The sequence below is a fragment of the Apteryx mantelli genome, chromosome 6 (genome assembly GCF_036417845.1).
Source record: "Apteryx mantelli isolate bAptMan1 chromosome 6, bAptMan1.hap1, whole genome shotgun sequence".
Classification (NCBI taxonomy): Eukaryota; Metazoa; Chordata; class Aves; order Apterygiformes; family Apterygidae; genus Apteryx; species Apteryx mantelli.
In genome coordinates this window covers 40895043-41015986 of record NC_089983.1, presented here as the reverse complement: position 1 = coordinate 41015986, position 120944 = coordinate 40895043, and the positions used below count along the sequence as shown (strand labels likewise).

Sequence of the window (120944 nt, the reverse complement as noted above, 5' to 3'; positions counted from 1 at the left end):
CTACAGTTAAGGTATTTAATACTCAGAGGCTGCAGCACCAGTGAGAGATTTGCTTAAACTTTAAACGTCAGCTGGCTGGAGAAATACCTGGCTCAGGTTCTGGTGTAGGAATACTTCTGAGAAATGATGCAGATTATGGGTTCCATTTTACTATTTACTTCTGCAACTTGAGAAAACTAGTGTAAAACCAGAAGACTGCTGTGCAATTCAATGTAGTTGTATACTTGCACTGATACCTTCACAAATGCTCAAGAGGTAGCACAGCTATCTTCAGCTAGCTCCAGAACTGGTAGCAGGGCTACTGATGCAGCATAGAGCAGAGCTCTCCACCTCATCAAAAATGAGTTTAGCTTCCTCAAGCGGTGAATTTGGGTCTCTATAGTTTTACTGTGAGGCATTCTCAAGATAACCAGTTTACTGCTCTGCCCACTGAAGTAACTGACAGCAGTGACTTGTCACAGAATGACATACTTCCACTGAAAGCAAGCTGGCTTTAACTCATTCAGAGATCACAGCGAGGGGAGCTTTCATTTCACTACAGTGCAATTTTAGAAAGCTCTGAACAAAATCAGCTTCTGACATTGGCTCTGTGAATGTCTGTGTTTAGAGGAGCAGCAACACATATTCAGGATTTGAAACCCCCAGTGCATTTTAATCATACAGAAACTGAGCTCAGTGAGAGGGAGGGAAGGTATATGTTATCTGGGGTTATGGCCTAGCCTGCTGCTTCCTGTTTAAAGCCAAAAAAGGCATTGCCATCATCTGACCTGCACAGCAAACAAAGTTTTACTCACTGATTCATGTACCAAACCCAGGAACTTATCTGTTGGAGAGTCATCAGCCTTGATTAAAAAATTTGGAACAGTGCATAATTTTCTCTCTTGGTATTTTATTTCAGTAATTAATTAATCACTCTCACTATTAAAACTTACAACTTTATTTTAACTGAAAAAAAGAGGAAAGAAAGTGAAGCATGCAAGCATTCCTCTTTCTGCCACTTCCAGCATTAGAGTTCAGATCTTAAATTATTGCTGTGTTGTCGTCCTGAGCTTCAAGATGGACTGAAGACCACACAGAAAATACAGTTCCCACATGTACTAAGATGAATGATATAACCTTGAATATCCAAATAGAAGAAAACAGCTTTTCTAAAGAAACATCATTTGGCTGTGCTTAGATATACATTCATTTATTTCTCCAAATGCAGGTAGCCAATTTGGAGTAGACCAGTCATCTCTGCTTACACACAGTTGACTATTAGTTTCAATTTTATTTCCTGGCACTAAAACTCATTGGAGGCTGATGCTCAGCAGAAAGGTACTGTCATATCTTGTGGCAAGGCTCTGCGAATACCGCAGCTGTATAAATTAAGGCCTCAGTTTTTCATGCTGGTGAAATCCAAATTGTGCAGAAATCAAGTATTTTGGAAGATGAAAGCAAACAGAAAAATGCTAGTAACTTTACGTGCTCCTCCCTCTGTGAAACCCACAGCTAGCGCCCATGCTACAGCTTCCAGAACGAAAGCTGTTCAGTAATTCATTACCATACCCAGGAGCTCCTGATTTTTCAAACATACTTTAATCTCTGTTTCTAAATAGCTATTCTTTCACATTAGAATTCCCAAGCACTTACTACATGAAGATTGACGTAAAAAGAAATGAAGGATAAGCCTGAAATCACAAGTGTGTGAGAAACTCCTTCCACGAATAGTAAGTCAGAAGCTGGTATACACCACAGTCACCAAGCAACCAGCTAGTAGCAGCAGCTTATTTTGGCAAGATGCTGCTGAGTGCCAAGTGGCTGCAAAACCTGCCTGAAGAGCTGGGAAATCGGCAGTTCTTCCCTTAAACTCCAGGGACAGGAGCTGCACTCCTCTTAGTAGCTCTCATCTCAGCTGGCTGAGTTTGCATAAGCTGCAGCCATAGCTGTGTAGACACTGCACGAATAAATCTGCTTGCGTTCAAAATGTTTTAGATGAAAGACTGTCCTAAGAGTGTCACCCACCACCCAATCCAGTGAGATCTGCATACTGCCTTGCACGGGTGCCCTAGTCACTCGCCTAATTAAGCAAGCTGGCTCCAAGGAGTTGGGGTGTACCAGCAAAGCACAATTCTCCAGCTGCCTGTTTTGCGCAAGTACCGACACCTTTACAGAGTGGAGTCTAAAGGAAGTAACACCCTTTATCTCATGCAAATAGTTTTGTATGTTTCTAAAGAAAGTTTTACAGAAATTCCTTATCTCCTGCATGGCTGTAACAAAAAGATTGTCTGGATCACGCTCTGATTTGCTGAATGCCACTGCTTTCACTCTGAAACGATACTTTAACAAGTATGCACTTGTGGAACAGCATTTCAAGAAAGCTGTCATAGTCTAAAAGGTTAATGTGCCTGCCTTAACTTCACGGAGACTGTCTCAGGTTCTGGAACAAAGAGCAGGCTTATTTTGTAGAAGTTTATTCATCAGCAGATCAAAACAGTTAAGACTTACTGAAATACAAATTAAACCTCTGAGGAGGCTCTATCAACTAAGATCCTGTAAATCTTATTTTATAAACCTGGTAATACTAATGAATTCAGGGCGAGATGACAAGAGCTCTGAGAAACTCTTAGCCTCTTCCTGGCAACCAGCTGAAAGCAACAACTATGACAGATTCTGCGTGCGTAGGTTGCATTTGGGGAACTGGGATTTTGAAGTTAACCATCGAAGAGTCAAAATACACAGAATATACACCTTCTGATAATAAATTACCAATTTAAATGGGAAAAGAGCTGATCAGCTTCCACTTGGTAAAATATGTATTTTCATCATTCATGATGATTCCCATCCCTTAACATCAATGCTTTCTTAATCGTTTTGCTTACTTGAGAATTAGATCATCACTACTGTGCAACACAAGATCTAGCCAGTCTGTACTGTCTCCAACAGTGGCCAGAAGAAGTTTTCAAAGAAAGCTTAAGATGCTCATAGTGGTAATGAATCTCCCAATGCCACCGATCACATAGGTAAAATACAGTTCTTACATTCAGCAGACCAGTTTCTCATACCTTCCTACTGCTTTTGTCATTTTGTTCTGTTGTTGGGGGTTTTGTTTGTTTGTTAACTCTACGCTGGTTTTGAATTTAGAAGTGCCTTAGTTTCAGCACTTGGAAGCCTGCTCAGTTCAGCTATTTTTAACGCTCTGAACTTTCATTTAGCATCTGTCCAAACTTCATCTGCAGCTTCAAATCATTATTCCTAACCCAAATACATTCAGAGACTAAATATATACCAACTTTTATTTATAGTAAAGCGGAAAGTAATTATAGGCAGATCACATCTTTCTCAAGTCTTTCCTCTTCAAGTCTACATGCAACATAGCTCCTTTTCTCCCAGCTAGCCGCTTGTTTGTGTTTTATACTCTTAAAATTGCTCATTTCTGATGTCATAAAGTTCCTGTTCAGTGAATCCTACTCTGACTCCTTTTTCTACCAATCCTCCAGCAATGCTCGTGTCTTTAAAACATTAGTACAAGTCTTTAACAGATGAACAGGGAAACCACCTTTGGACACCAGATGGAACAAAAGACTTCTGTAAGCCTTTATCTTAAGTTAAAAAACAGCAATAAAACCATACAAGAACTACTACCACCACCTTACAGGCAGCAATAGAGTATGTTAACCTGCAAGCTGTCCATCCCCTATTATAGTTTAAAGCAATGTTTTTGTCCCTCCTCCTTCACTCACTGGTGTTAGGTCTATCTGTACTTTTCACAGGGGACAGAGCAGAGATGTGAAGGACGCCCTCACAGTTTCTTATGAGGACAGTGAGAGCTGAGGGCATTGAACACTAGCTTTAGAGCTCTGAGAACACCCTGTTCCTGATGCACACTGAAATAGTCCATGCTCTTTACTGTAAACATTTTTAACACAAAACTTTTGCAGCAGCTACCTGCAACTGAAACACAAGAAATTGCACTTGAACACAGGAATACACTGCTTCACTGTGAGGGTGGTTGAACACTGGAACAGGTCGCCCAAGGAGGTTGCGGAGTCTCCATCCTTGGAGATGCTCAAAACCTGACTGGCCGCAGCCCTGGGCAACCTGCTCTAGCTGACCCTGCTTGAGCCAGGGGGTCGGACCAGATGATCTCCGGAGGTCCCTTCCAACCCCAAATATTTTGCGATTCTGTGAATGTCATAATTATGCAAAAAGATCTTAAATCTCTAGAAAAGTCATGGTCTACATTGAAGCCTATTGGCTTAAAGGAAAACAATAATCACAATATTCACTGTCCTTCTTCCTTTAAAATTCCACTTAGACATTCCCTGCTGATACTGCCTTTTGCTTTGACGAAGGTTATTGTTATCATTTTAATGGAAGCCAAAATTAAAGTGGATTTGTTTAGCAGAACTGTCATGTTTGTAATACCAAAACAACTTAGATACTGTTCCCAAAAAACACTTTCCCATGAGTAGCCATGGAGTGTGACGTGTAGTTGTTCCTCTGCAGTAAGACTAACTGGGCGCCATCTCATTAGATGACAGCTAAGCATGATTGTCACCAAGTTGAGCAGAAGGAGAAACAAACTGGGCTGTTAATAGAGGTGCCATTTCTCACACGGTTTATTGATTCCTCCCCAGTTATCAGAACCAAAGGTTTCTCTAACATACACAGACTGCCTACAGAAAGCAAAAAATAGTTGACATAACGTTTTCCTTTCCTCTCCAGCCTCTCCTTCCTCTCCCTTCCTTCAACACTGGGGGCTGAAAGCAGGGACAGTGTCCGTCTGCCTTGGATTTCAATCTGTTATATAAAGAAGTTGACTCATTACAATAAGTTTTTATCTCAGCTCTGATTTTATTTTCTATCAAAAATAACTGGATCTTCACAAAACCCAGATTAATCACTAGCTCCTAACCAGAGTAATGAATGTAAAATTTTTATATTCTGCGTTGAAGTTTCCAGATTACTGTGTTTGAAACAGGCAAGCATAAAGTTTAATGTTATACTGAACAAAAACTCATGTCATTTATTCTAAACACAACTAGTATTTATTAATCATCCACCTAGGAAATGTTGATTGTTGCTTTTAATATTCTGATTAAACAAGTAAAATGTTTAAAATACGGAGTAAAAGTTCTTGTCTGTGATAAGTACAGGCCATCTCTCACTGGTCTGTAGAAATCTACACCTGAAAGCTTTTATTTCTTTTTAAAAACAACTAAAAATAGGGCTTAAAGCAATTTTGATAACTATTTTTAAAACCACAATTGAAAAGTCAAAATTACTTTTAAAAAAAGTAGATCATATGCAAATATGTCAGAGCTTGAATTCACTAACAGGTTATCTTGATTCCTAAGTCAAAGTATTTGTTTTATAAATTAGAAAGAAAGGGGGTAAAATTGTGAAGTGTGTGGACTTTAGTAAAATTATATCTTGTGAATTAATATCAAAGCTGACTGGAGAATGCCTGCAAGCAGCACTCAATGCAAAGTTCCTTCTTCAGGAATTCTGAATGCATTTGTCTTCATTATTTCACTAGCTCCAGGAAGACTGACTTTCTGAACACATACAAGAGGATCAGCCTGCACATATTCAGTCACCAGCTAGCATGGGGAGCAAGGTATAAATTGTCACAGTAAAAAGCTTTGCCTTCTGTTGGTACTGAAGGAACAGAAAAGGCGTTTCAGGCTGTCACAACAGACAGGCTTGTTTACAAGAAGATATATCACATTGAATCTAGTCCCCCATAGTTGTGGGGGACATGGGTAGAAGGGGAAGCTTGCAGCATTTTACCCAGACTATCAATGATCTTATTAAATATTTATATTAAAAAAAAAGCATCCACTCTCCCTTTCAGTGCTATGAAGTTCACATAAAATTGGACACAAATGCTACTTTCTTCAAAAGGACTGGAATCAGATACTGTAGTGCAATTAACTTGTACTATCTCCACTGAGAAAAATTCTGTATCTTAAACTGATGCTTAGGTAAGAGAAATCTAACCTTCAATGAACCTCCCTGGCATCTACTAAGTTTGACAGCTTGTTCCAAATACCAAACTCTTAAAGAGCAGCAAGAGAAGACAGAATGGTAGCAATTGCCATGTGACACATGAAAACATCTCTGTGAAGGACTATTTACATTTATATTACATTTGCACAATTCATCTTTTAATACACTTGTAATTTAAAAGCATATTAAGGCTTCTAAAGCAAAAGTGTGTCACCTTAAAAAACACAATAGCAGAAGGTCACTGGATTCCAAACATGTTTTTATTTTGTATTCACTGCCATAGAAAGTAATCTAACAGCATGGTCATCACTGTTAATGGGGGCGGGGGAGGAAATATGGTTTTTCTTTTCCTGAACAAAAGATGTGATGTACATAACAAGTCCAGTCCAAAATTCTCATGTTAAGTACAAAAACAGCTATTTGAATTATAAAATACTGTATGTACAAGTAAAAAAATGTTCCAGGAGGTGCTCAACAGATTTTCTAAACTTTCAAAGGCAAATCTTCAGCCAGGGTAAATAGCTTGTTGTCTTCAAAGATGAGCATCAGTTCATTTGAGCAGAATGCCTGAACCTTTATCTTCCTACATTACAGCTGAAACAGACTGCTTTTCATCCCAGCCAGGGTAACATGATGGTCCTAGTGATTAAGGTGTGTTTCCTCGAGCTATTAATTTAACAAGCACTCTCTGTATATATAAAAATGGAATTTCAAAAAAAAAAATGTATACAACAACTAGACTTTATAAAAATATAAATCTATAATTTTACACCAGGAATTATCCAAGTTAAGTTTCCATTTTCTTAAGTCTTAACCATTAGGAATTAATTTTTGTCTTTTGGAATCTTATCTATGGCTAGAATGTAAATTTAAATAATGTGAAATTATTAGCTAGTGAAAAGAATTTCAGGAACTATTTTCTGTGTTTGTTTTGCCTAAAATTATCAGATTTCTGCATTCTGCAGTACTCCCTTTATGGTATTTGCACATATTATTTTCAAATATGTTACCAACAAAGTCCACATCTACTTCTTTCAGAATTTTGACCTTTTTCAGTGTTAAAACCCAAATAAAAAACATCCCATCATCCTCACTGTGAAAAAAACCCAAATAAATAAAGTTAGACAGTACTTTATTTTTCTGTACTGCATTAACTCTTTACTGTGCAGTGGAGGCAATAATAATACAGCCATTAGATGAAGGAATGTAAAATAGAATACATATTGGAAAAAATAGACTTCTACAGAAGTGTATATATATATGTATATATATATATACACACACATATATATATATGTCTACAATGCAGTTATTGTCACTTCACAAAAGATTCAATTTACGGACTGAGCAATTGTTTATAACTTCATCAACTGGAGTTCTTCAGGAAGAACTAGCTTTCAACTTGGACAGCAGCATTTCATTCTTACGGCATTCCTGTTAACAAAAAGCAGACAGATCAGGTAGTCACTCTTAACTCTTTCAGCTGTGATAGAGATCTTCACATCATCAAACCAAAGCCTCTTACTCTGAAAGATCTCCAAGATGCAAAGTAGTATGGAGTGAGTGATGAGCTGCAGATATTTCTGATTCATCCAAAATATTGTTCCAATGGCATATTCATTAAACTTTATGAGGTACAAGCCAAAAAGAATGTTGCTTGATCATTAGTCTAAAATTGTTATAAGCAGCTAAAGCAAATCCACCTTTTTACTTATAAATTGAAAACCCTGAAATCAAGAATACTGATAGGTGATCTGGAACATCACAAAACCATTTGCAAAAAAAGTTAGTGTTCATGGAACAACTCTAAGTCAAGAAATGTATGTACATATGCACGTACTATCTGGTCTGAAACCACTGCCATTTTAAAATGTGTGTTTGTTTTTAAGGTAAAAGACAGGATAGACAAGGTAGAGTACAAATGCTCTCACCAGGGCAGCAGAAGACAAATGGCTTCTGTACGCTTAAAAAAAGGAACCGAAAACCAAAAAACCTCCATGTCTAAGTGCTGCAAATGGGGCATAAAATTCTGTCAGTCATAAATGTAGCTAAGCCATCCCTGTCAGTCTCCCAGAGCACACAGTCCACAACAGGAGGGAACTGTCTCAGAACAAACCAGGACAAATTAGAGAAAGATGTTTTTTCCCCAAACGTTGGAAGCCAAAAGACAATTTTGTTGGCAGCACTACTTTGTCATTCATTATCAAGGAGACAATAACTAATAGAAGCACATTATGATGATAAACAGAAACCAAGGAGAAGCTAAATCAATGAAGTATTAAAGAGTACTTTCACAGTGGTTAGACAAGAAGGCTGGCCATTTCCTTTATTAGACTTTTAGGAAACAAGTACCCAGGACAAACTCAGTAATCCACCAGCTCTCATCTACAATACAGATTCTTCTATCACAAAGGGCATGCATGCACAGGACACCTAATTAAGTCTTGAACTAAATGCCTTCAGAAAGTATTATGACTAGCAAGACTCATTCTGATAAAGAATCTCGCACACATTTCCATCGCCCTCTCTGCTCCAATACCTAACTGCTCACAGATCTCCAAGAGATTCCACTGGGAAACTTAAATACAACGCTTGCTCAATAACAAATTAATACCTCCCCAGAAACAAGGAGGGATGCAAATCCATCTGTGACAAAAGAGTTTTCAGAGTCCAAGAATCATGTGGAGAGATCCACCAAGAGACACTGTGAACATGACATTATAAGCGTTGTATAAACACCGATACATAAGTTAATGCTTAAATCAAGCCAGAAACTGTAAATCACTGAACATCAGAGCTTAGACACTTCTAGAAATCTTAAAACATTGAATCGCTTCATCTTCCATTTTCTGAATTTTTTTTTATATATATATATATATATAAAAATATATATATAAACACAACACACCCCACAACACACGCATGCACATTCACTCCTTTATCCACCAGCAGGCATTTTCACTTGTAGACTAGCTTTCATATAAGGCTCTAACATTATTCTGCAATCAAGTTTCCTACCTAGATTACTGGGCTACTGTATATTACCCCAATTTTGCAGAATTTTTAAGCAACAAGGGTCAAGGATCAATCCTTTGTGTTTGTTCCAAGATGACTTAACCTACTTGAATTACTTCCATTGTCAACTCCTAAGCAGGAGTCATGAATTGAATTCCAGAAATTTGCCTTTCCTCCCATTACTGTGGTACAATGTACCTCAAAGACCTAACACCTCATCCCAAGGATATGCATGATACACAAAGAGAAGAGAGTAGAAGAGGTCTCATTAGCTCTCATAGCATTAATACACCTAAAACAATTATTACTTAAGCCACTAATATTATGCCGAAAAGTAAAGCAGCCATTAGAATTTACTCCTGAAAAATGAGCCTGTGACCTGCCTCTGCCATCATGGACTTCAACGGGAGCGGAATTAGTCAGCTGTTCTTCCAAAAACCCAGCCTTATCACCAATTAGTTGCTGAGATTTTCTTTAATGTTTAGGCAACTCTGCAGCTGATTGTCCTCTAATATCTAATTATAGTATTTATAACAACAGAAGTCATTTATTGCCCTCTGTCAAGTTGCTGCTCAATTAGATTTTAAACAAGCTACATTATGAGCCTTAAAAAACACACAGTTAATGTGCTGAGAAAACACTTCAGCCATTCCAGCAATCAGAAAAATGCCCATTTCTCTGTAACAGAAAGCTCATTCTCAAAATGAGACCACCAGCGGTCCCCAGACCACTTCTCTGTGATTTAACTTTGAGAAGACTTCAGAAGAGAAATTCAGAAAGAAAGAAAAAGTTCTGGGCAAATCTGTATATCTAGAAATTTGCTCCTTACTAAAAGCAAGGTTTATGACCCACTTCAAAGCAACCAGCATCGCTGAACAGAACAACTTCATAAGCAACTATTTACCAGCTCAAATACTCACCAGTCTACATTAGCAAAAATGCTCTTACCTCCTTAAATTCTTTCACTGTTTTAAAGTAAAGCCTCTGTTTCTCTAGAAGCTCCAAATATTCATCATTCAATTGGTCTCTTCGCATTTTGTTTTCTTGCTTCTTTTTTTCCATCTGTTGGTATATAAGAAGAATAGAAGATCATATACTGTGTGTGTATGTATGTATGTATATAGGCACAGATATATACATATATACAAAGAGACACAAGTGTCTACTATAGACAATGGGAGACAGATCATTCAAATGATACATAAGTGATACCACTGGCTGGTGCTTTCAATACAATGAACTTTTAGGCCAATTCTTAACAAAAACAAACCAAAATACCCTAAAGCTAAAGTCTCAGTGTCAGTGGCACTACAGGTAACATTCAGATTTGAACTAAGGTGTACATCTCTGCAAGACCAGAATCTTGCCTACTAAACAGTGCTCCATCAAAGATGATTCAGTGAAGTTAATTAACAAAAAAATTGAGATTTTGGATGAAACACTGAGATCTTGATTTGGTGCTTAAGTTTGCTGTATCAGTCACAGGGGGGAGGCATCTCTACCTTACTATACAAGCTGTATTTGCGCAAGACCTACACTTAAGAAATCTCTTTTCTGCCCTCTTAACTTCATCCAGAGTGGAACATGCCAAGTTGTGCCAAGCATAATGTAAACCCCTAAGAGTGAAGGGGATCAGTACTTATTACAGAACAGACTGCCTTCCTCTCAGGAGTAGTCCTAAGGAAGTCCTTCCATCATAAGCACCACAGACAAGGTTGCTGCTAGTCTACAAAGTAAATTTTTCCTGCTCTTCTCTGGTGTTAAGGAACCACCACATGAATATGCTTGTTGTATTCCTCTCCTGTTTCAAATGCCTCTCCACAAACAGAACAAGACAAGAGACAGGAAAAGCATTATCATATGCATCCCACTCCTTTAGGATGAGGATAAGAACTATATTGCTAAAACCTCAGGTTCTGAAGAGATAAGACCCTATTACTGTCCTTCAATAAATTTCTTCTTTTGTGCGTGATCATGAAAAAAATCTTTCTTGACATATTCTTCACACTGAAAACTAACTGTCTCTCCTCAGAAAGTCTCATGAATATCTGTTATCACACAGAAATTCTTGTTTGCAAGTTACTTTTTCTCAGTAACAAGTATGTTTGATTTCCCTCTAGGCCTCTTTTACAATGTGGTTACAATATGATGGGCTTTGAAGACTGAAATTTATCCTCAGGTATAAGGTCTTCAGGTCTGTACAGAAAACAATTTAAATGGTCTTTAAGAGAGCATCAGGGTAACTGACTGTGAGCACTTCTAATCTACTGCAGATGGAAGTAGAATGGATCAGACTAAATCATCAAGGTGGTGGATAACCCTTGCTGCATACAACTAGTTTGTCTCTTCAAAACAAAGCAATTCAAGGGACTATTGCTAGGTGAGGAATAAGTTAAAAAAAAAAAGAAAAACAAGGCGGCTTCCACTGCAGAAGCAATCATTTGTTGTCAGGTTCTTCACTGGCATTGGTAAATCAACCATTAGAAGGTACCGTTTGATTATCTATTCTATCATTAATAATTCATTTTTGCTCTCTATGCAGATAGGCTTAACTTTTTCATTCAGAAACTTTCCAGTTAGCTTCCTCAGTTAGCCGCAACTGCCAACTCCTGCTCATCCAGATGCTTATCAAAAAATTAAATATTAGTTATTAGCTATAGCTGTGACCTCACTCACAATATACCAGTGGCAAAACTGCCAAGGGAGAATACAGCACAAGTGAGGTAAGCTGCCATTGCTTTCAGCCACCATTAGAGGTGCAGAGATTGTATTTTTCCCCCAAAATAATGACCGCCATCCGACATGACATCTCCCGTTCCCTTACCCCTCCCTTCTTTGTGCATGAAGCAGCTGAAACTTTTGATTCCATTTGAGAATACAGTAAGAGTACTGCATAATTTTATGGACTTCAAGGTTATAAGGGTCCATTTGCAAGAACCTGAAGGAAGCCACTGCAGAACTCTCAAGCTGCTATCACTCCTTTGATTTGCTGAGCTGTTACCCATTTCTATATGCAAAATGGAGGACAGGAGACAAGAGAGCACTGAACTCATGGACAGTGTTTGCTGCAGTTGCTTTCTGCTGCAATTAAAAGAATGTCAGTCTTCCAAAAGAAATATATGCAACTATCTTCAAGCTTATCTTCACTAGAGAACTGCACTGTTTAAGTATTTTCATAATCTTTTTCACCTCAAGATCCTCATTGCATCAACAGCCTTGATGCACAGCGGTTTCAAGTGTCAAAATCACTACAATGCCACTCAAACTCCAATGCTACAAGCTGCCTGCCAGGAGAGAAGTGTTATAACACCTCTGCTCTATTCTATTCATTAACATTTTGGTGGTGAGCACTTCCTCGTGGATGTGAAGAGGAAAGGACTTGTAAGCTGCTTAAGTAATTTGCACCTCACACAGATTTCTCCATACATAGTTATTATCCAAAAGGTTTTCTGAAATAATTCTGAGCTTCTAGCAAAGAAAGTGAGAAGAGACCTTCATCCGATTCTGTTTAATGCCTTCTACAATCTGCTCCATCTGCCGTAAAAACTGCTCACGAGAACCTGAAGAAGCCATTGCTCTGGAAAGAGAAAAAGATAGCAACTGATAGGAATGCATGGGACAATGTTTCATCGTATCTTTTATATATACCTAGGTTCAACTATACACATTGCTTAGAATTCTAAGTAAAAAATAATCTTTAAATCACTGATTTCAGGGAACATGCAGATCTTCAGCTGGTATAAACTAAGAGAGCCCGTCACAAGTGTTCTCCCTGGCAGTACAAGCTTAATGCTTTCTCAGGAGAACAGAAATAAATTGCTATTACCTAACCAAAAGCAATGCTGCAAACAAACTATGAGCAGCTGATGTGAAAATAAGGAAGGTGACTAAAGGACTAAGAGGTCAGTAAATATTCTAAACGCAGCTTTGTATCCTATTAGGAAAAGCCCAAAAGTGATTTTGGGCTCGTAACATACCTTGAACAAATTAAAACAAAAAACATTCACAACCCCCCAAAAATGTGCCAAACTACAGCACAACTTTCTACTGACTGGACAGAATCAAAAGGATTTAAATCGCTGAGCAAAACAGATCTACGATCTCTGCTGCAAAAGAAAACATCTGAAATAATTCCTGGGTTTTGTACCAATTAAAGGTTTTGGATATCACAATAGGAAAAAAAAAGTGTTTAAAAATAACTCAAAATTTCTCACCCAAGACAAAAGGACACAAGTATATGGAAACAAGTAAAGAGATCATGAATTGCTGTGGAAAAAGAGTCATATAACTTCACAACAGAATTTTAAAAAGATATAGTAGGAAGAACTGTTTAGAACTACTGAAACAGCCATTTACGCCAGACTTTTTTTTTCCAGAAGCCAAGAAACCAGAAAGAAACAAATGTTGGCTGCATCACAGACTGATATTTGATCTTGAACTTCCAGTGGGACCATGGTTTTACCTAAAGACTTCACACTTCATCAAAACTTTATTAAACAGAGTTACTCTCTAATAAATATGTCTGAAATATCTCTGAAGTCTAATGTTTTGTACATAATGCAGTAACCACAACTTCACAGAAATGAAAAAAATATTTCAATTAATGCCAGGAAAATTATGACTGAATGATTTTTTTCCACAAATGCAATTGAAGAGCCAGATATTAAAAACATATGTTGACTATATGTCAGGTAATATCAAGTCTATGAGTCCCCAAACACTACTTTAAACAGAATTCATCATTGTATTTCTTAATATAGTTTAAATGAAAAAAATTCTAAGCAATTTTTAGACTGATGCCCCCTCCTATTTTTCCAACCAGCCCTACTACTCATCGCAACTACCAAGAGAAAATTGACCATTACTTACTGATGGAAGTTGTCGTGAATAGAATTCAGCAAGTTAACCTGTGAATTAAAAAAAAAAAAAACACCAGAATATATACACTGTACTTTGTCAGAAAGGATTTTCACGAACAGTAAGATGAAATTCAGATCCAAAAACTGACCACACAAATATTGCCCTGACAAGCAGTCAGCTGTATGAAAATCACTATGGGCTTCTTCTTGGAAGAGAAAGCACAACCCCTCTGTGTCACTGAAGTCTATCCCAGTGGAGGAGCCACAGTAAAACGAAGCAAGCCTTGCACAACAAGTGAGACTCTTACTCATACTGATGCCCCATTGCCCAACTGAGAATCTTCCTTTAGGATGACCTTCCAGATTAAACTAATTAAGTAAGAGGGCCTACACATGTGTTGAAGCTTGACATACAAATACATGACAGGTAATAGCTCAGTGTTCAGCACTGATGGTACACAAGTGTATGTAGACGCTGTGTTAGGTTTGCATAACTGGTCTTAGTTGTAATGACAAAGTAGAAGAAACAAGGTTTCACAGATACGTAGCCCCGAGTATGCTTACAAGCTGAACAGAATAACGAATGAAAAAATATCTTTAAAAAAACAAAACAAACCATACATCGAATATATGAAAGACCTGCGCTTAGACATATTTTTCATCAGTACAAATGTTAGGGCAAGTCTATACTGCACCAGCTTGCAGAATAGCCATACCCACCCCAGTACTGAAGATGCCAGCTTTGAGACTGAGCAGTGGTAGCTCTGTCGAGAAGCTGCAGTTCGGCTCAGTCTGAGCAGAATATTCCATCAGCAAAGAACTGTCGCTTCGGAGACCAGGCCTCTAGCTCCCTGCAATGATGGGTGGACTCACCAAGCAGTGCAGGAATAGCAGCTGAATTTCCACACTGTATTCCTCGTGCGGCATAAACTCGGTTAGAGTTTTACTGGAGTTTCTGAACAACCTGTGCATCCATACTTGCTTTGCTTATACATACTTTACAGGCTCTTAAAGGATGAATATCTGAAGTATAGAATGGCTCTTCACATGCAACACAGCAAGACTATGGCTCCTGCTATGTGAAACGAACACTGCACTGAGTCAAGATTTATATAAGAGTTTACAACAATATAACAGGGATATTTTGTTGCTCTTGGTATAAAACTCCTCCACTAATTGAATTATATATTCAGTATTTTCCATGTAACCTCCTCCGATTTTTTTCTTGCTTTCTAAATATTGCTGAGAACAGTAAAATTCACCAAGTAGCAACTAACATGATTCTTCATCTTGGCTTTTAACACTCATGCAAGGCTCAATGAGGTCTAATCTTCCATGCAGTTTCTCCTTTTGACGAATAATTTAAAGTGTTCTGTACTGTACAAATCTAAGCGTTGCAAACAGAACCACTTGCCCCACTACTATGAAAAGCTAAACTGATCCCTTGCAGATCTAAAAATCTTCCAGATGAATGACAGTGATAGGCACATGCATGACACAATCTGCACAGTCATTCCTGACCTTTTAAAAACTCAGACAAAAAAAATCCAAACAAAATCCAAAGAGGTTAAGATGTTTAAGAATTCCTGTTATTTAGAGGAAAAAGTATGTCAATTAAGGGCAGTGACTGCATGACTTACAAATATTTGCCAAGTCCATACCAGTGCCTCTGCCTCTGCCTCCAGATACTTCCAAAAAGCACACTTAAGAATGCGATTACACAGTTCATACTGCAAAACATTCATGTAATGAGGACTACTATTTTGCAACTATGGCAAAGTAGGAGTGTTGATGTGTGACATTTCAAAATAGGAAAACAGGTGCCAAACCGAAACAGCAAAAATCATTACGAAAAAAATGAGTTCACAATATCTGCAGCATTTTAAAAATGAATCTTCTATAAAATACAGTCAAAACTATCAACGATACAAGCAGAGATCTTTCACGGCACAATGCTACTCTTTACAGCCACTATCCCATTGTATGGTAATTTTAACTTCTTATTTTAAAGCAATTATGCTCAGCCTATTATAAGAAAGGGGGGGGGTTCGTTTGAAAAGTTTTTCTGCATTTAAAAAGGCATCTTTCAAAAATCCTTATGAAATAAAGGTGCCAAAAGCATAGAAATCTTTTGCACATGTATTATTAGACAGCATTTACTTGCTGCAACCTTATTTCTAATGTTAAAAGCAATGCAAGGAAACCACATACTTTCAGGAGACAAAAAGGTAAGTTACACCTATAATTCCAACATAATTTATTTGACAAACCTAAGGACCATGATGTAGAAATATTTTAAGAAATAGCAGTATCTTATGCTAAAATGAAACCTCTCCCACAAATTGTGTATTTCTAGAGCACGAAACAATCATCAAAATAGGAAAAATTACAGCTTTCTGTAACATGCTGCCTCGTACTGATCACTGATCTAATTCAAAATACATAATTCTATAAAAAAATTGCATAATTCAGCACCAAACTTACATTTTTACAAATATTATTTACATGTTTTGCTAAAAAATTGCAAGTAATATTTGTAAAATATGCATTTGTGAATTGTAAAATAGTTGTGAAACATTCAAACTGCCATCCAGTCACAGAAGTTATTTTAAAATTCCTTTTGATGCAGTCTGGATTCTGACATTGTTTATATTGCACTAAAACACTTTTTTGTAACAGAAAAGGCCATATCTACCCTAACACTGCTGTCATGTCTTAAAATACTTGTATCAAGGTAAACCAGGGGAAGTCAAAGTTTAGAATAGCAGTATGAAAACAGCATTCTGGTCTTTTTTTCCACCATCCTGGCCTCCAGAAAGTCTGTGAGAAAGCCCAGTCTTGTATGATTGCCAGAGGAAGACGACGCTGTATCTCCAAGTTCTGCACAGAAGCAGAGTATCCGTGAGCTTTCCAGCAGACTTTGGCAGACTCACATGGAGCACTTTTTAAGGTTATTAAAACCAAAGCAAGGAAACTGTATTACGTTACTGTAGAATTAAATAAGAGAACCAGAAAAGGATGAAGTGGGATTTTTCCACAGTTAACATTTTTTCATACATGCCTAACACGTTATGCTCTAGCCTGAAGGACTGCTGTTTGCCAGAAGTTCCCCTTCCCCCTGTAACTATGCCTCTCAGAGTTTTATCACAGGTACAGTACCCGCAGCGTAACGTTCTTGAAGAACACTTCTGTTTCTAAATCTATTCCATTAGCTGAGTTCCATGGCAAACAACTGCCAAGATCACATGCCTTCAAAAAAGGTATATAAATTACTGATTTTCCAAACTGAAAAACTGAAAACTCTCTAGCTCATGTGGCAGAATCAAATGCTTAAGGGAAGGAAATGGATGTTCACCTTCTTCAATCCTAATCCAGAAAGTAAAGTGCCTTTACATAGTCATAAAATTGACTATGGCTCGTCTCACACACTAAGCAATCAAATATTTAAGTAAGGCAAAACTAGTTAAATCATCTTCTGTTCTTATTTTATTAGAATCAGGGAAGCCTGAAGTATCAAAATCTTTCATAATTTGAAGTGATGCTGTCATTTTTTAAATCACACTTTGATTGCTTCTATTTCTGCACCTTTACTGAAGTCACACGTCTATCATTGCAAAAAACCCCGCTGAAATTACTTGATTAAGTCATCCTTAAGAAAGAGCCCAACTCTGTATAGTGGGGACAGAGAGAAGGGAATAACAACTTGTGTTCAGGAAAATTTTCCTTTCATCCTGATCCATTAAAATCACCAGTGACTTCAGCGTAAGCAGGATGAGACCTTGAGAATTAACTATGATATTGCTGAAAGCAGCTGGAATTTGGTCTCCAAAAGTCAATCATTATAGCATTGGCTCATAATAAAAAGTAATAACCAGGGGGACAAAAGGAGGCCAATTTACTCCTGTAACACCAAGACAGAGATATTTGCCAATCAAATGTCTTTCATTTTTTGTGAACACAGTAATTTGAACACATCATACTAATGATAGCACTTTTTTTAAATAACGCAGAGCATTTTCTCGTTAATATTACTGAAGCATTCTTATGAAGCCAGTTGTTTCATTTTTACTTGTAAAGATTATTAACACTTCTCTGACAAGGCTGAGTATGAAAGCTATGTAAGAACACCGCATCATCCTCTCCATAGACTAAACATTTAGAAAACTGTAGTATTTTCTTACCTCCTTCTCCAAATATACTTTCTTATCATCCAGAGTGTTATAAAGAGTAAAGAACTGTTTGGTTTCTTTGTGAGTTGCTGACACTGCAAACAAAAGAAGGGTAGAATAATAAAAGAGCATTAGGTGAAACGGAACCTATAAAAGTACTTTGTAGGCTTTATTGTTTGCTATAACTTTGTACTATTAATAACGGAAGACACTCTTTAATACATTCTGAAAGAACATTGCATCTGCATGTAAATCTCCAGCAGTCTGCAACTAGCAGATTATGAGAGCACTGGACTCCAGAATAGCACAGTTCAGTGTCTAAATTAAACCTCAACTGTTGACCACACTTTATGTGAACATAACTTGGCACTGTCAACTGTGCTTCCCTACCACTGTCTTTCCATACTTCTTTCATAAGCTTTTCCCTTGCACCTCACAGGTTGCTGTGCTGCTAGCAGTTGCCCTAGCCTAACTTGTGTGTTTGTTTATGCATGGAGGGAGAAGGGATTAAGCAAAAACAGATAGGAACTAGATAATCCAGCACTATGGGAGGAGGGCTGGATGGGGGAGAAGAGCTGCACATTTTATACTATACCCATCAAGCTACAGATGAGCTCGATACCCAAGAAAGCTTTGACAGCATTAAAACCTCTTTTTCCTTCTTACAACTTGTTTATGCTGATATAATTAAACAATACCTTCTTTTCAAAAGGCTGCTTTAGGCAACTATAGCATATGGTCACAGCTTGGTAGGGAAGGTAAAGCTCAGACATTCCTTCCCTTTGGGCCTTTGGGACAATGATGACTGATATTCCAAGGCTGCTAAGTGTTCCTCTGTTCTTTAGTTCTTCAAGGTCTAAGGAAAACTGAGATATTTAGGATCCTCGAAGGAGAAGTTCAGCAGAGAAGGACAGTTGGCAAAAATTATTATGGTTAATTAAGCACTGTCTAGAATCCTGAACCCAGAAAAATGCATGGGTCAAAAAAGATGAAATGATTTAATGATGAAAATTATCCCAGAGGTCATGAGCAAGCCAAATAAGCCAGAATGAAATCATCTTCATTGCATTATAGTCTAAAGGCTAACGAGCTGCCATAAAATCTTTACAAAACTGTGAGATGATTTGTAGAATTCTGTTCTCAAACAGAAATCAAACCAGCAACCTACAGCTCAGAGATGAACGTTTTAATGACTCAAATCCAGAAAGGCACCTGCAGTCCCTTACTTCTGCAGTAGTGAGATATAATGGACTGAAGAACTTTCTTGTCACTACAATACAACTGCAATGCATATTCTGGATACGCTGTAGCCTATAGAAGCACATTGAGTACAAGGAGTGTGAAAGCACAGAGGAATCAAGAAAGGTATAAAGGCCTGCCCCCAGCATGTTCCATGAAGGAGATTTTCCAAATGCTTAAATCAGGTTGCTTCTTGGCAAACTGCATGAATCACAACTGCATGAATCACACACAATAATCTCCAGAAGGGCTTTCTCCAGAAGATGTGCTTTTTTGATCAGTTCAATTTTTGTAGGACTCAACTGCTGCCAGATGGAAGAGCTCTAATCATGGATCTTCTACGATTTGATTGCATTTATTAACTCGGAAGAAAACTATCCATGTTTTCCACTGGTTTAGCAAGCTGTATCAGCTCACTGAGACTCCAACACATACCAGAGCCCATGTAAGGTAAGGAGGAGGAAAAAAGGGGAAAAAGGAGCCAATTAGCTCACTGATTCTCTTGAAACTATAGCTCAATGTTTACAAAGGACAACACTTCAGTTAGGTTTTGAAAAAAAAAAGAAAGTGGCAGCTTGGCACAGTGAGCCAACTTGCAGCTTGCTTTTAGTCAAACATACAGGGGGACAGGGAAGGGCTAAAAACCCATTTGTAGCGTATTTTGGAACAGCCTCCTAAATTGTTTTCTGAATGGACTAGTTTTCACAGAATCACTGAGGCTGGAAGGCACTTCTGCAGATCGTCTAGTCCAACCTCTCCATGCAGAACACTAGAACGGGTTGCCCAGGACTGTGTCCAGTCAGATTTTGAAAATCTCCAAGGATGGAGACTGCATAGCCTGCCTGGGCAATCTGTTCCAGTGTTTGATCACCCTCAGAGCAAAAAAGTTTTTTCTTACGTTTATATGGAATTTCCTGTATTTCAACCTGTGCCCATTGCCTCTTGTCCTGCCACTGGGCACCACTGAACTGGCTCCATCTTCTTTATACCCTCCCATCAGGTATTGATGCACACTGTTAAGATCGCCCTGCGCCTTCTCTTCTCCAGGCTGAAGAGTCCCAGCTCTCTCAGCCTCTCCTCATATGACGGATGCTCCAAGCCCTTAATTATCTTTGCAGCCCTTTGCTGGATTTGCTCCAGTATGTCTGTGTCTCCCTTGTACTGGGGAGCCCAGAACCGGACACAGGACTTCAGAGGTGATTTCACCAGTGCTGAGCAGAGGGGAATACTCAGCTCCTTTGATTTGCTGGCAATGGTCGTCTTAATGCAGACCAGGATACCACTGGCCTTCTTTGCTGCAAGGCCATAATGCTGACTTGTGGTCAATTCGTTGTTCACCAGGACCCCCCAAGTCCTTTTCTGCAAAGCTGTTTTCCAGTCCGCCAGCCTCCAGTCTGTACTGGTGCATGGCTTTATTCCTTCCCAGATGCAGGACTTTGCACCTTCTGTTGAACTTTGTGATATTCCTGCTTGCCCAATTCTCCAGCCTGTCGAGGTCCCTCTCTGAATAGCAGCACAACCACCCAATGCATCAACCACTCCTCCAAGTTCTGTATCAACTGCAAACTTGCTGAGGGTGCACTCTGTCCTATCACCCAGTCCATAAATGAAGATGTTAAACAGTACTGGCCCCGGTACTGGCCCCTGGGATACACCACTAGTAACTGGCCTCCAGCCAGACTTCATGCAGCTGATCACAATCTTTCAAGCCCAGCAGCTCAGGCTGTTTTCAATCCACCTCATCACCCACTTATCTAGCCTATACTTCATCAGTTTGTCAATGACGATGCTGTAGGAGACGGTGTCAAAAGCATAGCTAAAGTTGAGATAAACAACATCCACTGCTCTCATCTACCATGCCAGGCATTTCATTGTAGAAGGCATTGCAGAAGATTGGTCAGGCATGATTTGCCCTTTGTAAATCCACACTGACTACTCCCAATCACCTTCTTGCCCTTCATTTGTTTGGAAATGGTTTCCAGGAGGATTTGCTCCATCACCTTCCCGGGAACTGAGGTGAGGCTGATCGACCTGTAGTTCTCAGGATTCTCCTTTACTTTTTTGAAGGCAGGGGTACATTTATGAAGCAACAATGATGGAAAACAACCTCTTCAAGAAACTCTTAGTAGTTCTTGACATAGTTTGTATATAGAACCAGGTACCTCATGCCAAAGAAAACAATCTCATGTTAAGAGCAGAGTAAACATGACTCATACGTACAGCTACCTCATTTGTAAACAGCGGTCTAAACACACTGGTCATTGATCCAAGTGACTGAATCTTCTGCAGACAAAATTCACTCCAGACAGCTTGTGCATCAAGTTTCATCCTCAAAGGCATTATTATAGCCAGTTTATAAAACCTTGAAAATTGGGTGTATTATGTGAGTGTCAAATGACCCTTAAAATACCACAGAATTAGCAAGTGCTGTTGTTACACACCATCAGCTTATAAAGCAATTGCCCTTCTTCCACGGCTTTAGCCTTCAGTAGAATGTTTCTGTTTGATATACATACCCTGACTGTAAAGTTCAATAAATCTTTTCTGATACTGCGTTAGCTCAGCTCGGCTGGGTACTTCATCAATCTTGCGTTGTAAAATGGCTATTTCTCTGTTTCTTCGGGCCTGAATAGAAAGGAAGGAGGACAGAAAACAAAGCCTCTGCTAGTTCTCTTCTTAAAATGGATGAAACCCATCCAGCCAGATTTCGTTACTAAATACTTAATTTAAAAAAGAGTATTGGCTGAGGCTCAATTTTATTTACATTGGTCTGTGACATAAAAACTTTTTTAAAAAAATTACAGCAAGTAAAAGGAGTATTAAAAGCCAGAAGATGAGAAAAACATAAATAATATTGTCCTAGTAAATTTACAAGGAGTTACTCACCAGTAGTAGCCGGATCTTTTGAAGCTTATCTTTCTCAGTTTTGTATTGCTGGTCTATAATCTTATTAGGCTCCTAGAATTTGAGAACGTAAAAGACAATTTTGGATTACAGTAGCAAATCAGATCTGTAATTGGAAAAGTGTGCAAATTGGATTTCTTTTTTGTTTGTTTTTTTTTGGCTTTGTTCATCTTTCATTCAATGAAACTTACTATATAAGCACCACCATTTGCTTTTTTTTTAAACAATGAATCATGATTTGCATCAGAGATATCATTAATATCCTTCACAGCAACCAACTGTATTTTGCTAGTTTTTTGCAGTCTTTCATAGTTTTCAAGATTTGTCAATAGCTTTTCCACTGCTTAGCAACAATCACTCTTACGAAAATGAAGAGAGAATAACAGATATGTATGGGAACATTCTTCTCTGTGCTCATTTTCTGAATGTTCATACTTTGATTCAGTGGAGGGGTTAATGATAAACATGGTCCAGGACAGAAATCAAACCCTCTGACACGCATTCTAGATTTGCTTGCTTGTGGATTTTGTGATCATGTTTTCTTCTGTAAAAATTTAAGCTCTAAGCTTACATTTTAATTTTCTCATGCTGGGTTCAGGAGGACAGCAGCATTGTGGGACCTATAATCTACCTGACTTCAGACACACAAATATATCAATGTTTATTCATCTAAAATACAAGCGATTCAGCCTTTTCCTTTTCTTTATTCTTCATTCACTCCCATCAGTCTGGATGCACTTGTGTAAAATCCAAAGTTTTGGCAGCTGCTTACTGCACGCAGCGTACCAAGCCACTGAAAACCTGTGCTTTCATCTATCAAACAAAACCACTTTAAAAAAAGAACAATCAAAGCAAACACATTTTTGAGGAGGAACTGTTTTTGTCAGAGGTACACATGACTCCTAACACCCAGCGATTCTTCTCTGATGCTACAAAGACAGTGGATTTTAATGCTTACTAGAACGTGCCAAGAGTCAGAAGGACTAAAATAGGATTTTAAAACACATATTATAAGTAAACTCTTAGACATTTGCTATTTACCTCTTCCTCGCCATTTTCCACTGCCTCTGCTTTCAAATTCTCAATATTTTGTTGAAGTCGCTCCATTTCTTCCTTTAAAATAAGAAAAAAAAGTTGTTGTTGCTTTTAAGACCTCTCTTTTAAACTCGGGATAGCAGGAAGCTTGATTCCACATAACTATAAACAATTTCTATAGCTGACCACACACTTTAATATTTGTAAATTTGTAAGATTAAATGTCATTCTCTGCCTAGGGTTAAGGCAGCCATTATTACTCATTACATAAAACTGAACATCATCTTCTATCAAACACAGGAACAGCTTTATTTCTTATCTACAAATATCTAGATCCAGCTAAAATGAGTAATGAATGATATGAAAAATTGGACTGAGGAAGAAAAGTAATATTACAGTATCAATAATATGACACTGGACTGTAACACATGGCATTCATAATAATGAATGAATCGAAGGTTAGCTGCAAGACATTTTCCATTACAACCCTTTACAACTTTCCAAAGAGGTACATATGGGAAAATGAGGTGTTCTATGTTCAATCTCTGCCTCAGGGCAGTATTTCTTTTTACTTTTCATTGCATTAAATCCCTTCCACTATTGTTTAAGTGGAAGAGAATGAAAACAATTCTTTCTGATAATATTTCTAGGCAGCCCATCGACACAGCAGTAAACAGGGCAACAAAACACAGTAATTAAGTACTAAAACTGAAACATGCTCTGAAAACTGAAACAGCTGCATCTCAGTCTTGTCTTTTCTGGTGGGTTGCTCCAAAGCCGGGGGCCTTCAAGAAGCCTTCATCTTTGGCGCTGTGCCCCTCAGGGCGCTGTTGGCTGCATTATCCAAGAAGAGACAATTTGTCTCAGGTTGTGAACAGTGCAGGTGGGTGTCTAATAACAGCCAGATCTCAACCTTACGTTCTGTGTGGTCCCCTCCCACCCCACCCCAAGTTACTCTCTGTAGAATGGTAAAGGGAACAAAAAGAGCCACCGCTGTGACCAGCACAGGGCACATCTAATATTACATCTAGGAACCATCTTTTATTGAAGAGTCCCAGGCACTACAGAACCTTGAGGGCAACACTAAATTAGATATCCCTGCATCCTTCCTTATACCTCCCTCCTGCCTCAGGACAGGGTACAAGTCCTTCTGGTTATTCCAGTTCCAGCCTCCTTGGGTGTCCAGCCTTGTTGCAGATATGGTATACTGCAGAACTGGGAAAACTGTCCATAATTCTGCCCCAAATCAAGTTGGTGGCAGTATTCAATCTGAACCAGAAATACCAGTAAATGGAGGAAGGAAAGGGGAAAAAAAAAGAAAAAAAAAGAGACACAAAGCAGGAGCTTTGCATAGCATACATAAGGCTCGTATGCTTGTTTATGAAGTTTTATATCAATCCTTGTATAATAAAGTAAAACTTACCCTACAATGTGCTTTGAACTCTTGCTCCTGGCTTTTGAGGCTTTCATTCATAGCCACAAGCGCTCGCAGGTTCTGCAATACGCTAAATTTGGAGACCCAGAAAATAGCATTAGTCTTTTAGTTTCCAATTTAAACAGATGGAGAACAAAAAGATATTAGAACAAGATTAGTTCTAAGTAATTTTCCTGTAAAATAGAAAGCCATGTACCACCATTGATCAGTCAGAACAACAACGTAGCGTTACACCAAGTGTTTTGATGGCTTTGCCCTGTTCTTCCCTCATTACTGCAGAAGTTTTAAGAGGTCCTCCTATTAATTTCTGCCAGATTAAGGCTTCAATTAGGAAGAAAATAAAGATAGGAAGGCCTCATCTACTTGTCAAATGGGTCTTGGGTTCTTCTGCTTGTGTTACATATTTAAGCAAGATTGACACTTAATATTCATTCAGACTTAATAACATGGTAACCATGCCCTGTCTTCGGAAGGGGAGCAGGAGAAACCTTTTGTTTAATTTAGTTATTTGTTTAGGCTGACAAAACAACAAAATTAAATGATTCAGTTTAAAACAATAGTTTTTCAGATCTTAAAAGGTCACAAAGGAAGAACAAAAAAACCCACAAAAAACAAACAAACAAAAAAACCCAGCAAAACCTTACCTAGAATCTGCTTGGGATTCTATTGTTTCTAAGGCCGCCAATTCCTTGTCCAGCTTTTCACTGCAACTCTTAACCTAAGGGTTGTAATTAATATTATATTGAAATACACTTGCACCCACAGAACGATTCATGGTGCTCAGCTTTCCCATACTATGGAACCTGTGAGGTAAGTTGCACCATGAACACAAGCTTTAGCAACTTTCCTACAACCTTTGGCTCTCTTTTGCCATCGTTAAGACCTTAAAAAAATGCCCAAAGGAAATATTAGTAGAATTTGCATATTTATGAGCTTTGCACACATCTCAATTACCCTCTTGAGTTACCTTTACCCACATCTAGAAACCCTACTTTATATCAAGGGAATCAGATGAACTATTTAACGTGGTTGAGCCAGAAGTTCTTATCAAGGTGGAATAAAACAGAACTGCTGTTTCTAGATTCCTTTTCTCCCACTCCAAAATACCATCATCTAACCACAAAAAAAACTTTAAATTCAACAATTTCTGAAATTAGAGTAATCAAGAAGACCTGAAGACTGACCTCTTAAATTTCTCCATCTGGTCCCTGAAGGGCAAGATTGTATTCGAGACCATGCAGCTACAAAGCAGAATAAGACTCTCCCCTTTACACAAGCTGTAAGGAAAAGGCTCCAAACAACAGAGCAGAGAGAACACCGGCTACAAAAGGGGCATAGCTTCATTTCTCTGTTCCATGGTCTGGGCAGCTGAGATAGTCTGAGATCATTTTTATTTACTGCCAGTAGCAAACAGAAGTAAAATTATTACTCTCAGGAAAGTAAAAAAGGCAGAAGACTGAGAATGATTATCACACAAGAAAATATAACCCAGCTAAAAATCTTTGTGGGAACACTGGTGTTTACTCTGTGGCTTAGAACATACTGAATACAATGACTTTGGGTCAAATGAGGTTTTGGGAGGGGTTAATTACACTAAGCCAGATACAAGTTACCAAACCTCTCAAGTCAAGTTCTTGACTGCCCAGGATCTCAGGGAAGGTCTCCTTGCCTCTCTGAATAACTGCCAACCTGAATTGCTCAAGGTACTGCTCTTAGAAGTCCTGTATTTTACCACTCTGTGCAGCTACATCAAGAAGGAAATCATATTAATTAAAAGATAGTTCTCCGAAACATGCATGTTTGTTTTGTAAAGCAGAAATCATGATTATCCTCTACACTGAGCTCATTCACTTCAATATGCTCATCTTGCTCCACACTCCAACAGAACACAGCACAGTAAAGGCAGTAATACCACCTTCCCACAACCTGTGAGTGCAACTGAAACACTACTAACACAGTAAAAGGCAAAAAATTTAAAGCCTTAAGTGCTGAATTTGCACAAAAGTGCAGAGACTTGCATAGAGCCAAGCCCAATCACAATGAGATTTTTTAACCGGCAGAGCCTTCTACAGCTGACATATGATCAGACAGTAAAATGGATCAGATGCAACTGCCTGTTTCTGGCCAATACCTGTATTGCAATCCCTTAACTTTCATTGAAAAAACCCTACTACTCTTGACGCTTCAGACCTAAGTTGTATAGAAACATCATGACAAAGATATGCAGAGCAAGAGTTAATTCACTACAATGATCTAAAATTTAACAGCCAAAACCCTCAAAAAAGTAGTTTGTTTGGTTTTTTTTAAACACAAAAAAATAATTCAAGCCAAGAATAAGCTCCATACAGTTCAATAAAACTAACATTTCACTTCAGGCAAATATATTTACTAAGAGATTCACTGGTGCCATTAAAATTAATGTTGTTTTCAAATTTTACATTGTGTTGCAATCACAGATGCATTAGCGTCTTTGGTAACCTACAACTGACATGTATTATTTATTAAAAAAAAAAAAAAAGCAATATGCCTAAATCCATACATTTAGAACAGATGTATAACTGAGTACTGGGTTTTTCCTACAATCACACAGTGTGTTAACTTCAAAACCAACTTGATATTGGTATTCTGCTGGATTTTTTCCCCTCGTTTTATTTACAAATTGGATGTCCTCAAATAAGTCATTTTCTGATAGTAGTTCCCTTCTTCCCCATCTGCGCAACATCTTTGCAAAATGCCAGTCAAATGGTGCAGGAAGAGAAGTCCTGTAATAACAGCATGAGTAAACTATATTCTACCTTGAGCAAATAAAAATCTTCTGAAAACTAGGTAATATGTTAAAAGTATTTAATAGCGGTATATAAGATGTGTTGAACGGGAAAGGCTGCCTACCATACAGCATCCTGCAAAACAGCATAGCCAGCTTATACTACTGAATATAGGATGCTGCAGCAGAATGAAACCAAGGTCTTCAAGAACCTCACTAACAGGTCTCCCTGTCAAAATCACCTGAAAAAAATCTCTCTGCTTTTTTTGGACTAGAAAAGCTACTGAGCAATAACAAAAGAAGAAATCCACATCCTCATTCCCAAACTCAGAACCTTAACAAAAAAAGCTTTCAAATGGCTTCACAATTTAATACCCCTCTCCACAAACACTACTTCTCAAACAAATTCTCTCAATAATGATTCAGCGAGAATCACTGTTTAGTTTAAATAATATTGAACTAAATGTCAAACCACATTAAAAAAAAAAAAAAAGAAACAAGTGACTCCAGTAAATCTAACTTTTCTAAATACTTTGAGCTGTTCAGAGTTCCTCAGAACTGTTCATTCCACAGCAGCTTCTCAGGCTTTTCTTCAAAGTACATGTTGTAGAGATGTTTTAGAAAGCAAGTAAAGCTTGATCTTTATATGCACTTATTTCTCAGATTGACCATGACATGTATCCCCATGTCACAGTCTAAAAATGCTACTCATCACAAATACATTGACTAGTTGATATGACAGCATGGAGAAATCATAGATGACATTAGTTTCAAACTAAAACAACCCATATTTCTTTAACTATTTTGTTAAAGAATGGAGAAAGCAAAAAGATGTTTCACTATCCCAGGAGGAATATCCACGATCAATGCAGAAATTCTCTTTTCACCCTTTTACATGCACAACATGTTCCCCCAAGAATAAGGCAGACAGATTTTCAATTTTTACATAGAAAAACAAAGATTACCTCGGTTAATGTCTTCTTTGCTTCAGTACATTTTGCCTGCAGATCAGCACATTTAGCTTGTAGCTGTTATCAAAGATAAAGAAGAGAGTTTTGATCCTATATTTACTCTAACTATACCTATAATGGAGAATAACAATATTTGAGCTGCCAAGTTCACAGTGGTTGCCTATTAAGCAATGAGCACACCACCACAGTCATCGTCTTTTCCTGTCAGGTACTTTGAGTGCATTTCATTGCAAGAATTCTGATTGAATGATTAAAAACAAATACTTTCCATCTGACTTTCTAGATGTATTAGGTCCTGGAATAAACAGTGGCTTTTACAAAACAGATGCCAATGGAATGGTAACTTACTGGAGAAAATCTCTTCTAAGTTGTTGAAAGTTACTTAGCTGAGCTATGTTAGCTTTGTTTCACACGAGGCTAATAAGACAGTCCCATTTTATACTTTTCCAAAAAAGTCAGGACGATTCAAGACTTGCATAAAAGCGGCAAGGCACCAAACCATAAAATTGTACCATACCAATAAAGCAAACTGTTGTAAGATTCTCCTTTGTGAAACTATGGAAAGCCTAAAAGAAGCTAGTCAGCAAAACGCCACTGGTTATTTCACTTGTCAAATAATTTATAGAAGGTAAATTTTGGAAGAGTATCCTTCTCTAGAGTTCTTATAATTTAAGATAACATTACAAATAGTAACAAAAATTGGACTTGGGTTAGAAGAGAGGAATAGAAGTGCTGCAAAGATGCATGTTTGGCTTTCTGTTCTACTTTTTTATGTTGGTTTAGTTTGCTGTTTGCAATATGGAGCTATGGCTCAACATTCCATTCATCCATTTCCAGAGCCAAATCTGTAACAGTAAAACTCTTTCATTATATATTTCATTTTTTTCACCAATAATTCAGACTGAATTCTACTTAGTTGAGGGGGAAAAAAAAATTAAAAAAAAAAATCACAATTTAAGCCTGCAGTCCACATCTCATGGGGACTGACAAAGATTCAAGAACTATTTGATCTAAGAATTCTTGCCAAAACTTATTGCAGTGCTGAAGCCAGAACTTCATAAACATTTTTTAAAAGGAGGTCTTGACAGCCACTCTCAACTGATTTCAACTTCTACTTCACTCCTCCAAAAGCTGTCTTTGGCAATGGCAAAACAATTTCAGCCAGGTAAATGCTTTACTAGAATGCTAAAAGGAGGATATGCTTGGTTTATATCTGCCAGCACTATTCTTCCATACAAAAACAGAACATTGAGACTGCTATGTACTGCAAATAAGCAAAACGGAATTAAAGAGCCTTCAACTGTCAAAACGGCAAACAGCATTACAACAGATTTAGAAAATACTTAAGTTTTCCTGTAATATGAAGTTTATCGTTGGCAGTTAAAAGTAGATCTAGAATGAAGTACAGACTCTACCAATTTCTTGTGGTTTACAATCAAATTTCCTCCCCTCCCCAAACTGCTTTCCTCTTCTCAACAGTCTGTGAAAAGCAAACATATTCATTCATGTACCAGAAAAACTGGGTAATAAGTAAAGGAAATTATTTGGGCCAGAAATGAAAAAGTAAAAAACTCACTCAAGTTACAGGAATATTCTCCATTACTAATTTAGCAGACACGCTACGCTACAGTTTCATAGAACAGAAGAGCCACCTGTTCCAGGAAAACATTTCTGAACATCTCAATCATTGACACTACAAACAGGCATCAGATCTTCCAGACTGTAAAGGCACAACACAGCAACACAGTATGGCTGCAAAGGCTACCCACAACTGCTAAGCTGGTTTAGCTGTCGAGCCTTACTGCTCAGGTAGGCAAGAAAGAACAAGGAAACAGCATGGCTGGAGAACAGGGTGCTACTGCAACATAGAGGGGGTTTTGTTTTGGTTTGGGTTTTTTTAGCCTGAGATAGCTGTTGCAGTTCTCTAATGCTACCCTTACTACACAAAACGTACCTAGGTTCTCTTTCCCAAAATTAAGCTTGAGCTAATTGCCTCCGAGAGCACCAACAGCTCTCACGACACAAGCACGCAGAAGAGGTGTGGGGCAGTGTTCTAGCATCTGCATGTTCAAATTGAGCATTCAAGTATGTACATACTGTCTGCAGAAAAACTGCAGACGTGTGATCTGGCTAGATACAACCCAGCTTCCATTCAAAAGCTGTACAACTGCGTTAGAACAACGCTAAACCTGAGCAAACGTGCCCTTTTCAACGCAGTGGAGTACTTGCGAAGTGAGTCATTACAACAAAGCTTCTCATCTGTAACACGTTTGCAGCCAGCCAGCTCTGAGCAGATGCAGAGAATGCCTGTATCTGCCTCCATGTTGTAATATTCAAGCAGGACACCTGTATCTCCTGTTGTTTATATTTAAGCCCTTTTAGCTAAGGTATTTTAGCCCTTGTGGTTTAAAAGAAGAGTTAGTGTGATGTAAGTGTACTGTAAGGTACACTTAGGATTCAGTGGACGTCCTTTTCTTTTCCCTGCTTCTAAAACTCCAGAAGACCCCATTTTGTCATCTCTGTTGCCACTCCAGAAATAATCCACAAATCCACAAAGGAATTTAGGAATGATGTAACCATCTTTAAGCCCATTTTATGATTTTGAAAGCTTGACACTTCAACCTGCATTTAATGCTAGGTACTGTCAATATTGCGTTAGTAATAGTCATCATTTTGATAGGGAACCAAAGTTATGTTTGACATAAACATACCTGGAAAATTCATACTAACCAAGTGTTAAAAGAATACAAAATTAAAGTAAAAAAACCAGCATAACTAATTTTAGTATACCATAGTAGCATAATTTGTCAAGTTCTTATATGTGTTGTTTCCTATATACTTCATTTTCCTCTTCTGTCTGAGGACAGACGGACTACTTTAACAGCATTATAATGCTGTGTATGATGTAAGGAGACCTACATGCAGGACCATTTATCCTAAAGCAAATGAGTACACTTTTTTAATGCTTTCCAATATTTTACTCTAGAACAAAGAGAAAATTATGACAGACATTGCTGAGATCCAAAGCACAGCCCAAACATTAATTGCAGTGTTACTGACTAGAAAAAAATGCTATTTTTGACAGATCGGGCATGTCAGAGGGCAATACAGAAATGGGACTGCATCAGCTTTGAAAGAAAAATGAATCTAGTTCTACATGTTCCATAGAAGATACATTCTAACATTTACCCATTAAAAACCACTTGTTACAGTCTACCATTTAATTTTTTTCAAAGAGTTTGTGAAAAACAAATTAAGAATCACCTGCACAGGTTCTTCATTAAGCATTTTGACTTAAGTTGAAAGAGAAGAAACAAGTTAACAGGATAAGCAATTAGTCTTTCCAATTTTCTGTGCTGAAGTTTTATTTCTATAGCTTTATTTAAACTTAGTATTACTTGAATGTTAGTTTAGAGACTTAGAAAAATGGTTCCCAGCATGTTTCACTGAAAGGAAATTTAAGGGATATCTATCCCCTCAAAGCTTACAAGAAAAAAAAAAAATAGATAGATAGACCACAAGTAGAGACTATTTTATTCTCATAAAAAAGAAAAAAAAAAAAATCAGGTCCAGTAAGTGGCTAGGCAGTAGGGATTAAAAGCTAGTGCTCCCATAGTTATACTATAGAAGGTAAATATTTCAAAGCTATCATTCTTTTACCCCTGCTGTTTGTAAGACTGGATCCATCACTGTCATGAGATACACCACACAAGTCTATCTTTCGAAGCCCCTGTACTGTTGATGTTTAATGGGTACAACGAGTTAAGATGTAAGGTCTGTCTTACTGACAATGAGAGCAAAAAAGGAAGGGGGAAGAAAAAAGAAAAGATGTAGGCTGCTAGTGCAGTGTTGTACTTGACAGAGTATCAACCATAGAAGTCACCAGCAACAATTTTTCTCCAGTACTCCTTGTTTTCTGGCAAGCTCTTCCAATTGCTGACAGTGATATACAGTGTGTTTTCATCAGATTCTGCAAGCTACAAATGCCATGGCACTGGTTACAACAATATGCATAATTAAAAGCAGCATTTCATTACTGACAGTTTTTCCACTTACGCTTTTTTGCATTAAAATGGCAAGAGTGTAAACAGGTTAAAATATGAGAATGGTGATTCTTACTTACAGATATGAACACAACACTAGTCACAAATTCAAGAGCATTTCCCCCCCCCCCCCCAAAAAACAAATGTTTGCTTGGTTTTATTTTTTTTTTGAAGTCATGTCAAAAGATGCAATGAACAAGCTCAAAATAAAATAAAATAAAAAGTAAACAAACAAAAGGAGGAGCTCAGTGAGCAAATCTGCAGCTGGCTTTTATTCAAACATATAGAAGAACAGGCAAGGGCTAAAAATCCATTTGTAATGTATTTTAGAATAACTTTCCAAATTGTTTCTTGAATGGACTTGTTTTCACAATTTCAACACTATACCGAACAAGTCAAATAGAGAGAAACACAGAAAACTCTCTAAAAGAGGTATGCAACAAACAACAACAACAAAAAAGAAAAGCATCTTTTGATCAGCTAGTCCTCTGTTCACAGGGCTTTCCAATCCTAAATATAAGAATAGCTGCATTGTCTTAGTAATAAATGTGCAAGCAAGACATTCAGAGATGCTGAAACAAATGTTCAGCGTGACAAATTGCTGGTATAAAAGATACTTTGCAAGTCTTTTCTGGATAGCAAAAACTTTATGATCAACCACATTTATCAATGTTTTCTTCTTTGTTACACACACAGTACTTACTTCTTCCAGGAGTTTGGTTTTCTGCAAAATCTGCTTATTCAGAGATGCCACTTTCCTTCTGTGCTGTTGGGCAGCTCCAAGTCTTTCTGGCCGCTCCTCAGCAGAAAGCTCAGACTGCTAAAATAAACAGCAACAAGAGCTTGTTGAACCTCAGGCCATTACTTTTTGCCTCTACAGAAACTCAAAAAATGCCAGACTAGGAGAGACCTGTGATATTGCTCATCCCAAACTGTGTCCCACCTTCCAGTACAAAGAGTGACTTAATAAAAAAACAGATTTATCTTCCTACAGACTTGAGCCAAGGTCAGGAAGCAGCTGACCAACTGAATTATACCTCAGAGGTACCAGATGTGTCCTTTACACTGCTTATTTTAAGTAAGTTAATAGTAAAGTGAGGTGCCCTAAGACAGGTTAAAGATACTACAGTAAACCAAAAGAAAGAAATCAGCGTTACAATTAAACCTGGTAGGGTGTCTAAATGGAAGAAATAGAAAAGCGCTAAAAAAACACCTTAAGCAGCAAGACAGTTTTCCAGTGTAGGTGATATTTACTCAATTTGTTGAATCAGAGATGCTTCATATCCCAATATTTAGATTCAGAACTACTAAAACCTTGAACAATAGGGTGTTTAGATTCTGCAGTACTGGCTTGGATCCATCTTTATGCTGAATGACGTACTCAGCATGGTAATTACTTGTACCTCTCCACATCTTATTTATTTGATTTTATTTGCTACAGGCACCAGTCTTTGAAAACTGCTCAATTGAGGATGCACTGCCAAGAAAGTGTTGTTTAAAATATATAATGAAGACAGCAACCTGGATGCAGTTCTCTCTTATCTCTTATTTTAAAGGGACAGATGCCAGAAATACAATTTTTATTATAAATGTTATCCCTGGTAAAAGGTATATTTGCAACAGATTAAAGAGCAATTAAAAATCAGTGATAGCTATATGCCTAAGAGATTATTTGCCTCAACATTATTTGTACCTTTTGAGAGTTCTCACTTTAATCTTACATCCATCTATTTTGGTAATTTGCTTCATTCACTTGGACTTCTTTTTCCGGTTAATGTTTTCCAATATTTCATTAGCAAAACAGTTAATTTTCAGCTATTTCAGGTGCTAATTTGCAGAGTCTGTCAAATACTCCAATACTAAGTGCATCTTGAATGATTACCAGATGTTGACGACCACTACAGTGTATAATCAGCAAAACGTTACAAAAAGCATGAAATATTCCTCACAGGTATTTGTTTCTGGTATCCATCCTAGACAGATGGGGAAGCAGCTTCATTAATGTTTTCTTTTTAAACGAAAATGAGGCAAAAAACTCTTCTCTCCCTCTTCTTCATTTTATGTTATTCATACTGAAAAGCAGCTTAATGACTTGCTACCCTTTTACATTTACAGCAAGAAAAGGCTAATTCTGACATTTTAGACTTGCTTTATATTTGTTAAGAAAGGAAAAATGCCTCTAAACAGCTGTAACACTGAATTATTGAATAAATACACACTCGGATTTACTCATTTCTCTCATCATTTAGGCAAACCACATTGCCTCCTGATGCCATGCTTTCCAAGACCCCATCCTTCTTTCCTTCACATGATTAGCCAAACTACTATGCATAACATGCAAGTCAGGATAACTGGAAATGCAAATGAAAGACAAATCAATTAAAAAAGCCTGAGACCGATCACGTAATAAGACAAAGAATCCATACAGTTCAGCCTCAGCAACAAGTAGTTCAAGCATTTCATTAAATTTTCAACTTAAAGTCTACAAAGCATGGCCTTAACTCACTCTGCCAGAATCTGCCATGAATATATTGACTTCAATGATTACACTCTGGGTGGAAGGGGGAAGAGAAGTAGAAACCTGTAGTGCAAATAAAATATTTACATTCCCTTGAGCAGAAGAACTTCCCTCAAAACTTTAACTTCTCGTGCAAGCAAACACAGAAGGGAAACACTCTTCTCTCATTCTATTTCCTATGTACACCTAGGAGAATCCAGTCTGAATCAGCTCTTTCATGGAATCAGCTCTTTTGTGGATGTTTTGCATGAATGATCAGAAATAAGATAGGAAAGCACTTGAGATCCCATGAATCATCCTCACAAATCCCCAAGGAAACAAATTAGTACAGCCTATATTGACTTACTCCAGCATCCACTCTCACTTTAGTCTCTCCCTGTCCCCAGTTCTCACAGCTTACTGTCTCTCTGCAACAACACCCACCCTTTTTTGTGTTCTCCTCTCTCCCCAAAAGCAAAGCCCATCCAACAGCTATGGAACTGGCCAGCTACAGACTTATTTTCAAAAATTAGCATGATTGGCATCCTTTTTAAGACTTCTAAAAATACAGTAAACCTTTGTTCTCCAACTCCACATCACTACAGAAGAATCCAAAACGCATTTGTCCACTTGGAAAATTTCTCAATCTTCCAACATGTTTCCTCAAAATAGGCCGTTTTTTCAGTCTTTACCTTTAAGTAGTAACTGCCTAAGCTTAAAATGAGAATGAGGAAAAAAATTACTGAGAACAGCTTATTAAGATTTTGCTTTAATTACACTGTTAGCAGTCATAGTTAGTCTAGTTCAAACACTACAATGAAAGATGACAATAATGATATGACGCACACAAATCATTGGCTTTTGTTTTGACTAAGTACTGGCAATGTGCAACAGAGATTACTGCAAGTAGCGACTTATACTTATCATACTTGTGATTATATTTATGGAACTTGTGATTTAAAAACCAATAAAATCAAAATATAAAATATCTTTTTATACGTAAGTATTTTTATGTGTTTTAAATAAATATCAAAAAACACCTAATCCCTAAAGCTCCCTTTGCTGGTAAGCACTGTCAGAAGATTTTTGCTGTCTCCACAAAAAAATAACCTTCCTACTTTTTAGGGCAATCTGCTTAAGAATTCCTTTCTTACTGTCTTCACTATCCAATATCCTTTTGCTCTTGATTATGCAACACGTCCATAGAACACTCAGCTGCTCTTCAAGTTAAAGTTCTAAATGGGAAGGAGGCAGGAAATAGAGGCAATGAATTTTATCTTTCGTAATGAGATTCTCTCTCAGATATTACTACTAGAAACTCTCCAAAGAGTTAAAAAAAAATTTTTTTGAATCATTAGTTTACAGAACTTCTTCCTAAAAAAGAGTCTCTGTACTGAAACACAAACTTTGTAGCAGTAACTAATTTTGTAGCAGATTTTGGTCATCCCTTCTGGTACAACCATCTCCTACTAGCAAATAGACTTCAGAGGTTCCTATCTGTGACTAACTTCAGAGTTGCCTCGATTTGAAGTTCATTGTCTGAAGCCTAAAGGGAAAAACAAAAACAATCTCAAACCCTGTAACAGCTCAAATCTGTTTTCAGTCCAGATCCAATTAGATCCTTAGCAGTCATTTCAAAATAATATGCATCTTTTCTTGATGTTTTCCCAAGGCTCAGGAACTCAAGAATAAATGACAGAATCTCACCTTACCTTTCAAAGTTCTAGCAAGCAAATAAATATATAAATATGCAATTTAGTATCTTCCTTCAGTGACTACTCTTAATCATACCAGACTGTTGAAATGTTTATTTTATGCTATTTCAATTGAATGCACAGGGGACATAGTAACATCCAACACAGGATTCCAGAAGTTGAAAAATACTGAGTCAACTTCTCATTATATAAGCAACTTGCAAACAGTGTTTAGAACTGCTGAAGAGGATTCTCCTTTAGGCATTTTTAAAGGTGGTAATTTTGAGACAGTACTTATCTAGTTTTAGTCATTCTCTTATTTTAACAAGCAAAACCTCCTGTTATATAAGGGGATGCTTACAAATTCTCAGAGAAAGAATCCCTCAAACACAGTAAAAGCAAAGCAACATTGAATAAATTGCCTTTAAAAGATTCTAATGGACAGGCAGATAAAAGCCAAGTTAACAACTTTCTCTCAAGATGTTTAGAAAACAAAGGAACCCCACTAGAATCTTCCCTTCCAGTTTACCCAGTAAGTTCACCCAACAGCAGAAAGAAGGGCAAATGCAAAAAAATTGTACGTGCTGATCTTCAGCAAAAACACTATCCTGTAAGAATGATCCTGGCATACAGTAATAGCAAATTTAGAATTTTATTTGCCAGCTGTCTTCATGGGCAAGAGCCTGTGGATCAGGTCCCGATTAAGGCCTGACAGACAAATAAGCACTGCTTTTTATCAGAACATGAATGGTTACAAGGGTTTAAAGCTGTAAGAACCATATGCAAATATTGTTGATGCTTCTATAAGCTGTTTGATAACATCCCTAATTTTCTTTTCCTGGTACACTCATGCACACACAAAGATTTTATTTTTTTGGTCACAACCAGTAGATTTGATTTTTAAAATGATATATTTTTAGTTTGACTTGAATCAGTTCTTACTTTCCAGAGTATTAATCACTGCTCTACTATAATAGTCAAGGTCCTGCTGCCTTCTCTCAGAAGAGAAGAAATGTAACATTGAAATATGACCCTTGGGCTTCTGTTCTTCCAATCCTCTATAATAAAGAAAGGCCAAGAATTTGCTATAGACTCTGTTGAGTTATAGGGTTTATCTCCCAAATGGGAAAGCTCCATACCTCATAAGTGTCAACAAAAAGGAAGAAATATGAGAAGACTATTGGACAAATAAGAGCGACCTATAACTCATAACTGGCAGTGATGTATTATATGTATTAATTGCTTGAAGAGCCAGATTTTCTTTTCACATTACTGTAAAAGCAATCACAGTTGAACATAATAAATGGAGCTAATAAACAAAGTTAATTGCCTTGACTTCTAAAAGCAACAAAGGTTTGTTTTTTGATGATACTAGCTTCGGAACCAGAGATCCAGTACACAACTGGTAATTGGAGCCAAGTGCAAGTAAGATCCCAGTGCCTGAAAAGAAGTTAGGCCAGTTTTTCACTGAGCAGGCCCACAGAGCTGTATTTCTGAGCTTAATGCATTTTTAGATGACGATTTTTAAGAATTTAGGCCTCTGGTTTCAATAAAATATCAGCTCAGCCTCTCATTCATGAAAATATTTAAGCAGGTGTTCAAACCTTATTTACTCATGAACACAATTTAGGAATACGTGCTCTCACCCTAAAAGCTTGTGCATGTTCGTGTCTCAGTTGAATACTTTCCTGAATCCCGATTTTGCTGTCTTCCGCTATGAAACAGTGCTGTTTTAGCAGAATCACACCAGTTAATTTGGAAGCTTAAAACCTAAATTAGTGAGCTACCAAACATGACCTGGTAAAGCATAACCAGGTAACATGCTTACCTTTTCGGCATATTCTGACACTATTTGCTTGATCTCATCTGATTGGAGTCCAACAATCTGGCCTACTGTGCTTGCTGTCAACTTGCCCTGCAATTGAATGAAGAAGTGTTTGAGTTTTGGAACTGCTTGTGTTTTTATATGGCAATCTCCCCAAGCTCTAATTTTTAACAGAAACACAGAAAACTTAACTACATTGCATTAAAATCCCTAATCATAGAAAAGCCCAACAAACATTCTACCCCAAAAGGATAGAAGCACACTTCATTGATAGAAATTCCTTCATTTCGAACCTTTGAGCAAACAATATTAGTAATTTGAATTCAGATTTTCAAATATTTACTTTGAATTGTATTTTGCATACTGAATTTTACAGATGCAGTAATTAAAACTTTTAGACTACACTTTGAGTCAAACTATGACTATGTAGATGCTTAAAAGCATGCACCTTTAAAATTAGATGCAAATAGAGAAACAATCTTCCACTTAATAGGACTGAATTCTACAATATATTTCACTACAAAATATATCAATCTACTTTGAGATTAGACTGCTTATTGCCTTCTCTTCTGCAAATTAAACATATTATTTCTGTTTATGTCAAACAACTGAGTTTCTTCCAACTACCCTCACCCAAAAATGGAAGCGTAAGAGTTTCCAAAATAATCACAGCCCAAAAAGTTCTGCTACATCATTGATATACTACAGCCAATTAAGAATGTGAACAGAAAATATAAAAATTGTATTTTCACTGTCTTATACTAATGGTACAATTTATCAGTGATTTGAAAAAAACCTTTGAAATGCACACAGTTTTCTTCTCCTCTCCCCAGTAAGGCAATTATTTCTGTGGATATCTTCACAAGATAAATATATATCGTATTACTTCTTGGGTAGCTGCACTATGATATTTTTGCCCTGAAATCCTCCTTGTAGAATTCATTTGAAAGAGGCATTTATTTAGATTATTCTAAATAAATACTCTAATACTCTACATAAAATTATTTTAAGGCGAAGGATTAAGTCAGGATTAAGCCCTGTAAAAAGTGCTGTCTTCCTAATTCAACCATCTTTTCTTGCATTCCCTTTACGAAAACTTATATGCAAGATTTTTTTGAAGACCTTTAGAATCACAATTAACTCAATTTTAGTAACAACTACCTTAGGAGTAAATGACAGCTAGAAAGTGCGTGCCATAAATAGCATGTTGAACTGCTCTCATGTAACATTACAATGCAAGAATGAAAACTCTGACTGGAAAAACAATATTAATCTTTGTGTGAATATCCTTATACTTGCATCTTAATGTACTGTATGGCCTGACAAAGTGAGATACTCTCCAATGGCGAATTTGAACTGGGATTACTAAAACATATCCATCCATAATTAAAACAAAGCCATGTTAGTTTTAAACATTGCTTACCTCTTCTGTTGCCATCGCAGCCATTCCAGTCATCAGAGTTTTAATGCGAAGCTAGGGCAAGATGTGAGGTATTACACAATGTTATTTAACATACTTCTGTTAAAATTTATGTGTATCGATAGTGACATATATATATGCAACTAGTATCATCTAGCATGCTTATTTTAATGCATGCAATGAGACAGTAATTCTATGAAAGTCAGAGAAGGGGCGGCTGAAGTTACCAAATAAAGGAGAATTCCTTATAACAGTAGAGGCTACCTCAGAGTAGTCAGCTACCAACAGCAATCCAGAACACATACACTGATCTCTTAAAAATGCTCAGATATCAAATATTCAACTTTTGTTTTGGAATTAAATATCAACAAACATTTAGTTTTGTGCTTCCATTTCAGACTCCATATTCGCCTGCGGGAAGGAACTCCCACGTCAGTCAAGCACCGAGATTTTCCTCCTTGCAGGGACTGTGCAATGCTTACTGCTCCTTTCCCCCAGCAAGTAACATCCATGCCCACTATGCACATGGCACACCTCTTCAGCAGCCTGAAGGTCATCTTCATCACAAGCCTCGGCTTTTCCTGCTGCTGCAAGCCCTGGAGGTAGCACAAGTTTTTTATCTTCAGTCTATTTAAAAGAAATTAAGAAAATATTATATCTAACTCCAGTAATCTGACGTATTAAGACAGACAACAAGGAGAAAACTGAAATGTAACTGCTCTGTTTTTACCCTGTTTTTACAGGTAACACTGGAACATCCTACAGTCCAGTTCACGCCAACTGAGGTGCAACCCTCACTGACTTCACAAGTATCCCAGTTGTTCAAAACAGTGCTGCTGGCTTGCTATGCACACATCTGGGGCAAAGATCCTGTATCTCACATCCTTCTGAGACCTACAACCTCACAAGTCAACTGTCTAGTCCAGAAGTTTGGCCTTAGACAAATATACAGGGGAAAGCTGCTATTTATGACAGAAATTAAATTAAGATATGAAGAATGATTCAACTGGTGTAACACACACATGACATTCAAAAGGTTTGCCTAGTTCAGACAGAAGTACACATACCACTAAATTAATGAGTACTGACTGACAGACAGACTCAATTTCTAGGTCACGCTATTGTACCACTGACCAGACTATTTAATCTTCCGCTTCTACCTGAGTGGTAACTCAATTCACGCAATAAGCATGACAGTCTAATTTACAATATTCCAAAGTCAGTAATATTTATCAAGAAACAAAATAAACTGTATAAAACATGACCACAGCCTGGCAGCAACTTTCAGGGAAAAAGAGGTGGGCATGGATTTGGAAACATCTCCATTTATATAATTTACATGTCAAATGTATATGTGGAATATTGAGATAATGAAAGAGGGCAACCGTAATACGCTCAATATACTGTTAACACCATATCATGTTTAGTGTATTTCTTCATTAACACTGCCTGTAATAACTTGTAATCAAAGTAATATCTGCACTGAAATAATAAAATTGTAAAAAAGCTCTGATTAGTACAGCTTATGATTCCATAACCATCAAAGCACAGGCAAGAATACTACTTTTCAAGAGACACTACGATTTATTTATGACATTGCACCATGCTTCTCTATCACACTAAATAACCTGGTATGTAATAAATGCCTACAAAGTTTCTTACCTAGATGAATGATTCTTTAAAAAAAAAAAAAAAAAAAAAAAAAAAAAAAAAAAAACACTCTATAACAAATGCATCTTGGAACACTTAAAGACAGTCATTAAGCAGATAGGATACATGGTTACCCCACATTAAAAAAAAAAAAAAACAAGAAGCCTCTCATTTAAGCAACCTGTGTTTACAAAAATGTAATCTTTGACAGCTATTGGCAGATGAAGGAAATCACTTAAAAAAACATGCTAGTAATCAATAGCACCTTTCACGGCATGCAGATTTTTAGTGTCAGCCATTTTTAAGAATAAAAGTTACAGCTGTCTATTCTGTTGTATTGCTTTAAGATCTTACAGTAACCATCACTCCAAGAAAAATAATACAATACTCAAATTGCTGCAAGAATTAAAAAAAAGAGAGAATATATATATATCAATAGTAACTTTACCTGTTCTGTTTTTCCTGTTTGTCTGCTAAATCCATATCTCCTAAAAGAACAACAGTAACATCAAAAAATTATATTGCTGTTTCCAACATTCTTGATTTCACAACAAGCAAGTTTCTATCAGTTTTCAACATAAGAAGCCCACTAAAAAGTGAATTATTTAACAAAAGCAACATCCAAAGCCAGGTTCATGTTAGTTATGGAATGCTTCAACTGAACTAAACAAGCAGGTACTGCAGTGTATTTACAGTATAATGTCAGCTCCATCTACTCCATCCATTATGATTTGCAAATCTAGACTGTTCCTAAAGCATTGTCATGTAAAGCTAATGGATGGAAAAAGCAATGCTCTCTTTCCACTTGGAAAATGATCCTGAGCTATAAGGCATATATTCCCGAATTCCGGACAGGCCTTAAGAAATTGTCAGTGCAATCTCTACTCCTAAAGAACATTCATGCTTGTGTGCTTTGATGAACTTGCAATTCCTTTCTGAAGCATGGCCTTAAAGCTTCTGAGCTTTAAATATATATTCAGGCAAACTTTCTTACTTTTTTTTTTTTTTTAAAGAGGGGGAAAAAATGACATTTGAGTTATGGTGTTAGTTTAGAAATTACTATCCTACAGAAAAGGCAGGTAAAAAGCATTTTTAGATCTGAGCAAGCAGTCACCCTCATTATCAGGAAGCACAAAAGCCAGTACACACATAGCCATGAAAGATGTTCCCAGTTGACTAATCTACAGCTAAGTCTAATTCCTTATCTACTGCAGAAGCAGAACTATTTAAAGGCTCTAAGTTTATTTATGGCTCTAAGTTAGAAGTGATCCTCAGAAACAGTATCAAGTGTCACCAGGTCTCCATTTATTCAACATTCATAACTACAGGGTGAATTCAGTCATATTTTATTGTAGCATAACTCCAAGCTCTCCAGAATTCCCAAACATTAAGACCTCTCTGCATTTTAAAGCTTATCAATACAGGGAATGTGACAGAGCACCACCCCCAGGAAGAATATACATAAAGTTGTATTTGTAAAGAAGCATTTGATAGTAGTACCGCCATTCTTGTACATCTTATTGCTTTCTGCAGGAGTGCAAGGTTATTTTCATGCAGATAATTGCATCCAAGAAATGAACTGCACCAAAATAGCAATAATAAAAACTTGAACATCAATTATACCAACAGAGAATCCATGTGCACCCCAGGCCTAACACTTCACATGTTAGAAGAACTGACTTTGTACTTTATTTGAAAACTATCTGAGAATATGCAAAGACAGGGCAACAAAAGCCCTTAGTTGAAACAGGCTACACAACTACATGGAAAGATGCTCCCTGACATCACTTCGCTCTCAAAACAGGTTCTGGCTAACCACATCACACTCATTTGTGATGGCCTTTAAACTGAAGGCCACAGGAACAAAACCAATTCAGAATACAGCACTATATCACTGGCTGCATTTGGCATCAAGACATGACAAGACCCTCTATTATTCATTGCACTGAGAGAAAGAACTTTTATTATTAGTGTCCTCTGGAAGGAGTCATTTCTATGATAACTGCGCAGCATTTAGGAGTAAAAAACTCTACTCACATGATTTTAAGACTACCACCTACACATAATGAAAGAATGAGAAGTTCACTCTATTTGAATTTTAAAAGCATTCAGCTTTCTATCTAAACCTACCAGCCAAAAGTTTACCATCTGCCTTTTTAGCAGCGCTCTAGTTTCCCTAAATGTTGAAGGGTGGACAGTAATCACTACTGCCCTCCCAGATGTCTGTACACATCTCTAAGTCCTTGTCCTCTCTCGTTATTTCTTAGTAGGTTCAAGGCAGACATACAATTGCCTTCTTCAAGATTTTCTTTCTCTATCAAAACACAAGAACTGGACATTTACCTGTCTTACTACTGTCATTTTCTCAATGTTTTTCTTTGGTTTTGCACTATATCAATAACAGTTTTCTGGTCAAGAATTGTATACTTTGGGAATTTATTAAAAAAAAAAATCACTAGAATGCATTTAAAACCTGCAACTATCCTAATTTTCTCCCTCTTCCATTCAATTTGTAGGCTGAGCTTAACTTTTCATATTAGAAGACAGATACCGCTAGTTATCGCTAAGTACTGTCCTTCCTCCTTATCAATTTAAATAATCAGTCCAACAGGTATTCTGTCATGCTCCATGCCTTTCACAGACCAAACACCTCTTCTCCCTTTGTTTTTCTACTAGGGCTGTACAATATCATCAAGATCATCCTAAAACAAAAAACAAAACAAAAAAACAACCACACAACCAAACAAAAAAACCCCCCTCTCAAAGAAGCATTTTCCTTCCTGAAAGTTCATAAATTTTTGGCTGCCTTTCTCATTAGAAAAATAGTCCCAAGCCACTCCTCACATCTACGTACTGATATACACTGTACGTTATAATAGCAGATCCTTTACATCTTCAGTGCCTCCTGCTTTCCTGTTCTTATTTCCTCTCTCTGTACTTGAACTTCCTCCATCATTGATTTTCATCTACTTTTATGTTAAAGTTTTATCTGTTCTTCCAGCAGAAAGGAGCTTTTCTCTCAAGAAATACTTGAGTCTCAACTGTTCCACAATACCTAAAGCTAAAACAATTTGTGATGATCCATGAGATGAAATCATCATCTTTTTATTTCAACTTTCAAGCTTCCCGATTTCAGGTTCTCTTTTGTTTTTAAACTAACTATAAAAATCATAAACAAGAATTCCCTCAAACCCCATAAAGTATTTCACATTCTTTTTTTTTTTTTTTTTAATTAGGAAACATGCCCATCAACACCAGTATGTAGTAAAGACACTGAATCAGTACAAGAAAGGATAACTAGACAGGAGTATACCAAAACTTCAGCATTTCTATACCAGCTCTTTTGGATTCTCATTGTGACCACTGATTAGGCATTAATGAGCTGATCTAAATCTAAGGATTTCTGCATGCACACATCTTCCCCTGAAGAGCGAGGGAAGAAATCCAAATGCCAAGTAGAATAATGCCTGACAATGTCATCAACTTGCAAAATCAGTTTTCATTCAGGGAGGAAGCAGACTCTGAAATGGATGACTGACAGGTAAATCAAGCCTAACACCTTAAGAGTATTAGACAAATAGGAGTCACAAGATTACAGTCCACAAAAATTTATGAATGTTCGTTCTGTGAATAAAATCAGTGGTTAGTATACACAGAAGAGGCCCCGTATTTCCTTATTTTTTGAACAGATTAAACAAATTTATTAGAGCAGTCATTTTAGGCTTTTAAAGCAGCTTGCTAATACTTCACATAACTGCTCTGGACTTTACTGATGTTGGATGGATGGGAAGAGTTCTGCAGTTAGTTATTTAAACAGAGAGTTTATACAAAGTCAGACTCGGCTGAGTAACAAGAGACCCAAATGTCTCCCACTAGTTTCATTCCCTTAAGAACGCACTGTGGATTTCATCCTGCTTTAAAGGAAAACAAGCTGAAAGACGTTAATTTGTCCATGCTGCCATCATCAAATACCATGAATGAAAGGGGGAAAGGTTGTAAACAATGTGCAATCAGGACACCATTTGCTGACTTAAACTGTATGTCAAGACAAAGGGACAAAAAGGAAAAGAGGAAGGTCCTCACATTAATGAGACAGAAAATCTACAGCTTTGGGGGAGAATAAGCCATAAAAGATTCAAAAAGGAATGAAAATATGATTTAATACTGATTAAGTATTAAGAACTTAGCAGAAAAGCTCTCCATATTACCACACTAAGAAGAGGCTGAAACAGAAACTCTAAATTATTTTTTGTGTTTGGTGAGCTCACAGAAAACCAGAGAGACTTCCAGAGGTAATGGATATACGCAAACCTTTAGTAGTTTTGTCTCTAACTGGAAGTTTGTGAAAGGTAAGTAAACAAAGCACTAAACTATAATTCAGCCTCCCAATGTAACAATTACGTTAGAAGTATAAAAAGAACCAGTAACAGCTTCAGTTTGTTTTCTCCCCAGTTTCTGGAGGACTGCTTGCAAAGAGGCAATACTTTTTTGACAGTCAAGGTTGAGAATCTCAGACTACCTAGAAGCGTCATGGAAGCGTCATTTTTTATGGAGCAAAGAACAAGCATGTTCAATAAACATTTCCTACTTGTACTGCAGTACAGCTAATGACAGAGTCAGGGTTTGGGCTTCCCTTGTCCAAGACATTATTCACTTATATAAAAGGACTGTGCAGTTCCCAGTGAATTTACAGGTAAAGTAAGCAAAATCTGAAACAGTGTTCTCAAGCAATTAAAAAAAAAAAAAATGCAACCCAAATCTCATTTGAAATACCTCTAACCATACACAAAACAACACAACTTATACAGATTGAAGCCCTTCACCTGCCATATTCCAGAAGTGTAGCATGAACCTTTGATTCCTCGTCTAGCAGTTCTTCAGCTCCCTCCTGACGTTTATATTTTCTCTGGGGTTTGTAAACCTCCTATAAGACAGCGAACAAATTTAAAACTTGCCCAAGACTTCTCTTAAAATAAATGAAGAACTTAATTTTTTTAGAGTGAGATATACCAGTGGTTGTTTTCCAATTCAATATATTCACCCAAATAAATATCCCTGACTTTCTCTTTCTGGAAGTGCATGAATAAAATCTTACTGAATTTACCTCTAAAGAATTTGCTATAGGTCTGTTTTCCATTTAAAAAAATAATAAAAATAAACAAGTATTTTACGAAAAACATGATTTCTTCAACTACCTCCTCAATCACATCAATCACACTTGAGAGGAGTCAAAAATAACAAAACTGATGCCTATTTAAAATGAAGTTCTATGATTAAACTGATAATTCCAGTGTCCAGAAATGTTATCTTCTTTGCTAGTTAATTTTATTTTTATTCAGTTATTAGGTGATTAAATGTTATTATTATCTACTCAATGATCACAACTTTATCTGGTCACAATGGAATTAAAGCAGATTTTACTGTAATTTAAGGAAGGAAAAAATGTATTTTGAGAAGTCTGCTACTAAAATCATTCAATCTCACACTATCCCAGTGTGATCCTAGCTGGGCAACAATCCAGCAAACAAAACAAAGATTCATAGGTGCTCACTATTTTGTACTGATAGAGCTATTTTTTGTTTAAAAATAAAACAGCCAAAAAGACAGCTGCTATCCTGTGAGAGCATTAACATCAACACAACTGTTACAGCACTACAAATATGGCTTACACTAAAGTAGCCTTCTTCCTCCTTCCATACAGAACAACAATACCAGCATAATAGTCTTTATACCAGAAACAGAAAAATTATTCCATCTCATGCACAGACAAGATTAAAGGATCCGTTTCTAACTTTTCTAAAATTAATAACTGGAACTAAGATTAAATTTACTTTGATTGTAATCATTTTTGTTGTTTGTTTGGCAAAAGATTAGAGTGCAGCAAGGCTGAACGGCAACATTTCTTTTGCTGACACAAAGATTTTTAAAGACATTACTTAAAGGCTAGTATTTAGTGCTACCCTGCATGCAAGGATACTGGCAAAAACTACCAAGAAGTTAAAATTTCAAAGATAGCTTTATGACTCCAGCTGGTTTTTTTTGTTTGTTTGTTTTTAAGAAAGTCCAACTCCTCAAAGTCAATTAAAACTACATTTGCTCTTCTCTTTTGTTAAAGTGGAATTCTAAGTTTTTCTCTGCTGTGACAATCACCCTCAAATACTCAACATCAAAAGGAACATACCCTCCCCTCTTTTTTGGTCATTCATACTCGTATCTTTCACAAAGTTTTGTGAAATGCTTAAAACAAATATATTATAAAAACAAAAGCTGAAAACAAAGCTTGTGTTGAAATGGGACAAAAGATTTAGTGCAAAAAAAAATTGCAAAGACTCTAAAAGAAAATAAAAAGGAGGAATGTTTTTTGTTTGAGCTGATTTTCTATACAACATAAACTGATTTTCAACTAGAAATTCCTGCACCATAACATTACCGAAATAGCTCTCTTTTTCAAAGATAGGTAATCCCAAAGTAAAGGTTTCAAACAAATGAAAATAAATCATATTCTTTTATAAGTTTCTGATGAATTTGTCAGTTACCCTTATTAATTTTTACTCCATTTCTAATCTGAATTTGTCTTGTCTTCGTTTCTAGCTATTAAATCACACTACACTTTTGCCCGTCACATGAAAAAGCTTTTTATGATCAGGATTCTCCTACAACATGTACTTTTACACCTACAGAAAAACAATAGAAGTCATAAAAGCAATTGTAGCTTTTATAGAGGTATTCTGTATTATACCTGTGCTATATAAAGTGTAGACCTCATACCATAAACATTAGTAAACATAAACATTGGCCTCAGATAACTGAGCAGGTGAACAAAATGACTGCAGGAAAAATCTCAATTCATGACATATTCACCTTTCAGCAGCAGCAGTTCTTATTCCAATTACCATTCCTGATATTTAATATTCTCTTTTCTAACCTTCAGGCCTGACCGTGACCATAAATCTCACTGCATTGTCCCCTTGAGAAGAGTAGGGCAGGTCCTTAGACCAGAGTTCTAATAATGAATTCAGACAACAGACTAGTCTTTCACACTTGCTGATCCTCTTTTAGGAGAGCTGATCTCCCTTCTAATTCTAATGCACAACAATTTGAAGGTGATGTGCAAAAGAGTAAACTGAACTTACACCCTTTTTTCAGTTCCTCAGGAAAGGAGAGCCTGTGAGGCTTCTCTCCCTTAAAAATTCTGCACGTTCCTCTAGATTGCACTCATGCCTTGATGCCTTAAGAGATCTTATGGTCTAATCTTCCATTAAGAAGATTAGGTGTCAGCAGTAAAGGCTATAATCCCGACAGAGCTCAAATATTTAATGAAGAGGCGTTGTCTAATGATGCTCTGAGCAGTGATGAATGAACAAATGAGAAAACTTTATCTACCATGAAGATGCAACTAAAACCCAGAGATCTGTGACCTGGAGGAGGAGAGAGACAGAATATACCTTCATCACATCTGCAGATGAATCCAAATTGGGGAGAGCAGCTGGTATGCTCAAAGGCAGGGGCACTATTCAGTGGTACCTAGACAGGCTAGCCAAATGGTGCAAGACAGTCTTAAACTTTTAAGGCAGCACTTTTATTTACTTTCCACTATCTGTTCCACTCTTGGACCCTAAATATGGAACTATTCTCTTGGCTACAGAAGTAGGCACATGCATACCTGATTCCTGGACCATCACCCATGAATTTCAAAGTAATAACCCTAAAAAATTTGGCAAGTGGAAACAACTTCACTGACTTCAACCAGCAGGGAAATATCTGATCTAGCATACCTGTACCTGCTTCACTTCTACCATGTCATTCTCTTTGAGCTCTAAAAAGCAGTTTTACGTATCAGCTTGCCTGTTTTCTAAGGAAACCCAATCAAACACTGCAGGACTTTGCACAAGGCCCCTGTCTGGACCTATTTTCATTGCTTTCATAAGTAGTAAAACTGAAAACAAGTTTTGAAATGCAAACATTTAAATTCAACAGATCATTGCTATTTTGATTAATTAGAAGATAAATATAGTCCAATTTCTGATAGTTTCAAATAAACACTTAGTCTGCTAGGAGTTTAATAGCTGTGAGCTACCTCACGACTTATTTGATGGCATGGAACAACATATTCTCTGCACAAGCAGATGACATGGTTTACCTAGTGGTACACTGTACACCATACACCTAAAAGGTTTCCAGTATCAAGCACTGGCATCTGTCCCCTTTCTAAAAATGAAGCTTAACATGCTACATGTAACTGGAACCTTCTCATGAGAAAACCCAGGAGTGGCTGCATTAAATAGAATTCACCACCACCATTTCATTACTGAAAGAACTTGCTTCTTGATTGTTAAAAATGATCACAAAAAGATCTATTATACTTACAAAGATATCGGTAACCGTTTTGATAGCCTTCTCTTTTCTTTGCATAAATTCATCATCCTGCAAGACATTTAACAAAGGTGATTAAAAATACCGGAACAGAGATTAAATCTCAACAATGGTAAAGAGTTTAGCAATCAAACTCGTCAAATAGTTTCTAATTGAGATGCTCAATTAACTGTTTGGTCAAATAGCAGTGACTTCCTTCATTCATCAGGTAAGCAAGTCTTTAAAACTGTATCCAGATCAGTAATCTTTCTGGTGTCCGATTATACAGCATCCGACAATTGCAATCCCAGCCCACTACTGGGATCTCTAATTGTTACTCCAGCACAAAGAAATAATGAATGGGATGGGCTTAGTGTGGGAAAGAAAATTTTCCTATCATTATTTTAACTTCTAAGCATTAAAAACAAACAGAAAAAAAACCCAACAAGCAAACAAAATCCTGCTGTCATTCCCAGTAATAAGGAGATCTACCTTTAACGCAATTACTGAATTAGAGGCAGAACTTGCGTTCTAGGTTTTAAATATGAAAGGGCCTTTGGATAAAATGCATGAATAGAACTGATGGCTCTTCACTGTAGTCACAAATGCAAACTCCCTTCTGTTCGCCTTCTATGCCAAAGAAGCTTTAAATCATTACTGTAGAATAGAAGGTTCCTCAGCAGGAGAAGAGGGGATCACATCATCCTTTAAAGCACGTAACTTCAAAGCAGTCAGCATTTGACTATTGTCAGATGGAGAAGGAATTTCACCAGGGTACCTCAAACAGTGCATAATTACTCTTACCACTATGCTTCCAGATAAAACAGTAGCTCTGACTCCTCTGGCAACCATATTTGAAAGAGACAAATTTAATTCCTTTCAACCCAAACCTGTCCCTCTCTGCCTTTCCACAAGCTCAGTTTTTGAAGAAAGTCTTTTAAGCATCTATCTTTCAAGAACAGACTTGGGGTTTGGATCCAGGGAAAGAAGAGCTGCCTTCCAGCACTCTAAAATAAAGTCATAAGTCACAGATGACACAGCATTAATGGCATACCAATTCTCAGCACATCCCTTTTAGCTAGATCAGCTTCTCCAGAGCACACTGGTTGTTTTCAAACCCATTCCATGCAGTGTAGTTCCAGTTGCACAGTGAGCGTGGATACACGGCACAGAGCTCTATATCCACTCCAGGAGCCAGGTACCTTGCAAGTCAGATGGACAGTACCAAATATTGCAGAAAAACTAAAGCAGCTAGAAGGCAAAAGGAAACCGATATCTATAAACCCTCACTCATAATAATAAATGGCTGGATCCTCAATTTAGTACTGTTCTATTTTTCCCCGATGAACTCATATTTGGATTCCTGCAAGACCAATTAACAAAATGATAAAAAAGGCAAAAAGTACACACAGTCTGATGTAAATCAGCATAGTCTCAGCAACTCCAGTTGCTGTACAGTACATCTGTGCTGATTTACAGCAGCTGCGGAGCTGGTGCTGCATCTGACCATTTGACATATAATAGAAACAAGAACTAGCTTGACCTTACCTCTGGTAGTCTATGAGTTTTTTGAAACTGTGATATAGAGTAAGAACGGATGTAGTCTCCCATTTCTTCTCTAGTTTCTATTGCACGTTTCACCAGCCACTAAAAAGAAAGTTTGTATCACTGGAATGGGGAAGAAAAACAACGGCAAATACCACCCCCAAACTGCTGTACAATTTTTTTTTTATAATTATGTAAATGTAAAAAGTACATTTTAAGCACACTAACAAGAACATTTATTTGTAACCACGATAACTGAGAGAACTCCTAATAAAATAGCTAATGTTGAATCATTTTGTTACCTTCGTATTTGCTGTTCTCGTATATACTTAAAACGAACTATGAACTAAGAAATACCAAGAAACATACCAAGAAAATGCATAAACTAAGAAACCACATGGCTATCCTTATAACCAAAGTTTTAGCTATCAAAACCTATACATTCTTTATGCTATTGTCAATGAACCATACTGTTCACATTAGTGAGATTCAACAGTCCAAAGAAGATGAAAACTGCCTTGCCTTATAAACTCCTTGGAGCAAGGAACAGATCTTCTTAGGTATCCCCAAAAAATTCTTTTCTAACCATTTTTGTAAATAATATATTGTAGAATTAGTTATGTTCATGCATGATTTCCCCTATACTTAGCTGGCACTGTATCTTCTCGCACACTGAATTTTTAAATTCTAATTAATTTTTTTTAATTCTAATTTAATTTCTTACAGTAAGTACTAAAAGAAAAATTATATGCTAAAATCCTATTGCAAATTTCCCCTAGTAGGAATACTTAATTAACAAAATGATTTATAAACAAAAACATATGAAATCATCACAGCTACCAGCAAAGTTCATTGGAATTTTGCCAACATGGATTTTTGTAATCCAAATATTTGTATCTCACACTAAGTTCATTCCAAGAAAGGAAAACAAAAAGGATCTGTGAAATGGATGTGGGCCACTTTAAACATTACATTTCTCTTTTAGCTTGCATCTTTAAGGGAGAGAAAAAAAAAGAAAAAAGGCAAACCTAAATGCCCTTCCCCAAAACCTGACAGCTGCATAAGCTCTGCAACCTAGCAAAAGAAAGCTACTGCTGAAGCAAAAAATGTTTTAACAAAATACATTTCACCAGATTAAATACTGCTATATTACCTATAGTATTAACTGTTATTACTTGTTAAATGTTAAACATACAATATACACTATAATAATGTAGAATATACAATAATACATAATGGTAGTTCACAAAAGAGTGGAACTTCAATTTTCCGGCTTTTCATTTTGATCTATACCGCTGAACAGCCAGCATAACTTGTAACTCACCAGACCAAGACTTCAGCTGCACCAGCCAGCAAAGCATACATCCTACTCTATATTCAAACAACTAAAAACTCTACTGTACTCTATAAGCCATTAGTGCCCATTTTTTCTACTGAGCAGGCCATACCAAATATGCAATAATCCCCTTGGTCCCAGAAAGTGGGGAATCTACAGTATGTATACAAGAATGTGATTATACTCGGCATGTATAGAGGTACACCCCTCTTTACTCCAAAGAAGCCATAAATGGATAGTCCAGGTGGCTGTTATACAGTCTGTGGGCAATGGCATGGGCATCCTTCTAGGAAGCAATCTTGAACTGCTCACAGCACCCACCTCCATCTGTCTGAGTCAGGTAGATGGGCTGGAACTCCGCTGGAAGTTGGAGCATTTGAGAATTTGAACAGAACATGTGCTGAGCCCTCAATGCCAAGGTCCAACACAGAATCCATCTTTTAGCATTACCCCATAGCACTCTTTGACAGAGGATGCCACTGAGGACACAACCTTATCTCATTAATCTTGGCTGTACACCAAGTAGGAGCCATCACAGCTAGGTTATCTGCATTTCTATCAGATATTCCTACTATAGATCACTTCTCTTTTTCAAAACTACAGCTCCACCATAAAAAGTCATATCTTCAAGCCCATGAACTGTTCAAGAACCAAATACTTATGTAAGAAGATCTCTTCTGACATTTATAAGACCACACAAAAAGCCACAAGAGTGAAGTATATTTTAACATAATTTTGGAGAAGATAAGTCTTGTGGGCTGTTGACAGCCTGTGCAGCAGGTCACATCTGAGATCAGATCAAATCACGGGATCCAAGTTTGAGCCAGCAATAGTTTTCAGTGCTATAACCATGAATCCCTGGAAAGTGAGGGGAATAAGTTGAAAATAGGAGAGCTGAAAATGCTGGCTATTAATTCCAAAGCACTTCCCAACATAAGATTACATATGCACTTTTCTTTGGGGATACAAGTAGGGTTTATTAGGAAGAACAGCACCATTTCTGTTCACTAGGTTCCCACTTGAATCTTGTTTAGTTGTATTTTTTACTATTCTGTTACAGTATATGGCAGTCAACCAGCTCAATGTAATCCAGGCTGGTAAGGAATCTGCAACTAAATTCCTGCCATCAAGTTCACTGGATTAGCACACACAGCGCAAGAGCTCTTGGGAGACATTGCAGGATGGAGGAAAGAGCTCCTGTATCATTTGGGGACTGATTTAAGATTAACAGATAATAAGTGAAATCTTAAATTTGACATGACATTGAGTGAAGTGTCATTATTAAATACACAAGCCCTAAATGCCATGGTGTGGGCAGCCTACCAAAGCTCTTACATGATCTTACGGAAGACAATCTACTGTTGACTGTTTAATATACAGCAACAAAAACTAAAGGCTTCTTGTAAGCCTATCTTTACTGAGAGGAAATGAGGAAACAAGTATCTGGAGCAGCCTGAACCTCACAGGGACCTCCCGAGAGAGAGAGAGAGAGAGAGAGAGAGAGAGAGAGAGAGAGACTTTCTGAGAGATCTTCCACATATAAAGAAAACCCTAAGCACATCAAGAAAGCTTTCCTCACCAAATACAGATTAGATATACCACCTACTGGCCAGCTACTAATATTGAGAGTCACTACTCTCAGAGAAATCTAGGAGCTGACTTTCCACCCCACTTAGGATTAATGTTTCTTCTTTCCAGAGGTAACGCCCCAACTCAGCATTTTGGAAAAAGCAGGTCAGAGAAAAGAATACCCAGTGCTACAGTTTTTACAGCAGGAGTAATGGTTTATATTCACATTTTAGGAGAGGAATTACTTTTCATGCATGTGCAACAAATCTTATATTTGATAAACAAAGCCATTTAGTATCACTTTAAAGTGACTGAGGCAAGAAATGACGGGGGGTGGGGTTGGTAGGAAAATAGAAATCTAGAAGTAAAAACCCACACTGACAAGAGATACAACTTTTCATGCTAAGCAGGATGAGCACAGCTTGAAAACTGTATTGATAACAGTAGCACACAGTGCACAACTTTCTGTGGGGAAGGCAGTTAAGCATGGTTTTCCTCAGGAGCCTCCCACTAAAAGATAACAGGAAAGAGAAAACAGGAAGTTCTCCCCGATTCTTACAAAACAGCATTTAGATCAAACTCTTACTTGCTAAGTTCTTTCACAGGGAAGAGGTAGGGAGACATTTAAAGAAGTTTGCTGAACTCTGTTCATTTTCCCTACTTATCAGGGATGCATTTTCACATGCAGATGAAACTGAAGTTTGAAAAAAAGTTAACAGCACACCAAGATTTAGACATATTCTAAAAGATACCACACATCAGTTAAACACATCACATGTATTAGCTTAAACCTTAATAAAACAGAAAATTATGAGCATGCATATGGTTAGCGTTGCTCAGCAAATACACTGTAACCGGATCACACGTTAGAGCAATAATTTGTTTTCCCAGCCATGCCCTCTTTAAGTGATATGAATGAAGAATAAAAAGAAATGTTTAATTAAGCCTAAAGAATCAAACCCAGCTAGCTTTAATCTTATTCATATCCTCTTGTTTGAGCAACTATCTGCAACTTACTCCATGAACTTAAACATCGACTGTAAGATATTTGCTGCATTTCCTAGTCTGGCAAAGTAGATTAGCAGATTCCAGAACAAGCTTAAACTTTAGTTTCTTTAAGCAGAAAAATTCCACAAGATGCAGACTCTGACTCAGTTGCAAATAATTTAAAGAGTTTGTTTCATGTTTTTCTTTAACATGGATCAGACAATGCTTAAGAATGCTATCATCTATAACACTCTAAAATAAGTAAAAACAAACAAACAAAAAACCCCCTTCTCTTTGATTATTCATTCCAAAGTCAAATAAAGAGCCAAATAATAACACAGATATTTGTTAAACTTTGTATGCACATTTTATGGTCTTTGCTCAGCAAAGTGTTGATAAATAGCAAAATTATTACCTGAACAACAGGAAATATATGAATGAAATCCAATCCCTGAATCTGATGTGGTTCCAAACGATGAGGACACTTCATTTTTGGTAATACTGAGACAATTTTTTCAGTTAAAGCACTATTAAAAAAAAACAACAAAAAAGCTCACATTCATCTATGCTGTAATTTTCTTTTATAAACATCAGATTATTTTTGCAAACACAATTAGTTAGAAAGTCACCTCTAGTAGCTTAAATTGTATACAGCTGTGAAAAGCAATCAAGCTTTCATATACAGAGTAGCTTTTAATTCATACTGTATATATTATCAGTCTATAAAAAGATGATTAAACCCCACTTACAGGCTTATAGCTTGTTATTGCATTTACAGTATTACACATCAAATTTTAATATCTGCATGCCTGTTCAGATAAAATGCCCACGTGTGGTATATCTACAAACACCTTTGCATATTATAACATACACGCACACAAGAAACAATAGCTTTAAGTATAGTTATTCTAAAGTAAAGTATGTGGACTCAAAGACAGATTCAAATCTAAAGACTTAAAGTCTGCTTAATACAATCTCCAAAATATCTGTTGATGTTACTACTGGAACTTTAGGAAGTCTAAATACCTATTATACTGAAAAGCTAAATACATAGTATATTTACATGGTTTTGTTTTGAAGTGAGTAAAACCAAATTTGCTAGCAACCATGTCATTCTACAGTTCAGGTAAGAGCTGGTTAAATGGAAGGATTACCCTAACATAAGGAATTCATCTACAAGGACATCATCCTGCTTCCACGAAAGCCCTCATCAGGCATCTAGAGAAGATGGGTTTTTTACTGCCTATACTGTTAATCACCTTTTCCAAGCAGGTGCCAGCACTGAGGGGAACACTGTACAGGGAAAATTAACACTATTTTTCTAAGAAGGCAAAGAAAAAAAAAGTCCAGAATTGACTTCAGTAACATTCAGTATTGCCCAAATGGACAACTAATATTCTGAAGGAAGAAAAGGTGGCAGGAGATATGAGACAAAGACCAAGGTCTAAGAACAGAGCCTGAAAAGTCATACTTGATAAGAGAAGTGAAAACTTTGACATAATTCTTACAAGGCATTTTCCATTATGGCACCATACTGATGTTCTACAACTTGAAAGTAGCAGCATCTCTCAATATAATCTAATCACAGCAAACTCAATTAAAAAAAATATTTAATTGATTGGCAAGATCACCTGGTAATTTGTGTTTCCATGTTTATTGCAACAACATTTCTAACAGCTGACCCAGAAAATAAGTAATAGGACATTGTCAAAATGCATTCAGAACAGTATCAAGAAAACACAGCCTAACTTTTCTTTATCTCCAGATCACAGAAGCACTGAGACACCACTAATAAATATTATAAAGCCATCAAAACAGACTACACTTGTGTGACTTACAACACTTCAGATTTGCAAATAAATTGTTGTTTTTTTGGCAAAGGAGGCTGGGTTTTGTTTTGCAAGTTTTGCATTCAGTCAGCTGGAAAAATAGCACAGGACTTTTAGACCAACTTAACTATTTTATTCTGCTGCTCTTAAGGATTTAAAAAAAAAAAAAAGAAAAGAAAGAAAAAACCTTCCTTGGTAATTAAAAATCAAAGCAAACACTATCTTTATTTCTATTCTCTATTTGATTTTGTGCCTTTAACAATGCTTTATGTAATTAGTTATCCATGATGATGCAAGTGACTCTAAATGTAATGGCGGGAGGGAGGATGAAGGACAACTCTTTATTTTTAAAGGCATCAGTCTTGCTGATGTTAAATGACAGTCAAGGTAATACAGTAAGATGCATTTTTAAATTCCAGTGGGAGAATAAGCCTCTTCATACAACTGTAACTTGACTGGCTGTTATTTCCTGCAATTTTTAATTATGCCTATTTCATCACAGAACTACATCAAGAAGTAATGTATTTTGGAATGTATTCCCCTTCTCAGCATAAATGATTTTTACAGCCTTCCCTAATACAGGAATTAGCTGGCTTGTGAATAAGTTCCATGCATAAGAAATGTTACCAAACCAAAAAAAGTCTCATTAGGTTACTAGCATGAAGGAGTTCCTTCTCCCCAGTTTGAGGCAGATAACTGTTTAGACCACAGTGTCATGCTGTAGACTGTATTTGCCAATGCCTACAATCTCAAACTGTAACCAGAAAGGAGAAAAAAAAAAAGTTATTTTACACAGTGAAAACTGCAGCCAGAGTGAACTCAAGGAAGGTCGATGCTGCGTTCCACAGTTTCCAGCAGCGTGGTGTCTCTCTGCCCTTTGTTTTGGCCTCTGCATCATCACCTTGTGCCAGCACAAGCATCTGTGCAGCTGCACAGAGAACTGGATCCAGGAACTGATTCATGTTAAAACTATTTTCTTTTTTGGGGGGTTAGGTTTTAACCTGGATCAGTTCCCAATCCAGTTTGTTGTGCATTCACATAGATGCTTTCACTGCAGAGCAGGGACATAAGAACTGGATCACCCAGAAGAGGATAGCATTGCCTGTTCTCGAATAAGCTTCTTTCTGGTTTTAGTGTTTGCAGAACTACAGTGTGAGAAACCAAGAAACCAGTGCAATATTTTACAAATGGGTGATCTTGAAAAGCAGGAGACTTCTATTAAAAACCTTTCTTATATACAAGCAAGTATCAGGTAACTCTCCCCCTGCTCCTTCTTCTTTTCAAAGAAGGAAAAAAATACATTTGTTATTTCAACAACTTACATTTTTTGACCAATAGTAGAGTTTTCCTGAAACAATAAATCAACATCGATATCAAAGTTGCAAGTAGTAATACACCACGTCATGCCACCTACCACCTAGCAAAGGAGCAAGAGAATGGTTAGTTCCATTTTACAGCTGAAGAGGTAAAAACAAGTACATCTCAAAGGCATTATTTATTTTAGAATATATACTTAATAGTTTCTCTAGCCTCAGTGTGCACGTGTGTGTATATATATATGCAGATATATCAACTTCCACATACAATATACATGTACAATACATCTCTTTAGGAAGGGAGAAAAAACAGAATAGTTGATGTTCTAAATTATCCTCTTAGCTTTATATCATAGTTTTGAAATAGAGCTTTCAGAATTAAAACAAAAAAGCAAAAATAAAATAGGGCAGTATAAGTGTCATGACCATTAAAAACTGACCAAATAAACCAAATGAAAGTTTTACCAAAGATAATTTTTGCCTTCATGTATTTAACAACACTTATTTCTATTATTCTTTGGATGCTGTCATTTGCAACACCAAGTGCTAGGCACTGTACAAACACAGTAGTGGAAATCCCCAGCTCTAAAAATCTCCATGTGAGGCCCTATTCCCATAGACATTTAGGCATATTTAAGCTTCTGAATCATCTCATCAACTTTATAAGTTACTTGAGTTTTAAAAGACAACCTTTAAGCACATGCATAAGCATATGCAATATAACAAACTAAATATGTGCAAAGACAGTGAACAAAACAGGAAAAAAAGGGATTCAAAGTGTGGAGTGACTTACCAACAATGAGTGTTCTATATAAGGTTTTCTAACACCCATTATTTCTTTCACAGTCCCATCTAATAAAGTTAATCAGTATCCCTTTTACATTAGTAGCTAACTCATTTTCAATAGCAATGCTGATTTTTGTAACAATTGGGCATTGCCATACAAAATCATATTTAGGCTAGTACAGACCTGATGCACCCCTTTCCACAAACAAAAGCAATAATATTGCATACTGAGGCAGTCTCCTTGAAAATATTTTTTATCTGTGTGCAGAGCCTCCTGATCACTTACAGTCTGTAATGCCACGCGGTTTTAAGAAACTAAGATTGTATTGCAAAGTAGGGCTGTGCTATGACCAAGGAAACAGCAGAAGACAGAAGAGCCCATTTCAAATGCTCTGTCAAACTTCTGTGTTTTCAAAGCTTGGTTCAGAAATTTCTCATACAGTCAGCACAAAAACAATGAAGAAACCTCTTGCAGCCTGAACTCTGCTCACCATCAGTATCACATACTTCCTGTCTAAGACAAAGAAAGGTTAATACACAAGACATTCTAAAGATATGAAACGAGCCCAAAAAATAATCTCACTGGGCTAATTGTTCCGTTCTTTCACAGAGCCCCCCAAGATAATAATGAGGAACAAGGAAAGATTTAAGAATAAATATTTCTTAAAAGTCACCATGCTATCTCCAAATATTAAGTCTTTTAACTGTTCTAATTGCAGTCAAGTGAGAGAGGGGCAAAATTCCCAATAAAACTGACTGATAAATTTATGCCATAAAACCCAGAACAAGTACACCAGCAACCAGCTTTGCATCTAACTGTTTCTATTAAAGCAGGCCTAGCTGCACAAAAATGTTTTACAAGACTGAGGAAGTCCTACCTGTCTGAAAGAAGCTCATCTGCAGAATTATTTACCTAAGAAAGCTTCATGTGCTGTAAACATACTTTTTTTTACTACCTGGAACTGCTGAACTAACTCGGAAAAATATTTCACACACATATACTGATAACAGGTTTTTAAGAATACTGTATTGGTCTCACCTTGTCAAAGGGTGATAATCCTTTGATTCTTGCTCGAAAATACCCAGCAGCCACCAGCAGTTCCAAAATTTCTGTCAGCTTGATGTTTTGTTCCTCATCTTCTCTTGTTTCAACCTAACAAATGAACAAATTAACATTCAGTGTTTCCCCTTCATTATTCTAATATTTTCCAATTAACATTTTTCAAATTTTGTCTCAACACAGACCACATGTCAGAGAAACTCTCTTGACTTCCATACTGACTTGGTTATTAAACTGAAAAATACTAAGGAAATAGGTAATGCATTTCTAGATGGATTTAATATCACATTTTTGCATCTAGTGAGTATTTTCATCTGCTTTTGCTGTTCAAATTCCTGGCCCATGGCTTGCCTTCAACTAGATAAAAATAATTTGTTCCTATTGCCTGAAGACAGTTAATTTATTCTCCATTTTGCAAGCTGCTTTCAACTTCAGGGTTCACACAACAGCACACCTCACCTTAACATCTCTGCAAGCTTCCTACAAAAACAGAAAGAGGAATTCGTGTGGATTTCCACTTTGAGGTAATCCACTTTCAGGCAAGTGCAAAACAGGGCAGTAACAAACAGTAAGGCTTACAAACAGTGAGCCCTTATGGGTAGCCCGGGTAGCTTCAATGCTCCAAAGCCTGACCAGCCCAATGCCCTTCACTGTGCAGGGTGAAAGCCCACGGCTACAACAATTTATGCGGCTTACCAGGGGCACCAGGCACCCATAAAGCCCGGACCGAGGCGCCCAGCGCGCCCGCACAGGCGGCCAGCAGAGCTCTGGGCATCTCCCTCGGGCACCGCGCGCTGCGACACCCGCCTGCACGCCCTCCTCAGCGGCGCGGCGGCTCGCCCCTTCCCTCTGGCCCCCAGCCCTTCCGCGCAACCGCCCAGGGCCCCTCTCCGGGTGAGGAGCCCCTGAGACCCGCAGAGCCTCACGAGCTCACGCAGCGCCGCGCAGAAGGTGACCCGCACAGGCGCAGCCTGAAGCCCTGCGCGGGGCCCCGCGCCGCAGCGCCGGGCGGCCCTAGCGGGGGCCCCGCTCCCTGACCGCCGAGGGCCCCCGCTGAGGGCGCAGGCGGGGGGGCAGCGGCCCCTGGAGCCCGGCACGGCCCCAGGGCCGCCGCAGAGGCGGCGAGGCGAGGAGGGGAGGGGAGGGGAAGGAAGGCTCGGAGGGGAAGCGGCAGCCACCGGCGCTGGCACCGTACCTCCTGCGGGGCCTGGTACTCCTGTCCCCGGGGCACCGCCATCCCCTCCGTCTGCGGCAGCCGGCGCCCCGCAGCTGATCCTGTCACGTCCGCGCCCCCCGCCGCAACGCCCAGGCCAAGGGGGTGTTCCCAGCCGGCGGCTACCGGGTTCCCCCGCCCCCGCTCAGTGGTTCGCCCGCACCCTCCTTGCGTACAAGCGCATCCGGGCCGTGCCATTCGCGGCCAAAGGGGTGCCGGGGGAAGGATGGGCGGGGGCTCCCCGGCGGCTCATGTGACTGCTCGGAGCGCAACCGCCGGCGCGCCGCCCCGCCCCCGCCCCGCCAGTGCCCGCTGCCGCCCCGCCCCGCCCCGCCGGCGGCGGCGCCCCTCGATACCCCCCTCCCCCTCCCCCAACGGCCGAGCCAACGGCCGCCAGGCGCCACCTGAGGCGCAGAGCGGGCGGCGGAGGCTTCCCCTCACGGATGTGCCCTCCCTGCCCGCACGCTGTAGCGCTCAGGCGCCTCTCCTCTGCTTTGCTCTTTTTTTTTTCCTTCTGGAAAGGGAACTGAGGCCTGTGGCTGGCATGGAAGACAATTATTCAGCGCTCTGTGGCCTGAGAGATGTCTTGCTGCCTCTAACACCCCGCTAGGCAGTATTATTCCTCGTTAGTAACTTCACTGGCGTTCAGTAAAACAATAGTCGGTGGGGGATTTAAGGGTGTTTTTTCTGAATACGGGTCTCGTGCTCAGGGACCTTTGTACCTGGTTGCTTAAGTGCAAGGTCTGGCTCCTCGGTGAGCGCCACAGCAACGCAGCCAGCTCCTCTGAGAGCCCCTGTGGAAGCTCTGCCCTGACGGGAGGGCGGGTATGGATTTGGCTGCAGTGGTACGATTTCCTCAAGTCAGGCCTTCCCTTAGGGTTTGCAAACATGTGGAAGTCCTTGTGGTAAGGTTAGTGTGAGTTTGCAGGGTCAGGGGCTGGAAAAGCTTCTCATAAATGCTAACACCCCAATCCAGCAAGTCCGCCCTTGGATCTCATGAATAAAATTAGACAGATGTACAAGGATTTACAGGGCAATAACAGTAAACTCATAGTAAACTCACCCACAGCTTGGAGGCAGGGTAGCTTTTCTCATTGACTAAGGCTTCCCATATAAATACCTGACAGTGATTTTTCTTTAAAATCTACCCCAGACATTCAGTTTCTAGGCTGTTTACCATATGTAGAGCATTATCGAAAATCAACTGTATTAGGCTGCAAGTAAAGACCTCTAGGTAAAAGAACAAGAAAAGCCGCGCGAGTGTCTTTTCCATCCATTGGAGGGCAGCAGTGCATACACAAGCCAGTCCGTACTGACTACTGCTGTGACAGAGTGATCAAAACAATAATAATAAAAGCAAAAATATGCCAGACTGGCTCAGTCTGAGTGCTGGTATAACCACAGGCCATGTCTTAATTAGAGTTGCAGAAAACTGTTATGCAGCCCCAGAGGCTAACATGCTCACCAGAGCAATACACGCTTTCTGCTTTTTGTCTGGCATGTTTTCTACTCACGGAAAACTGTGAGGCTCTAATTTGTTTGTCAGAGAGAGGAAGACTGAATAAAAAAAAAGAAAAAAAAGACAAAAAGAACAGTTGAAATGGAAGGATATTAGGAATTGATACCTGTGCCCTTTGGAGTGGCCAGCACAGGATGTAATGTAACTACTGTAAAGAAACATCAGCCCAGAAACAGGATTCCTGAGCTGTGATATTGTCATAGGATTCCTTTTCAGAGAAACACATAGGAATCAATAAATAAATAAGCTCAGGGCATTATAAACTAGAGGCTTAAGTAGTAACTGCGTATCAGATGGGAAGGGATCAAACCTACCCTGGGAAACTTACTGTTTCATTGACTTAAGTCCAGTAAAGAAAAGAAGGGAGACAGGACTAATTAAGTCCTGTGGAGTTTACAGCCCATACAACTGGCACCCAAAATCACAAAGCTGGCTTAAAATTATATACTTAAAGAAATGTAATAGGTTCTTCTGGTTTGCTTTTTTGTCTATGTGATCTGGAAATATTTTTCTCTTTTACTGTGAAGGCTGGAATTTTCATTCACGTGGTATATGGCTAGGAAATCAAAAGGAAAGGCATGAAAATACAAAAATGTATCTCTATTGTCATTACAACTCATCTTTGATTACTTGAACCTCAATAAAATACCTAACAAAGGCTTTGCTTCCCAATGCCTAATTGTGATGCAAATTCACCCAATTATTCAGTCAGAGCCCTTGTCCCCTATGACATTCAGATAATCAAGCTTCTAAATACCAATTAGGTTTAAAAAAAGTCCCAAGAGGGGTACAGCCTAAAAAAGAAAACCCTTTTTTCCCTCAAATCTTTAGATTTTGTGCTTGTAAATTTCTAGCAGATTCAGCGCTAATCCTGGTTTTCCCCTTCCCTGCTCTATTTTGATCTGTGAAGATAAGTCAGATTCTGGGTTTTGGTGCAGCTGCTTTGAACAATCCTGTCTTGATTTTTCCATTTCATTAATTTGGAGCCCATGAAGCTGAACTAAAGAGCTTCCTCCCTGTTTATAACTACACACTTTATTTCACTGTTCAGCCTGGACTTCTGACATCAGACTTGTTTACCACTGAATATAGCAATCAGGTTTCACTGTATCTTGTAGCACATATTTGCTTTTTCTCGTAACACCAAGAATTAAAAGATGAGATGGGGTTATAACAGCAACAGCAAGGGCTCCAGTCTTTGTTGGCCTGGCACAGTTAATCAGATAGATAGACTTAAGTAATTTTCCAATGATCTTTATGCTGAGGAGGCCTAAAAGACAGATATATTTCCATAAATTCTTTATGATAGATAAAATAAAGATAAAATAATTTAACTCCCTGCATACTGGTCCTTTTTTTGGTGATAGAAGGGTACAGTGTTCTTTCATGTGTAATGTAAAATAAAGCATCATGAACAGATTTGAGAGTAAATGCAAAGGTTCCCAGAGATTTCATTGGACTGTGAATCAAGCAATGCATAATCTGTATCTGAAGCTAATTTTTCATCATTTTTAATAAACATGTTTTTCCTCTTAAGCTTGGTTACTTCTTAAGCATTGCACTATGGAAATTACTGTGTCCCTCAAATTCTGGAGTTCTGCTGTTGACTTCAGTAATGTCATAACTGCATCTTCTGAGTTTTATTCCTAATTTGAAGAGAAGCTGGAGCCAACCATAGGAGACTGAACCCAAGTCTCCTGAAGTCAGTATCAACTTTTGCATTGTTTTCCGTGTCTCAGACCTTGGGTGAGCTCTGTTTTCATCCTGTTTTGTAGCCTGGCAGAGATCACTTCTATTCTGATCCCTAATGCAATGATTACTGCCATGGAGGCAGGTATCTAGATTTCCGGGATTAGCAGGACCGCCAGGCACAGCAGCAGTATCTTCCTGTGCACACATTTACTCTTCTTTGTCGTCATTTTCAATTGTAACTCTTGAGAAGTGTCTCCTCTTCTTGGTTGCCTCCAGGATCCTTATAGCTATTCAGGCCTCCTTCAGCTCATTTGTCTAGGGGTATGATTCTTACTTCGATGCAAGAGGTCTGAGGTTCATATCCTGGATAAGCCCCCACAAAATGAAAGGCAATGGGCACAAACTGAAACACAGGAAATTCCACTTGAACACAGGAATACACTTCTTCACTGTGCAGGTGGTTGAACACTGGAACAGGTTGCCCAGAGAGGTTGTGGAGTCTCCATCCTTGAAGATACTCAAAACCTTACTGGACATGGCCCTGGGCAACCTGCTCTAGTTGACCGTGCTTGAGCAGGGGGGTTGGACCAGGCAATCTCCAGAGGTCCCTACCAACCCCAATGATTCTGTGATTCTGTGATTCAGCTATTGCTTAAGATGTAGTAGGCATGAGGAGTCATTTGGCAGGCAATTGCAAATTCCCAATTATCATCTGTGAAAGCAAGACTCTGCACTGTGAAATGAAAAAGTCACAGACCTGTTACACTAGCCCTTATGTTAGAGGCTGCAGCAGACCATTGCATCCCATCACACAGGCTGATATGTTTTGCAAGGTATGGTGCCCTTTTAGCAATCACAGATGACGTTAAATAATGATGTTTTAAACATGCCTGCTATCACATCCAGTGAAGGCATCTAGAAGGTACAGTCTAGCCAAAATCCTTTCCAGTCTCTCCTCTGAATGATTCACGTTCCCAGCATTTAATAGCTTAAAACATATAGGGAGACAGGAAAATGAAATGTTTCTTAAAAATTATGTTTGTGTTATTTTTAATATTATTTTTTAGGATTGGTAACATGAAAATTTTTAGGTCACTTACCAAGCTATTAGTTCATCCTAACCAAACCCAAGGCAGACAGAAGTAAAAAAGAAGATGGGAGTAATGGATGAGAAAATGAAAAAGCTGCTGTTCATGGTCACCTACTTAATGATAGTAGATAGCAAAGGGCCATGCGATAGTTCCTTTTTTAAGCAGATGGAACAGTAAAGACTTTATGGCCTGTGGAATTCATAGAGGACAACACAGCCCAATGGTAAAATTACTGATAATTCTGGTAAGAAAATAAACTACTCAGTCATGGTCTGCGTAGACTAAAGTTGACAAAACTGGTGGCTGATCTTCTCTACAGTTTCATCTGTGAAAGCAAAGCAGTCTGGCTGGAGAAGACAACAATATTGTGATCAAGTGTCCCATTAAGTTTAAAGTTTTTATCTGACTTCTCTTTTGTGGTATCATGATTTTGGTCATATCACTCAAAGTCTCTGGTCAGAACATTCAAGTGAGTAGTGATTTGGGGTGCTTTGATTTTTGAGAAACTTTATGAGTGGCTTGATTTTCAGAGCGTACCTAGTGTGCCTGCTTTGAAAATCAGGCCACTACCAAGGAGTCCCCTTCCCTGGGAAACATCCTTATGGAGAGCAAGAATAATTTGTGTTGGTTGTGGGTAAGTGGTGCAATTGAGAGAAAAATAATTAGATTCCTCTTCTCTGGCCCTCATAATCTGTTTCTTGAAATGTTTGTTAGGCCGTTGTTATCTATATTAATAACTCATAATAAGCATTACCTCAATCAATCTTCACAGCTCTTATCTGGGTCATTTTTGTCTGTGGAATAGCAGCTGCTAAGAAGAGTTACATCAAGTTAATGATGGAGATTCCTGATTAAAGCCAGAAAATATACAGGCAGTCCAGATAGATACTCTGAAACTTATCACCTGGATCTGCTTCGTCTCTGTCCTCCTACTCTGGAGTTCTGTCTTGTGCAGCTGATGGCCTAGGGGCTTTTTCTCCAGAGTGGAAAGGCTGGGTAGCATGGGGGCAGCTCTCTTTCTACACAGGTACACATCACAAAGTCCAGGCGAGGACAGGCACGTTACACACTGACACAGAATAATTATCCACGGTGAAATTTGTTCAGGACAATGCTGTTACCCATCTCTTCTAGAAGTCTCAGGGCATCTGTAATTGTTACAGTCAGGAGGAATTCATCTATGGGAGAATGAGGCAGGTATTTTATGACTCATATAATTCATGGAACAGCTAATTAAGTCTGAGTCATAGAACCTTTACCTGAAAAGGTACAAAGAAAATGAGAACAATTGCACTGTAATTGCATCACACAGCCCTCCTCTATTTGGGCCAGGATATTAAATTTCAGATCGCAGCTATGTCTGTGATGCTAGCACTGGGAAGAAATGTTTTGTTTCATTTTTATGTTTAGACTGAGCAAATCTGATTTGGAATTGTTGGAAAACAAAAAGCACAAAACCTTATAAAATACTTTTAAAAGGTAAAACTTTTTTCCAAATAGAATCATGCTTTCAGATTTATTTGCTGTTCAAAGAACAAAAGAATCTAAGTTGCTGGATCACTGAGTGTCTTGGAACAAATCTTTACAAAGGGGAAGAGAAATGTATATTTTCATCTTTGCTGTTCAGGCAAGATATATGGATTTAGACTATCTTCTGCATGCCATAACAGTATGGCACATCCTTCCCTTACAACAGTTATAAGAATGAACAGTTAAGTTCTTCTGAAACAGTAACAGATGTCTCACAGATACACCTCACTCCCAAGAGAAGTCTAGGCTTTCCCTTTTTCTAGGGAAAAAGAAGAGTCTAAGGTGGAGGAATTTCATTGGCTTTTCTTTTTCATGTTGGTTCAGGTTTTTGTGAAAGAGAATTGAAAAGGCAGAGAAGTAGTAAGAGGTGCAAGAGAAAATATCAGTGAGGTAGAGGTAGAAAAGGCTACAGAAAGGTACAGACACAAGGCAAGCACTTGAAATGTAACCCTGAAAAAAGCTAAGCAAAAAGGAAGTAGAAAGGCATGTAAAGTACTGAACAAAGACATTCCCAACTTCTTGTCTGATTCCTGTTTTACTCAAGTAAATAGGACTTTGCCTTCTCTGCAAATTACAAGCATTGCATCAAGAATTACTTCACTTTGCTGACTTCTAAAAGAAACAACTTACAGGCTTTATCTGATGTATCCTCATCCTGAAATGAAATAGTTCCATGGAGCAATGTCTTTTAGGAATTTTAACCTGATAAGCAACTTAATCCTAAACGAAAAGTAAACTTTGCTACTGCTCACTCTACTCCCTCCATCTTGAAACTATCTCTAAGCAGATTCTGGCATAATCCAAAAGTGACATCAGAACAACATATCTTTTTAAGAGTCAAAATTTGCTCACGCTAAGGCACTTTGGAAATTGGTGGAAGAGCACCATCTGGTGACATCAGCCACAACACTATATTCTGCTGCCATTACAAAATACATTGTTCATATTTGGGTAAAGCTTGGATTTTGGAAAGTTTAATTTAATGTGTTTTAGTGTGTTTTAATGGGTTATTCAATTATGCATAAGGATTACAAGAGTGAATTTGCTTAAAAAAAAAAAAAGGAGCTGATGGTGACCCTACCTCTACTGTCCTTTAAATCACTGAGAAGTTCTCATAATTTGAATCAAACATTCTCTTGAGTTGTTCTGAGCCATTTTTTAGGAGGCTATGGAGCAGATTTTATGGGCCCCATGAAATGCAGTCCCAAGTTTTATTGCCCTGGACATTTCAAGGATTTTGTGTGTGTGATCCAAGTATTTTCTTGCAGTGTTGAAGAAGCTTGGCTTAGCTGTCTTCTCAAAGATTCTCATTTTCTACAGAAGCAATTATTAAGAAAAATGAATTACCTTTTGCCATTCTATCTATTCAGAGGCAGGGAAAAAGAATAGATCCTAACCTGACAATTATTTTCAAATCATAGCTAATTTCAGCACAGATTAAACCCGAATATGCTAACAAATAAAATACATGGTTTTTTTTCTGAAAAGGTTCCTTTTCACAATGATGATCACACCCATTTCATTAAAGTTCAAGACCAAATTAATGTGAATTTAGTTAGGAATCAATAAAAGCATTTAGTAGGCATATCAGACTCAGAAAATACTTTCTGGAAATTCAGCTTATGCAAACAACTAGTTTTCTAAGGCTCTTGATTTGTGCAGACTAATTTACTCACTTTGAAAGCTGTGCAAAGCTCCTAAACCTCAGGCAGCCTTGCTGAAAATTAGATAAAAATCAAGAAGATGCAAACCATGGAAGTTCTTTTTCCTAAGTGTTAAGCAGGACTCTCAAGTATGTAATTCCTGAAAAACATGGTCACATAATTACCAAGTCATTTTTTAATTTCTCACATAATCCTAATCCACATAATATTCATCTAATCTTGCATTTAATAAGATATTAAACCACTACCTCTGGAAAGCGTAAAAGTAATCATCAAAATGTCACCTAGCATAAAACTGTGCAATGTGTCTGAATAAGTCTGCACATAGCATATGGTGATTATCCTGAAAGAGAAGTGATATGCCCTGCTTCCTCCCACCATCACACATCAGTAGAGTGGTAAATCTTCAGCCTATGATGACATCTAAAAATGTTAACTTTGCTTCTGTGTGGATCACACTGTAGAGACACACAGCTGGTAAGTTTACTGTTTTGTACAGTGAGGAATATTGAGGAAGGTTCCAGTAGCTGGTGAGCTGGAGAAAGTCACTCATACTAAATAGTAAATTATAAATCAGGCCTATCAATGCCCAAAATGATGAGGGAGAAAAAAGGTGCACCTCCAAAAACCTTAGCTTCCAATTGGTACGTAAGTTCTAAGACCTCTTAGAGGGCAAAATTCAAAACAAGAATGTGAAAGATCTGGTTTCTGAGAAATGGTTCTTTGGAAACACAAGACTACAAGACATCAGAAGAGAGCTTGGAAGGGAAGCATGAGTCTGTAAGTCTAACATCCCTATTGCAGGCAACCTGCAAATGAAGTTCTGAAGGTCTCCAATCCATCTAGTCCACGCGTTCCATGCCCCAAAGCTCTTACAAATGCATTATAATAGATTTAAGATCTATAGAAAACAGCCACAACTATTATATGCTGCAGATAAAAAGCAAGAAAGACTCAAGTCCAGAAGACCCAGTTCTAGCTCAGTCATTAAAACCCAACCCAGTAGGATTAAGTTCATTAAAGGTTCATTAAATTCATCTGTCTATAGCTTGGGAGAAGCTGTCTCATGCAGAGAGAATAAGCAGCCTACATTCATTTGTGATTGATAGCTTTCTGACCTTCTAATAGCAAGACCAGGTGCATATTGCGGCCAGAAAGGTGTGTATTGTTTACAACTGCGAGTCAGCTTCGGCTGAGGGTCATGCTTTTAGGATCGGACATCTGCATTTCGATCTTGCCAAGGATCCAGTGTCACATGTCGGAAAGGGAAGATTCCTCTTCAACAGATTTACAAGTTTTCCAGATGAAATTGTTTCCTTTTTTTGTGTGCCTCAGAGTAATACTGTTGCTATTATCCTGTGCATCTAATGTCAGTGAGATGGCCACTCAGTTTGGAAACAGCCATGGATTCATCCTCTGTCTTTATAATCATATTCTGTTTAGTCCCAATTGTACAGGTAGTAGCAGCTATCAGTGCTACCTGCTATTTTTCCTTCACCAGTTCTATCATAAAGGAATCAACCGATTTGAATTTGGATCTCTTTGAAGCTGTTTTGTTGCTGATTAAAGAAAAATGGGTGATTTAAAAAAGAAACCTGACACCTCTTGGGTTTGGAATCTGCAGTGTTGCTAAACAACGAACATTAAAAATTCAGTCTCCATAAATAACATAATTGACTTAAATCAGGTGATTTAATATATCCAAATTATATATCAATATGGAGGTTTTTCTATCTCCTTTTTGGCTTTTGAACCCTTGGAGACCTTTTTTTCAGCAACCACAAAATGAAGAAAACCTTTTTTGTTTGTTTCTTAATTAAAACAGAGACTTTCACCTAATCTCTTGGTTCCAGGAGCTGGGCTTTAAACAAACATCAAATATTGCAAGGCCCATAATAAAAACAGGGAGAATTGGCAATTCCTTATTACACAGCCTCACAGCCTTTAAGCAGGGCCACTTAGGACAAAGATTTACCCCTAAAATCGTTAGCATTTTTCTTATCAGTCAAGTCATAAGCAGCAGACTTTGACTGACTCCAGTGACTGTGTTGGATTTTTTTATAGTTCAAAGCTAATGAGGTCTTTGTGTTGTAGAATTCTCCTAGCAATTTTTTCTGCTGTCTCTAGCAGTTCATATTCTTGTGAGTTTGGAAGGCTCAAAGTAATATGTTTGGAATTATACTGCATATCCCCAAAGCATGGCCTCTTATCAGTGACTATTCCTTCTAGAAACTTAAGATGGAACAGGATTCCTTGTAATTTCCATGACTTTTGCAATTAGGAAGAAGAATTTCCTACAGATACACTAACATTCGGGCTATGCTGGAGGCTGTCCAGTCTAGTTTGGCTATTAAAATCACAGCTCAAAGCAAGCATTAAAAGCTGCCCCTAGCTCTGCTTCCCACTACTACTGCTACTAGATCAGTGTTACTTCTGCTTGGTATAAGAAGCAGACCTGCAACTACCTCTTCTTTCCTAAATCTGCCTCTGTGTAAGGAATATAATTTCTTCCACTTTCCTATCTCTTGGCCCTGCTGTTAGAATTTACTGGTACTCCTTTTGCAGTGTCCCCCTGGCTAATATTAACTGTGATTCCAGAGACCCATTGCTTCTCTTATTCAGACTTTTTGTAACCTAAAATGCCGTTCTATAAAATTGTCAACTCCCTGCAGATGGATTTAGCAGAAAATTGCTTCCTTCCACTTCCTTTCACCTTTCACAACTCTTGTGCTGGCGGGAAGGTGAACAGTGAGCACTGAGCAATGCTCTAAATTGTCAGTTCAGCACAGTCAAAATGGAACAGAAATGATCCGAATCCAATAACTGCTTCTAGGGAAGAGATACAGTTGCTCCCTTTAATTCAGGGACTATCATTTCCACAGAGAGAAGAATGAAGCTTTTACCTTGACTATCGTTCTACTGAGCTTAAAGACACTTCTCTGTCTTTGTATAACTTCTGGCTAGAATTGCTCCCAGCTCCCTTTCTACTGCAGATTTAAAGAAAAATCTGAAAACACTTTTTCTTTCTTGACAGTCTCTGCTTCACTAGCTGTCTCTTCTGCTGTACTTCTCCCCTCGTACAGCAGAAAATATTCTGCAATCTTTCCATTTAGAAAATGGGATGAAATGAGCTGCATATGCTATATCAGAATGTCATATCAGGATCTGCCTGCCTCTGTTTCGGGAGGCATATATGAAGTGAAGCAGCATGCTATGGATTGGAGGGAGATGGGGAAGTCAGCATAGGAGGGCGAAAAGTTGCAGCTGTTCTTAGTCATAGCGCTGAGTTGCTCAAAGAAAGCAGGTCTGTGATGACTTGTAAGAGAGAGAGAAACAGTGTCTGCTTTCAGTAAGTAAGATGAAGTGAACTGGGGGTTCCAAAGCAGTATGGCAAACAGTGGCTCTTATGCCCTGCAGTAAGTCAGAAATGTCAGCGACTGCCCATGAACCTGCCAGCAGAGGCAGAAGTTCTAATGTTAGATCAGTTCTGAAGAGGTTCTGCTATATGGAAAGTCTGTCTGCCTATATGCTGAGTGGATGTGCAAAAGACTGGGTGTTCAAACGGGAGAAACTAAGGAAAAGAAGAAATGCATTGAGAAAGGGTTAGAATGTTAGAATCAGAAAAAATATTCTATTTTAAGCATGTTAGAGAGAAAGAAAAAAACAAAGGAAAAACAAATATCTGGCCTTTGACCTTGTTCAGCTCTCTAGACCAACCTCTTTATAAAGTTTTTCATTTATCTCTTTCATTTAAGAGACGGAAGGTGAGCATTTTGTTCCATGTCTCATACAGAGATTTTTCAGGAGATCCGAACACGAGTATGAGTGTTAATAGATTCTATCCACCAGAACACACTCCAGTGCTACCAGGTAACCCAATACTGGATAATACTTTTTCATACAAGTCTGGTTGCCCTGAAGGATGTTGTTCTACTTGGGAAGTGACATGTTGGTGTTCCATTCTGATGCTTCTTCACTGAATTCCATATCAAATTCACTCCATTTATAAGGCAAAATAAGATTTTTTTGAACTGCCAGATCTGCACTTAACAGAATATCTGAAAATCGAGCCATGTTTTTTTCTGCCTTGTAGTTCATAACTTACCTTTGATAGCAACAGAGATTCTGAGGTCAGGACTGAACTGTAATTTTATTGCTGAGGCATAAGGGGAGATGGACTGTATCTTGCTTTTTCTGCAGCTGTATTGATTATCAAGCTCTTTAGTAATTAAAAAAGATCAGAAAAGCAAAGAGATAGCGGGTGTTGCCATGGGGAAGGAGTTACTATTAGAGTAGTAACTTGCTTCTGGCAGCTGACACTGGAGAGGAAAACTAAACTGCTTGGGGTTTTTTATATATATGTATATATGTATATATTTATATTTATATATGTTTACATAACTTTGTAATATCATTATTTACCTTTCAAGGCCATCAGATTAACTATTTAAACACAATATTTGGTTTAATCTCCAAGAATCACTTCAGCTTGCACAGTAGTTGTACTGAGAGTCCCATCCAAAGCCTGCTGAATTCAAAGGAAAGATTTCTGTTGCCGTTATACTGAATCAAGCCAAAGAATTAAGTCATTGAGTAAAAAGCCTGAGGAGCATACATGAGAAGTAATAGAAAAAGTCTTGCTTTTTCAGACTTTCTATCTCTAACTGCACCGAGCAATGACAGAATATTTTCCGCTTATAACATCTTTTCCATAATCAAAATCTATTGTTTGAATTCATAGTCTTTACATACAGCCCCATTTCTTGCTGGACATAACCAATTATCCACATTGAGCATATTTCTAATTGTTAAGCACATGAAAATGGCAACAAGTCATATTGGCCTGGAAGGAACTACCTGCCATACTGAATGACAAGAGTTGGTGATCCGTCCAGTCCGGTCCTATATGCCTAATAAACTGTTGGTGTTTCCATTGCACAGACCGAAGGATGTTATAGTTACGGATTACTTCTCAAGTTGTTCTTCTAAGGTCTTATAAGCAAGGTGGAAAAGATGGAATTTTCGGGGATCTCTTTGAAGGAGGATTGGGAAATGGTGCTGGGAAAAGGAACTTGAGGAAGGCTTTCTCTCGACAGCAAAAGTGGGAGGAAGGTGCAGAAGAGGAAATGAGCACGAGGAGCAAAGGGATTACTTAGGTTGGCATTGCTGGTGTCTTGGCAAGACGTGATTGTGATAAAATGCTCCCTTGGGCAGGGTATAAGCATGCAGAGGGTGGCCTCAAGCAGCAATGTGTACTAGGGGCCAGGCTTGCTTGCGATTTATTCGCTGGCCATTTAACACTTAATTTGGTAGGAGCACAGCGCCTTCCGGTCTATTACGGAACTCCTGAGAATGGTAGCAGTAGCATAGTGGGCAAATAGTTATATGGGCTAATATTTCCCCCTGTCCTTTACATCACGTTAAAATATGGAAATGTTAGAAGTGATAGGGCAATACCTGTGCACATCACAGACATTTCCAGGGCCTGCAGTACAGGTTTCCAGCTCTTAACAGCAGATGGCAGTGAAGTTAAACAAATGGAAATAAATGGAGAAAATGTATCTTGCCTTCTGGACGGTGTTGCTGCAGATAGCTCATAGCGCTCCATGCATATTCAGACAGTGCAAGGTTCATTTCGAGTGCACAGATCATCTGTGGGATGTCTTAGGCACATTCAGGTAGCAGAAAATATTAATTAATTAATGGCTGTTGTAATCCAAGTCATGTTTATTTTGTTTGTTTGTTTTTACATTTGAACAGATAGATTCTGCTATCATTTCTTTCTTAAACCTTTTAAACCTATGCATATCTGAACTCATGAGGATGAAGCTCAGTTTCAAGTGAGTAAACTTTTATTCTTTATTATGTATCTTGTAGTACGTTCAAGAGAATGAAGCTATATCACCAAGAGTTGCTTTGAAACTTTCATAATAACATTTTTTTTTACCACCACAAAGGCTGCATGAAAGGGTTAACAAGATCTTGATTTAAAGGTAGGAGAACAAAGAGATTAAGAGTAAACTTTTACAAACCAGCATCACACTTTAAATTAACCTTGCTTCTGGTGGAAGGTTGGGAGGGGAGGATTTTTTTTTCCAATTTGCATCAGGCAAATGATAGAGATGTCAGTAGAGATATTTGATCGCAACTTTTACATTCATTATCTAAAGTGAAAAAAAGGATGAAAAAATTTTAAAGATTTAAAGAAAATTACAGAAGATTTAAAGATTTTACCTTTTTCTTCAAGGTAATTTACTTGATTGATCAATATTAAGGAAGTCTACTTAATGTCATTAATGTCTTAGTTCCATAGTAGTATCATGCAAAACAAGTTTGTGGGGTCTGTGATTTCCAATCAGATGCTAGACCATCATATACAAAATCTTCCTTATTTACTGCTTAGCACTTGATACACCTGAGGAAACCCAACACTATGCTCCCTCCATCACGTAACAAGGTAATTATGCCATCTTGTATGCTTATGCAAGGCACTCAAAGAGGATACGGCACTGAAGGCCCAAATCTTCTTTTCAAAACCTGTTCAACACATTAGCAAGCTCTGAAGTCCTCAGATATTACAGTGCTGGTCTGGATGTAAATATGGTGATAGCAGAAGGAGAGGATCCTTTCTTGCCCCTCTCATTTGGACCGTTAATGCTCTGCAGCACAATGAGTTGGATTCTGTTGCCCCTGTTCCCAAGGGAGGTATCAAGCCAGTGGGACTACTCAGAGAAGAGAGCTTCAGGCTCTCTTCAGGGCTCTTCTCCGAGTTTGATTGCCCTTATCGTAGGAAGCATAACTACATATTTTCTTTTCAGGCTCATATTTACACATGCCATAGTCTGAATATGCTTTTAATCTTCCAGTTATATTAGAATTTTTGTTTAAAAAATGTGCATGACACACCAGTAGACATATTTATAACAAGCAAGGGCACAAGTTTCAATCACTTGCGAAGAAGCAGCCCTTCTTAATCTGTCAATCAGTCCATGCACAAAATGCACAGAGCATCAATTGCTTTTTAGGTTATTTACTGTGACTTATGTATCTGCCAATATATCTAAAATACAGGTCAAAGAATATGTAGCTCAAGTAAATCCATAAATGTAGCAGAAAAGCTTCACTAACTACCTCAGATTGCCAAAGCTGAGGTCATTTCCTTGTTGTGAAAAATATTGAGGTCCATAAATTATTTTTATCACCTCTGGGGCAATGCAAACAGTTTCCCACAGATGCTGAAAGTATGATATGTTTTTTATTTGATATCAGAGCACCACTTTTACACAGCTCTTAAAATATGAGGTCCAAGATTCTGCTTGTGCTTTAAGGCCCCAATTCAGCCACATATTAAAACAGATACTTCAGTTCCTGACATTAAGCACGTGCCAAAGTGCTTTGTTGAATAGTCATAGATTGCTGAATTGGAGCCCAAAGACTAAATCTTTTTCCCATGCAACTCAGAATTTACTTTCCATTTTCCTTCAAGGAAAATAAGGCATTTTTATTTATTCAAACACGATATAAATAAACATTTAAAATGGCATGTCTTCTAGGGATCACTGGGTGAGCAATAGCACTGGAGGTAAAGCCTAGGCAGAAGTTATGTGACATTTTTTGCATCAGTTTAACTGGTGTTTATTTAAGGTTTACTTAGCATTGTTTCCTTGAAGAAAATAAAAATTTTGAACGTGTAAAGAACATAAGAATGAATGGTGAACATTCTACAGAGAACTTTGGAGAAAACACCACTGAATTAACTTACAGTACATTTGTTAAACATGAGCAGCTCTAATAATGACATTTCATTTAACAATGCCCTTTGTCTTTTCAGTTCATCAGTTACCTATTTCAGTAATGAACTGCAGTCATACCATTCTGATTTTCTCCTAATGTAAAGGCTGAGATCACTTCACTTGCAGTGGAGCATGATGCTATTATTCAGTTTGTGGCTTAGGAAAAAAGCTATAGAATGTATCACAATTGTAATTGGCTAACAAATATTAAAGTCTGTGATTGGTAAGGATACCAATAATTTCGTTTAGCTTTTAATAGGAACAAGTAAAATTAAAAAAAAAGAAATGGTTGAAAATGCGCAGCATATCTATTTTATGAGCTGAGGAGTAAGTATTCAGCTGGGAAAAAAATGAACCGTGCATTAAACGTTATTTTAATTTTTTATCAACAATCCATGCATAGAACTTAATAGCAACATTTTTAGTTAGGATGAATAATCTCAGTTGCAAAAATAAAATGGAGTTACCTACACTATTTAAGGAGGATTTTCAAGACCTAGAGGAAGTCAGATTAAGTGGGTAATATCCCACTTTGCACTATGTAAACGCAAGACAGATAAAAAATAGCATAGGTCTGCTTGATATGATCCATAAGTCATACAAGGGGTAATGGAGCCTACTTTCACTCATTTGCCTTCCTCTTTTCTGGGTTTCTTAAATTTCAAAAGCTTCTTCATTGCCTTTCTAGCTGCAAGAGAGACATTTTAACCAGGCTGCTGTTTTCACTTTTCTGTTCACTGTGATCCATTCAAAATATTTCCAGAGCTCACCAAAAACATTTAATTAGCAAAGACTGGTGTTCAGCACTTCATAATCTTTTCCCAGCTGAACCAAAACTACACAATTTACAATAGATCTTTGGAAAACGGCTTTTTACCGTGTGCTGCATCTATAGATCTCTCTCAATTACCCACAGTAAATTTAGGCATTGTACAAGAGCAAATTTTACAGTCCATGAAGAGATGAAGTGAAATCTAGATGAAATTCATTGTGACAGATTCTCAGTTAGTGCCCTGATGTGTCTGTATTACAGAAGATAGACATTCTATTAGCATGGAAGCTCCCATAATGGACTGTGAATCATTTCGGGTAATAGAGATGCCAACTAGAATGACTGAAAAGCACTATTGAATTCCATTAGAGCTCTTTGTTTTTAAATCAGTCATTTCTTTGTGAATATCCAACTATATACTTCTTGACCCTCTCTCAGAGTAATAATTGTGAACTAATATCACAAAACATTAATCTGAGTTACTGTTCAATTAATGTTTCTGTTCGAGGGTTATTTTTGTGCTGCAAATGTGAAGGAGACTGTGGCTTGTATTACAAATATGTATTTGGACTTGAGCTAGTGCAGAGTGCAATTTTCAGTTATATTTCTGTCTCCGCTGTATTCAGTCTCATCTCATTAGCTGTAAAAAGACTTGGGTATTGGTTTTTCTTTTTCCAAAGTCATGCTACCAGAATAAAATAACTATAATCAACAAATCTATAAAGATAAACATTTTTATAAGGGATGCCACAAATAGTCTTCTTTCATTTGGGTGCTTGGTTAATTATCAGCAAAATAACTAACACCATATCCTGTTACCTAAACAGCCCCACCTTATCTATCAATCATGTATGATTTATCAGACTTGATAATTGCTTGGATAATTAACACAGAATTTAGGTTTACTCAGAGCACTGAAACCTCAGAAATGCCTGCATAATTGCCATTTGTGTAGTAGATCAAGTTATGAATAATTCTTTTCCACATAAATATGAAGGCTGGAGTAGAGGCAATACATATTTCCTCGTCTATTGCCTTTAATGCAGATATCATGTCTTACAAGAGGTATTTCATTATGTCACATGCCTTCTGCTAACAATATATATGTGCACAGTTGAAATAATTAAAATGCACACCTATAAAAATAAGGAAGAAAACCGTCTCCCTTTGTTTATAGGTGCTGCATGCTTCTTTCATGAGGAAGAACAGAAGGAAGATTGAAGGAAAATTGGTCTACTCAGTACACTGGCAACAGGATTTGAATCTCCGTAATATTCTCACATAAATCCTTTGGGAAGACTTTAAAAAGAGTAGGCTCTATATCTTCTGTCTACGATCATCTATTTTCACATCAGAATGAGCAACATTATCCTTATATGCTAGAGTATCTGTGTCTACAGCTTGAAAATGAGCCTCTCCTTAATGTTGTAATGACAGGTGTAAGATTAACTTTGTTAGGTGTCTAGCCACTCATGCAAACTAAATTAAATTAATGGAACAAATTTCTCTCATAATTAAGATAAAAATTCATGTCAGCTGTAACCTTGCTGTACACTAATTATATACAAATGATTTATCATCTGCTTCGCCCAGAATATTAATCCTCAACTCATTGATAACTGCAGCCAGTGTTAAGAGATGAGAGTTGATTAACTATGACAGATTGGGCAACCACAGTACCAAGTGCCCGAACAACTAGTGAAACCAATAATATTCAAATAGCACTTCTTATTTAAAAATGCATTCCCATGGAAACAGATGCATGTTTAATGAGGGATACAGAGATTATTTCAATAACGACTGATATTGGAACAGTGGGCAGAGCTAATCAATAACAATTAAGCACTTAGCCTGGTAAAGACATGGTTCTGTAAAGCAGGTTATATACACATTAGTGAGATACCAGTTTGGGCCATGTTACATATAATGTCTTCATGCAATGCTGTTAGTTATTTACTTTTCCTATTGCAGAAGGTATTGCATAGTTTACACCTGTTACAAAACCAGATAATCTATTTTTGACTTCTACCAGCTCTCATAAAAATAATAAAAAGAAGAAACTGATGCTGTCAATGGTCCTTTACACAGTCCAAATGGAAACTCCATTGGTAATTATGCTCTGGGAAATGGGACCTCTTTATGAAAATTGTTCCACAAAAAGAAAAAAAGGCTCTTGAAGCAACATCTATGAAGCAAGACACTCTTTGATCTCCTGGAATATGACATTACGCTTTTACTTTAAATTAAAATTATTAAAATTAACTTGTGAAACCTTTAAGGAAAAGCTATTAGCCTTTTTTTTTAATAGCTGGCATGTATTTTGGGGGAAGATGGTTTGTTAGTAATGCATCCTTTAATGAATAAAAAATATGCAAACTTCCAGACATTTTGAAGATTTGCAGGTTTGAGCTTGGGGTTTTTTTGATATTAATTCTGTCTCCCCAGGACAGCTTTTTTAATACTAATTGCTAATTGAGACTCCCAGAATCCCTATCAGAATGAAGACAAAACCCTGTAACCTAGGTATTAATAAGGCACAACCAGTAGGCTGAAGTAATATTGCTGTAAATGAATTATTTTCATGAAAAGTTGGTGTCTGAAGCTGAGTTATGTGTGAAAGGAAAAGTAATTGCTATTATAAAACTGAAGGCAATTATGAAGTTAACACAGAGCGTGAACCTTTTACTCAGACTGGTAAACTGGGACTAGCCATACGAAATACCGCTCATCTTTGAGAGTAAGGGTTTACAGTGTGGTCTTCAGTGAATATACTGATGGTGAAGAGAGGTTCCCAGAGCTACCCTCCTAACCAGTCATATTTCAAGCTTTCATATTGACCAAAGTATCATGATTCTGACAAAAAGGAACAAAATCTGAGAAAATGGTTCCTGTCTAACGGCTGCTCAGTGACTGGACTTTTTTAAGATAGCCAACCCTTTTCAGCCATACTAATTCTTATTATGAGGATACTTATTCCTTTGGAACTGGAAGGGCTTATTTCACATAGATTACATCTAGATCGTATTTTAAACATGGGTTTGAACTTTTTCTTGAGCCCAAATGTTCCTTAACATCCAGTCAGCACCTGGCTGAACACAGGTGCTCATGTATAGGTAGCTCCAGAGCTTGGTTGGCTAGGATGAAAGTTTGAGCTTGTGCTACTCACTCTGGAGCCGGCTGCGTGCCAGCCTGCTCTAGAGATGGATTGGGCACAGATGTGTAGGGCAATGTCCAGTTGCCACACCAGACCTTCAGCGCACCAGATGGTGTGGTGCAAGCTTACCAGTGCCTGTAGGGAGGTTGCAGGCTGATATCAAGCAGACAAGCCAGACTCCATCCTAGAAATATTCAGCATTGCACACAGCCTGAGCTTAAGCTACCCAGAGAGAAAGAAGAAGAAACATATCTGAGCCCTGCCATGCCAGGGCTGGCAGTCTCAACACACGGACTGCAGACCAGGGCCTACATTTTACCTGCCAGTATAGACTCAGCCTCTTGAACAGTTTTTGAATCACCAGCCTGGGAGGTGAATACTCTATTTCATGGTAATGGTATTTTTCAGCCTCGAGTCTCATGAGGGATTTGATTTTTTTTTTAATATTTGTCTTCTGTTCTTCAGAAGGAATTAAAGTTTGACTTAAATGAAAATGGAAATAGGAACTTTATGGGAAAGAAAAAAATCAAACTTTTCTTTCTCTATATTTCTAGCAATCTCAGGGCTAATTGGTTTGAATTTGTAAATGTGGCTAATTAGAAGGATCGTAATTATATGGAATTGTACAGAATATATGCAGAGCAAGTCTAGTACTTGATATCCAATTTAATTTGGAGTTTGATACCAACTTGAAATAAGCAAAAAGGCCATAAGATTTTTCATCATCTCATTCCTAGGGGATACACATCTGCTATGAACCTAATCAGCTACAGTACATCACTGGTCCTCTATGGGAGTGCTAATGCAAGAACATTTTTATGGCAAAGCAGAGATGGGTCATCAGCCCTGAAGGTCTGATGTGGCAACTGGACATTGCCCTACACATTCCTATGAAGATTCAGTGGGTATTTTTGTGTGAACTGCCTTTCAGGTCATTGGGATTGCATTACAAAAGCAATCATTAGTAGGAATACATTATAATGAAAGCACAAAAGAAGCTCCTCATATAAAATGACTTTTCTCAGTACTTTTTATGTGCTGTGTGCCACGCACACCGTCACCTACCAATGCTAGCAACATCTAGCAAGTAAGTAAGCTAGGCTGTGTCTGCGTATTTTTAGGCAGTTGTGAGCTGCACCAAAGCAAAAACCTAACAGTCACAGCAGACTAGGCTGTACTGTAATTATCAAAAATACACTTTTAAGTGAAGCAAGCAGCAGCTCCCACCAATATAATGGTCCCATTCAACACTTCTGCCCTACTGCATGCAGGATTATGTAGTTGTTCTGGTGGTTGGCATACGTTGCAGTTCATAAGTTGCTCTTTTTTTTTTTTTTCAAATAAAGGAATTCAGGCACGAAAATAGTTACCTGTCTTTCTAGAGCATACGGAAGTTAATGGACCAATTTCAGGGGAAAATCCAATATGGAAGGCAGTGGCAATCTTCACTTTGCTTAGGAAAAGAACGAGAGTGCTAAAAAGAAAATAGCACGAGTCAGAGAGAAGCCACGCAGTCATTTAGCACATCTTCTTTTCTAGCAGAAACTCAGCATGGGCATCTGGCAGTGATACTGTCTAAATCCAGCCTCCTGGGAATGGCAAAAGCAGGTGTATATTACCAATTAGTGCTATTTTGGCTAACTGTCCCTAGGTAGAAATTAGATTTGGAACACAGGAGTCCCTCATTGCTACCAGTTAGAGCTATACCTAATAGACCTGAATTTGCTGTTGTTAATACATGAACGAAAATATGCTGCCTTTGACAGAGTTCCTCCAGTTTAACATGCAAAAGGAGAAGCAGATGCCAAAAATGGATAGTGTTTCTGTCCTAAATCTAGTTTGCGCAACGAATTAGCCTTACCTCGAGCATCCTCTGCCCCCTCCGCTCAGAGTAAGCAGTGAGATTATGCACTGCCACCTGACTTCCCCAGCAGTACCAATTCAGTCCCTTCATCAGGCTCTGCAAACAATGTAATTATTTCAGAAGAGAGTGCAGTGAGCCCTAGTTTTGCTACTTACACTTATTACTGAGGAGCATCAAACTAAACAGCCGTTCTCCTGCAGCCATCTTTAAAAAAGGCGATGATCGCAATGTGCCGCTAACCTAATGAGGGCTGTGTGTGACAGAGCCATAGATACATTTTCTCACTAGCCTAATGAGGAAGGTGACAGACAGTGAACCAGTTCACACTTGAGTAATTTTCTAGTCATCAGCAACTGCAGTGTTCATGGTAGCAGAAGCCGGAGAAGGGAAGGAGAAACATACAATAAATATACACTGGTTCCATTGGCCAGAATAAGTTATCACAGGATAGAGGTCTTGGGGCAAACTCCCTTAGGAAATTTAAACAAAAAGAGTCAATTTAAGGCATCTCTAGCAGTGCGTTCAATTAAAATTAAATTTAAAAAGTAGGATCAGCTGCTTGACTGTTAGACCACCTGCCCAAAGGAAGAAAAAAAAAATTAGAGATGCAATGAACCTGCACTCCCAGTGTCTGCAAGCTGCTCACAAATGACTGAATAGTATCTGCTTCTCAAAACTACCCGTTCAGCACTAAGTCCAGTTCTCCTTCCTTGCCTCCCACCCCAAGAAGGAAGGAAACTAGCAGCAAGTAACTCCTTATACATACTGACAGCAAGCGTTTGCATGAAAAATGCTGTCCTTCTTACATTTTTAACACATTGGCACCTTCTTCCAGTGAAATCATTATTTCTCAAGGGAACATTGCTATGAGCCAAGCCTTGTACATCCACTGGCACAGATTCCAGGTTTGATACCATGAGGAAATCATAGAAGTTGCACAGAGCTATGCAGCTCTCCAGGCAGTATGTTACTCCACCCCAGCACCTCCCACTACTGTGACAGTCAGGTATAGAAGTGGTGAAAAGACACAACCCAGGTGCAAGGAAGGGAGCTCTCTCCAGAAATGGGAAAAACAACTGGTCCAAATACCGGTATTTCTGCTAACAATGGTGTGGTCCAGCCCTGGAAAGGAAAAGATGCCACATCAAACCTTCTTAACCCTTCTTGATCCCTCACTTTGGGTGTTTGTTGCTATTTTTACCAGTTACAAAATATTCTGCCTGCAGCCCTTCTTTTCTCGGACCCAGAGAGAAGACACTTGGATGCTGCTGGCCCACACAAAGCAGCAACTGCAGCCAGTCCACCCACCTAACCCCAGAGAGGTCCCCTCGTGGACCGGCCTGACTCTCTAAAGAGAAGGGTTGTTAGGCAATGATAGCCTTGTGGCTCCCCACCTGGATCCGTTTATTCAGCCCCTTCCTGCCATGTGTGAGAGCCAATATGTGTGTGGACAGACAAGTCGTAGCAGCTTTCTAGCTGTGCTGGCATCACCTCATGGAAAGCTGTGGACATGCTTTGGAGGTGCAGCGATCCGGCACCGCAGAACTCCCACTGCCCTTCCTGATCTGGTGCTGCCCCGCAGGCAGCAATAATCCCCCACGCTGCTGAAGCACAGCTCTACATAGTTCCTTATTTGAGCAGCTCTGTGGGAGCCGGATGGTGCCCAAAATGCCTGAAATTACCTTCTACTGCACCAGTCACATCTTCAGCATGTTCTTGCTTAATGGGGCTGCTGGGGAAAATACATGGGCTATAGGGTGGATCAAAATACCTCCAGTGATCACAGCAGCAACAGACAACAGTCTGTAACACCTGGACAGAGCTTATATTGCAGTCTGGTCTCCGTCAGAGCTTTTTCCCAGTGTTAACTAGTTAATTCTCACAAGCACTCCATAAGCTATTACTGCCCTGCTCTACCGACTGGTGGGGAAGTGAAGGACGTGGGCACGAATGAGGTTAGTCAGGAACAGATCTCAAAGGTCTGGCCTCTGGTCCTCAGCTCTGGCTGCTCGACCACAACATGTTTATCCAAGCTCACTATGAGCCAGTTATATTGTTTTCTCTGACTTTTCCCCTCGCGTGCGCGAAAGCATTCCCTTTAGCTTGTAACCAAGGGCCTGCGCTTCAGAAGGTGCCTTGGCTCTGAGTCAGAAGCTGCTGGTCTCTTACCGGGTTTGCCACTGATTCGCCTTAGTTCAGCGAGGCATTTAAACACACTGCGCCACACGTGGCATGTCAGAGAAACCCAAAAGAGCCTCTAATAGGTCGATACGCCAACCCAGCGCAGTGCAGCGCAATGCAGGGCTGCGCTCGGCTGCTCCGGGGTGGTTCTGGATCCAGATTTCCTGGGTTTGGCTTCGTGCTCCAAGGAGCTTTGTTCCAATTCTGGCTTGAGTCAGTCCTTCCTTGACCACATCCCCCACACAGAGCACAGGATCTGTGCCTGTGGCTGCTGTCCTTTTCTTTTTTTTAACATAAGTAGCCTAATGGAGTAGCCTAATACAGATGACTGCAGACTATACCAGTGTTGCACAACTGGTCCAGCATTTGGGCTTGACTGCTAGGCAGCTGGGCCTAAGCCAATACACGGTGTTTTTTTCCAACAGGCGTAAGGGAATTAGGTGGTGTTCTCTCCCTGACTTTCACTGGGGTTGCTCATTCAATTCTTTTAGGCTATTTTACAGATCCCTGTCTAGAAAAAGAAAATGGCTTTCATGGACATAGCACAAGCATTAAAATACTTTGAGCAATTCTCCATGTGGAACTGCTCATGTGCAATAACAATGGCAGTATTTCTCAGTATAAGTAATCATTCCCTTCTTGAAATCATAAATCATTCACTTCTTGAATTATTTGGGTGTCACAGGATAAACTGTTAAGTCTATATTTAGTCTCTAAGTCAAAGTTCTGCCTGATTTTCGGAAGTACTGCACAAGCTGGGAGACCTTGAGAATTTATGACCAGAAACCTCTGATAAAGTGTTTAAATTGGGACTTATGTACTTACATTTAAAAAGTGTACCCAGCACTTAAAGGTAACTTACAAAATAACCTGAAAATTAGTTAAATTCTGAGATGTTCTGAGAGTTTTCAAAAGTTATGCATTGGAAGGCTTTGAGGATGGAAATACATTTTAACTAACTTTTCATAATTTTCCTCCTTTTTCTAAAATTCTGTCTTCCTCATCAAAGATATCCTGGAACGTGGTAGCTCTGGACACAACAACCACGCGCTGGATCATCTGATGGAGATGGGGAGAAAAGAGCAAGTCGTGCGATGGGGGAAGCCGGCCACCTGTGTCTGACAAATGGGGCTACAAAACGGGAGAGAGTCCATGGTGCGATGCTGCAAAGGAGTGATACACAGCCCTCATGGTGGGAAATGGGAGATAAGAGCAAACTGTGTGAGCCTCGCTGTTGACATGCAGGATTTGTCAAGTCTGTATACTAGTAATATCACTGCAACTCAGGTGATTTTAATACCATGAACCATGCTGAGTGTCTGCATAGCCATTTGCCCCAGTCTAAATATGGTATAGCGTTTTTAGATGGATCTTAGTTAAATTGTTCCAGTGTCTGTGTGTAGATGGACATGCAGAATCTGCCTGAAAAAACTGTTCAGTCAACCAGAAAGCGTCAAGAGGATTTTATACCAGGAAAAAGATTTGAAGAAACTCAGTGGTTAAGTCAATGTTCATTCTTACTTCAGAGTTCACCTGAAATGATCCTCTATGTGAGCCAAAACTTCTAGGAGAAGAAATGTGTGCAAAAGATATAAACCTGTGAAATAGCAGGAAAATAACTTCTACTCTTCCAGTAAAATAAAACAGCAGTTACTTGTTAAAAGAATCCACATGCCAAATCTGTAAATATGCTCTACCTCTTTTTATGCTGGTGCTATAATTAATGTAAGAACCTCTAAAACTCCTATCTGATACTTACACTTGTTACAGCAACATATTTAATTCCAGAGCTACATCTTTTAGCAGATTCTTTTACTTCATTCAAATTACTAATCATTTAGATCCTCTCTGAAAGTCTTCCCTCCCTCGCTCCCCATGCATGCTTAACCTAATTAACTATAAATGAGAAAAAATGCTATTCACATAAAAAGAAAATGTTAACCTATAAATTATCCAGTGCTCCCTCCTGAGGCTGGCAATGCCTCTCATAGAAAAGCTCTGTGTTGGTGCAGTATTCTTGGCTTGCTATCCAGTCTCTGCCACCCAAAATCATTTTATACAACACATTACTCTGCCATTTTGTACATCTGGCAACATTTGCTGATACTAAGTCCTCTCCAGTGTTTTCAAGATTACACGAAGGAGGATTTCCAGGATGATTAATTGGAGAGAGAAAATCATTCCTTTACTTTTCAAGGAACATTTGCAGAAGACTAATGGTCATTTATGGAAATATGGCCTCTTTATACCCACTAATGTCTTCCAGTGCTCCCTGTGGGTCACACAATTAACCACCCATTTGTGTTTCTTTGCTGCTGTCATCCCAAATCCTCTCAGTTGTCCTCATTGGTTGAAAATCTTCTGCTCCACCCAGCCAGATCAAAAGTCCACTGAAGCCTGTAGGACGGAGACATCTCGGAGCCAGAGTCCCCAGTCTATATGTTTCTCTTCAAAATTCACTTCTTCCAAAAGTTCTCTGAACTGTGCTCAGTTAAATTCCACCCCAAACAGCTTTTCCAAATGTATTTGTAAATCCAAACAAAAAATAAAGTGTATTTTCCCATTCCTGTCCCCTGCTTTTGTGACTTCATTCTTCTTGCTTTGTATATCTGCTTGCCAGTCATCTCATGGTGGGGTTTTTGCACACATTTGCTTTGTATCAGATTGGTGGAACTGGTTATATAAAGTAATAGCAATGTAATAGCTCTGTCCCAATTCTCCAGCTTAGAAGATCTGAGTGAAGAGTTCAAAACCAGATCTTAAATGAAGTTCAGATTCTTTTTTCATTCATGTATTCACTTAAATCAGTGTGAGTAATGGACCTCTGTCCCTTCAGGTACGACCTGGTCTCTTCTCTAGAACCACAAACCAAAGCCAAATCTGTTTTGGGGTGGAGTTGCCTTTTGGACCACAGAAGGATGTTACACTTTCCAGATTATCCTGGGGAAACAGCCTCCCCTCCCAGCGAGAGGTGCCCCCGGGCCTTACCGAGCTCTGGGCTCAGAAGGGACTTGCTGTGCAGGGATTTAATTGCTGTGCGTTTTTAAAAATAAATAGCGGGCTATTTGAGGGCACACAGAGCTGGAGCAGGGAACTGAAAAGGGACGTGGCGGGGTGGGGTTGGAGCTCGGTGGGGGTGTTCAGGCTGCCCACGAGGAGCCCAGGAGGGCTTAGGGGGCAAGGAGGATGCTGAAGCCGCCCTGGGGAGCCCCAGAGGCTGGTGGCAGTGGGGGTCGCTCAGGAGCCTGGGCTGGCCCCGGGGGTGGTGCTGGGGGGCACCAATTCTGGGTCCCAGCATCCTGCCTTCCCATAAGGACTCCTGGCCTCTTCTCCCCTCTCAAGGGTCTCCCTCTGCTGCTGCCTATGAGCTGTGAAATAGCTATATGTTTAAAAAGGAAAGGGCAAGATGCTTTAAAATGACTTAGGAGGTATGGATTATTACACTGTATTGTTCTCTTTCTTTATGCTGTCCTTATTCTTTTTCGTTTTGATTTAAAGACAAAAAAAGTAAGAAAATACATGCATCTTAAATAAAAGGCACAATGCTGCCAAAACATCTGTACAGAAGTTGTGTTATATTTGGTAACACCATCCATATAATGAGCCTAGGATCAGGCAATGAGCTCTCTGTTGTTGCACATCTGTATGACTCAAGATTTCTCTATGGAGCTTAACTAGGAGTGATCTAAAAATGAGGAAGATCATGCAAAGGCTTGAAGCACGTGCCTACATTGCCACCTCTGCTCCCTGCCGAAGGGCTGCAGCTACTTCTCTTAGTATCTATCATACCCAGCATTTAGGCATCACAAGTTAGCTGATACCATTTCAGATGATGTCCGAGTCATCCACAGGACACTGGTCCTAAGCATGTACTGTGTCGTCACCTTACGGTGGTGGGGTCTGATGTCTAGGACAACATAGTGTTTCCAGAGAGTTAAAAAAGTTACTGTTATGGCTGGATGACAGGAATTATGCCTTTAGTGCTGGCAGTCTCCTGACACCAGGGATGTATGTATGTTGACATCTGTGACTTGTTACAGTTTCATTAGCTATCCACATAACTTGTCTGAGGTATTTTATCAAGTGCAAAATATCACATCTAGGTTATTTGCCCTTTTTGATATCAAAAGAAAAATATCCAAGTGTAGAAGAAAATGAAGAGAGAAGGAAAAGAGGAATACGGCCAACACTGAAAAAAACAGGGAGAAATGCCATAGCAAAATGTAGTAAATTAAAGAAGAGCCAAATTGCTCGTCTGCCTATTCCCAATGCCCTGATTTTTATTCCAGTTTGGTGGTTCTTGATCATGAGCTGAGAAGAGATGGGCCCTCCAACTGTGAGAAGACAGCCTCATACTGAAGCAGGAAATAGAAGTATAATTTATTTGCTGTATTTGAATGCAGCAAAAAAAAAAATGGAGAGAGAAAATTTCAGAAAAAGCTTTTGGTATTTTGCTTTTTGCTACAGCAAAATCATCAAGATGTAGATTTTGCGAGTGCGTGTGCATTACATGGTTCAGGATACATTGCTGCCATTACGCAAGTTAGTTAAATTAATTTTAAGTACACAAGTCCGTTGAGATACCCTAATTAAAGGTATATATAAAGTTGAGGAGAAGATACTATCATCCAACCATTTCTTATGTCAGCATTGCTTAAGGATGACTTACAGCACCTTAGCAGAAAACGCAGACGACATTGCACATACATTCGCTCAGGTTTTTCCATCAGTTTTCCTGCAGGCAGCTCTGTGCTCCTCTTCACTGCATGGGCTTTCAAAAGCCTGAATTAGGAACGCAGCATCTTGTAGACAGCCCCTAACAGAAATTATACACCCTGTTCTCCTCACACGGCTTCCCTCACAGTTAATACCATTTGCCCCCGTTTCCTCTGCTGCCGTATCTCTTTCCTCTCTCGGAGGCACCGAACACGTTCACTTAGCGCCTGCCGAAGGCAGCGCCGGTCACTGCTGCGACCGTCCCTCCACACCCCTCTCGATGCCTTCACAGAGCCGAAGCGTCCGCTTTGGCGTGCGCTGGTGAGAGGGCCTTTCGGCGGTGGGTTTGCAGGAATACAACCTCTAAGAATTTTAGTTAATTGGTGCTAATTACAGTTAGCTGTAATTAGGGCCACAATCGCAGGGGGAGGTAGGGCTGAAGGAGGAGGAAAAAAATGCAGTACGGTCTCAACTCTGCACACACACTTAGCTGAGCAGGGTTAATAAGAGTATCAGCATGATTCCCGAGCACACAAAGGGAGATCAGCTGCGTAAATAGAAGCCATTTTTCATGTTTTACTCTGCAGAGTAGAGTTTTGCCATGGCCCATTTTACAAATGAGGTAAATGAGTCATAGAAAAAGCAAGTAGCTTGACCAAGGCTTTGCAGTAAGATATTGGCAACATAGAGCTCTGGAGTAACTAGTTTCCAGCCCAGGTTGATCCTCCTGAGAACTAAAACTTGTATTATTGCTATTATTATTATTATTATTATTATCGCTGTGTAATAGCTACCTTCATCTCCAGCCCTAGAAATTTTAGGCTAAGCTGTGTCGCAGCTGCACAATTTAATTTTAATTAATCAATCCCTAATCCCTGATTAGGGGAACACAGTAAGAGGAAAATATCTGAGAGAAAACAAACTTCTCTCAGAAACAAAAATATTATTTGTGAGCCTGGCACCTTGCATCAATTTACAATTAATGAGTTTCAGCAAGCAGCAGTGGAAAAATATGAGACCGTCTATTAGTGGACACTTAGGTATGTTGTAACTGAGACTATTGTGTTCCAACCTTTGAAATCCAAGCTGTTGTTTAAGATTGTAACTATCTTTGTGCTCCACAACAAAAAAAATGGAAAGGCAAGACTATTAAGCAGGGATAAAGGTTGAGTCATAAGCAAATGTCATGTTATAGATTTACCTACCAACAAGAAGCCAGCAGGGTTCAGGTCAGAGGTTAATGAAAGACATCCAAAGGTCACTCGGTGATTATGTGAGAGCAAGAGTTTAATAGGGCACGGGGACGACAGACACTGACAGAAGATTTATACCGGAGGTGATGACACTGCTACGAATAGTGCTGATAAAAAGAGCCCCAATATCGGGCTGAACAGAATGATGAATGGCGCACATGTCTGCTCACACTTCTCATTATAAGCTCTTTCACTCATGGTGGCACTTAGCAGCATTTATTTACTGTGGTTTGAAGGTACTGGGCAGAAGCACAGTATATCTAATACTTTAAATGTAGACTTGCCATATAAAAATGAAACAAGAGATAAGATTAGACCTTTGAATAATTGCCCAGCTTTCCTGCAGAGATTATATTCACTAGTGCTAACATTATTTTTTCCCTAATGTTCTAGTGTATGAACAGCTCAAGTGAATTAATTTTCTAAGGCAGAAGGTCAAAGGAAAATAACTGATAAGCATTGTGCCTGCTATAGAATATCACTTTACAATATTCTCTCATCCTCATTTGTCAGATAGAGAATAAGAGATAATATAATAAAAGTATATAAACATATTTTTTGTCAGGCCATATTTAGTTTTAGTTGCCCCAAATGCTATTTTTCTTTGTGGATATCAGTAGAAAGAGGATCAGAAAAGTCAGCCAAAAATGTCAAATAAAAAATAAAAATAAAAAAGAATAAACCTCAGAACCAAACCCAGTGAAAACTGAGATCTGATGAATAACATGCACTGCACCAAGAAACTCCTTTTCAGCCTGTTATATATTTATCAAACTACTGGAGTGTGAATTCTATGAATAAGTCTTACCATCTTCCAGGCAGCAGGCACAATAAAAATTAGAAGTACAGAAAATTGTGGGTATTACAAAAGGTTAGTTCTATCAATTCATACATATCTATAGATTGGAATGTCACAAAAGAAGAGAAAGTTCTGTATGTCTTTCCACTTGTACCTTCAACCAGAGATGGAGCAATATCGCATGACGTCATTTTTGACATTTAGCTGCACATACGACAAGATAAATAACCCCCCACTCAACCAAGAGATGTTGTAAACAGTGTATATAATTTTAAAAGGGGGAGAGATGGAACATTCTTAGCATACACTATCATCATTCTCCGAGATCGTTCATTTATAGTGACCTCTCACGTGGCGCCGTTATTTCTGGTTTCAAATACAATACATCTATATTTTATACCACATCCGTTCTGCAGTACCTGAATGTCTCCCATGTAATAGAAAAAGGAGGTAGCCACAGAAATGCACAGTTATGATTATTTTCTCTCATTATTTTTATTACGGCTCGTATTGCAAGCACTAGTTTCACAGAGCTCATTTGGGTAAGCAGTAGCTTATTACAGTAGCTAAGAAATTCACAGTCTGGTCCTACAAGTGTTGCAGTAGCTTCTCGATGTCACCATTACGCTATGTCTTATACTCGCACGTAATGGAAAGATGCTGCTTCTCCCAAAGAGCGTGCTGTCCATAGATCTTGCCTCCTGGAAGTAAAGGCTGCGGTGTGCACGGCTGAACACAAGGTAGAGCATCACTTAGAGGGTGAGGGATGTGTTTGCTGGAGCACTGTATATTTCTGTAATAATGTTGTGTTAGGTCTTCCATCTTTAAAAAAAAAAAAAAGAAAGAAAACACAAAAACCCTCTTAGCCCACTGCTTGTGGCCAAGTTTTCAAGAACCGGTTTCTTGAAAAGAAGCCAGTGCATCCAAGTTACTGCCTCTAGCCGCTTCCTGACTTTCTAATTAAGGAACAAAAATGTAAATATTCAGAAAGGGAAGGAGTAATTCTAATATGCTTTGGAATATTCCTTACCTGCAGAAAAAATATGTGATAAACAGGAAAAATCCCTGCTTGCATTCCAGAAAGAAAGAAATTAATTTCCTGCGTCACCTTGAAAATCACATATTGATATTTCTTATCTGAAGGGCATCTGAAGCTCTAGCTGATCCCTCAGAAGGAGAAGGGACCTCTGACGAACTCCAGAAAACCAGATGTATGGCAGACAGAAGTTGCTGAATTGTCATGTCTAGTTCCTAGAGAGAGGTATTACAGCCACAGATGGTTATAGTTCTGGTTGAGTGGGAGGACTAAAAATATGTAAAGGTAAATAAATCCATATTCCTGCGCAGAGTATGAGGCCTATGCCAAACGGAAATGTAAATGGTGCCGGTGTTGTACCAGGCTTCTGCAACACGGTAAATTCCAACCTGAGTGAAAGAAATGTCTTTTGTTACCATACCAGCTACCTTACTCTGCCAATTTATGCCCCTACTATGAGTCACAGACTAGCCATTTTTAGCACTCAGCACTGATTCTGAGCCATCTCTTGCATCTATACCCATAGCAGCAGTACTTTTGTTTAAAGCACTTCACTTGATTCTCCAATGATTTTCAAGTACTCCAGAATAATCTACCAGAAAAGCATTTAAACAGCATTTGTCAACAACATGGTACTAATCTTTGAGATCTTGGTAGCCCACCTTCCCCTTTGGAAAAAAAATGTAATCAATTTTATCTAATCAGACCTTACACTGGGCCTTACAAAAGTAACAGAAATATGTTAAAAGGGCCATGCCTCCATTAAAATACACTGGTGGGGGGCGCACTCGGATATGGGAAAACCCATGGAGAGCCAGGAGGCAGAATGGTTTCTTTCTTCAAGGCTCTATAGACACATTATCATTCAACACGTTTTATTGTCCACTGGAGTCAAATGAATAGAACCGTCTAATGGAAGCCACAGTGCTTCAGAACAGCCAGAACAGTCGTTACTGAAGCAGACAATAAAACGTTAGCAAAGCATTTGAAGCATTTGAAGCATCTCTACTCCAAATGAGAATGAGATTTCTTATTTATGCACAGGAAAAATAAAACTTGAACAACACTCCTTATTTATAGGCAGCAAAAGACAAAGCCAGGGCAACTGAAATTCTGCTTATAGAGCAAACAGAAAATGTACCACTTTTCTAGCATGGCCACAAGAAACCAGATATCATCTGAAGATACTCAATGAAAAATCATAGCTGATTATGAAGGTAAGATTACTTCTTTCCCAAAGCAGCAGAAATTCACCAGTGACAAAACATTACTCATTTTGGCCCATGTTTTGGTTTAAAGAAGAGGGGCCAGACTCTTCTCAGTGGTGCCCAGTGACAGGACAAGAGGTGATGGGCACAAACTGAAACACAGGAAATTCCACTTGAACACAAGAAAACACTTCTTCACTGTGAGGCTGGTTGAGCACTGGAACAGGTCGCCCACAGAGGCTGTGGAGTCTCCATCCTTGGAGATACTCAAAACCTGACTGGACACAGCCCTGGGCAACTTGCTGTAGCTGACCCTGCTTGAGCAGGCGGGTTGGACCAGCTGATCTCCAGAGGTCCCTACCAACACCAACTATTCTGTGATTCTGTGATCTTTATTCCATTGTGCCACAAATGTTGGAAATATTGAGCTAAGAGTTGAGAAACTGTATGAGTGGAGTACTCTGAAAAAGACTAGTGCCTGAAATTCCCTATCCTTTTTTTTTTAAAATGTAGTTGGCAACCAACACATGGCTTTGAATTTATTTGGAATGGAAGATCTTTGTTAGACTCTCGGGAAGCACATTTGAGAACATCTGACAGGAATTACTGACAAGCTGGTGGTCTTTTGCAAGCTAATTATGTTGTGTGGAGTCCAGCATCTACCGCAGAGATCTGAACTGAAAACAAAATAATTATCAAATAATCTAATCTGTTGCATTTAGATCAAATCCCTGTAACAACTGCTTGCTAATTATATGTATATGCCGGTATATGTGTGTGTGTGTGTGTGTGTATCTATATAGACAATATTTTTACTTTAACACTCTCTATGAATTTAATTCATTTAGTTCTTAGAAAGGATTTCTTCCGAGAAAAGCCAGAGAAGAAAGTACAGTGACAACAGCCATAAATCCACAGCGGAAGGTCTGCTGGATAAGTAGCACAGGGCATAAGTTCTAATATTTTTCTGCGTTTAAAGTATTTGTGTTCACTTTGGGTATGTGTGTTTATCTTTATGCAAGTCCTGGCCTGCTCAGAGCGCTTCAATTCCTGGATAATGGAAATACCATCAGAAGCCTGAATCTCATCGTCTTTTTTCATAAATGAATCACTGGAGCAAAAAGGAAAAAAAATAACTACAAAAAACATTAGAAACAATCCAAACACAAACACAATACTAAGATTTTATTTATTTCTCTCTGTAATGTGAAGGCTAAATTCTTCACTGGGGTAAATATACAATGCCAGCAGAAGTTCAGGTCCAAAATTCATAGCTTAGGAGCAAAGGGATAAGGCAAAGTCCAAGATACTGTTTAGGTACTACCTGCCTAAATACAGTACTGGTTAGTGCAGGAATCCACATCAGCAATGTATCTTGGGACATTTTTTTTAAAGTATACATAAAGACCTATGTACTTTAGCAGGACTAGTCATGTGTTTAACTTGCATGTTAATTCTACTAAAACAGATAAAAATTACAAAAAAATCTTCCTCATTAAACCTTCTTAAATCTCCCTCATTAAATCTTTAAACTAAACTGTTAAACCATCCTCATTAAATCTTAAAAAGAATTGTAGAAGAGCATATAATGAATTCTGTTATCAGATCCGTTTGCTGTCAGATTCAAATTCAAAGGTAAAATCCAGTTAAACAGCATCCAAGTTCAGAAGGTTCATACCCATGCTCTGGTTGTGAGGCGTCACATCCGAAACGGTGCAGCTAAATTTATATCCCTGTTTTCATCAGAGCAAATCAAGTTAACACAAGAGCACGGAGAGCCCAGAAACCTAGGACAGCCTCCGAACTCTTTGCTGACACTGACTGGTGGGTGACTACAGAAGCAAGAGACAACTGTTTCCTTTATTTTTTCAGAAAGATTATAGTCAAAGCAGCAAATTTAGAAGGACGGAGGAAAAGGTATTCAATTTTTGCAGGCCAGAGAAATCTACAGTACAAATTTCACTACCTAGGGATCCATTTACTAACATTTATATTATTTATATAATACTATTTTATATTATTCTTCTTTGAATCTCCTTTACTCCTGAAGTATACGGTTTTCCAGTGTTGACTCTGTGCTTCTGTGACTCAAAAAATAATAGTGTTGACTCAGACAATTATTAATCCTTCTTGTCTTTCTGTAGCTTCAGGGAGAACTACAAGGAGTTGATTGCTATAGCTCCATTTATTCCCATGTTCTTTGCATTATCAGGTTACCAACCACCAGCCTTCACTTTTTTCTTGCCACGCTTGTGGGGCTGCATGTGATGCACTAGGGGAGTGCCCAGCAGAGCGTGATTGCTTGCTGCAGGTCCATACGCCGACATTGCAACCTCCTCCTTGCTCTAGGACTCGGCGTTGCAGGTGGTTGGCGACCCAGCTGCCCAGGGTTTAGCACTTGCTGGAGGTCACGGCACTGAGTTGCCAATGCATGAATTTCTGGCTGCTGCAGTGGTAAAACAACCAGGAGGATCCAAAAGACTGTCATGGATAAGGGGTGAGACTTGACAGAGCCACTGACCTCTCTCCTTTGTCAGGCTGATAGCCCATTAATAACAATATCAGATGGGTTGTTTTATCATATGAAACTGTGCAGCTTTGTAGAGATTTGGAGAGCAACTGCCTCACCATAGGTGTCTAGCATTAGTCTAGATGGCTTTGAGTGTCCCTCCCTACCCTGCAGCCTCGGAAAGGTGCAGGTCTTTCACATCACTGTGTCACATCATCCAGCTGCGTGCAGATGTCTTGGATGCCTTAAAGTGTTTCAAAAATGGAGCCTGATTCTTATGATTAGGTACCTGAATCACTTACTGTCAATAGCAGCTATGGCTAATGGAATGTATTTTATTAAAGCTATTTTTCTTGGAAAATTGTGTTACTAAGCAAGCTGTTGATTTGTTTATTGTTGCATTTTGTGCTATGTGCTTTCAGGGGGAAAGTTCAAATTTCAGAGGAAATTGAATGCTGCAAAATGGAGATATTTCTGTTGGAAACCAAACAGAATGCTTGGTGTTTGAATTGTCACTGAAAATTTGCAAATTTTTCTTGGCTAAGAGGAATAGATATTTTCCGAACAGCTCCGTAATGTGCCCTTTCCAGCAATGTCAAATGCCAGCAGTGATTGCCATCCAACACAGTCATGACTAGTTGCAACACAAACATTCCTCAGTGCTGACCCAGATAAGCTGTGCTGTTGAACAAATTAGGCAGGACAACATCATTATCTCCTTATTCTGAGGCCTAAAAGTTAGGTGTCTAAATGTAGGCTAGTCATCTTCTCCTTCTTCCAACAGGTGAAGGAAAGAGGAAGCCTTCTCCAGAAGACAATTTCTGTTTAACTTAAAATAGATGCATCAAATGAGCTGCAGGAATCGCTCAGTGTGTGTTATTTCTCTCTGGTGGCTACAGAGGAATCTGCTGCTCTCTCTGAACTGTAATCTCTGCAGGGCATAGGCTGGTTCTCACTATGTATCTGTGCAGTGAACGGCAAAATAAGGGTGTGTTATTGCTCTATCTCAAAATAAGCCAAAATGAGCTGCTGACATTTCTGTAGGCAAAAATATAAGGTCTGTATCTCTATAAATACAATGGCAATTGAAATAAGTTCAGTCAACAGTATTGCCAATGCTAATTACTGTATGCCCAGCCTCATGATATTTTGTAGGAGTTTTTCAAATGCATTTCCTAGAATCTTGCTTCTTTGTGGATCTGAGATGCCACAAATGGAATGAGAGAAAGGGAGAGAGAGAGAAAGAAAGAGAAAAAGAAAGAAAGAGAGAAAGAGAGAAGGAGAGAGGGAAGGATCTGAGTTTCAGGCTGTAGAGAAATTGTGAATCCCCAAACCTTAAATATATTAATAGAGAAACCATTTTCTTCTATTTTCAGTGCCACATATATTTTAAATATTTTTAATTGAGTTCAGAAAATATTTTAACTTCCTGTGCAAGACTGCTTTCATTCTCAGACACTGCAGTTTTTGTCTGCATTTCTTTTGCCATTCTCTCATCCACACTGACCTTATTTTAACTCTTAGCAAGTGACACACTTATGACACCCCCCCAAAAAAAAAAAACCTGTTAGGAAATAAGTTCAAATGCATCCTCCATGTGTTTTCAGTTTTCCTACTATACTTGCTTTAGTCCAGTCATGCTCCCACAAGCATTCCTCTTTGAAAAAAATATGCTCTGATGGAGCTCAGTGTCCAAGCTATTTGGTTTTGTTTAGGCTCTCTATTGAATCTAGATGTCATCTGGCACTATAAATTACCATAGGATGTCTTTCATTTCCAAATCCCACGTTTGGATATATTTTAGCGTGGTGATGATTACCTCACATTTTCAATATCGCTTTTAAAATCTCATAGTCCTTCAGTATGACAGTTATTTGTGGCTCTTTGGCGCGTGATGCGATGAGGTTGTCTTGGTAAACTTCCGACTGGGCTGCAGTCCATATCTCAGAAACCACGACCCCGGTTGGCAGCGTGTGCTCCCTAGGTAACTATTTCAGCAAGTACTGAATGAGGGGGGAAAGTAGATCAGGGCTGAGCCACCCTGGCAGAGCGCTGCAGTTGCCCATGAAACACCTTTCAGCAAATAAATAGAGGACTTTAGCCTCTGGAGCTGACAACCCAGCATCTTTCACAAGTGGTAAATAAATAAAGCAAACAAAAAATGCCTTTCATATCAGCCCTGGAATTGCGTATCCTGTTGCTAACCTGAGATAAGCACAAGCCTTTTTCATATGTAAGGATGCATGTGATGGTTTCACATTGCTGCAGTTTCTTTTTGTGTTCTTCTCTAAAATGCCAACCCTGTCAGAAAATCAATTTTATAGAGCTTCTCTGCTGCGCGCTGTTCCCATGCCAGGACCCCCGCATCATTCACAGTATGCTGCCCCTGGGTGCCTAACAAGATTCCCGCGTGTTGCAAGACTTGTCAGCCGTTCTGATCTTTGCCGGTGACCCAGATGTGTGCTAACTGCGAGGGCTACTGCGCCTTCTTTTGCTGATAATAGAAGAGATAAGACAACAGCCTCAGCTGGTGAAATAAATGACATTTGAGGAAAATGTGCCCAGTTCTATAACTCTTCTTTTCTGAGGGCCTTCCAGAAGCCTTTTGTATGGATGGAAAACTTCCAAGAAGGCTTTGAAGGAAATTTATATTCCTGAAGAATATTTTGATTTAAAAAATCCTATAATTTACAACACTTTTACAATAATAGCTAAAGGCCCCAAATAGCAGCAGTACTTGACGTAGTTGCCTGGAACTTGGGATAAGAAAGGGATAAGCGTTGCTTGTTGCAGAACTGCTGTTGGTCACCAGCCATACTTCAGCACAGTTCACATGCAGAGCTCCCAGTTCAAGGGGTGCCATAGATATTCAGGATCCACAGGCCAGACTGTGTTGTAGAGTTCTACAAACATTCATTCACACACCCAACAGAAAGCAAACTTGGCCTAATCCCTGAGAAGAGGCTGCTACCCAGATGGTTTTCTTGTACCAAATGCACTCTGTGTACTATGCCATACAAGAAAGCTGTGCCTGGGAACAGAACAAGTCTTGGCCTGAGGCTGCCCTTGTCTATATAACCTAAGGAAGCCCTAAAGGAATCACCTCCAGACTTCTGCAGAAGGCCTACAGAAGGCCAGAAACAGCCTGGTCATTTTATCATAGATCACCACAGAAAGACTCACATCTTAGGTTTTTCTACCTACACTCTTCTTGTTTCTCTTTCCTTCTCTCTTTCTTATCCATCCATCCATTCATCATCCAGCCATGCATCCAGCCATGCATCCATCGCCTTCTTTTCCTTCATTTACTGTCTTCCTATAAATACACCTTCACATAGGCAGACTGGCCTTGGCTCAAACAACCAGTGGATCAAGCAGCTATGAAGGCCTTGACACCGCTGTTATGGATGTGAGAGTAATTCTGCTTCTTCTAGAACTATGTGGCTGCTCTAGGCTCTTCTGATTTGTACTAAGCAACTTTTCATTATCATGTGTATCATATCCAGAGAAATATTTATCTCCCAAAACTAAGTTCAGGATATTCTGCCTTGTCTTGTTCTGCAGCCAGTGTATTGAAACAAGCCTGTGTTGCTTTCCAAAAAAATATGCTTTTCCCGTTAAGTTTCATAGCAATTCCAGTCAAAGTCAGAGCAAGTGACAATTCCCTGCAGGCCAGATGTCTGTGTCCTTTGTCTGCATAACCATTTTCTGATCTATTTATTTCTGCAATTTCCAGTTCAGATATGTTTTCCTATACTTTTCCCTTGTGCTCCTCCCATTTTTTTTCAATATAAAATCGTACCCTCTAGGATGGATGGCTATAACCAGATGGATATAAGGACTGGGTCTTTAGCTGGTGTAAATTGGCAATGCCAACAAAGTCCTTGGGGTTGCACTGACTTATATCAGCCCTAGTCATGACACACTTTCCCCTAATGCACATATTTCGTGTATACAGAGTTTCTGCTTTAAGGCTTTCCCCGGTGGGCTGACCTGGTCTTTGAGCCACAGGCAGAAAGGCCAGCGGTGCTTTGCATCAGGCACGTAGCTGTCCAAAGGCGTTTATCTGACATCAGGGAAGGGCATTTTGTTTAATTAGTAAAACCTCTTGTTTGTCTTTCTGGATCCGAATTTTGGAGCGTGGACACGGAAAAGTAACTAAATCACTGACAAGGCAACTAGCTCAGTAGGAGTTACTGGGTAAGAATTTGTTTCTGTTAGAAAAAAACAAACTTTAATGATTTGAAAGTTTATTCATTGCTCATCTAAACAGCAATGAGTTTCTGCCATTGTAAATCTATTCCTTCCTTTCCTGTTCTTAAAATGTCTATTACAGACCCATATATCATCCTGTGAGTTTATAAATGTTATGTGACACTGCTTTTCACCATATATCTGTGTCAGCACAGTGAAAACACAGTTATCACTAGAGATGCCACCATTGCAAATACAGTAACAATTTTCACGCTATCCAATCATTATTCTGGGAATTGTAATAGGATCTCCACTTAATCCCTACGAATGCAATCTGTAATACGGAAAGGTCTAGCAAGTCTTTGCAATGAAATACTATGCTTGAGTGAATGTCGTGTGCAAATATTGTTAATAAATTGTATTTAATATCTGTGGAATGAGAAGAAAGTTCATTAATGGAAGAAGAGTAACATGAATATAACAATATTATTCTCCTATGCTCCCCACAATCACAAATATATACAACAAATGTCATTTTTTATTGTTATGCCTACGTTAGGAAAGTTTAAAGCAAACTGTTTTGTGCTTCATATTGTACCTTCTCCCCAAGAGGCCACAAATTGGTGATGAAAATGTGCTTTTTGGAGTAATGACTTGTGTCATTTTTGCCCTGATCAATAAAGTTAAGCACATGTGAAAGTCTTTGCAGAATCGGATGCTCAAGAGAGTGCGGGCCTGAGGCTAGCACTTTAGCTGAGAAACAAGTGTTTCATCTTTGAGGAGGAAACGGCTGTTTCTGTTGCTGAAATTTGCCAGTGATATTTATTACACAACTGCACATAACTAAAACCAACTAAGCTGGAAGCAAAAGCAAGTTACACAAAGACTATCTGCATATTTATTTTGATAAGAAACCGAATCCCAAACAAAGAACAGTGTTGTACAGTTTAAACAGAAACTTCCTGAATTTTGTAATATTTATTTCTTCATTTATTCTTTACACACATTTTTTAACCAGCATGTTTAAAATCCACTTTTACACCATTCACATTTTACATTTTCACTTCTTTTTGCTTTTCCCTTTGAAACTTGGGGTGGGGGGCAGGGGAACAGTGTCTCTTTTTCTGTGTTCTGTGAATTCTGCACTGTTTTAATTCAGTGTGCTGACCTGTTCTTTCCTCTCCCTTTCCTTTACACCTCCGTTTTTTAAGACCTCAGTTTTGCAAGCATACGCAGATGAGCTTGATTTTATTTCACAGAAAAGCCGCGTTGAACCTCATGCGCTGACAGGGAATACTAAAAACTAAAATAAGATAAATATAAAATAAATAAATAAATAAATAAATAAAATAAAAAAGCATGTAGGGAAGATAATGTAAATAATATTTGGGGGAGGGGGGGTACATAAGGAGACTAACAGCGAACCGGCAGCAGCGCTGCGGCTGGCCGGTGCCGGCTCCTCGGGGCGCAGGAGCCCCGGCGCGGCGCGGCGCGGCCGACCCGCTCCGGGCCGCAGCCTCGGCGCTTTCCCCTCGTTTCTCTGCCCCCGCCAGGAGCCGGCGCGTTGCTCCGCCGCGGGGCAGGTGCGTCCCGCCGCCCTTCCCTTCCCTTCCCTTCCCCTCCCCGCGGCGGCCCGGCCCCGGCGCGGCCGCTGCTCCCCTCACGCCCGCGGGCCCCTCCCCTCCCTTCCCCTCCCCGCGGCGGGCGGGCCGCCCTGGCGGGCCGGGCCGGGCCGGGCCGGCGGCGGCGATCCGGAGGGCCAGGCCGTGCTTTGCGCGCAGCCGGCCCCGCGCCTCCGCGGCCGCCCCCGTCACCTGCTCGGCGCGGCGCCGCCGGGCGCTGCGGAGGCTGCGCGAGGCGGAGACTGGCGCGGGCAGGCAGAAGATGGCGGAGGCCGAGTGAGTCCCGGGGCTGCGGCGGCGGCGGTTGGCGGGCGGCGGCGGCCCGGGGAGGAGGGGGCGCGGCGGCGGCGGCGGCGGGGGGGAGCGGCCCCTCGCGGCCCCTTCCCGGGGTCGGCGAGCGCCGCGGCGGCCGCCTCTCGCCCCGGCCCCGGCAGCCGCGGCAGCGGGGCCCTGCGGGGCCGGTTCCTGCGCGGCCGGTTCCTGCGCGGCAGCCGCGGCGCCCTGCCCCGGGCGGCCTCGGCCCCTGCGGCCGCTCGTCTCGGAGCGAGCCTCGGCGCCGCTGTCACGGCCTGCCCGCAGCGGTCGGCTCGCCGGAGGAGGGGGCCTCGCCGAGGGCAGAGCGCTCCGCTGCGTTTCCTCCCGCTTGTTCTGCGTGAATAAAGCTTTCTCTTTCCTTTTTTTTTGTTTTTTTCCCCCCCCCTTCCACTTCTTCGTAATGTATGTCTGTACCACGTAAGAAGCTAAATCTCGTGAATCGCACACAACACAGAGGTCCTCATTAGGGTAAAGAGTGTTTGCAGGATGGATCTCCTAATTAAGAGACAGTTAAGTGACTAAGTGTTTTGAAAATGGCTGGGATGGTAATTTGCTACTTAACTTTTTTTGCGTAATGCCAGGCATCCCGTGGTGGCTTTGTGGGTCAAATATAATACCATATACCAAGGTATGTTAAAAAGCTTGGGTTGAAGCAGTGTGTCACAGAAGAGGGAAGGCGAAGTTGAGACTTCGTGAAAGTGCCCCACCTGTAGCTTTCTGCATGCTGTTACAGTTTTGAACATTCATGCTCAAGAGGTGAGGGCTCAGAAATAACGTTGGTTCAAAATAGGAACTATTCCCGTCCAAATGGAAACCCAAAGTAAAACATAAGGGTTAAAAGGAGAGATGATGTGTCATCGATTTGCATGCACACTAGCCTCCCAGTCCAGAACAAGGAGCTGATGTCTTCTTTAGAAATCTTAATTTCCATTTTTATTAAAGGAGGCAATAGTAAATACTTTTCATACCCAAGTAGTATGCTTACCTGAGAACCTCAAGCCCAGGTTATCTAAGGAATCTTAAGACTATATTCTTATAAGAATATAAGATAAGAATCTTAATATTAGTTTTGGTCAGCTGTTGCCTTGCTGTGTTTCTCAATTTCTGTTCATAATATACCAGAAGGTCTTGGAGCCAATCAGCAGAGAAAACTAGGAAACTGTGATAAAACAAACAGGAGCCATATGTCTAGGACAAGAGACCAGGACAGAAACCACTGCATCATACTACTAATTTAAGATCTGGCGTTACTTGTTATAAACGCGTTCATTGATGTATACACACTAAAGCGTCCTTGTTTGGGTAAGGCTGTTTACCTAGTAGTAAAAATCTGTTGCTGGTGTTCTGCAGTGACTCGAATGACTTGCAGCTGCAGTGGTTGTATAAAAACAGTAGGCAGTTTCCTGGAATAGAAAAGTCCTGTTATATTTTGATTTTCACAATGAAGTGTCATATATATTTGCTGAATGACATTAAATAAATGTAAAGTTGGGTAAATGCCGTTTTTATGCACTGAAACTGGTTTATGCCAGAATAAACTTGTACTTTATTTGATAACCATCATTTCTAGCCAAAGAAAATGCATAAGATCTGATCTATGTTTACAGCAGTAAAATATTTTATGTAGTGCCACGTGGGACAGTTGAGAATTCTTAATTAAGTTGGAGATCATTGTAATTAGAAGAATTACAAGAAGGATAGGCTTGTTAGAGAGATATCAAGAGATGGTCTAAAATGGGGAAATAATGGCTGCGGGGAAATTATTAATAGATTTCCTCAAAGTTTGGGACTTGGACTCCTCTTGTTTAATATTTTAAATGATGACCTTGGCGCACAAAATAGAATTGTAGTCATGATGTTCACTGATCATCCAAAGTTGGGAACCCTCCTCAAGGCCAAAGCAATTGAGATATCTTATGGAAAAACTGAATGACGTTGGGTGCTGGAATAGTACAGGTGGGATAAAATTCAACATGCACTGTTGGGGGCTGGAACCAAAGAACAAGGAGTTCACTAAGAGGAAAGAAGAAAGACTTGAATGTAGTAATGGATCACAGGATGTGAGCAACCACTTTATGACAGTGAAAAAAGCAAACGTGATCCTGGGGTGCAGCAGAAGAGCTCATTTAAATGGAGATACGAAAGCGTGAATTTCCTTGTACGAGGTCATGAGAACTGAACCTGGAATCGTATACGTCAGCTCTGGTTACGCATACTCAAAAAAAAGTGGCATTCAGACTTCAGGAAGCGCCAAGAACTATTAGGATGATGAACTAAATGGAGAGTCAAATTAAGGGCTCAGCTTGTTTTCCGAGGAAAACGAAAGCTAAGAAGTGGTATAACTGCTGTCTCCAACAGTGTTAGTGAGGGAGAAGAACTGTTTAAGCTAATGTGATGAAGTTGGAAGAGCTGGAAATTTAAATGATTTCTGACCATTAGGTCAGTGATGTTTTAGAGCAGCCTTCCGGAAGAAGCAGTGGGGGCTAGACTTAGTGGTTTAAAAGCTCCTCTTAAGTCCAGTATTGCTGTAAAGTTCATTTATGATCATGCTGCACAGTCTCTGATGCTATATATTTAAAAGACTTTCCCTGTGAGTTCTGAGTGTCCCTGTCATCAACTGGTGGGCAAAACCCCAAGGGACGGGGGAGGTTCTCAGCTGAAATTGTAATTTATTTGTGATTCCATGCTTTCTTTCCTGGAGGCTAAATATATTATCCAAGCTCTACCACCACGCCCTCTGGAGACAGGGGAAAAAAAATCTGGAGCACCTCCATTTTGCCTGAGGGAAATTGCATTCCCAGCGTCAGCTCTGATGCAGACATCTCAATGTTCAGTGTGAGTCAGGAAGTTGGCTAAGAAGCCAGGCACCATGGTTGCCCTCCGGATGTGTTCGTAATTACAAATAATGCTCCAAAGTAACCATATAGAAGAGATCCTGTATTCTTTGGAGGACTCTGCTGCCTCCCCAAACTACCAGCGGGAAGTTGTGTGTGATGAGAACAACTTTTGCTTTTCTTTTGCCTCTTGGGACTTTTTCAACTGTAGGGATTTCTGAGTGACCGTTGTTGGAAGAGGCCACAGAGTGGCATCATGTCTTCTGGGGAGTTAACGGTAGTGTCTTAGCTGGCCTGGATGTATTTAACTTCACTTTTGGTGTTTCTTCTGCATATGCTGCAGGGGTACTGCTTCCTTCCCGCTGCCATTACGCCTTCGGAGAGCTTCCTCTGGATCTGCTGAAGTCCAAGCAGAAAGGGGAAGTATGCACTATTGCAGCTCCCCTTTTCTCTGTGTGTCCATAAGTAAGAGTTAACAAAAGCCGCCACCAGTTGGCAGTTTCAAATTTAAAAACAATGTCTGTTTTTCCTTCAAAGTTCCAGGTGGCTAAGCTGTCGATCAAAATTGTTGTTATACTTGAATGTGACACTGAATCCATGTATAACAAGACTTTTGATTGATGGGATTTTATTTTTTTTTTAAGTTTTTGGGGTGGGATCTCTGCCATTCATAAAGTTCAGAGTTACTCATGTAGGAAGCTATCAGGTACATGGGTAGGTGGTGCTCCTTTTTCCCTTTGCATTCAGATTCTTCTATACCTGATTAAAATCATAGTTTGTAGTAATGTGGGATAATTTTCACAAAATTTGTGTTACTTTGGTAAGCATTTCTCTGTATTGAAACTATTTCTCTGGTTTGCATAATTATTTGCTCTTATCTGGGATTACAAAAATTGATGAACTACGGGATTGCTGAAATTCTGACTTCACCCTGAAAAATATTTCTCAGATTTCACTTTCCAGTTGAGAAATGTGTTCTGGCTTCTCCTGAAGAAGAAAGATTCATGAACCTCTGAGGCTGCCTTGGAGCTAAGGGCTGTGTTTACTTGCTTTTGAATTACATAATCTCTTGTTGTTGCTTTAAGGAGAGGATAAAATCAACATTTATTATTACTGTGAAGCAAGCCTTTCTTCCTTCTGATAGCAGTTTTATTTCTTCTTCCATGTGGTTTCAAATTCCAAGCTATCCCATGTCACATGTTTCCTCCTTCTCTGTTTTCTAGCAGACAAAGCTATTTTTTTTCATTGTAGGCATTTCTGCAACTGCGGTTGGTTCTGGTGGGGTTTTTATTTCTCAAGGACTAATTGTATCTTCTGAAAATTCCAAAGAAAATAATATCCATAATTTTTATCCATAACCCAATCTGCAATTTATTTAAGAGAAATATACTTAATGTTTCTTGCATCTGCATTTTTTCAGCCTTGTTTTATTATTTTTCAGGGTTTGGGTGTCTCCTAATTGAAGAGAGTCAAAATACTGATTACAAGTGAATCCTCCTCAGTCAGCCTGCTGGATGTCTCTGAGAACATAAGAAGTCATGGCAGAAAATGATGCAATGCCAACCTTGCCAAAAAAGTGTGGTCCATACATTTCATCTGTTACCAGTCGTGGCATGAATTTGGTAATTCGTGGAATAGTGCTGTTTTTTATTGGCGTATTCCTTGCATTAGTATTAAACTTGCTTCAGATCCAGAGAAATGTTACTCTCTTCCCCCCTGATGTGATCACAAGCATCTTCTCCTCAGCTTGGTGGGTACCACCTTGCTGTGGCACAGCGTCAGGTAAGTTCGATCATGTAAGTGTGCCTGGTGTGGAGATGAAAGTGTTGAAAGGTAGTTATGAAAAACTTTATGTAAAAGGCGTGGAAGATGTAAATTCCTCTTCCAGCAACACTGCCCTTTCCTAGCTATTATGTCCCCATTTCATTTCTCCACGTAGACACAAATATGCATGCCATGCACGTGTCCAAACATTTTTGTTCTGCTAGCTTGTTACACTGCAGTACTGTTAGCAGAGTCTAGCCTTTGCTTTTTTTTCTGGATTAGAGTACAAGTTTAACGAATTTTAAACAGTAGTGCCACTTGTGGCCTTGATGCTAGATTATGGGAGTGTGCTATATAGGCAGTCCTTTGAAAATAGCCTGGATGGGTTAGATTGTGCAGCATACGGTAGCTTGTTTGAGTGCAGTGAACCACCCTGAGTGATGCTCCATTTTGTAGTTCAGCTTTCCATTTGTTCCTCAGTCCAGTTTGAGGTATAGCTTTAGTTCTGTAAAGGTCAGAGACTTGACTCTATCTCAAGGAGTTAAGGCCCAATATGCAGTTTGCAGTTGCAGAAAGCATTTTACAGAACAGAGCACCTCAGTTAAATTCATGCATCAAGTTGGATGATGTGAACGTGCTACAGTTCTCCCATGACCTTGTAGGGAGTTGAGGATTTTGTGTGTGATTTAGGGGATAGTTTAAGTGAGATGTCTACTGTAGGTGGTAAGAAATATACTTTTCCCTCTTCCTTCATCTTCTAATATCAAGAGGGATCTTCTGTGGTAAAATGGAATGAGGCTTTGTGCTTGGCTCTGAAGATCACCAATCACATGGTCAATTATTTTACTAAGGAAGTATTCTTAGCAGCTAATACTGGAGGATTCTGCTTTAGTGAACCTTTATAGTAAAGGCAGCATCTTCCTGGAGATCGGTTTTAATAAGATTGAGAAGATCGCTTTTCTGGATGTTAGTTTGGGTCAATAAACTAGGTTTGGTTTGGCATCACTGTCTTGGTAATGATAATATTTAAGCCTATTTTTTTTCCAAGTCATCAAGTTACTTTCTTTTAGATACCTTGTTGAAATATTACACCACAGATATCATAGAGCAGCTTGATTTGAAAGGAAACCCTCCAAATATCTCTCTGAATCTGTCAGTTTTGTACTGTGGAAATGCATTTGGCATATTATGGTCACAGTTATCTACCTACTTTAACTATTAGTTGTCTCTTAGCGCTGAGATTGTGGATTATTCATTGATTGTATCCTGCATTTACTGTATTTTTTACACTTTAAATTGGTTGTCTTGACAAACAATCTGGCAAAGGTTTGATCTTTTATATATAGTTTGATTTGAACACTGTCACATTTGTGACAGGGCTTAGCTAGTCAACAGCTTTTCTCTATCATTTTGTGTAGGAATGATTTTGGGTGTTCTGATTCTTAGAGAGCTTGTGGATGTAACTGTAGTTATTACTAGGAAAATAGCTGTTGTTATGGCCGTGAAGCTTACAGTGTGAGAAGGATAACGTACTTCAAAAGAGATTTAAGGACCAGTAGTACGCTGGCTATTCTATTAAAACCATGTTCACACACTATTTTAATGGTACCACTTGCTATTTCCTTTTCAAGGTTTCTCTGGGGGTTGAAATGACAGAATCCCAACTTGCAGCAGCAACACTTAAAGTTTGCACAGTAAAGTCAGGTTGCAGCTTATGCGCTCTTTTTGAGAACATTTGATAACATTATGTCTGCAGCTGTGTATTGTGAAATGATAAAGGTTAGGCTTTGTTACCTCTCAGAGGAGCCTTTGGGGTCTTTCTGGTTCTGCTGGGCTGATAACTTTGATGGAATGAATGAATATTGCTTGTAGAATGTAGCCAGTCACCTGCTAAGTATTTGCACTACTTGCCACCTGACTTAAAGGTATTAAGTTGTCTTTTCCCAGCAGGACACCTGTTGAGGAGTTTGAGTTATTTCTTTTCCGTTACCAGTCTTTCCCCTCTTCCCTCCTTCTCCCCTCAGCTAACATGCATACAAAGAACGTCTCTGGCTAAATGTTGATAATTTATGGATTGTTTTACCATTCATGCTTGCACAGCCTCCCTGCAACTGGCATGAGCATTTCTCTGAGACGTGGTTTGTTATTATGAGCAGAATAAAGGTATTTTGTGTATTTGTAATCAGTGGCAATCGAGGTGGCTTTCTGAGAAGACCTTTCACTGTCACAGTGACAGAGAAGATCTATCACTGATATTAGTCATCAGTTTGGCCCAATGCCTTTGGCAAGAAAATTGCTCAAACAGGTTTTTTTTTTCACCTTCCTGCTTTACTGGTGATTTATTTTCCTAAATCCTGGAGATCAGGTTCTCTGGCAGAATAAAAAGCATTTGCCATAATGTATCTCCCAACAGCATGCCAGGCTGAGGGTATTAGAGTCCGTACCGATTACTCAGTCTCTGCCTCGCTCCTGCAGCACCAGTTTAACGCTAAGCAACAGTTTATTCCTCTGCTGTGTTGGTAACAGTCTTTTTAGCTGTAGCTACAGTGTAAAATACATTTATCAAGAAATGCTCAAAGTGCATAATACTTCCCTGGCGTTGAAAGTCCTATTTGCTTTGTATATTCAACAGCTTCTGCGGACTCTTGGTTTACCCTCTTTTGTGTGAGTCTTTACAGTAGCAGTGAAGGAAAGAGAAGCATTATCCAAATGAAAACTGCTTGTAACAACAACAGAAGAAGACAAAAATTACTGACATTATAAATCATGCTACACCCTTATTGTGGTGTTTTTGTTTTGTAATTATCTTAATATGCATGTTTAAGATGTGGAATTTTCAAAAGTGCCAACTTGCAACCTATTGCTGCTCTTTTTGAACTAAATTGTGAGACTGCAAATTCTGTTATGGTGTAGATCTCTTTGATCCTCCACCCTTAGTTCAGATTATCTCTGTTTTGGTACTTCTGACAGTCACTGCTGCTGTGATTGAAGATGCTGCTGAACAATTTTACAGTGCTTTTTAGTAACAAAATTGTGTTTGAAATTCCTGTTCTGTTACAGTGTGTGTTTTCTACAGTTATATTTATGCTTACGATATCTGTTTTGCTAGTTACAATTATTGTCAAAATCTAGATAGTCTTCATTCTAGCTAAATGTTGCCAGTGCTTTAACTTTTGGGGCTTTTTTTCTTTTATGTTTCCACAGCTGTGATTGGGTTACTGTACCCATGCATGGACAGACATCTGGGAGAACCACATAAATTTAAGAGAGAATGGTCCAGTGTAATGCGATGTGTAGCAGTCTTTGTGGGTATAAATCATGCCAGTGCTGTATCCTATATTCTAATGAAATTGTCAATAACAAATAGGTTTCCAGCAAAACAAAGCCTACATACTCAGTCTTAATGCATTGTTGTTAAAAATATGATGTGCAGCATTTTGGCAAAGGAAATATGAAATATGTGTTACTGTTAAATGATAGTAGCAATACTGAAGGTAGTAAGTCTCACACCAGCTGGTTCTGAAAAATCTTTTCATTAGAAATGTCTCAGTATTGGTATTTATTTTGCTTTAAGTCTTTATGTGTTTTGAATAATTAAAACAAGTGTGGGGAAATACTTCCATGTTATGTATTATAAAAAAGTGCTTTAATACATAAAAGTCAGTATTCATTTAACACTGTGGTTACAGGTTGAAGCCCAGTCTTGAGATCATCAGTGAAACATATGTGCTTTGCAAAGAATGCAGAAAAGTTAGGAGCAGCTATTACCCAGGACAACCCAAAGCATTTTACAAGGCTAGTAAGTGTTGTTACACCATGCTACAAATTAAGGCCTTGATGCTGAGAGAGTAGTTACCTTTCCTGTGGTCATTCAGTAAGAGCAATTAGAAGTCAGTCAGTATATTATAGTACATCATCTTCCTCCTAAAGAGCGTAGATGTTCATGTACGTCCTTGCACAACTGTGTTTGAAACTCCTGTTCCTTCTCTCTCAAGCAGCTACTAGTCCTGGGGGCATGCTGGCTTGCAGGGTGTTTCCCGAGTGGGCTGACACACCTCACTGGCACCCTTGTGAGCTTCGCTGGTTGTATCTTCAGGTAGGGCCTCCTCTGTGAGGCAAAGCCAGTGTCTGTCTGTCTGTCTATGAAAACTGAGTTCTGATGAACTGATTAAAAAAAACTTTTTATCTCTAGAAGTCTCATTGCCTTTAATATCAGTTCCAAAGTGGCTAGCAGAAATTTGTGGGGAGAGTGCTAAAAAGTCCCTGATTGTGTGCTACTGAATCTCCTTGTTTCTAGCTGAAGAAAAATAGGGCAGGTTTAGTGAAAGATGTGAGAGCTGGCTGAATTTTCATTGACATAACTTGGACTTTGGGGTTTTTTTTGTTGGTTTTTATTTTTGTTCCTGCAAGCCATCCTATGCTGTATGGCCAGAAGAGCTGGAGCTGTCAAGGTTCAGAGTCCTCCTCACTGTCCCTCACAAGCCTTGCCCTCTGCTTGTCAAAGATACATTAGCCTGGTCCTGTGGTGCTCACCAGCTTGGACCATAGTTGTTCTGTAAGCTGTGTTTTTATGTTGTCATCCCATAAATCTACTTTCAGGCTAACGATGCTTGACAGCCTCCTTTTTAATAATATGTTTTGGAAAGGAGTTGTGAGGATGAACTAGTATTTCTGCAGCATTTTGAAGAGGGAAGCACTACAAAGATGTCCGGAATGACTTCACAGTTTTATCACTGAGCTGATAAAAACTGATTTCTGTGTTGATTTACATGAGTTCACAGTAACATTATTTACACTTTGTTTTATAGAAAATGTTAAAATTATTAATGTTTTACTGAATGTAAACTGGCATATATATTAAAATAAAAAAACATAACAGGAAGTCAAATAAGAGTTATTTAACCTCCACAGATATCTTATTTCAGTAAATCCCTGGCATTTGGAACAGTTTAATGCTAGATTTAAGATTTCATGCTTAGTGTAATAAAGGAGCAGGTGAGGATGTAATGCCTTTACTCTGAACAGTAAAATGTGCATTGTATGTCTGTCTAAAACTCTTGTGTTCTGTTTGATAGGTATATGGTCTCTTTGCTCTTGTACAGTGCTAAGACTCTAAACATGAAATAATACCTTAAGTCTTTAGTTTCCCGTTACTCTCATAATACTTACAAGGCTTATTTCCTTATACCTGATAGCTGTATTAATTGTCTAGTGTTGTATTTTTTTTATGGAGGGACATGCTATCTTATGCCAAAATAATGATAGACAGAGTGAAGAAAAGTGCTTTTCACCTATATTTGATATTTCCAAGCTTATCCTTAACAAGTAACACAGAAAGTGGACTTTGCCAACAATATCCAGTTGTCTCTCACATTAGCAGCCCTATCAATTGGGCTGTGGTGGACGTTTGATAGATCACGAAGTGGCTTTGGTCTTGGAATAGGAATTGCTTTTCTGGCTACATTGGTGTCACAGCTTCTGGTCTACAATGGAGTTTATCAGTAAGTATTTACTTCTTCAAGGTTAAATGATATTCTCTTGAAACTATAACATAAATTCAGAATAATTGAAAGGGTAGAATCTGATGTGATTTCCAAAGCTGCCAGCACTTAATTTTAGGTGTAAAATAAATTGGACTATTGATGAAAGCTTTTATGTGCTTGTAAGAGTGAGACTTTTAGGTGGGAGTTATTTACTTTAATAAGTTGCTGACTTACCTACAATATAACATGCTTTTTGTAGTTTAATAAATATGATTAGAATCAATAGGAAGCCTCCTTTGTTATTTGCTGTAAGTATTTAAATGTCTATAATATGTGGCTTTTTTAATTCAAATGTCCTCATACTTAAATTTATGAATTTGTCTCCTGTGGTTGGAGTACTCTGTTTTTATGTATTCCCCAAGGTTGAGCTCAAGAATACATGCTCTTTTCCAGATACACATCTCCAGATTTCCTTTATGTTCGTTCCTGGCTGCCATGTATATTTTTTGCTGGTGGAATAACTATGGGCAATATTGGCAGGCAACTGGCAATGGTAAGTTGGGAAGGGGGAGTTGACTGCCTTCCAGTAAAAGTTTTAATCTGCATGTCATTCCTTCCAGTATATACCAACCAGCTGACTTGTGGATGTGGAGTAAGGTGAAGTCTGTAATCAGTGCTTGTTGATCTAGTCAGTGAACCATCAGTACTGCTCATCAGAGCACAGCCTGTCACTTTGCTCTGTTTGTACACTCTTAGTTGTTTACTTTCAGTCCTTTCAAAACCAGGAGCTAAGTAAGAACTCCATGTTTGGGGAGAAGAAGTCAGGCTAACCCCTAAGTCTGTACTGCTGTTTCTGCTGCTCAGGGAGACAGAAATTGGAGCCAACACTGCGTGCACAGAACTTAGGGAGACCAAACTCATCTGGGCAAAGTGTAAACTGAGCTATTTTATTACTCGCAGTGTAGATAATTCCCCTTCGTAGCGGTTTTCTTCATTAGTTTTGTAAATTATCATTACTAAGTATTTTTGTCCACTTCTGTTTTTCAGTATGAATGCAAAGTCATTGCAGAGAAGTCTCACGAGGACTGAGGAGAAACAACATGCACCTTCTAAACAGGAAAATATCTGACAAATGACTGTCGGAAGAGCATAAGGAACACTTGACTATGAAATTGCCAAAATGCAATTTTTTTCCCTTGAATAGTATACTTTACTGCAATCTGTGATTGCTGCTTCTATAGAAACCTTGGTGTCTGATTTTTGATTACTGTGAAGTTACACTAGTATGCAATACATTTGACAATATTGGTTCAATTATAGGATTTTTTTTTTCCAAAGCTAAACTGAGTTTACCATAAATTCTTGTCTGTCCATAATGTTGCAGTGCCAAACTGACCTTTGCACTACATTTCTGTAGCTGAAAATTCTGCTTCACTTTATCTTGAAAATTTTGAAGAATTTGTTCTTAATAGTTCAGTGAAAGACAGGGAATTCAAACTTAGGAGTGAAGATCTTTATTTGATGATAGTTAGTAATATCCTTATTAAATTCATGGATTACAGTGAGCCTTGATGCAATAAGTAACAGACTTCTGCCTATTAACATGCTGTATCATTCTTTTTGATCACATCATAGGTGAGGAAACTTAATATGGGTTGTATGGCTTATTACCCTACCATTTCTTTTGTCTGTGTTGTGTGCCCAGTATCACATATCACAGAACCCAGAAATGGAAACTTCGCTGAGACTGGAAATTCTTTGCTGTTTTTTTCCCCTAGTACATGCAGTGTACACAGCTTGGATATTGATCTATGTGGACCATCCTCAGATGTGGACAGATTCTGAAACGGCTTGCTGTGTTGAGTAATAGGATACAATTCAGGTCATTCTTCTACAGTCCTTTAAGCCAACTTGTGTTGGTCCCTTCTTTAAGCAGAAAAAACCCAACCTTTGGGAGTTGTTACAAAACTTTTTTCTGCTAAACTAAACCAGTGACTACCATTTACTGTCATAAAACTTTCCTTTACCAATGTTAATTTTGATAATTATTGTCTACTCCTGTTCTGTTCACAGGGATTGGCAGAAGGAGACAAGGCTGTATTTAGGTATGGATGTAGCTCTTACTGCTGTGGCCATGGTTCAGGCTCTCTTCAGTGCATTTCTCATGGCAACTTTCTGTGGTAGATAAATACTGTTATCCCTATTTTACAGGTGCCTGTGCACAGGAAGTCTGATAAGACAGAGCTGAAATAGACTGTGTGCTAATCAGTTCCTTTCCTAAGAATAAGGATTTTAGAGTTTGACCCATATTTGGGGATGTACATGGAATTTCCTCTGTTGGCTTTGCAGCTCCCTTTTAAGATCGTAAGACAAAAGACCTTGTGCAAGAAGGCAAAAAGCAGACCTGAAGAAGGCTCTGAAAACCTGTGCCAGCAGTGAATTTGGGGTGGAATTGTCTCCATTTTCCCCCTTCTGTCTCTGTGTTGATGTTGTTTTAATGTATTCTTCTTTTGTCTTGAATTACTATTTTTTTAAATCTTCCATGAAGGGTTTATAAGACATGTTACAGTCACCTAGGGAGACTGGAGTTGGTCCAAAGAACAAATAGATGTTTAGATAAGTTTTTATTAATAAATGTGTGTATGTATTGTACATGAAGCTTGAAACAGGCAACTCTTTTTCAGTCTTGTATGCTTATCTCTAAGTCTGAGAAGTATGCAATGGAGTGCTTCCAAAAGCGTGTAGCAAAAATGAGAGTCACAGATCTTTTGGGTGGAGGAGTTTAAAAGTAATGAATAAGCATATGATGTATAAAGAACTTGATTCTGCAACTCCACAAAATTTCACTAGCTTTTTACAGTTCCATGACAGTTCAGCACCTTAAGCACATTTTTGTTTGGTATTGCTTCAAGAAAGCACTTAGAGATGTGCTTTACTTTAAACTGAGGCAGACCATGTTTAAGTAGATCCCTGACTAGAGTTGTTTTGGTTTTTTTAATCAAACCACATGGCAATAGAGGGTTTTATTAATGAAACCAGCAAAGCATCAGGGCATGAGCTTAGGGTGAGATTCCATACGCAAATTCTGACATTGCGCTTGAGAAGCCGCTGGGTCCCTTTCCTCACAGTATTTGTTTCTTTACTTAGGTGAATGGTTTCAGCTTGTTCTGCAGCCTGATGAGGCCCTCTTGAATTATCAAGGCATGACTGGCGCAAAACATTTAGATGTCAATGTTTCTTATCCTAACTGTAGGGATTAATGTGGTACCTCCATAGCCAGTGTGCTGACTTGGGAAGCATTTAATTTCATTGTGACCAATACGTGTATACAACTGGAGATGAGTAGTTTTTATTATTCACTTGGTGGCAGAACTCCTTTAACCTGCCCATCTAAATATTTACACAGAACAAAACTTATGTATGTTAAAATGTGCAAGTATGTGAGAAGTGGTTATTGTGCATTCGTGGCACCCACTGTACAACACTTGTGCACTCACGTTCATGTAAACCTGATTAGACTGTGCTGTCAACTAATGTCTTTTAAATTTCATTTTTGAAATTTTGAGCAGGTTATGCAAAGGCAGCAATCATCCAAACTACATTTGGGTGGAGTCCTTTATTATATACATTTTATTTTTTTTATTCTTATTTGACTAAAGTTGATACGAGACTGAGATCCTGGATGCCATATTTTTTCAAACTGCATTGTATTTTTATGGCTGATATGTTCAAACGCTGAAAAAGGTTCATGATGAGAATGCTGACACAGCCTTAACTATAGTGGTGTGAACATGCTGCTACTGTAAAGCATGTAATTATAATATTAGACTGTCTTCAAAATACTGTTCAATAGAGAATGAATAAGGTATATTTTAGATACAACTTTATAAGCACTATAACCTCTTCACTAATTAAGCATTGTAAGGTCTATGCTGTTTAAACTTGCAAATTGCTGTTAAAAGCAAAATGTGCATTAAATACAATTACAACCTTGTTTGATAGGTTTCTTTTTTTTTTAAAGAAATTATATTGATTTTTAAAATACACTGAACTGCCTTCTATCAGCAATCTTGTAATAATTTTGACCATTGAGCTGGCATATTGGTTGCACAAAACACCTGTCTAGAAATAGTAAAAAAGAAGCAGGCAAGATCAGATCAGCAGAGATTCTGGCATAATTAGCATGCTGAGCTGCTTTTGAAAACTTACTCTTTTGAATCTGCAATAGGAATATTTGAGCTGCGGAAAAATAAGATAAATTTAGCTGCAATATAGAAAATAAAGATTTAGATATAAATAGTCCCTGTGAATATGAAAAAACACTTATTACAGGGAACCTCATTCTGTGATATTTGTATTAATATTCTGGTCTGGATATGAATTGGCAGTATATTGCTGAAAGTTAGGTATTCGCTGAGTGGCCATGTACAGTGCCTGTACATCTCAAAAAAGATGTAAAAGAAATGGAGGTTTAGAAATATGTAATGAAAATACCTTAAGGCAGGACTGAAGAAAGGGTGGGCAGAGAGGCCCATCAATAGGTCGGATGTGTGCCCAGGGAATCCCAAAGCTACGGGACACGTGAAAGTTGGAGAGAGCACAGGGGACAAATGGGAAGACCCACAGTTGTGTTGCAGGATCCGATGGGGCAACCTGCTACCCAAAAGCCTAACTGGTGCCAAATGCATAGTCCTGTGCATGCCTGGTGTCTCACCAGAAGAATTAAATTTCACAGTCAAGGCTGGACACAATTGTGACCGAGTTGCAATGCTAAGTTCAGCCCAAAGCACGCTGGCGAAGTTGCTTTCCTTGAGAAACACAAGCGGTGCCTCTCCCTTTCATCTTCAGCCTCTCCGTGAGAGCACTACCCTGGGAATGGAAAATCTAGGTCCTTCCTGCTCAAATTCAGCCTGAGGGTGTTGCATGGAAAGTTGCTCATTTCTAGGAGAATATTCCAGCCACCAGGCTGCAGGCTCTCCTGCAATGCATGTTGCTCCTCTCGTTATAACGTGGCTACTGTAAGCGGCTAGAAGGAGAATAAACAAAGTAAGTTTTCTTTTCTAACTTCTGTAATTCTCTTCTGCCATCTGGCCAGGGTCTGCTGCCGGGACCTTTGGGCATAGCAGCCTTCTCTTTTCATTTCTGCCACGTGTATGGAAGGGGCATAATTTTACCTGCTGTATTACCCTGGATGTTTTGTGTATGCTTTTTACATTTCGAAGCAGTGTTACCAATAATTTCTGATGGTAGTGTTAATGGATGAGTACAATCTACGGAAATGATTTAAATATGGAATACAATGCATATAAAAATACATCCACACTTGGGCAGAGGGAACGTGTGTCTCGCAGTGGGAATAGCTATCTAATGCTATTAGTTTTGATGCCAGTACTAAATGCAAAGCATGAGTAATTTTGGAGCTTAATGTTCAGTACTAAACCGTAAATGAAAGGTCAGTCCAACATGTTAACTGTCAGGGAATAGTAAACACTACTTTAATTGCTTCGTACAGTCAGCTTGGATTTTTGGTGTCTGTTGTCATGTTTTGAGCAACATGGTCCAGAGCCTTGTCCTGATTACCTCCCCCAGTCAGATGACAAAGCCTCAAATTAAAGGATAAACCAAATGCTTGGGCTTTCCAGGCAGCGTACTGGGAGTTTGTGCTTGGAATGCTTAAAAGCCACTCGGGGGAGAGGTAGTCGGTCTGATGGGAGCTGAAATCCAGGTTGAAGTGTAGTTCTGCATTTTTGTAAGATTTTCCTTTCTTGCTCTTCATCTCTGAAGTACAAAAGATTAGCAGCTCCTGTTGTACTTTCACACTTAGGTTTTTTTAACCTGCCCAGAACTGTAGCACGAAGGGAACAAAATAGACAAGTGAGAAAGAGAAGGTTATAGGAAAGGCTTATTACTAAATTTTTCCCAGGCAAGCGAGATAAGAGCTCAGTGGTGTACAGTCTGCCATGTACCTTAGCGTAAGACTTGCAACATTTCCAGATCAAGGTCCAAGTGATTAACTTTCTGTACTGGTAGCAGCTGCTTTGAGTTGTGCGGTTAAATATCTGTATGTCTTGAGGGGAGGGACCTGATGTACTGTAGTTGTGCTGGGATGTTCACATGGCAAAGTCTAGGTGTATAGCCGTAATGTCTGCTTTTTAAGATTTTTTGGGGTAGAAATCCTAAAATAGTACCTTTTAAGCAAATATGGCAGAATATTGTTGAAAGGAAATCTGAATTTATAAATATGTTGCTGTCCGAATTCATAAAGTAGTTACTTCTGTCCTCTTAGTGCAACATGTGCCTTGTGTTATCTGAGATAAACCTAAATTTCTGATACTTAATTTTTTTTTTGCAATCAAACCACAAGGCAAAGTTCGTTTCGTGCATTTGTTCAGGGAAAAGGAATGAATTGGAAAGAAAGCGGGGGGAGAAGGTTGCAACTTATTTTACTGCATAAAAATTAGGCAAGGAGAAGCTTCCACATTTTGCATAACGTTGCAAGAACAAAAAGGGCAATAAGGGACCTAAAGACATGTTCTCCAGAGGCATGATGTTATCGGCCACAATCACTGGACCTTGTTATGCCTCGTCCATTTTTCTCTAAGCCAGCTGTGCCAGTTCTTTTCTCAGCGACTGGGAATCCCCAGTGTAAGTGTGGCAATGCCACCGGAGAATTTGTAGGGAAATGGCTTTAGCAGCTTCAAGCTGAGCTTGACACAGTCCTGAAGTCTGTGAAAGCTGGTGATCTGACCCTGGCTGGTAATGATGAGTAGGAGTTGAGGGAATGTGATTACACTGCGTTTATGTGGGGGCGAAAGTCCTTATATTAAGCGCATATTTCAATGATCAGCTCTAATGAAAAGCAAAGTTAGCTTTTTCTACAGACCATCATTTCTTGTCTCAGGTGGTGAGATCTGCCATTAGAGTGCCAAAGGGCGAAGACTATGTTTTTTCCCTCCTTCTTACTCTCCCTTTACATTAATACGTAGGAGTCTGAGTTAAGGACAGTTAATCCAGTTCTTGGAATTGGGACTATTTATGGGCTGGGTTAGCACTGAAAGACTCCACTGTTTTCCTTTAAAAACAAATGCTTGTTCTGTGCCGCATGTCAAGTGCAATCGTTGCTGAATGAACCGACATGCAAAGCCAAGTTCTTAGCTGAACTGGCATAGCTCCACTGATTTCGGTGGATAGGCGGCATTTCATGCTAGTAGGGAATTTGGCCCACTGTGTTTGAAAGGGCTGAAATTGTTTAGACCTCACTTCTTTTTTAAAGTGATATAAGTCCAAAAAATTCTTAAATTGTGCAACAAGTAAGAACACGCTGCAGAATCTGCCTTTCTTTCCCCACTGATGAAAACTGTCATCATTTTCTGTGATTTACCATGTGTGCCTCTAATACGGTGTATCAGCTTTTCAGGGGGACGGACTTGTAAGAATCAGATCTGGCAGATCTGATTAATAATGATGCAAATGCAAAATGTTGGCCACTTGTTGTGGCTTGTCGTCATAAATGCTTGCCGCAATCCTGCATTTTTGCCCAATATTTCACTTGTAGGGAATTCAGCTGGCGATTTGTTTTGGACCTGTGCCTGTTCGGATTAAACTGGAGAGAGTGAAATAATATTGCTTTGTGTCGTTTCAGGCCCCTCTTACCAACCAGTTTCCTCCAATCAGTGTAACAAGCAAAAATGCAGCCGGAGTAGTGACTTGATGAATTGAAAGACCCTAAAGATTGATGTTTCAAGGACATGAATCAATGTAGTGATATATCGCTATAGTGATACATAGTATAAGAAATGATAGAAGTGTAGTATGATGTAAGTAATAAATGTAGAAGTGTAATATAAGAAACAATGAAGCGGGTAGAAAGCAGGTAGAAAGTGAGGTGCCTACCCATTCCTGGAGACATTTTTTTCAGATTTCTTCTACAAACTTTGGTCATTGCACTGATCCAGGAGGATAAACTCTGGGAGAGTGAAGAGCAGGGAGAAGAGGGAGTCAGCTGATTGAGCTGGTTAGGAACAAAAGGGACCTTGGTCTTAAATGCTCGGTTGAAATGCCCAGCCCCAAAGACAAGGAACTACCCACAGTATTCGTACAATCCACACACTGGCTTTTTGATTTTTTTATTTTTTTTAATGTGAATTGGCAAAGGAGAATCATCTTTAAGCACCAAGAGACAGACAGAGGCATCAGAAGCTGCGTTTGTGTTCAGACCTGAACCTCCATGGGAGTACTTGAAGGTGAGAGGAGGAGAAGGGTCTTCAGACCTGCATGTGCCCCTTGAGGGTGCTGCTTTGAACTCTGGATCTCCAGGTCGGGAGCATCCCTTGGGATTCGGAAACCACTGTCGTTCTGGAGCAGCTTCCTGCTGAACGAGAATGTTCATGTGCTCCTGCACCCTGTGATCTGACAAATGTGCTCCCTTAGTCCCAAGAAATAAA

At 38.9% G+C, this 120944-nt stretch overlaps 2 protein-coding genes across 4 annotated transcripts; one reads left to right on the top strand and one right to left on the bottom strand.

The window, feature by feature from the left end:
* Positions 1-4816: 4816 nt before the first annotated feature.
* CCDC93 (coiled-coil domain containing 93) lies at positions 4817-61613 on the bottom strand. Its single transcript, XM_013959743.2, has 23 exons — positions 61490-61613; positions 60274-60387; positions 58455-58549; positions 55719-55830; positions 51415-51513; positions 49882-49938; positions 46338-46438; positions 41963-42002; positions 40399-40491; positions 39868-39918; positions 38448-38534; positions 33132-33248; positions 28380-28442; positions 25295-25368; positions 24639-24720; positions 23222-23293; positions 22163-22234; positions 21793-21901; positions 18050-18132; positions 13879-13916; positions 12502-12586; positions 9958-10071; positions 4817-7428 (listed from the first exon to the last, which is right to left on the bottom strand). The coding sequence occupies exons 1-23, from the start codon at positions 61529-61531 to the stop codon at positions 7375-7377; spliced, it is 1854 nt and encodes a 617-aa protein (XP_013815197.2). The 5' UTR covers positions 61532-61613; the 3' UTR covers positions 4817-7374.
* Positions 61614-102246: 40633 nt separating this feature from the next.
* INSIG2 (insulin induced gene 2) lies at positions 102247-116494 on the top strand. Of its 3 annotated transcripts, XR_010884607.1 has the most exons (7): positions 102247-102380; positions 106695-107035; positions 110222-110346; positions 112352-112518; positions 112954-113053; positions 113548-114605; positions 114712-116494. XR_010884607.1 is itself a non-coding variant. In XM_067299345.1 (6 exons), the coding sequence occupies exons 2-6, from the start codon at positions 106792-106794 to the stop codon at positions 113587-113589; spliced, it is 678 nt and encodes a 225-aa protein (XP_067155446.1). In that variant the 5' UTR covers positions 102247-102380; positions 106695-106791; the 3' UTR covers positions 113590-116494. The 3 variants fall into 3 exon arrangements, 2 of the variants coding, with proteins under 2 accessions (XP_067155446.1, XP_067155447.1); XM_067299345.1 differs by having other exon boundaries at positions 113548-116494; XM_067299346.1 differs by lacking the exon at positions 102247-102380 and adding an exon at positions 105215-105254 and having other exon boundaries at positions 113548-116494.
* Positions 116495-120944: the final 4450 nt, after the last annotated feature.

Excerpts from the sequence above, each read along its gene's own strand:
- INSIG2 (XM_067299345.1), top strand. The coding sequence starts at position 106,792 with ATGGCAGAAAATGATGCAATGCCAACCTTGCCAAAAAAGTGTGGTCCA. Across the intron at positions 107,036-110,221 it reads TTGCTGTGGCACAGCGTCAG|CTGTGATTGGGTTACTGTAC; the intron begins GTAAGTTCGATC and ends ATGTTTCCACAG. Across the intron at positions 112,519-112,953 it reads GTCTACAATGGAGTTTATCA|ATACACATCTCCAGATTTCC; the intron begins GTAAGTATTTAC and ends GCTCTTTTCCAG.
- CCDC93 (XM_013959743.2), bottom strand. The coding sequence starts at position 61,531 with ATGGCGGTGCCCCGGGGACAGGAGTACCAGGCCCCGCAGGAG. Across the intron at positions 58,550-60,273 it reads GATTATCACCCTTTGACAAG|GTGGTAGGTGGCATGACGTG; the intron begins GTGAGACCAATA and ends CTCCTTTGCTAG. Across the intron at positions 39,919-40,398 it reads ACCTTCAGGCTGCTGAAGAG|CTTCGCATTAAAACTCTGAT; the intron begins GTGTGCCATGTG and ends ATCTTGCCCTAG.